Here is a 122,487-nt window from a genome sequence, read left to right as displayed (position 1 = left end):
TGATTTATTTTTTTTCCAGACTCTTGTGGAAAGGGTCAAAATGCCTGAGCAATATTTATACCAACAAACCAGCAGATCATTTTCAGTTTTAAAAAAATTATTGGGCGCATAAGTAAGTAAGACAGTGCACGACACCCTCTTTCCACTGCAGTAATCTTTACCAGGTGATCACTATTTATGGCACTCGCTCATTAAAGCCTACAAATGAACAACTGGCTCATATTTTAAATCCAGGGTGGATCAGTCATCTGAAAACGAGCACTAGTGTACACTTCACTCGGCATCTGCAGTCAGCATAAAACCAGGTTTGAAGCCCAACATCAAAGCCAGAGGAGCCTCTGAGCTGGAGCACTTGTTATTCTGAGGATGTCTGGCAGCTTATCCACTCACTAGGTTTATCAAATCACCTTGGAAGAATTGCCCTTCTGAGCGAATGCCTTGCTGTGATTGTGTTTTAACCCCCGTGTGTGGCTGTCTTTTAGTGTATAAATGTTAGGTAAGATTCTGTGTGAATGAGTGCTTGTACAGAGGATAGAAAGAGGAACTGTGGGTAACCTCTACCGTGTCCTTCAGACAGCGCATAACGTGTCTTTGATATGTCTGTGTCTCTGAGTGATACATCATCCATCTTATGTACCATTCTCTCTGACTTTTGTGTGTTGTGTATATATTTTAAAACAGCTTAAAAGAGAATTTATGGGTGACCTCAAAGGAACCCCACTTGAATTTAATGCTTTATTTAGGTTCAATCAACCAGTATTTTATTTGCATCAAGACCGAACTGCATACAGTTTTAAAAATATTTGCACTGACCTGATAGAAGATGAGGTGTCTAAATGGGAGATGTCAGGGTATTTCAGTGATGGCTGCTGTTGGGCGCTGTCTGCTGTGGTAAGCCACTGAGGGAAAAACAAATGTCACCACAATGTTCAGTCAAAGTGAATGTTGCATGGATACTACCAACAAACACAGACAGCAGTAAGCCCCTTGCTGTGACAGGAAGAGCAACGTTGGGAGATGTGGAAGGCAAATGGAAAAAAAAGAAAAATACTCATCACATGGCTGCCAAAAATCCCAGATAATTCTAGGAAGTTCCATGCATTGGCGAGAGCGTTTAATTTTAATGGCGACATAATGTGCAGACGTGCTACAGAATGTGAAATAGAGGCTTTACGAATGTGCTGTATTGAGAGTGAAAGCAAGTCGGAAATTGTGTGCTGAATTGTAAAGAAGTCATCACACGGCGGCGGTTATTTGGGAAGAGTGACGGATTAGCAGGTGTATTCTTGAGGAATGTTGATAAGGAATTTGTGCAGTAAAGTAGGCAAGAATTTTGGCAGGGTTGTACGCAGCATGTGGGTATGATAATGAATGTGAGACAAAGAGGCACTGTGTGCTATTTAGGACAGAGGGTCTATGGAGGAAATTAGTTGTAGGGCTTTGCTTTTTTTCTTTTTTAAATCAAGTCTTTCTTTTTTGGAGGGGCTTTTCCAGAGGGAACTTCACTCGCTTTAAATTTGGATATTTTGTCCTTGTAGCAGACTTTGTATTGCAGACCTACAAATATCTACTTTGAAAACCCAATGTTCTGCCCCCTCCCCCCCCGGGGGGGGGATCTGGTACAGCCTAGTATGGGTTCTAACCATGCATTACTAACTACTGCATGATATAAATGTGTCTGCACGGCAGGCAGCACACAATGTTGAATCTGTGAATTCCAAAGTTGATCACAAGTTTACTCTGTGAAAGGAAAGCACTTGAAGCACAACACAGCGACTGAGTGACAGGAAAGGAATGAGCTGTAATAGCCTTTTTACCCATTAGGGCTGCAACTACTAATCACTTTAAAAACAAAAGAGTATAAAAAAAATGTTATTTCTGAAGCTGTATTTTTTGGGGGGCTTAGTGATTATAAAAAATACTTGCAGATGAATCTACACTTTTTTTTTAAGGAGATTTTAAGAAAGTAAGTAAATTTCCAAAAATAGCTCAGCACCCTTTGTCACTTGATTCAAATTCCTCCATAGATTCCTTAGTTCTTAAAGCCAACAGTACTGAAGAATGCCACAGTAAGTTGTCTGATGGTGATAGGGTAAGTAGACAGTCTAGAACAGATGTGAATGTGAAAAGAAGAACAAGATTTAATGCTTTACTAGAAAGTCTAAACAGAAAAATAGGGCTTTATGATGAATGTGAAGTGATGCTCTGCAATGTAGAGAAGTTAAGCAATCCAGACAACATAATGCAGCTGTTAAATGAAGCAAGCGATGCTCTTGAAAAAAGTTATGGGATAAAAATAGCTGGTGGTCCTAAGAGTAGAACGGCTATTAAGAGGATTTTTGTTATTGTAGTTTGAAGAACTGTTCTGCGTTGCAAGTGAGAATACATTTATGGGACATCAGGCCTCGCAAAGCAAACAGTGAAGTGGTAACATGGAAAATAAAATAAACTGGTATAGTCTGTGTGCCCACGCATGAGAGGTTTAAAGTCGTAATCCCTATCCCACACAGATCCCCTTAACCACAGTATCTACAGCCCATTAAGTTTCTTTTCAGCATCACATTGGCTGTGTAGGTGTGCATAGTTTTAGTGTCTTTATAAGGTGTGTGTGTGTGTGTGTGTGTGTGTGTGTGTGTGTGTGTGTGTGTGTGTGTGTGTGTGTGTGTGTGTGTGTGTGTGTGTGTGTGTGTGTGTGTGTATCTATGACTAACAGTATGGTAAGACAAGACAGAGAGGCGAGGAGAAAAAAAGAAAGGGCATGAGACTGAAACAATGATCGATAGACTCAATAAAACGCAAACAAGAAAAACAGCCACCCTGCTATAGGTGCAAAAATCTCCCCAAGGTCTGCCAAAGACAGGGAAATCCATTTGATCACGATGAACTCAGAGGGCTGTTGTTTGGTTTTAACCTGGAAACTCAACAAATAAGCCACATGGACGGCACCAGATGGAGGAGGCCCCTATACTTAAAGAAAAAAAGAAATCTCTCATTTGAAACAGCGTGAACATCAGTAAGACACACATCTGCTCAAAGTAAACCAGCTGCATGACATAAACCACCTCCCTTACACTTTAATTATTAAAAAAAAAAAAAAAAAAAAAAGCTGGAGGGACATTGAACCTTACAAGCGATGGGCATCACAAATGTCTGAGAATCCAAAGTTTTATTGCACTGTAACTACCAACATCCAGGGAATTCTTTGGAACAAACCCAGGTAACATTTGATCTGAGACGTATGAACGAGGCATCTTTTGCATTTTGTTTACATTGAACGCTGTACAATAACATCGTGTTGTGTAAGAATGCATTAGCATTTACCCATGCTCTACATGAGTTCATTCTGAGCTATGCAGCTTTTGAGTTTTACATTTTACAGAGTCTGCATGTAAGATTTTCTTGTTGTTTTCTAACTGACATTAATGATCCTCAAAAATCCATAAAACCAAATGAACAGCAGCTCACATCTGTTCCAAAGCAGCTCAGTCTATGTTATATACTCCTATGCTACTGTCACGGTAGAACCAGTGTGCTCTGCCTGCATTCACAATACAGAAATGTGCACCTTGGAGTTTGTCAAATTAAAGGGAGAATTATGTTTAACTAGCACCCTCTAATGGATGTAGTTGGTTGCTGAGAGGTTGAACTGTTAATGAGGGGCAGAAAGCCACAATGCTAAAGGCATAACTTCCAAGACTTTTTTTTTCTGCGATTTTAATAACGCTGCAATTTATCATGACATTTGGCTGTTTACATCATGCCCTAATGTGATTATAATGTCCTCATCATGGGTTCCTAATGTGGTTTTGATGCCATTGCCTCGCTATGCTTTAAATTTAAATATTCAAAATACAGCATCTCACTGAATTTGATTAATGCTATCCCAGTGAATTATTTCATCTATTACAACTCACAAACAATCACTAATGGTACAGGAGAGATTCAACTATTCAAATTGGATCACACCATCATAAAAATACAGTTTGCTAAAAAATCCTCACAAATCCTAAGTGGGGTTAAAAACTATGGACCTCATTTTTGAGGACAGTGGTGCCAACTAAATGCCTCAAAACCCATCGTCAATGAATTATAAATCAGTCCTGAAATTATAGCAGCACAAAATGGATGTGTGCCATGCTCACTGTTCCAAGCTTTTTAAATATTCAAAACAGGACACTCGCAGAAATTGAGCCTTGGCAGCAACACCGTTTTTGAATATTCCTGTTTGAATGAGGATTTGTTTAATGTGCAGAAACAGAAAGCCAAATATAATGAACCTGTGGAGTATGCTGAGATTTCTGCTGTTTTAGTGACTGACTGGCATCTTTCATGAATGCGAGAACGTGAGGAATCTGTAGAGAGTAGCAGAACGCTATCAGGCAACAAAACCTGTTTGGGTGACGTATTTGTGCGGAATGCTGTCGGTTTACATATATGTTAATACAGTTATTGTATATCTGATCTACTGTCATATGTTTTCTCAAAAGTGTACTAAGCTGTGTTAGTGTTGTACTTTTCTTTTTCTTTTTTTTTTTTACTGCCTTTTGGGTTGTTATACCTTTACATGTTTTATGTTTATGTTGTTTTTATGAAGAGTTGTTCTTATTTGGTTGGACCTCTTGTGTTTGCTCAGCACTGTTGAACCTCCCCCGATAGGGAAACTCCCCCAAAATGGAATCTCACTGTGTGACCGAGTCAGAAAGATGAAACGTGTACAAATTAAAACATCGGAACAGCCAACATGGGTCCCGACGTGTTCAGCAATGACCTTGGTGGTGTCAGAGTTACGGTCACACAAGTCTTCCAGACTTCCAGTCTCGTTCTTACAGACTCATAACTTCTCTCTCAAACCAATCTTCCTTGTCTTCCAAAAAAAAATACAGACATTTAAAATTTTAATTAATTTAAAGATATAGAAGCCATAAATAAATCTGGGCCTTGGCACCGATCAGCCACAGAGGGCAGGCCTGGCTCCTCAGGCACCTCCCAAGTGTCACCAGGGATTTAAACACGTTGGACTCCTCAAAGAAGCAGCAGGAACATACCGGCTTTTCTGGACATCCCAAAAAGCGGCAAAGCAGGAATAAAGACCAGCAATATGCAACAAGAACTACCAGCCTGCACTCAAGGAGGGGGAACAAATCCAGCAGGCTAACTGCATTTACAATTTGCAGGCTACAAGGACAGTCTGTGGTCTGCAATAATAACTACTAACTGTCCAGACTGACATGGGATTTTTTTTTTTATTTTGTGGTTTTTGCAAAGCATGCATACATTAGTGTTCTTCGGCTCCTTACAGTTGACTCCCTCTCAGTATCGACAGACATGTGCCCTCAAGTCACCCTCTCTCCATGTTTGCCATCAGACCTGTGTACATTTCTACAACAACTCCTACATGAATTGAAAGGAGGCGTCTTATTCTGAAATAATATTCAATAAAATAACATATATTTGTATGATTATAAGCTGTGCTCTTTTTGACTTTTGTGTTCTTTTGGTGTCAGCTTACTTATAAATCTCTCCAAAAGGCATAATTAGTTTCCCTCTACAGGTCATGAACATTTTTTTCTTTCCTTTATTTGCCCTAGCAGCCACATACTAGTGCATAACTTCTATTATTCAATAGTCTGATCCATGTAACATCAAAAAATACATTAAGTAAAAAATGTTTGTGAGCCAAATTATGCCAATTATGTTAGACATGAGGAAATTTGTTGCTGTTTTAAAGGTAACTGGAGGTCAGAGTCCAGTGAAAAGCAACAGAGGGTAGTGGTTTAGGACGAGTCAGCTGACCTGCCCCTATTCTTCCCTTTCTTCCTCTATCTTTAAAGGGTGTGTGGGATTATAGTGTGTCCCTAATTTCCCAGTCAAATAAACTGCACCTCTGTGAGCAACTTTAGATTGCAATGCTGCCAGTGCTGGGTCAGGGCGTTCTGACTGCAGTAGCTAAAAGGGAGCTTGGGTATTTCAAATGGTGAAGAACCTTTATTGTGTTAACTGGTATAACATGGTGGTGTTTTTAAGTGGATCATATTATACTGGTGGAGTATTTTAGGTCTGTTGAATATTTTCAGCACCATGAAGTACTGTTGTCTTAATTTGCATTAGATTAGCAGCGTCCCGTATATTTATATAATCCCAATTCCAAAAAAGTTGCAATGCGGCTTAAAATGTAGATAAGAACAGATATTTTTTTCACAGTAGAACACAGAAAACATATCAAAGGTTTAAACAGAGAAAATGTACAATTAAAAAAAAAAAAATCTCAAAAAGTTGGGGTAAGGGTGACAAAAGGCTGGAAAATTAAGTGGTAATAAAATAGTAAAAGTATGGCACTCTTCATACTTTCCACCTGTAAAAATCGCTAAACATTAGTGAGCAGTGATGTTAGCATAACAGCATAAAAAGGTGACTGTTTGCACTCCTGTTGTAATAACAGGCGCATGCTGATTTTTATCTGTCACCCTACTTTATCAAAGCTTACTGACACTTCCAGGGCTAGCTAATTTTTTAGTTAGCATTAGCTACAAAATAGTGTCATTAGCAAGGCTACTATTACTGTATTTACTCCCACTGCCTTTCCAGCTATCCTCAGGAATCACTCTTTGATGTTCTCCTGAGTTGTGGGTTTTCATTGCAGTTGCCTCTTTCTTTGCTCTTTTCTCACAACATTGCCTCAATTCTGTAACCTGACACAAGGTTTAATTGGCCCACCATTTAAAATCCAATGTGGCAAAAAGGGTAAGAACACAATAATGTGACTATCATTTTTAGTGATAAACACTGATATGATCGTTGAGGTGTAGATCTGTATGGAAAAGTTGTTTCTCTAATACTGGGTGATCAATCACAACTTTCTGGCCACTCTCATTCTTAGAGAGTGTGCCACACCTGTCTGACATTGCATTATTCTGATACTTGTGTCACGTATCACTGTGTTATAGTCCTGCCAGGCCTCAGGTTTTTCCTCCTTTTTTCTCTCTCTTCTCTCTGTAGCCTCTTTCGTTATCGCTCTCACAGCTGGAGTTGTGGGCCGGCATTTTCCTCAGCTATGGGTGGAGTTTCACCTGTTCAGTATTAACTCATTGGCTCATTTAAGGACCAGCTTGTGCTACTACTCTTTGTCAGACTCTTGTTATTGTTATGGCGTTGCCTGTCTGAAGTCAGATTCCTGTCTGATTCCTGTTGCCTTAAGGAGTTCAACAGACACTTCCGGTTACACCTACCTGAGTCTTCCAGTCAGTCGTTGCACCTGTAAAGAAAAATACTTACCTGTTCCTCACCTGCCTACCCACTCTCCACTGAATCACTCTCTGGAATCCTGTTTGCCTGCCAGCAGCCTCTCCAGATCACCTGTTCAAGATACAAACAAGCGAGGTCTCTGAATCAAACCACAAATCCTGCAAGATGTCAGACACACCTTGATTCTTTCTAACTTCTCCTCTCCTCTCTGGCAGAAACTCCAGTTCGGTTCCTGTAGGGAAATCTTCCACTTGTCATTTATCTGTTTCCCAAATACCAATTTTACAATAAAAACTGTAACTCTGCTGCCAGCTTCCCCACCATTTGTGGTAAATCATCACCTTTTTTTATGTATATAACTTTTAAAATATATTTTATGTGTGGAGAATTCTAGTAAGAGCTGATTTGTATCTCCCAAGTAGACCAACTTCTACAAGCAGTATGTTCATCATCTTTACTGAGCTTCCAACACAGAGTTATGTGTTAGTTGTGACATATTGCTAATATAAGTGTATAAGTAAGAGTGTTGGCTCAAGTTAGCAAATGGGAAAAGGGACAGTAAAAGCTTGTCAGTGCTTTAAAAATGGACTGAGAATATTAATAAAAATAGTCGTGAAAAAATGGCAGGAGTTTGTCCACATGTGAAAGTTATTGGTAAAAGAGGACTCGGGAGAACATACGCTGCCATCTAAACATCTTTTTTTTTAGGTAAGGCCTACAATATTATTTCTATTTAACATAGCATTTAGTATAGTAACCCTGTATCATCACAGGTTACCCTTACACTGGGTGATGGCATGGAGGCAGCTCCTTCATGGTGAGCAGCTGAAAAAGTCCATGTTTTCACACAAACCAGCAACCGGATTTGCTTTAGGACTAAGTGGAGAGTGTTTGAGGAATGGTGTGCAGTGTAACAATAATCCTTTGCAGTGTCCCGTCAATGCCAAATATGAAATGTTCTACAATGTGTGTGCAGAGTGCACGGAGCAGCTATTCCAGCTTTTATGTCAGATTTAATAGAAAAAAAGAAGATGAATTTGTCATATCACAAAATGGAGCATTACACTATTACTTATCTTGATCTGAACTTCTTCTGATGTGGCATTTGCTCTGGAGGACCTTACCATCCCTTTGAACTTCTTGAGCATAAATTATACTTCTTAGAGAGCTTTGCCATTCTGTATTAGTGATGTTCTGACACGGTCAGTGCAATCTGCCTGTATGCAGTTCATCCATGAGAATACTTTGCTGCCAAATTTGGCTTTTTTTTTTGCAAAGGTTATTAATAAAGGTTCACATGTTTGGCACTTTGATCTTTACTGATAGTTGACAATGTAAAGCCAGACAGGAACTAAGGTCCTGGGCTGTAGACAACGGTGCGCTCTGAAGACATAACATAACACTGGGCATTGCATTTTTCCAGCTTTACACGTTCAGAAAAGCATTGTTGTGCCCCTTTCCTTCTTTATGTGTACATGTGGAGACCAGTTGTTTGTACTGAACACAACATATATTTCAAGACGCCTTACAGAATGTGCCCAAAATCTCCTACCTTAGCCCTGAGGTCAGAACTGGAGGTCAAGGCAGTAGCATTTACTAGGACATCTCAGAATTCACTTTCTCCTGCAAGACCAATGTCCTCTGAATGTCTTATACAAAGAACTGACCCCCTCAAAATAATGCACTATTTATATATTTTCAGTGTTATTTATGAATGTCCTGTGGCAACAAAATGCTGCATTAAGCTATATCAAAAAAGCAAACAAAGCATATCTGCTGTAACACTACTATGCTGCCCTCACAGTGTGTTTCGGGCAGAACGAGACAGGTAGTTAACGCTCAGGTTTAGGTTTCAACAAACCCACAAGTCCTTGATTTCTTTGCTTTCCAGTGTAAAACCAAAAGGCACAGAAATATACACACATATTACTATACATTAAATGATAGTCAGTATACTAAATCAAACTAACACACAGCTTACTGAAAAGGCAGGATACACAATTACTTCAGAGAACCAAGAAACACTGTGAAAGGTCAATCAAACTAGTCAAATGTAATAAAGTCACTTACAGTCAAATAATGTCCAAGGCACATTATTTACGCTGCCGTGGCCACGTCTGTTTGGGAAGGTATTTGCCTACAGAGAGTCCACAGAGAGGGGTGTTCAACCACTGAGAACATGCTCCCATGCCTCCAAAATCTGCACGCATGGATGATGCTTAATGCTGATTGGTTGACAGGGAAGGCAGCAACAGTGCAGTTCAACAGGAATGGGAGAAGCACGGGGAAACCATCAAAGATCAAAAAATGCAGTATGAAGAGCACAGACAGTGGCTGCAGTGGGCTCTTTTTAACACTCTGTTTCACTTCAGCTCTTTGCTTGTTAGAACTTTGTTCCTCGCAGCGGCTGGCTGACGGACCAACAACAGCACAAGCAAGAGTACCCACACATTTTTGACACTGCTCCCATCTGATAACAGATGCTCTCTGCAGGTATACAGGCAATTTCAAAGCTGCCCACAGGCTGCCAACACACTACCACTGCTGAACTATAATTTCCCAATGAAAAGGACAAGACTCCACACGCACCCTGTCTGCAGCTCCATTCTCTGTGGCCAACTAACAATCCAATGAGAAGCTACAAAACTGACCCAGTAATTTGTATCTGCTGCCACATAGTCAATTATTTAAATTAAAACATTTCTATAAAAGCCAAAACAACTGCACTACTCACTATATCTGTTACAGGGGAGGATAGTTTTTAGATGACGTCGTACCGGAGACCCTGGAGTCAGACGCATGGTTTGACTTTTACATGAAGAGGCCACAGGAAATGCAGTGTATCTGTCAGAGAGCTGAACACTTAGTTTTATTATTAATTAAACATGCATTTATAAAGCAAGACACAAAGGAGCATGGTGAACTACTGAAAAAGAGCTCCAGTTCAATAAGCGGCCTCCATCTTCTCAGCGAAGTAACCAGCTTCTTTCAGTGCACACTACTGTTCACATAGCAGCGTGCTCGCTCGGTCTGCTCACACAGTAACGGGAAGGGTCCAACAACTGTCCGGCTTCTTTATTGAAATGGAAACAGTCTTTCTCCTCTTTGCCTCGCCGTCCTTTCTGTCAAACCTGACAGTATAAATCTGCAGAACTGAGCAAAGAAAAACACAAACATAAATATCATACATAGTTTTTTTTTTTTTTTTTGTGTGGTGTGGGATTAACAAAGTAACATCTGTCTGATCTACTAAAAAGCAATCTTTCTTTGCAAAGATCCGAGATTATTTAACCAAAACATATCAGAGGGATGAATAGCTGCAATTACAGCTCCCGTTCACGGCCCAGCAATCAATTAGATATTACAATCTGTCAGGGATCACTGCAGCAAATTATTGCTTCACAAACTTTGATAAATAGGCTATAAGTCATATTCGAGAGCAAAGCCAAAGTTGAGCAGCATCTGATCTGGCAGATTATTATGCGCTCTGGTCTATCACAACAAGCTCCCCTTTGAGATGTGACCTCAGTCGGGGTCAGACAGCCCGCTTTCCTCCTTTGATCCTCCTTGTGCTTTACTGGAGCATCTTAAATCTCATGGAAGCATGACGCGCGCATTTATATAAGATTATTCTCAGTAAACCCACACAGAGTGGAGCAGTCTGTGCTCAGACTGAATGGAGCTTTATATTTCTTAATGCAACAAATAAGGATTAAGGCATTAAACCAAATATAGTTCTCACGATAGCTGAAGGAACCAATTATCCTCCGCATGCGTATGTTTCTATTATAAGAATCTGCATGCTAAATTTGAACAAATGTGGGAAAATCACAACCTTGCGATGCATTTAATTATGTTTTTTTTCCGAGTACTGAGTGCCAATGTTCTCCTGACTGCATACAATCCGCATGGTCTGTCATTGATATTATTGTCAATAACACAGCATCAAATGGATGCAAAAGAGTAGGGAAATGGTATAAAGAGTTGCAAGAATTGCATGTAGATTAACGGAAGACATATTAAAATGATGTTTCAGTATCAATTCTTAGCATTTAGCAGAAGATGTCATGAAAAACAGATTCTAGATACAATGAATGTTTCACATTTTATTTGATTTCTCCTACTTGTGGTAGGAGTGAGAGCAAAATCATTTTCAAAGACTTGTGGGGGATATTTTCTTGGCACACTTTGGGCCCCTTGGTACCACTTGAGCATCATTTGAACACCACAGTGTTGTTGCTGACCACGCCCATCCCTATATGAACACAGTGCACCCATCTTCTGATGGCTGCTTCCAGCAAGATAATGCGCCGCGTCAAATCATCTCAAACTGCTTCCTAAACATGACAGTGAGTCCGCTGTACTCTAATGGCCTCAATAGCCACCACACCCAGAGCACCTTTGGCATAAGGTGGAATAGAAGATTCACTGTGCATGGCTGTGCAGCACCTTGTTCAATCTATGAATTTAAGCAGCTCTTTTCATCACAATGTTTACATTATATTAGCAGATAAGAAGTAAGCTTGTAAAACACAGTATTACAATAGTTACATGAAAATTAGAGGTCCTAGCATACACTGTAGCCTTAAATATTCAAGGTCTTGTAAATATATAAACAGCATATTCTGATTGGTGCTTTAGTAACAGAGGGTATGAGCTAAAATGGCTGTTTCATATAGCTTTGTGTGTTAGACAGTATTTACTTTGACCGTTAGATGGCAGCATTTCACTTCACAGTAATGTTTATTTCATCCCCATTTGACATAATGTCCTACATCTATATTACATCCTGCTTCCTAGAATGATACAGCAGGTAAATTCTGGGAAAAAGAGCGATCGTGAGTCATCACTGTATGATTAGCACTCGAGTGTAAAATGCTGAAGATTGATGCCAACTACAAAATATGTGATTAGAATATTTAAAAAAAAAATGTGTTAACATTTCAAAGGAATTTATTTTACAGTAAAGATTTTCAGCAAGTTATTCTCTTACATCGTTCTATAAGTTGTTATATAAATCAAACAATAAAGATGTGATTGAAGTGCAGACTGTCAGCTTTAATTTAAGGGGTTTAACAAAAATTACGCCTCAACCGTTTAGGAATAACAGACATTTTTTTTTTTTTTTTTACACACAGTCCCCCATTTTCAGAGGCTCACAATTACTTACACAACGCAACATAATTTTAAATATGAAGATTTTTTTAAATACTTGGATGAAAATCCTTTTTAGTCAATGACTGCCTGAAGTCTCGAACCCACGGACACCACAAAATGCTGCTCTGTCAGGCCTTTACTGCAGCCACCTTCAGCTGCTGCTACTTTGCGGTTCTTTCTGCATTCAGTTTTATATTTAATAACAGAAAAGCTGCTCTGTTGGGTTCAGATCAGGTGATTAACTTGACCATTGAAGAATATCGCTTTTTTTGTTTTGCTTTGAGAAACTCGGGTTGTTTTTGCAGCATGTTTGGGTCATTATCTATTTGCACTGTGAAACACTGTCCCATCAAATCACAGACTACAGCCCTGCACACTTTCAAATTCATCCTGCTGCTTCGATCAGCAGTCACAGTCTTTTGTCCTCTTTTGCCTGGCTCTGGACGTGAGAGTGAGAAACAATGAGTTGATTATTGTGGCTGGTATCAGGGTACTTTTTTTGTCCTCTGCTTGAGGAAGTAAGCTGCTGAAATGTATACGAGCCACCTGTTAATGAATTCATTTATAAGCCCTAGATTTTACTTGCTGGGACTTTTTGTACAATGAAAACGGGAAAATGGGATGATTTTTAAGAATCAAGCACATGACTGGATAACTAGAAGGGCGAGGGACATCTCAGAACTAACTTGGTCTTCAGACTTTTTTGAGAATATCATACATCCACCCACTTTTTTCCAAGTTTTCATGGAGGTGAATGCATTAAAAAAAAAAAAAAAAAAACATTTGGCTGCTTCCTTATTCCTCTCCCTTATTTTTCATATCAAATCTTTTATTTCGAACATATAAGTAACATGTGTTAATACACACACACAAAAAAATCAAATTCACATGCAATCAGTGACATTTTTTTCTTTTTTTTTTTGACTATTTCCTGTTCGATTACCCCTAACTAGCTCATCTTTTATATCTGTTCTGATTTTACAATCTGAAATATACATATGTGCCTATTTAATGTACAGTTTCTTGTTATATTATCTTTATGAATGAATCTATAATTATTTAACTATACCTATCCAGAAGTAGTGCTTTTTTTATAGTGTCATAATAATCAGTTATCTATTTTTTATATACATTAAAATTATATAAATATTTAACACCCTACTTTATTCATATAGTGCCTTATAAGTGTTATTTTACATAACTTTTTAAACTGATTTATTTAAAACTGATTTTTCAAATTCTCTTCCAAATTATTCCCCAGACCGTGATGCACATGCTCCTCACTGTCGTCCTTTAGCTCTTTCCTCAGCTCATAACCCCTCTTCTCTGTCTGTGAACAAGTTTTTAGTGTTTTCTGGTAACATATTATTTCTTGCTTTGTGCATTATTTGACCAGTTTAAAATTTTATCAGATCCATAAATTCATGTTTGACCTTAAAAATAATGAGCTTGTGTGCTCCAGATATCCACCATTTTTAACTATACGTATTGCTGTTTTTTTGTAATGTGCACAGTGGCTGTAGTGTGCTTTTGTATGTGTTAACCCATATCTCCACCTAATAACTCACATAACGGAGCAGCCTTCAGCCACAGTGGATGGATCTGCATATTTGATTTGGCACAGTTTTTAAACCAGATGCCCTTCCTGACACAACCGTCCCCTGAGGCTAGGTTTGTGTCTCACTCCAGTCACACACCCTGGGGGTAGAGGCTGACTCCAAAGTCATAGCATTTTTTTTTTTTTTCTAAAAAAAGGCTTCTACTTCTTTCATGTTTTCATGGAGACAAAGACAGAAAAACGCTGAGGGCTGAAGGGACCAGCTGAACAGGGTGTCTGGTGTCTGATATCTACACCTGTGCACAGCTTGAACTTCAGTTAACTGTGTTAAACTGTTTGCAGTGAGCTGTGAAAATAAGCTGTTGAAGAGGACTGCTAACAGGTAAGTCGGTAACAACCACAGCGGCCACAGTGCTGAAGTGGAGTCGATTTTGTGTCTCTGTTTTATGCTCAAAATCACCTCGCTGGCTGGTGCTGTGTCACAGGTCGTTGTCTGTGTCCCTTTCTTATTTATTTATGCATTTTTTGGCGTTGTGTTTTATTCTTTTATTTTTGTATTGAAGATTTACATTTAAAAAAAGGGTCTGAAGGCCAAAGTCGCTGTAATTTACATATTCCAGCACTTAGAGCTACTGATTAAAAGACATGAACCTGTGATTTCTTTCATCATTTATATTCAGTGTTATAACACACAGCCCACCGAGTTTAGAAACGCGCTATAGAAATGAAACTAATTTAATTGAGATCGAGTTCCCTCGGACCTTTGTTCATGTAAAATCCATTTATCACATGGGCTACTTTATTCTTTTTTTAATTGCAATAACCTTTAATTATATATTATTAATGTATCACCTGGTACCTGGTGACTGGTTTTTTTGCTGAATGGAGGGTGAAGGCTGTTTTACTGCATGCAAAAGTTATAATTTCAAATGTATTTAAGCATCACTGTTTTTTATGTTCAAAGTCAAACTGCTGTGTCATAATAGGCTACACAAAAGCAAGCTATTTCCACTTTACATTTTATGTGCCTGGTTGGTGTTATTTGCTAAGAATTACCAGACTCGTTACATATATTCCCTCGCCTGTTGTGCACTTGTTTTTCCTTTTGAAAACGTACCTATATAAGTGCATTGAAGCGACACTCCCTCCTCCATTTGCCTTTCTTTTATTGTACTAACCTTTTTAACTCCTCCTGGCTTCCATCCAGCTTCTCCTTTTCAAATCTTCCAACGACAGGAGGAAATGAGCAAAGGTGAGTTGTTTGGGCTCAACCAACAGACAACTAGAAAGGGAGGTGTGTGGGGGGGAGGGGATTTTGTCAGGCAATAGCTTCAATCATTCACTCCACATAACGCGGTTCATAGCCATAGAAAGTAAGACATGTGCTTACTTTTAGAGCAGGCTGACCAACATTGATATTTCAATTTTAATTCATAATTTAAAATTTAAACCTGTTTCACTGACGACTTAAACACACCTGTCCAACAGAAAAGAGGACGGGGCTGGCAGTGCTCCCGAAACTTCAGATAAAAGGACACACCATGCAAAGCAAAATAAAACATATATAATTGTTCCAGTTGTTGTCATCTGTACCTGATGAGTCATTTTCCTTGCCAAAAATTGTACGACAAGTTAAAAATGTTTACAGATTTCTGTATGACTCATAGAGATGACATCAGATTTGATGTGAAAAGTCCTGGTTTCACAAGAGCCCACCTGTGCTCTACACCTTGCTCTTTTTTTTTTTTTTTTTTTTTTTAATGATGTTATGCAACTTTATGAGAAATTCACATGTCTGGGCTTGTTAGGTTTACTTGTGGAAATGTTTTTTTTAAGGTACATTCTTATGGTTTCCATTAACTCCAGCAGATCCTTACAAAACCTGTTCGGTGAGTGAGAGGGCTCAAACGCAGAAGTTACTGTTACCAGGCTGCTATCAAATAGAATGAAGTCAAAAGAGAAACAAACTCTTATCCACTGTAATCAAGAGTTAGGTATCTCAGTAAGGTACACATTTAAATAATATGAAGTAATAAAAAAATCTGGTACAAATGAAAATACTTTATATCTATAGGCTTTCTGGCTGAAAACTAGCATTAAAACTGCAGGATTTCCCCGTCTAACATGTTGTTATTGTGAGCTGGTTAAAGCAAGCTGTCATCTGAAAAAACGGCACTCCCTCAGGGTGAGTAACACTTTCAGGTTAAGCTTTCTGAATTACTTTCTAGATCTCCACTTTTTGCCAGAATATCCGGAGTAGGGCATGAATCTAGGGGAATACGTTTTAATGTAATGAAGATGGTGGCAATGGTTTGGGCCATATGCACGTCTAAACTCAAGTTAATATGGATACGCAAAGACAGAATGGAAAAAATCATTTCATAAGGGGAAAACTGAAATAGGAATGTTTAAAGGGGAAGTGACAGTTACAGGCAATAAACAGAGTAAGAAGGGGAATATGTTCCAAAATACTTTGTTGACCAGGGCAAAGTCTGCTTTCCAAGAAAGGGCCATAACAGATACTCCACAGTTGCACTTGCATGTTAGTAATGCAGAGTTTTGTCAGAACAGGATCCATCAGTGCACATTACTCATACAGCTTCTGTTTCACTCTAATCACGTGGGCTCACTTTTAGCAGCTGATCTATGTGTCAGCCCACATGAGGCACCACTACTTGATTTTTCTGCTGATGTAAATAAACCACATGTAGTTCACAGAGAGCCATTTCATGTTTCCTGCAGCTTGAGCACATTATGGTGAAATAAGCAGCTACATGTGTGGGATATAAAGATCTCAAGCCCATCAGAAACAGAAACAGACAGTATATTATTATTATAATAAGGCCTAAGTAGTGAATAGACTTACAGTTTGGCATTTGTATGACATATGTAAATATTCAGACTGAACAAAAGCACTACAGGGTGCAAAGATACTATTTTTTAAGACTCTTCTTAAATATCAATTCTCTCTTCAGTAGCTTGAGTACAGTAGGGTAAGTTCAGATTCCTGAAGGTAAATGGTGAGATGACTTGTGATCATACTATTTTACCCATGTGTGTCTCTCAAAAATAAAAGCAAAACAACAACAAAAAAAAACAAAAAAGATTTTTATTACTGTCACTTTACTTTTCCCACTTTATTTCCAGTTATATTAATGTTGCTTCTCATTTTGGATATTTCTTAATTCTAATAAGGCAGAAAGACATACGTTTGGATTCACACAGTACTTATAATAATATGTGTATAGAAAACAGTAATATAAGTGCTGAACAGAATGTTCCCATATAGGAGGCTGAAAGCTGTAGACTCTTTCTGATCAAATATATCCTGGTTTTAGCTCAGTGGATAACAAGACTGTAATTACTGATTTACAAATGTACGTTTGAAAGTGCTGTAAAAAAAAAAAAGTTGTGGTTGTAAATGTTCTAGAGTTTCGTTTACCCAGCGTCTCCCTGTGGTAAGATTTATGTTGTTTATCACAAAATTAGCTAATGCCAAGCTTTCTTAAAAATAAACCAAATATAACCTAACATTAAAGGCTATTTATATAATTATTTTATCATTTGTTAATTTATTGTTGTTAATTTATTAGAAATAAAACAAAACAATTTAACCAGACTCTTCATTTTGAATATTAAAATATTCACATTTGTACGTTGTCACTAGTTTAAAGCTGTAAAACAATTCTCTTTATTTCTTTGTTTGTTTGTTTCACTCCCATTACTGGAGCAGGAAGTTGTAATATGTACATTTCATTATAAACTATTTATGGCCAAAAGTGTAGTGGTCTGTTTCAGGAAACACTTACATCACGAAACTTCAGGTGTCCGCTGTTACGGCGGATGAGTCGAAACTACGTGCGCGTCCCCGCCCACCTGCGAAACCGCCTAAAAAAGCTCGCGCCCGCTATTCGCTCTTCAGTCAAGGTGCGGCAGGGAAGCAGGTGCGCGAAGAGTCACAGAGAGGCCATCGTTGTTGTTTACTAACTGTATTTATTATTTTTTTTTTTGGTAACACAGCGAAGGGATACGCACGTAAATAACTAAAGAGGACTCAACTTTGGCAATAAGAAAGCAAATTTAGCTGCGAAAAGGAAAGAAAAATCAGAAAAGGTCGGTTTGGGAGGAGTACCTTATTAACAGGTGAACAGCGTCCTTTGTTGTCTCAAAGTCAACTCGGCGAAGAAGAAGTGGAAAATGGCCAATTCGAGCCTGCAGATTTTGGGATTCGCCCTGGCTCTTCTGGGCGTAATTGGACTCATAATTGGTACTATTTTACCCCAGTGGAAGATGTCTGCCTACGTTGGGGACAACATCATCACTGCCGTGTCCATGTACGAAGGGCTGTGGATGTCCTGTGCGTTCCAGAGCACAGGACAAATGCAGTGCAAAGTGTACGACTCGATCCTGCAGCTCAACAGTAAGTAACACAGTTAATGGCTTCAAATAGAAAAGCTTTTAAATGACTACGCCCTCACCCCCTTCTGTATAGCCCCAGTTGTTTAAAAGTTTGGAAGTATATAACCTGGGCTCACTGTGAATATTAAAGTAACTCATTTTACTGCCAGGAAGAGGAGGGCAAAAAAACAAAACGGCTGATGTCGGACAGGAAATGACTTGCAGATTTGGTCTACTGAAAAACGAGGCAGAAACCTTTTTTTAATCTTTTTAAATCATTTGCGAGCGCGGTCTGTAGCTTGATTCTCGTTTTTTCTGTGGACTGGCCTAACCGGTTTACTCACCTGTTGGCTTCTCTTTCATTGGCCTGTTTAAACCACACTGAGGCTTCAGCAGCTAAAGAAAACTGTCGAGAGGCCAAATGTTTAAAATTCTATTGTGCTTTACAGGCGGGTGTGTGTACACCTTGGCAATGATTATCCTTAAGTCATTATATGGCATCGCTTCACATCGAGGTCAAGGTGTGGTAGAGGATGTTCCGGGGAAAAAAGGAAAAGTTGGGACACTGGTGTTTAAAGTCTAGGTCATCCTTGTTGATCAAGGTGTGCTTCCTGTTGTATTATAGCCATCTTTATGACTTTTATCACTTGTCATAAATCATAGCAAAAGTGGGTTAATAGTAGCACGGAAGTTTTATTTTACATGTTTCAAATTCAGCTGATTGACGTTGTGCCCTCGGGCCAAACCGCCTGAAAGTCAACTGAGGGGCAGCATCTGGACACTTTTTCTTTTTGCTTTAGTTGTGGCGCAAGTTGCATAACTCTGAGCTTTAAATGACTTATTCACTCTGTGGGTTAGAAGTTCCTATATTGGCAATTTATTTCAAAAGCATCTCACTTTTTTTTTTTTTTTTTTTTTTTTTTTTATTATTTGTCAAAACATTTGATTAAAATATCTACAGCACAATGTGCCCTATCACCTCTTCAAACATGAACCCAGTCCAACTCTGATAAACGGTGTGTGATCAATCCTGTGGTTAGATATGGAGCTAGTGAGTAAATAATGGCTCAACGCTCAGAAATGGATGCTTAAAATTTCCAAACACACCTGATATTTACCTGCAGTGGATACCAAAACTTCAAGCCTTTGAGCTTGTCCGATTTTTAGTTAAACCCACATTCTGTCAGATGGTGGTTTCAAACAATCGTGTACACCTGCTGAAAAGCGGGCTGTTAGTACCTGAGAATGGGAGTGTCTTCCTGATAATGAAACCTGAGACCTGGTTAGACCTGTTCCAGGCTTACACGCATGCATAACCACACTCCCACCCACCCACCCCCACTCCTCTCCAACCCCCACTCCTGTGCTTGTTTGGCCTTCCGGGTAGAGCCAGTTTCTGTGTGGTGTTGTTACAGGGAGTGGCAGTGAGACACAAGAGACACAGGCCACTCTGGATGTGTTTGCACTGCCGCCTTGCAAATAGTGTCTCTAAGCGCATTCAGTCTGTAAAAATAAGTGAAAGCTTTTTAGTACAAGTGTACTCATTGCAAATTGCTGCAGGAAATGATTAAAAATGCCATTTTTTAATTTACTTTTATTTTCACTTTCATAAAACCCTTCAGCCTGTCACCACACCCTTGTACATCATGTTTCATGTTAGCAGGTGTATCATTTTTGTTACACTAACTGATGGATTTACCTTGTCTTTGTCTTTTTTTTTTTTTTTTTTTTTTTTTTTTTTAATTTATTTTTTAAATCCAGGTGCCCTTCAAGCAACCCGTGCCCTCATGATTGTGAGCATTATCGTATCACTGGCTGGTCTGGGCGTAGCCTGCATGGGAATGAAGTGCACCAACTGTGGCGGAGATGACAAAGTGCGCAAGTCCCGCATTGCAATGACTGGAGGCATTATCATCTTGATTGGAGGTAAGGAGCCATCCAACCTGGTTTTCTTTAATTAATTAAAAAAAAAACATATTTTAGCAGTTTCAGTAATGTTCTTCTTTATTCTGCCACAGCTTTGTGTTCCATTGTTGCCTGCTCTTGGTATGCTAATGACATCATCAAGGCCTTCTACAACCCTTTCACCCCTGTCAATACTAAGTAAGTACCTGAGAATCTTAAACTCTGAACTTGATCTTTATGCACTAATTCTTCTGTCTGCATATTAAGTCTGTGGACATCTGTTTACCTGTTTGACTGACTGTAACTTCTTCCTCAAGGTATGAGTTTGGTTCTGCCATCTTCATTGCCTGGGCTGGTGCATTCTTGGCTGTAGTGGGAGGTGGCATGCTGGCAGCATCCTGTCCAAGAGGCAAATCACACCAAAGTCAGCCAAAGTATCCAATCAGCCAGCCCAGATCCACCGGCAGCAACAAGGATTATGTTTGAACAGGACAGTTAGACGCTGAAGGAACACTTTGACATTTATACTTGCCCAACTCAGAGATTGAAGCATTGCAAAGATGTATAGCAGGAGGTGGAGACCTCGTTTTTTTTTTTTTTTATTTTATATGTTAGTTTCTCCTGGGCTAACCTGTGATGTTACTGTAATATTATATTAAACTTACTAAAATTTTTAAATGATGGCTGTTTACTCCTGACAGCAAGATTGGCCGTGTTCTGTCTGGATTTGTATTTAATGCTTTTGCATGCTTATGTTATGTACACCACCCACCTATTGTGAAGGTCCTCCCTCATTCTGCCAAAACACTGTACTGTGGCACTGGCAACAGACCCTTTAGGCTGTGGGGCCTCAAAGGATCAGGCTTGGTTCGGTGACCCTCCAGGACGTAGTTTGGTATCTGGAGAGCCTGGAGGGTGGGCCAATGCTTTGGGGCCTTGGGCCAGTTATAAACAATTGTATTTTTATTTTTTTCCTCTTCTTGGAGTGTGACAGTTGCACTAGCCTGCTGAGGGAAGTTGCCATTGCCATCAGGGAGTGCCATAACTCATGAGGGAATGTGGTGGGTTAAGTTGCCAGCAATGTTGCGATAGGTTGTAAGCATCTTGGCAGAGTGCTACATTTAAATCAGATAATTTTTTTTTTTTTTTTAACTTGCCTGTGGTTTTAATGTTGTGGCTGATTTGATGTATATAGATGTAAAATACAAAGTTAAATTACAATGAGACCCAAGATTGATGTACAATTTATGGAAAGCATTTTTCACAGGCTGCACAATAGTGTGCTTTGTCATGTAATGCAGATGCACTGAATAGAAGTGAACTATGGCAACAGCCCCCCCCCCCCTTTTTTTTTAAACTGTGCAGACAGAATGCATAATATTTCATGAGAAGAACATTGCTACCAATAGTACTTTTGACCTCTGTAACAGGACACAACAAATTATACCACAACCAACCATTAGTGTTGTTTTTAATCATTTGCAGGAGTGAATCTGAACCTATAAATACCCTGATTTTCTTTAAGTTTCTAGAGGTCCACTGACCTTGTATTTGACTTTTTCTGTCTTGATTGTTTTTTGTTTTGTTTTTATCACAATAAATATTCCGTTTTTAAAAAAAACTCTTTAAATTGTGAATTTGTGTTGTGCATAATTCCAAAAGGCAGAAACTGTGTTTTATCTCAAAATGAAAATATGTATTCAAAAGTGCTGGGGGGGGGCGGGGGGGGGCGAGGAAAATTTATCTTCTGAGATTTAAAAGCATGTTTTCTCCTTTGTGTAATGGTGCACGTAATAGCCGGCTCGTGCTGTTGGACAACTTATCACCTTTCTCTTGCACAGTTCTAGCATTTGGGGATATTGCAGTGCAGACAGTCAGACTCGGGTTGCAGATTAATTCACTTCTGAGGCAGGAAACTGAAATCAAGGCCACACACCTCTCCCTCTGAAGGGAAGCCATCTTCCTTCAGTTGGATGAGTACGCTGGCCACAAAATCAAAGTTGCTTTGGCTTTAATGCCATCTTGTGGTGCATACAGCAAACTGCTTGTAGTTGGTAAGAAGCTGTGTATATACACCGCTCAAAAAAATAAAGGGAACACTCAAACACAATGTAACTCCAAGTAAATCAAACTTCTGAAATCAAACTCTCCACTTAGGAAGCAACACTGATTGACAATCAATTTCACATGCTTTGTGCAAATGGAATAGACAACAGGTGGAAATTATTGGCATTAGCAAGACACACTCAATAAAGGAGTGGTTCTGCAGGTGGGGACCACAGACCACTTCTCAGTACCTGTATTTTCTGGCTGATGTTTTGGTCACTTTTGAATGTTGGTGGTGCTTTCACACTCGTGGTAGCATGAGACGGACTCTACAACCCACACAAGTGGCTCAGGTAGTGCAGCTCATCCAGGATGGCACATCAATGCGAGCTGTGGCAAGAAGGTTTGCTGTGTCTGTCAGCGCAGTGTCCAGAGGCTGGAGGCGCTACCAGGAGACAGGCCAGTACCCCAGGTGATGGGGAGGAGGCCGTAGGAGGGCACCAACCCAGCAGTAGGACCGCTACCTCCGCCTTTGTGCAAGGAAGAACAGGAGGAGCACTGCCAGAGCCCTGCAAAATGACCTCCAGCAGGCCACAAATGTGCATGTGTCTGCACAAACGGTTAGAAACCGACTCCATGAGGATGGTCTGAGGGCCCGATGTCCACAGATAGGGGTTGTGCTCACAGCTCAACACCGTGCAGGACGCTTGGCATTTGCCAGAGAACACCAGGATTGGCAAATTCACCACTGGCGCCCTGTGCTCTTCACAGATGAAAGCAGGTTCACACTGAGCACGTGTGACAGACGTGACTGAGTCTGGAGACGCCGTGGAGAGCGATCTGCTGCCTGCAACATCCTTCAGCATGACCGGTTTGGCAGTGGGTCAGTAATAGTGTGGGGTGGCATTTCTTTGGAGGGCCGCACAGCCCTCCATGTGCTCGCCAGAGGTAGCATGACTGCCATTAGGTACCGAGATGAGATCCTCAGACCCCTTGTGAGACCATATGCTGGTGCAGTTGGCCCTGGGTTCCTCCTAATGCAGGACAATGCTAGACCTCATGTGGCTGGAGTGTGTCAGCAGTTCCTCCAAGATGAAGACATTGAAGCTATGGACTGGCCCGCCCGTTCCCCAGACCTGAATCTGACTGAGCACATCTGGAACATCATGTCTCGCTCCATCCACCGTCACGTTGCACCAAAGACTGTCCAGGAGTTGGCAGATGCTTTAGTCCAGGTCTGGGAGGAGATCCCTCAGGAGACCATCCACCACCTCATCAGGAGCATGCCCAGGTGTTGTAGGGAGGTCATACAGGCACGTGGACAATAATGAGCACACAATAATGAGCCTCATTTTGACTTGTTTTAAGGACATTAGATCAAAGTTGGATCAGCCTGTAGTGTGTTTTTCCACTTTAATTATGTGTGCAACTCCAAATCCAGGCCTCCATTGTTAATAAATTTGATTTCTATTGATGATTTTTGTGTGATTTTGTTGTCAGCACATTCAACTTTGTACACAACAAAGTATTCAATGAGAATATTTCCTTCATTCAGATCTAGGATGTGTTATCTGAGTGTTCCCTTTATTTTTTTGAGCAGTGTATATTGAATGAAGGGTAAAGATGAATGCAGCATTGTCGGTGTAAATACATTTTGTATGCTTGGCTCTGTAGTAACAGCAGAGAATTCCATATTCCCTTTTCAGCCTTCCCTGTTTGTCGTTGGGATTCTTACCATTTATGAGCCTGCACTGTCTTGCTCCAGATCTGCTTTTCATCAGGTCCAATTCTGCCTGCTATTCTCTAATCATTACTTTCCTCCCTCCAGGCCAGATCACAAACCTATCACTGGTAACGGTTTTGCTTTCAGGGGGCCAAACCTTCTAACCCCTGTCTGCCTCTGTCCTACAAGCTCAGAAAAGAAACATCACTATTTTCTTGTCCCATAATTTTAAGATTTTTTTTTTTTTTAACCTATATGGTGGTAAGAGTTGCTTTGGTTTATTATAACAATGGCTTATGTGAAACATTTTCACCTATTTTTTTAAAGTTGGAAAACATTTGCTTTAATTCTCAACACATGAACGGGCTCCCCTACTCTTAGCAGTACGAGACTGTTAATCACAACATGCCTCTCTGAATGAATGAATCTGTATTATCGGTCACATAAAGATATGCAATAATTCTTAAATAGGAGCCCTTTGCACAAGGTTTTCTGTGTTAAAGGGACAGTTCGCCCCAAAAGCAGAGCAGTTCATCCACCTGCATTGTTTGGGTGAGTTTCAGAGATGTAGTGACTTCTGCAAGGATAAATTCTAAGTAACAAAAACACTTTTTTTTTGGGGGGGGGGGGGGGGGACCCTAATGCCTCACTGTAGAAAACATTACCCAGCTTAAAAACCTCATGTGAACAGGTTTACACAGGAACCACTTTCTACTGAACTACATCCACCAAAAGAAGAGAGAAGTTGGGTGTACAGCTCAACGGAGGGGGAAGCTGTTGGTGTTTAGATCCCATCACAACCGCAGGTCCCTCGTCATACTTCCCTCTGCAGTGAGTTGGCAGGTGCGGTTCAGTAGGAGTTCACACAAACCCATTCTAGATAACCAGATGTAATACATGTAAATTTCAGTTTAAGCTGCACATTAGCAAAAAGGGAAATGCATGCCATGTTACAGCAGGTGAGGCTGTTATGTTACAAAATTATTCAAATGGTGATTTGCAATTTGTTGTAGCATGTCGACATATATTAAGTAAAAATAGGCTGACGCTGGAGAGTAGCTTAATGAAACAAAATGCAATAAATCCTTAGAAACGTGGCCTGGGCGAACTGAAGTGGCCTTGGCATTTGAGAGGGTTACAAAGAACTTTACACTCTCTCTGCATTTCTGCAAAATGGTTCCTTTGTCAGATGACTGAAGGCCTATAAAAAGTTATTTGCTCAAAAGGTCAAATGCAAACTGCTAACCAGTCTGCAACGTGAGCCTGAGTCTGATCACTGTTGTCCACTGTATGCTGTCAAGAGTAGCTTCAAAATGATTCTGGGATATCTACTAACACAACCTGTGCTTTTTTATTTCTTTATTATGTACTGAGGAAAAAAACTGGTATCTACTGTGATTGTAAAACAGCAACAGACAGACAGATGCATTTATTATTTTTATTCAATCAATTTTAGGGGTAGTCCATTGAAAAGTCATAAAAACTGACACTTGTTTGACAGCATGGAATGGACTCATCTAGCAGGCCTCGTGCACCAAGAATGGAATAGCCTCAACTGGTCAAACTGCAGCTTCTTTCAACTTGATACCAGTGGAAATTTCTATGAAACATTACACAAGTGACTTAAAAATTAACTCATGCATACAGTTGCGGACAAAGCACGTAACCTTTGGCCTATGGGCTGTCAGTGGGCATGGCAACACCGTTCTGCAGAGGTGAAAACGAGTCGGCTGCTTCACTTCCAGGTTGAATGCAGGCGGCTGATTAAACCAGATGGTTGAATTGTTTTGCTTGGACGGTAAAAATACATCTTCAGCACAATTTAAAAAACAAAAAAAAGAAGAAAAAAAAAAAAAAAATGTGCCAAGTGTTCTTGATAGTACCAGACCGATCAACATGAAGATCAGTGAGCACTGCCAACAGTAGCTGATGTTTAATTGCTGAAAATGGATTTTAAGTTAAGTCTGAGCTTGAATGTGCTTTTAAATTTTGTTGTAATGAAGGCTGTATTTCAACTGTTCCTTAATGAGGCCATGACAAACTTCTGTTAAAAAGAAAAAAAAAAGAAACAAAACTAGTAATGAAAGGGTGATGGAGGTGGATAGACAATGTGCCAGCAGTGCACGATCACCATCCATCACTACCCCTTCCAATCTCTTCATCCAGGAGGGCAAACGAACTGGACTACACTTGAAGAGTAATTTAAGGACAGGTGTGAGGCCACTGAGTTTGGCTTCAGAGGGTTTTAAGGGGTGCTATGGCATAAACAAGTTATATATATATAAAAAAAAAAAATTACATAGATAAAACTACAAGGTCTGTTATTCCTTCAATGCCTGTCTCCACTTCCACAGCTCTGCGACAACCTGAGGATGAAAAAATAAATAACTGGCTTAAAATGTTGGCCCAAGCCAGCACAGGTTCAAAGGCATTTAAAATGTATGCATCATATTAACTCTTATGTAGATTTTTGTTTCCCCATTTTTTGGTGACTGATTTACGTCAACCTCCATCTTTTGTATGATTTGAGACAGTGGCTTTAGTGCCCCCTAGTGGTAGAATAAACGCATGTACTCAGCAGTATTCCCCCCCCTCCCCACACAGTTAAAATTTACAGCCAACAGATCTGAAAATACTCAAACCAAATACCAACGTTTTCACATCAATCTAAGTAACGTGCATTTGATAAGTGCAGGCAATGTAAATGTGTACATACCTTGGCATCTGTCACCTTATGACCATGCTTCACAAAGTTCTCGAACTTGGGCTGGGCTTTAGGTAATATTATTCCCTATATGAAAGCAAGAATTATAATCAATACAACTGTAATCATGCTAAGGAAATAATAAACAGCTTCAAAAGGACCTCCAAGGACACCGACCTTCTTCACTGCCTCCATCATCTTGGCTTTGATCTCAGGCACCGTTAAACTTGGTTTTGGAGTTGGTGGAGTTTTGGGAGACTTGTCACTCTTTCCTTTAGGGGTCTTTTTTGTACAATGGAGAAAAAAGTAAAGCTTAGACATTAGAAATTACATGATACATTTACAAGTTTTAAAAATTATATGCTGCCTTTTTATTCATCATTAGTGGAGCACCCTTCATTCTGTCCAGTCAGTATGAAGAAACCGTGGCTACCTGGTTTTTGGCTGGAGTGTTTGGTTTTGAACTCTTGCCATTCTGTGCCGGTGCTTGGGTTTGGATGGTGTTTGCTTGGATGGTTGCTGGTTTGGCCTGTAACAGACAGACAGCTGTCAGTCGCAGAGGAAGCTCGTGTGAATTAAGCTTTAACTCAAAATCCTCTCGTAATGATATTTACTTACCTAACAGGTGACTCTTCTTCCATGCTCTCCTCATCATCGTCATCATCCTCCTCTTCATCATCCCTGGAAAAAATATAAATATGATAAACAGCTGTGCTCAAATGAAACTATATAAAAATTACACACGAAGTTATTTTTTGACTACTATAGTCCTCTGTGTCAGCAGTATTACTAGTGCTCTCTTTTATAAAAGGGCCTTTGACCTAAAACCAACTTGGATCCAAACTGTTGTCCAGAATGATGACATCATCCCAGTGCCAAAGCAGAAATATGACTTAAAGATACATTATTCAAGTCATTGTTGCCATTTACAGGAAAACTTCAATCCTCTTCCTCAAACTACTTTATCATTAACCCTGCATGGATTGCACTGGCATGTCCAAACGACGACGCTGATTTGAGATGACGTAGCATCGGGCTGCTGCCGCGCCGAGTCTCTGTTTCAACATGAGTTCAAAGTGCGGACTTCAAACTACGTACAAGTAATATCAGAGCTATGACCAATTAATTTACGCCATGCTTTTTCCTGTATATTGTCCCCATGTTGGATGTGCTTTTTGTGCAGGAGAAGAAATGCCCAAAACTGGATTTTGCTAGCGGAAGGGTCTTGCAAATAAAACAAAAGAATTCATGACATCCCATTTCCTATTGGTGGGAAAAATGCACCATATCAACCAATCAGAAAATTACACAGCAACATGTGGCATTTGGTTGCTGAGGAACAGGTGAAAAGGTGGTAAGGACGATACTGATGGCAAGTTTTGCCTAAGATGGACCACTCAGTCTTGTGGAGGACAGGAATTGTTTTTTTTGTTTTTGTTTTTTTTTTTTTTTGGAGGGGGGGGCAAATAATTTGGTGTGGCAAACTGACTGTTCTGCAAATAGTTGTACAAAAAAACACCTGAGGCATTTCCTCAGTGTTGCCCCACTGCATTGTTGCATTACAGGCTCTACATAGATTCACTGGAGAAGCAGAACTCAAGCATTTACTCAAGGACACTGCTCTTAAAATTAACATGACATGTTTTGGCCTATTATCATTAAACTGTAATAAATGTTGACTGCACCCTGTAGTGGCTACAGGGTGATAGCACTAGTTTACGCTAACATTATAAACATGAGAACAAGGTGTTTTAAAAAGGCCATCTGGTCTTTGCCACATTTCACAATACATGTTGGTGAAAAAGAGGACCAATTTTCCACAAAAGCCTGCTACGCATTGCCGGCAGCAAGATGAGCAGCAGTACGCTCTTTTCCCAGCAGTGCAGTGACCTAAATATGAAGGAAGGCTTTGCCCAGAGCCGGCCAATCTTTACAATCGATTCCCCTACAGTCTCCAAAAAAGGAGTGGGGGGGTGTCACTAAGCAAAGCTATAAACGCATGAGGACAAGAACTAATGGCCTCAACATGTGACAGAATAGGAAAAGTTACAATATTGTGTCACTCAGTGTGGCCAGACACTCACTCATCATCCTCATCCTCTTCATCCTCATCATCGCTCGTCATCCTCTTCCTCCTCTTCTAGTTTCATCTTTTTCTGTACGGGAGATTAAAAGTCATCATGGACCTGCAGTGACAAATTTCAACTTTAAACTGAACCGCATGAAAACCAACCTGAGACTTTGCTGCAGGGGAAGAAGCAGGCCTTTTTCTTTGATGTTTTGATCTCTTCCTCCTGCTGCTCCTCATCATCATCCTCGTCGTCTTCATCAAAAGACTGATCGCCTCCATCACTGGAGGGACAATTTACAAGCCATTTCTATCAAAGCAATCTCTCCGCCGTGTGCTATTAAAGTCTGATTGTGTAGAGGTTATCACCACGTTCTTGTAATGAATACTCACTGACAAGGTGCTGTCCACTGATGTGGATCGGACCCGAACCCGCCTTCAGGCGGAAAACTGCTGGGGGTTGTAATTGTGCTAACCGCAAGACACGCCTGCAACAAACAAACACTCACTTTAAGAGAGCTGCCTGACAAAAAAAAAAAAAAAAAAAAATCGTTACAGACTTCCCTGAGGTGGCAGCGCTGAAGCCCTGCGTGAGGTTAAGGAACACCAAAACATGACAACGCTCAGCTGTGTGTTTCTAAGCAGGAACTTTACTTACACTTGGCAAAGTCGAGGGCTTAAGTGAAACCAGGACTGCCTGACTTTCTGACCCTCTGCGTCCTGCCCTTCTACCTCCACCATATGAAGTTCATCTTTCGTGCTGGGTCCACACACACCTGGAGAAGCAACAGAACATTTGACATGTTAACATGTTCAAACAAAATCTGAAGGATTTCCCTTCTAAGTAGTAACTTGGAGTTACAGGAAATTTGTTTCATTTAATCAACAATGAATCTATGCGCTCACAGTGGGATATAACAAAATCTGAGAATTTTATTTGACAGCTGCACTGCATTCTGTTTGCCCAATATTAAAGGCTGATAATACACAAGGCTGAACAAACTGCAAAAACACTGGGAGGCCAAAGAATAAAAGACATCTTAGAAACTGCATAACTTTGATACCCACCATCCTCAGATCCAGCTGATGCTCCAAATCATCATCGTCGGGATTGAAGACCACCTCCCTTTCCAGCTTCCAGCACACAGCCTGATGGAAAGAATTGAAAAATTTGGCATTGAGTGCCATATTTAAGCTGCGCACAAGAGGGAGCCCTACAGTAGATGGGGGTGGATATGTAATAATAGGAATCCCCCTCAACTGAGAGGGGAAAACCGTGAAAAATCGTTTCATCAAAACTCAGAGTAAAGTGTGAAACACAGTAAGGCAAATGCCATTTTAAAATGCTCTGCATCTTCTACAGCTGATAATACAGCATTTCAATAAATGTGGGTTAAAAAGTATTTGAAGTGCTTTGGTCAAGCATCATCAGTCTGCAGACATTCTGTTTCCAGGCCCAGAACAATCTGGAAAGATTTTGCTCAGTTTGTGAGAAAAATATTTAGCCCTTTTTAACCAGCTATGAATTTGTAATTCACAAAGTTTCCATTCTCAGTTAAGTTGAACAGCACATTGTTACTTCATCTGCTGCTTGTACTGTGTCGAAGATTCCCATGCTAAAAGGAGGTTAAGGGGAGGCAGAATGACAGAGGATGGAAGGATAAAAATATTCATTATGATCTGGTTTGGTTTAAAACGCCATCACAGTGAACTGGGGGGAGGAAGGTCAGCGCGGTCCGCGTGTGGTTGAAGCCACGTTGAGAGCACTTTTCCCGGTGGGCAAAAACCGACAGGTCAAACGCGAACTTCAAGAGGGCAGTTCATCGAGAAGAGGTGCATACTTAAGTGGACAGCAGTTTTAAATCCTGGTTTACACGAAAATGATCAGATATCAAGACTGTTAACAAATCACGGGCGCCGCCATGTTGATAACCAAGCACGTGTGTGGCAGAGTGGTCTGAAGGCACGCTGCTCAGCAGGACTCATTCAACCTCCCGCTGCGATACTTAAGAGCTACCAACATACGATATTACATTTTTAGATGTTTTTATTATACCAACAGGTACACTGTCTTAGGTTGTTTAAAAAAAAAAAAAAAAACGGCGCATGCAGCCCATGCTTCTCTTGCTGATGGCAAAAAAACACGGTGACAAACAAAATGTAAAAGTCCACACACAAAATAAAGAAGTTGTCTCACCGTAAAGAAATGTTTGTGGTGCCATTGGTTCATCTAGCCCGTTCATGTCTGAGTGTGGACGCTGACAAACTCCTTATATGCGGTAGAAGAATTATCAAGCGGTACTACTAAGCACCAACTAACAACTGCTTCGCTTCCGCTCTTCTTCTATTCTCAATGTGGCAGGAAGTAAAAAAGAACAACCAACACCGCCACCTACAGGACCACTGCACAGCACACCACACAGCTCGGTCCATTATTACCTCCGCCTAGGATTCTTTTGGTAGCGTTTGCGTGTGTGTGTGTGTGTGTGTGTGTGTGTGTGTGTGTGTGTGTGTGTGTGTGTGTGTGTGTGTGTGTGTGTGTGTTCTGTCTGTAAACATTATAGCCTGAAAAGTTTTGAATGAATTCTGATAAAACTTTGTAGGGGTGCAGAGTGGGGTCATGTTAATAATCCATTAAAATTTGGCTTACATCCACCGAGGTCTTCAAGGTTAACTTAATGATTTATTGGTCCAAAATTGACAAAAGATTCGTAACTTCGTAAGTACTGTTTAAGATTTAAAATATGATGTTACATTTGACCTCTGACCTCTTCTTCAAGGTCAATAGATTGATCTGAAGGTCAAAGTGATAATAATGCTATATAGAGCTGTTTCCGTCTGCAGCTGTTTGCACTGACAACATATAGGCATATGGGGAATGATAAATAGGGATTCTAAATATCACATTATAGAGGGCTAGAATAATGCCCTAAATGTGTTCTATCTTCAAAGAAAGTATTGTTAAGAGAAAGAGAATGAGCTGCCTAGTTAGTTAGGAATATACTATATTATAATATGATATAATAAGCTCAAGTTATTTATGTCCAGTTATACAAATCAGTACCTATTATCCATTTTCTATTATCCATTCTTTCTTTCTTTCTTTCTTCTTTCTTTCTTCCTTTCTTTTCTTCCTTTCTTTCTTTCTTTCTTTCTTTCTTTCTTCTTTCTTTCTTTCTTTCTTTCTTTCTTTCTTTCTTTCTTTCTTTCTTTCTTTCTTTCTTTCTTTCTTTTCTTTCTTTCTTTCTTTCTTTCTTTCTTTCTTTCTTTCTTTCACAGTACTTACTTGAATCATTTAAAATGTCCTCTTCATTTAACCTTTAAATATTATGGAATTTCACACAACCTATTTTGTTGTTGTGTAGCTGAAAATCTGTCTATCAATGTTATGTATATTATTGGGCAAAACCCTTGTGCCATCCCTCATTTCTTTATATTTGCTTCCAAGGAGCCAGACTTCCTTGTAATTTTTTTTTTTTTTAAAGTGGTCTTGAGCAACAGTTCTCCAACTTTCCGAAGGTCTTTCAAAGTTTTTCTTTGGACTTCGGCTACTTTTCCCTCATTTTAAATCCGGTCCTTGTATCTGATCATTTTCAGAGGATTTTTGTTTGTTTGTTAATCCTCTTAACACTGACTTATGAAACATTCAAGCATAAAAAAGGCACCTAACTCAAGGGATGAACCAATGTTGTGTCTAGAGACAACTTAGCAAAGAAAACATTTTATATTGCATAATTAGCTGCTTTGTACTAGCAGCCTGTAGCAAAGAGCTGTTACTAACAACTTGGCATATCTCAGCATGGTGTGCAGAGCGTCCTTAAAAATTTGAGGAAACTGGACAATTAAAGGACAAGAAAAAGTGGCAGGCCTAAAAATTACAGTAGATGAATAGTATCTGAAGGTCCTGTCCAAATCCAGCAAAGACCTGACACAGGACCTGGGAGATGCACCTGGACTTTCAGTTGATCCACCTACTGTTTACTGTTTCAGTAGAAGGGTGGCTGCCGAGGTATGCCTAATTACACAAGAACTGGACTGAAAATCTATGGCAACAGGTCTCATTAAGAAAATTTTTGTATGGAGGAGGTCAGGAGAGAGGTACAGCTGTGAGGGTCTACAGCCATCTGTAAAACATGGTGGAGGCTCTGTCATGGTTTGGACTGCATTGCAGTCAGTGGTGTTGGAGATCTTGTCAACATTAAGAAAATTATGAATGAAGAAAGGTCCACTATCAGTCATGGATTGGCCTCCCAAGTGCCCGGACCTCAGTCTTATAGAAGCAGTGTGAGATCATCTTGACAGAGAACAGAACAAAAGGCAGAAACATCCAAAGAAGAGCTTTGAATGTCCTTCAAGAAGCCTGGAGACTACTAGAAGAAATGACAAGAGAGCTGCCTCAGAGAGTTCAGGCTGTGCTGAAGAATAAAGGTGGTCACACCAAATATCGACTTTCAAGCTTGTTAGAAATGAACAAACTCAGTTTTTGTCTTATATACTGTGTTTCCATGTATGTCTGCCCTTTTTAATACATTTTTTGCACCTATTTCCCATTGTCCTAACAAAATATAAAGAAATGCAGGGCAGATCAAGAATTTTGCACAAAACTGTATAAATAATGTAAACATCTGTGTAGAGCTGTATACATGCCAAGAAATTATAGCCTATAGATGGCCAATAGGCATCACGAAAAAGGCTAAATTAATATGAGGTGTTATTTTTCTGTGTAATTTTCAGTTTAGTTTTTTTTTTAAAGTTTGAATAATTGATTTAAATGAATACAGATTGTCAAGAAGGAAAAAATTAACATGACCAAAACAGGTTTAAGTCTGAGCACGTGCCAATGTCGTGGCATATGAGTCACACACTTTTCATACTCATTAAACTTTTCAGTGACTCCTTAGAGTCTGGCCTGTGTTTGTGTTCTTCACGTATTTGTTTAATGATTGTTTCATTTTCTAAGAGCAAACATAAAATAAAGGCACGCGAGTGCAAAGTAACATACCACTCAGTTTAAGAACTGACATATTTATTCTTATGGCTTAGGATGAATCGGTTTGTGAAATTTAACAACTCAGTTCCAAAGTAAGATATCCGAGACCCGAGGCTGCGATGTCACACGGGCGCACGGTACAGCAAAAAGCTGCTCCACTGACTGCAAAAAAGAACAGCGATTAATATTTTAGTGCTTAAACTGCGATAGCCTGGTAGAGCTTTCTATTATGGTGGTGCTTTTAAACACACCGTGACTCACAAGAAACCTTCAGCGGGCGACTGCTGCAGAAGCTACCCCCATTTTTGTGTACCACGTACGTCAGTGTGACATCACTGTACTCACTTGGATGGAGGACACAGTGCCAAATGCTCATTATTACAAACGGAGCTGTCCTCCGTGTCACATCACATTCCAAAGCTGACATTCAGCGGTATTTCCCTGCAAGATTATCAGAAGCTTTCTCAGTTATTTGCTAGAATGGACCAACAGCACACATCTCACTCTTTCTGGCACGCCTGCTAACAAGATAAACATACTTCTGTGCCGTCGCTGTTGCCATCTGAGAGTCACACCTCAATTACCTGTCACCTGTGCAAATAAAGATCTTGTTTTTTTTATGATCAGAAGCCCCTTCTTTAACATTGTTGTTTTGTGGGCACTTCATAATTATGACTAAAATTTATTTTTCCCCACACTTTTTCTTTTAAACACTTTTGATAATACACAAATTTGACCACAAGCAGTAAAGCAGCAGGTGAAAATATTAAAAAAAAAACCCAAGTGTTTCTTTCATTTCACTAAAGCCTAGAAAAAAACACACACATACGCACACAAACACACCACATGAGACCCAGGAAATGTGCTGCTTTAAAAACATTTGACTTCTAGCTTTAGACAGACGAGCATAAGACAGACTCAGCACACAAAGCAACATCCAGGTCAGCACAAAAATACAGAGGTCACTGCATCAGTGAAACCAACGTACAACATTTGGAATATCTCATATCTGTCAACCACAAAAAGCATGAGACAAATATAGATTTACTTATGGCTAAATTCCCATAACAAATCTAACAAAGGTTTGGAGATAAATCAAGCATGCAATCACATTTTGGCAAAAAAACAGAACATCTTTTGGCAAAAAAAAACAAACAAACAAAAAAAAACTCAGCTTGTTGAGCACATCGCTCTTCATTGGTCGGGAGCAGCCTTGTAATGGATGAACATCTTTATCTTTAACAGGCCAATCTTCATGACAGGACTGAGAGGGATGCGTTAACATCCAAGTCTGTCACATCAGTCACTTCGTGTTGTGCGGCAAAACTCGGAAGGAACACTAAAAGCATTCCAGTCCATTTCCTTCATTCAAGCCGTTGTGGGGGGTTCAGGCTATATCCTGACCACAGCTGGATAAAACGGGAGGAGGAGGAGAGACTGGATGTATTGCACATATGCATCCACACACACGCACTCACATTCAGCCCTCTCATTTTTCCATGTAGTTGTCTCCATCTTCTCCACTTGTTCTACATCACGTTTTCAAACAGCTGCATGGATCTCATCATAGTTTCATCCTGTTGAGAAAGAAGATAAATCTTCACGTGGAACACTTTGAAAACATATCAGATCTCAATTAGACAAAAATCATGCTGGATATCTATACTGATATGGACTGAGTAATGTGTTTGGAACCAAAGGAGGCCACATCATTTGATGGAAATGAAAATTGCCAACCTACAGAGTGCTGAATTTAATGACACCCCGATAATCAAAGTGAAAATAATGATGCAGCAAGCGAGTCTGTTTTGCCAAAATTTCATTGCAGCAACTCAAAATTGTACTTAGTAGTCTGTATGGCCCCTACATGACAATGTTGGAGCTCCTAATGAGAGACAGATGGTGTCCTGGGGGATCTCCTCCCACATCTGGACCAGGGCATCACTGAGCTCCTGGACAGTCTGAAGTACAACCCGGATGGACTGAAACATAATGTCTCAGAGGTGTTCTATTGGATTTAGGTCAGGCGAGCGTGGGGGTCAGTCACGCTCACATCATCCTCCAGGAACTGCCTGCGTACTCTCAGCATTGTCGTGCAGCAGGAGGAACCCAGGACCCACTGCACCAGCGTAGAGTCTGACAACCTAACTGGCACTCAGTCTAGCCTGTAGAGGTCTTTGCCTCTCTCCATGGATATGCCTCCCCAGACCATCACTGACTCACCACCAAACCGGTCATATTGATTGATGTTCACCAGACAGTTTCACATCTGTCACATGCGGTCAGGGTGAACCTGCTCTCATCTGTGAAAAGCACAATGTGCCAGCAGTGGACCTGCCGATTCTGCTATTTTTTGGCAAATGCCAATCAGACTCCACGGTGCTGGTCAGTGAGCACAGGGCCCATTAGAGGATGTCGGGCCCTCGGGCCTCATGAAGCCTGTTTCTGATTGTTTAGCAGAGACATTCACATCAGTGGCCTGTTGGAGGTCATTTTGTAGCTCTGGCAGTGCTCATCCTGTTCCTCCTTAAAGAAAGGAGCAGATCCCGGTCCTGCTCATGGGTTAAGGACCTTCTACGGCCCTGTCCAGCTCTCCTAGAGTAGCTGCCTGTCTCCTGGAATCTCCTCCATGCTCTCGAGACTGAGCTGGGAGACACCTTCTGGCAATGGGATGTATTGTTGTGCTATCCTGGAGGAGTTGAGCTACCTGTGCAACCTCTGTAGGGTCCAAGTATTGCTTCATGCTACCAGTAGTGACACTGACCCTAGCCAAATGAACACTAGCAAAAAAACAGTTAGAAAAGATGAGGAGGGAACAAAGGTCAGCGACCTCCACCTGGAACCCACCTGTTTGGAGGTTGTCTGATTCTTGCCCCTCTAATGCACCTGCTGTTAGTTTTATTAACACCAAAGCAGCTGAATCTGATTAACACCCCCCTCTGCTACTTGCTGACCAGATCAATATCCCAGAAGTTTAACTGGCTTGATGCTGAACTCTGATTAAAAAGTGTTCCTTTAATTAAACTACCCCCCCCCCCCCCCCCCCCCCAAAAAAAAAAAAAAAATCAACATATGAGTCACGCTTGGGCTAACTGATGCATATACTGAAAACATTTGAGTTTGACATAAAAAAAAAATTACTATGAGATCAACATCCTAGAAAAGTATCACAAAAGAAAAATGCAAAAAGTTAGTGATGTCAGTGGGTTATTGCAAGCAGAGGAATTGTAATTAAATATTAATTCTTATTCACTTTAATCTGTTTAGTTTATTTGTTCAAATACATTCACTTTCAAGAAAAACAGGTGTAGAACAATACTGACCTCTTGGCAGGCTACAATGAACTCCTCCAAAGTCACCACACCATCTTTGTTCTTATCCATTTTCTACAGAGAAACACGGTGTTATTTTTATTCTGTTCTGGTGGCACTGCATTTATTTCTAAATGCAAAAAAAAAAAAAACCTACAAAACTACAACATTGCAATAAGTTACTGGGTTATGATAAGAGACATTAAAAATCTATTTTCCTTTCAGAATCCGTAAACACTAAAGTTTAAAACCTTTTGAGACTGACTGCAGTCAGAAATGTAGTCAACTTGGAAATGGCAAAAAAACTTCTTAAAGGGCCACCTGAGGCTGCCTGCAAAAGCAACTCAATCCCAGTTAACTCCAATGTTCTAAAGCCCAGCTGCAGAGTAAAAGACACTTTTACTAACTGGTGCCAATGTGGTCTTTTTCCTTTGGGGAGTCTTAGTTTTGAGTGACAGATGGATGCAGACACAGGTGGCTGCAGAGTGTTGGTGTCTTCTGGAGAACTTTTAATGAAGTCATCTGACAAATGTGTTTTTTTGTGTGTGGTAAAGCCTGCCCAAGAAGCCGGTGCTCTCGTTTTGGTGATTTAATGAGTAGGTTACCTTGTACTGTGTCTGTGCAATACACCTGTACAGTTTATGGATGCACCTTTCTGACCAAGCTTGCTAGTGTTAACTAATAACTTTGCACATACGGTCACTTCAGGATTAAAAAAGGTGATGGTGCAAATGGCCTCATAGCTTCTTTCATCACATATATACAGTTTATGGTTTTAAAAATAATGTCACATTTAACAAGAATATTAAGGTTTATATTACTGTACTGTGTTTGAAATGAACCTGAAAAAGGCATCCACGTGCTGCTGTGGAACGTCTCCCTTCAGTGCGGGGTAGGTATACTTGCCCATCATGTCATATATGGCCCTCACAATCTCAGTCATTTCCTGCAACAACAGGAGATTCACGTTGTGCTTAGATGAAGACTTAGTTGAAGATAACACATAAAACCCTGTTATCATTGGAACAATCTCACCTCTCTGTTTATGTATCCATCTCTGTTGATGTCATACAGGTGAAACGTCCACTCCAGCTTTTCCCTCAGTGTTCCCCTCAGCAGAATAGACAGCCCCATTACAAAGTCCTGTCCAGAATACATCGAGAAACAGGGGAGAGCATAAACTAAAAAAAATGAACAGGACTGTAAAACAAATAGCTAACATTTTATCTGTTAATTTATACCTTAAACTTAATGGAACCGTTGTTTGTAGTGTCGAATGCGTTGAACAGATAATGTGCATACATGCTTGCATCTGTAACATGAAAAAATTATGTGTAAAAAAAGAAAAAAAGAAGACAATTCACAGATCAATAAAAGAGATTCAAAAACAGCGCACTTTACCTCCATGAGGAAAGAACTGTGCATAAATGTGTTTAAATGTCTCCTCATTTACGACTCCACTTGGACATTCCTGTTGGGACAAATGATTCACTGCAGTTATTCCACTCAGTGAGCGTCTCAGTCACATGACCCTTATCATTTTTACCTCTGGATTCTCTGACACACACATATTTTAGTATAATCGCATCCTTTTATAACAGCATCTTGAGTTAAAATCAGAAAGTGTGTCATTACATTCTTAAAACCACGATAGAGGATCTGCAGCTCCTGTTTGGTGAAGTTTGTCTGGGCTTCCAGTTGCTCAAGTCCTTCCGGCCTGTGGCACACCATCGTCATCTCAAGCTCATCGTCTGTTTTATCTACAGGGAATCGTAAGGAAGAGGGAGATAGACAACAAGATGTGTGTTAAGCTCAAATCTTACAGACCTGCCTTTTTAACAGCACCTTCTTCTCGGGATGAAGGCTATTAAATACAGGAAAGAGATGAGTCAGCGAAGCTGAAAATGTTAAGTTGGCAATAAATGTATCAAAAATGGGATCAGAGAGCATTAAAAAGTGCTCATGGAAGTGAAGCAGAAGAAAAATAAGGGAGGATAAGGAGGTAAAAGGAGGGGAACAAAAGAAGGATTTGAGGTGAACTACATCTACTTGACAAATTAGGTTTCCCCTTAGGAGATGAAGCGTTTTATTAATGGCAACATGGTGCTCAGTGCCTGGTCCTGTGGAGACGGATAGTGGTTAATGATCTGAAGAGATGCCTCTGTGGGCAAGTGTTTGTCACTGTGACTATCTCACGCTACAGGCCAATGTTAACATCCCAACATCCGGCAGCGATTTCACAAACAGGAACAAATGTCCAGAAGAAAACAGCCACCGGCTGCTGCAGGCCCCGCTGAACAAATTAAATCTGAAGTCTGAAGCCTTGTGTGGTGTAGCAGAATGGCCTGTTTACAAAGGGTGCTCTGTGACTTGAAATGCTTTGTTTAGATTGCAAGTAATATTAGATGCAATGTCCTTGAACTGATGATTTTAACACAAAATGCACAAAACACTATAAATTCCCCTAATTTCTCGATCACCACTATGTTAACAACTTGACAAATGCGCACATGTGAGACCAAACGAGCTTCCCATTTGATTCATAGTTTGGTTAGACTTTAAAAAAAAGGAGATTAGCATGACTATATATACATATATTTTTAAAATTAATTAATTAATTAATTTTTATTTTGGGATGGCAGTGATGACTCATTCTTTTCAGCCTATTCACGAGTGGTGTCATCATTATGCCAGAGGCCAGTGCTATTTAAATGTTATATGTGAAACAGGAGAAGAAGCCCAAATATAGAACTGTCTGCAGCCACATTCTCTAACAATAAGCAGTAATAGGTACAGTCTACATTTAAGTCCCACCCACACCAGAGGGGAAAGCAATTACTGTGTCTTCATTGACTTTGAGGAGGCGAGACCATCCTGGTCAATTCTGTCTGCGAGTGAAAAATAGAAAACTAACTAAAGGGTTCTGTGTGAAATGTACTACCAGGGAACCCAGAACAAAGTTTTTATGAACTTCTGAACTGAAAAACTGAGACTTTCAGGAGAAGAACAAATGATTAAGAGTGCTGTTAGCATGAAGTGTGGTAAAACTGTGGGGTCCTGACACTCATATACCTGATGAATGAGTCACGTAAGTCAGTTTGAGTTTTGTAGTAATCCCTTGTTGGTTTCTTTATTTATTTTCTTGGCATTTTTAGTTTAGTTTTGAGTTCTGTTCTTGGCTCTAGTTTGTTCTTAATCCCTGGTTTCCCGGTGCTCTCCCTGTCAGCGCCGTCTTTCTATGTTCCTGTGTCTGTTTTGTCCCTCTGTGTCCAAGTCCCTTGTCTCTTCTGTTTTGTATTTGGTTTTTCTCCCAGGTGTTCCTCAGCGTGCCTGCCTCCCCATTTTGTGTAAAGTCTGTGTTTCTGTTTCCATGTCTACTTCCTGTTTTACTTTGGCGGTCCTTTGTAGCCTGTGCTTTGTGTTCTGCTTTGCTTCCCTTGTCTCATTAGTTAGATTCAGTTCACCTGTTCTCCCCTGCTGTCTCCACTCTCCCTGATTATCTTGTGTGTGTGTGTATATATTGTATGTGTCCAGATTGTGTGCTCACTGGTGCAACACTGATTGAAAAGTTGTTAGCCAATAAGTGTGTGGTTTCAAAACACCAAGCTGGTGATAGCAGAAATGCTCATCTCTGGGCTTTAAAATAGGATGTAATAAACCACGGTAGATATGTCTGTTATACTGTCCAGTATGTCTAATACTATCATTAGTTTTCTGACAGCTAGCTAAACACGAGGTGCTAAAAAGCCTTCTAACAAAGTAAAATCTAACTTTTTAGCTAGTTAAATGCATTTTATTAGCATTTCAGCTTTTTTTTTTTTTTTACATTTATAGTGTCAACTGTTTCCCCTCTGAATGGTCTGGTTTTTAGACCGTCTCATTGGCTAAGGTCTCTTTCAGTCCTGTTTATTCATTAAAACCATGAACAAAAGGTTTAAATACTGCTTAAATCCATACGAGATGGTTAACACAGCATCATTTTACAAAGATCTACCGTGTGCAGAGGAAACCATAGCAATAAAATGTTCGCTAGAGGCACATTTGTTGTGCCTGTCCCTAATCTGTCACTTTCATATGGCCTATTTCTCAATGCTGAGATTTCATGGTGTCATTACCATCTGAACATATAATGTATTACTTCCTCTCAATCTCCCTTCAATCTTCCTCTGAGCTCCAGTTACAGCCCGCTGACTCATGTTGTCATGGAGATAGATAGCCATAATAAATGTGAGCAGTGGTGGGTATATATTTTTTTTTTTTTTAGAAGGTGTCAAACAATTTATGCATGTATTTTCCCTATGCCTCCTGTTGCATGACAGCAAAACAACAAAGGTGCTGTTACACTCCACCTGTGTGCACTAATCCTTTCTGTCGGCTGATTATCCTTCCGGCAAATGTGACAGTGTGATTAGAAGCAGATGAAATGGAATGAGGGTGATAAAAAGCAGAGGTGTTCATTAGAGAAAGCTGAGACATGGAGGATGGGGAGGAGAGGAAGAAGGAGGTGGCAGAGTGCGAAGAAAAACACGAGAAGGAGAGCAACACATGGCAAAATAGGAAAGCACGGAATAATTGAGGATGTCAAAAGAAACGAGCTAAACTGAGCTCAGAAGCATAATCAGCAAAAGCACATATAGCCTGAGGGTTTAAAAAACTTGTTGAATATATCATATCATATATAACAAAATTGTTTCATTGCCAAACTAAGACTTGGGAAATTAAATGTTGCAGATTTTGCAAAAACTTTGCTGAAATGCATGGAGTAAATCTGGTTATAAATGATCCAACGACTGCTCTGCATGTGATCGCTCATTAGTGAGTAGTGGAGGAACGTGTTAGACGCTGAAACAGTGTAGCTAATTGAAAGTGCGTGCACCAGCTTTGTTACGCAGTCAGTGGCAAACACTGCAGCAGTAATGAAAAAGAAGGTTGTATAGAAGCCTATGGGAAGATGGCTCTTGATTTTTTTGGCATGTTCCCTTGTTCTCTCTTTGTCCTCTTTAATTCACACTCAAGAGGTATTTCCCAGATTTTGATAAAAAGATGCATTAAAAAACAAAGAATCTAGCACACGTAGTTGACCACTCAGACAGGTGGAAACAGCTCGTCTCAACCTACCAGCTCCTCTAAAGCTCCATACTTAACAGATTATATTTGGTTTCTTTAATCCAGCAGTCTTCTGGAGTCTGAAGCAATGAGGACAAAGTTGAAGAAGTCACTGTGCTGGGTCAAAACCGTAGTCCTCTATATAATCCCTCACAAAACTGCAACAGGCTGTTTTTATGATGTGTTTGTGCTGCTCACTGCAGGAAGAGCCAGGTGAACTGTTCCCCCCCAGTGCTCTGGCATTTTGTACGTTGTAGGGGCGTGAGAAAAAAAAACCAAACAAAACAAACCTAACAAGTGTTATAAAGAAGTTATCTGATTTTGTATCTATCCCATACATTTATGCATGCTCAGTAATCAACAGCACTGTTTTGTAGCCTACTTTAGCCTACCTCTGTGCCTCGTTTCTCATGTGGCTGTGGTGCCTATTTATCCTCTAGGGGCTCAGCTTATCTGTCTTATCTTATATACCTCCGCACAGCTGGCAGCACGACACGCTTTTTAATGGACAACTTACTCAGAGCTGAAAAAAAATCCTTAGATGACCTGTTTTGTTAAGAGGTTATTTAAAGGTTCTTATCGGAACAAAGACAAACGATTTAGCCTCATCTGCATTTAAAGCATTGGATTGTGGGGCGTTTTTATCAGCGTTTCAGACTCAATCCTTTTTTTTTTTCTTTTTTTTTTACATTTTTGATGCCTTTTCATCTTTGTAATCTCCATCTCACGCTGCCATAAATGCATCACTCACCCTGGTGGAGTCTGTGTTCATATTCTCCCTTTATGCCCCTACAACCCAGTCTCCATGACAACAGGCTTTTCAAGCATAAGGCCAGGCAGAGGTATGATATGTGAGCTGCGTGTTAATTCAAATGCCAAAAACCCCGCTCCCTCCATGTTTCTGTTTCACTCGCTCACACACACACACACACATTCGATGGGCATGCACCAAACACACACATGATTACAGAGTGGGAGCAGTGATTTTTGCTCTGGTTATTTTCAAGGGCATCCTACTACATGTTGTCTCTACATCATCATCACGGCACAAGTGCTATACCTCATGATCAGTGGAAGATGTTCCAGCCTGCACAATACTGCTGCCACTTCGATAAGTAAACATCCTGGACTTTTTATTTGAGAAAACAGAATCAACACGCGTTCTGTATCTATATACGTAAAAATATGGTGCCTTTTCATTGGACCTGTTTAGGAAATGCATCATCCAGTTAGATTTTAGTCTTTGCTGACAAACTTCATAGTTCGATTATTTAAATCACTTGGCAACAATATGGTAAAACCATAACTCTTTTGCATTGAATGAGCATAGAAAATAACAATTAAAAAAAAAAGACATATTATGAATGACAACTGGTGTAAGTTAGAATCTTCATGTGCTTCCTGTACAGTCAGTTTCCTCTAGCTTTCTGTTGCTCTTTTGTCTCGTCTCCTTCTCCCTGTGACTAACATTGACGTACCTCTGGATGGTCTCCTCTGTTTGGTTTGCATGGTCAAAGTGCCCACCACTGCACCCATGTTGTCACCGTGGAAACCAGCCTGGCCAAAACAACCCAAAGAGTAATAGCCCCTCTGTGTACTCCACGTTTTTGTCAGCCTGTCGTCCCCTCTCCGTCTCCCTCCACAGCTCTGTACCTTATAGGTTTTTTTTTCTTTTTTTTTTTTCGCCTCTGTCAGGTCCTCTCACTGGTTTCAGATCTGGCACCGGGGGGGACGCTTCTCTTCTTTGAGCTGACTCTCTTGAATTTCTGATCCCTGTCTCCACACACTCACACACACACACACACACACACAAGCTGCTCCTGCCTCTTTGCGCCACTCCCTCTCTTCTGTGCCTCACTCTACTCATCTGTCAGCCTCCCCCCCCCCCCCTCTTTCGAGCACCCTGCCTCCTCATGCCCTTGTGTTATTGTGGAGCGATGTAATCACTAATAACGCTCACTGACAAGCGAACAGTGGCAGGTGAAGAACATTCAATTAAAGCGGGCACATATGTATTTTCTCCACCCGGTGGTTACGACTCCAAATTAGCAATTTGCTCCCTGAAGTGTGAACCATAATGAGGATGTAGATATGTGTAAGCTGTGAAGACTGCCCACTTGGAATGGTGTTTGTGTGTGCCTGTGCTAACACACCGCAGTATAATGAGTGGACCTTTTTCGCTATTTAGAAAGATATTAAACTTTATTCTGAGATTTTTTTTTTTTTTTAACTATCTTAAAAAACAAACAACCAAAACGTGGTACAAGCAAGAACATTTGTAATCAGTAGTGCCAATGAATTTTCACTGAGAGGACTGTGTGTAATGATGGAAGGAAAGCAGTGGGAGTGAGTAATGCTTATTTTCCTCCAAACACAGAAAGGACAGGGTTGCTGGATGCAGAAGAAAGCACATTTATTAGAAAAACAGAAAAACACCTAATGCATACAACATATAAAATTAGGATATTACTGCAGGCTATCTTAGTTTAATATTTAGTCACAGTGGATTTCTGCAGGAGTATTTAAATTGTTTGAGTACATGAAAGGCATTTGAAAGGCAGTTAGTTCAGTTTTTGTGAGGTGCATGAAACAACACTGAGTGGAAGTCACAAAAAAAATATTATAGTCCATTCAATCAAATATTCCACTGGCTGCAGACCAAAAATGTAATGCCTCTGCTTCACTCCTTCATTGTGTGTGTGTGTGAGTTTCAGAAAACCCTCTCATTGTTTAAAAAATTCATGGAGGGCAACTTTGTTTTTCAGCGCTGTTTCAGCCTTCCTGTTTCTTGAAAGTTGAGTTCTACATCTCCTGTGCTGAGCAGTAAAAAAAGAACAAAACCCAACGAGTACAGTAGCAGTAACTTAAAAAATGAATAATAATAATCGACACTGTATCGCAACATTGTTTGCAAAACCTAAACTCTTTCTTCATTCCTAAATTGAGTATATCTAGTTAAATAAAACTTTGAAAACACGTCTTCCGTGTTTCTCTCTTGAATAGACAAAGATGATACAAAAGCAAGTATGCAGTTCAGCTTGTCACCATATAGTCACTACCATATGTGACTATATAGTGAATGGGAGCATGTGGTTGTCAGGGAGATCTCCTGCTTGCTTGTGATGGCGACAGCCATATGAGAGACTGCAAACCAATAGGAGACATCATGGTAGCTAACTCCATCGTTTACATTAACTCAGCGGCTATGCTACATTTTTCCTCTACAGTGACTTTTATGTAATGAATTCTCTGCCTTCTTCACTCCAGTAGTCATTAGTTTTACTTCCTGGATAAATCTGGAAACATAAATAATAAAACTTGTAAATTGTGTCACAGATGTTTCTAAGATGTTTATAACCTTTACCCAAAATATCCACACTGACGTACAGACACTCACAGCCACACACTTGTGATGGGAAATTAAGTATTCAGATTACTGAGTAACCCAGTGTAATCCCCATGACAGATGTTTGCCATCTGGAACTGTTTTGCTGCACCACATCACCCTGCACTGTGACAGACATTCAAGGATGCTGCACTGCAGTCTCGCTTCATAATCTCTTCAGACTCTTTTCTCCAATTTGCATACCTCTTCCCTACAACCAGGAGGAAGGACTAACTTGGATAATGTAGATTAATCAGTCAGAGCATTAACCCTCTTCCTACTGACTTTTCACATCTCACAGGGGTTTTATCCTGTAATTCCAGTGTATTTTATGACTTCATCAATCATTTTGTTTTCCATTTCTACTTTCTTTAGTGCTTTTTAAAAATACAAACATTTTCTTGTCCTGGGGGATCCCAGTCATAAACACCAAATTCTCCCACTGCAGTTTTAATAAATGGAGCTATTTATTCACTTAATGTTTGCCATTTGTCCTAAATTAAAGTATCATACAATATCAGGAGGGTAGGATTACTCCTTTGTTGCATTCATCATCTGGATGGGATGATGTCAGCAGATCCACCTGAGACAACTGTGGCGTGCCCTGGTCCTGTCCAAGCAACAATTACCCTCCTTGAAGTGAGGAAAATTCCACCTGCTTGTGTGACTCTTTAAGAATAAGGTGGAAAATCTACATGATAAAGGTGTATAAAGGTGAACAGACAGGCATGGGGCAAAGTTTGGGCTATAACTGCCTGTAGTCTTTGTTTAGGTTGAGCTTTTCTGGTCCCAGTGCAGCTGCAGAGAGAGCTTGGTTCATATTGCCAACAAAACGTCAGAATCAGTACTGGTGGGTATTAGTCTCGACCAGGGCTGCCCTTTGTCAAAGATTATGTTCATAATTATTATGGACAAAATTTCTAGGCACAGTCAAGGGGTGAAGAGTATCAGATTCAGTAGGAGTTTAGGTCTCTCATGGACTTGCTCACAGATGAGGGGAGAGTGGCGCGGACAGATTGGTGCAGACATCTCTTGTGATGAAAAGCAGAGGTGGGCATGAAAGCAGAGCTGTCAATTTGCAGGTTGATCTATGGTTCCTACCCTCATCAGTGGCCACGAGCTGTGAGTAATGACCAAAGAATAAGATTGCAGATGCAAATAGCGGAACGTTTCCCTCGCAGTGTGTCTGGGCTCCACCTTAGAGATAAGGTGAGCAGTTGGTCATTCGGGAGGGTCTCAGAGTACATTAGAGTCACTACTCCTCTTCATCAAAAGGACCCTGATGAGGTGGTATGGGTCTCTGACCAGGATACCTCCTACGTGAAGTGTTTCAGGTATGACCTACTGAAAAGAAGCCAGCATCCTCCCTCACCACCTGATCCAACCAGGTGGTGATCAGTTGACAGCTCAGCTCCTCTCTTCACCTGACATGCAGTCAAGACATACAGCCTGCAGATCTGATGAAATGACCTGTGACCTATAGTATCGTGGTGCCATGTACACTTGTGCTTATACTGTTTGTTATGGAAAAACTGTCATTGGCACAGTGCCACTCCAGATCAGATCAGGGATGCTGTTCCTTCTAATCACGCCACTCTAGGTCTCACTGTTGTTGCCTATGTGAATGCTGAAGTCCCCCAGTAGGACAATGGAGTCACCAGGCAGGGCATCCGCCAGCATCTCACTCAGTGACTCCAAGAAGGCTGGGCATAAGCACAAGTGACAATCAGGACCTGTTCCCCAACCCAAAAGCTCATGGAAGCAGCTCTGTCATCCACTGGAGAAAACGCCAACATACAGGCAGCAAACCAGGGGGATTCCAGTATACTCACCCCTGCCTGCCACCTCTCAGATTAGAATAGAGTCAAGCTCCTTTTCAAGAGACTGGTTACAGAGCCCAAGCTGCGAATTAAATTGAGCCCGGTTATATCTCGCCAGTATCACTCAACCTCACACACGAGCTCAGGTTTATTTCCAACCAGAGAAGTGACGTTCCACGTCTCAAGAGTTAGTTTCAGCAGCTGGGGATCGGACAGCCAGGGCCTCCACCCTTGACAGCCAACCAGCACACAGACACATTTCAGCCCAACATGGGTTGGGGTGTAATGTTTGTTGAGCAGCCAATTGAAATAACACAGTCACAAAAAAAAATCCTGTAATTTAAATGCAAATAATAATAATATTGCACATGAAAGATGGTCCTTTTCATCTCTGTTTCCTTTTAGTTCCCAGAGTGTTTCATTGCTTTCTCTGCTTTTGGTTTTCTGTAAGAATGCACATCCATGCATGTATCAGCTTATCTTATTCATTACATTACACAGCCTACTCATACTGTTATTTCAATATGAAAAAAAAATGCATTTACCATGTGCATCAAATGAAACAAATGATGATTGGAAGGGGAAGAAAGCTCTTCTGAACTTGGGGAAAAATCACTTTCCCTCCTGTGGACTGAGACGGCAGTTTCAGACCTTTTGTAGCTTTCTGGTGGTCTGTGCAAGAGCTTACATCTTTAAATTATTTCATCTCTGCTTTTCTCTCTTCTTAAACTTAGCATTCTTTTGGCTCCTTTTTAGAGGCAGTACTACTCTGTGATTATTGCATGACATGATATTTCTAAAAACCATTCCCAAAGTTCAGACTGCTGCTTACAAATGATTTTCTTTCCAGCTGATGATGACATCTAGAAAGAGTTCAGGAGCAAAAATGGATCAGAAGAAGAAGAATAATCATGGCTTGATTTCATTGCTTTAGTTTCTTTTTAAAATAAATATCTTTAAAAAATAAACATCCTATGGCATTTTAAACTAAATTAAAAAAAATTCTTTAGGATTCCAAAAAGAAATTTTAATAAAAACAAAATCTCTTTAATTTTGGAAGCATTCCCATAAGATTTCAAAAGAATTTCATGTCATTAAGCCTTACAGTTTAAGTGCATCTTATCCTGTAAGTTTATTCTTTAGATTTCAGTCATTTAAACGTTTAAAATGAGAGAGTTTTAAAATGATATATATTCATATAATTGTAAGAATCTTATAAGAATTAAGAATTTAACTGAATTAAAAAAAAAGCATTTATCATCAATTACCTCTTGCAGCACACCTGCAGTACCTTCATAGTCCACCAGAGGCCCCCAGCCCACACCTTGTGAATCACTGGTTTAGTGCGTCATATAAACATTAAATGGATGTTATGATAAAGTTTTAACTTATGATTAGTACTCTTTTTAAAAATAGTAAGAATGTATAAATTTAAGAATGAGAATGTATAGTTTTGTTTTCACTGACTGTGTGTCCTGCTTGAACTTGCTGTTTGGTTAGCTTTAGGAAAAGATCGTGGTGTGAGTTTAAATACAACTGTTCACAACACTAAAACCGCCCACTGAAAAACAGAGCTAAAGGACCATTTCACACCATGAGGTGTGTCTCAGTCTCAATGCTAAAGGACACTTTGTGTGTATCTCTGACAAAGTTACACCATTTGAAGTCCAAAGAATGAGACAATATCATTTGGAAATTGTTAACAAATACATAATATAATAAATAAAATGTTAAGTCTCCTGAGGTCATCAGGATGTAATTGTTACTGTGTCTCACCAGCTGTGATGTCCAAGATCACTAATGATAAAGATTATTCATTATAGTTTTGTTGTTAACAAAAACACCTATTTACTAAAGTTGAATTAGTTGACAGTTCATTAAATGTGGTTATTATTATGTGTTCATCATTAATGGAAGCTGTTTCTCATCAGTCAAGTCTTTTATGATTGACTTTGATCTTTTGGCTTTTGAATCTTTAGCAATGGAAAATTATGAAATGAAGCACCCACGGCTGGACTTTTGCCATTTTGAAATGTCTATAAAATTATCTGTGAGTACAAAATGATGTTTTACTTCAAGGAGGGATTTAAAATAATAATAAAAAATACTAAGATGCATTAAGCAGCTTAAAAACAGACTTTTTTTTTTTTGCGAACGCTCTTACGAAGTGTTTTAAACTTTCTAGGTGAAGAACTCAGCCCTAAGCTCAAGTTTCTAATGCTGTGGTGTTACTTGTTAAACAACAGATGGCAGCAGTGTATAACAGCAGCTTGTGTTGCCGTTGCAAACAAAATTAGCTCCTGATTAAATGCACCATGTGCAGAAACCCACAGGGAACAACTAAATGTGAAGACAAAAGCTGAACTTCACAGAAGTGTCCCACTGCACGCTAAGCAAACATAGTCAGACGGATCAAACAGCTATCTGTCCATAGGAGGTTCTGTATGTAAATATCAAGTAGTAAAACAATGTGGCTGCACAGAACTAATGGGGAGAGTGAAACACATACACGCCCACAGAGGAGGAAAGAGCAAGAGATAAAAATAAATCTTGAAGAAGACGGTTACATAAAAGTATGTAGTGAGGTGATGTAAAAAATTAAAAGCAGAGACACACACTGTCAGCTTGAATCCACTGCTGCTACAGCCACAAAAAAGAGGAAGAGAATGAGAGGAGAAAGATTTTTTTTTTTTTTTTTAGGCAAAACAGTTACCAGACTGCAGGTGAATGCCAGATAATTCTGGTGTGTTTTTCATCAAAATAGATGCAACGTCAGAACAGCTTGAGCTATAGATCTGAATATGTCTCTGCAGTGTGGGGGGGTGACAGAACCACTGCTGCAAGGTTATGCTCTTAGAGGGCACATGTGACTTGTAATAGTGAGAGACAGGTGCAGCATGAGGTCTTACCTACACTCCTCCTGTTTCCAGGACCTGAGTCTACACAAAAGATAGCATAGCTGTCAGCACAAGAGTGTGCATATGCCAATATATAAATATATTTTGTTTGTTGCATCATGCATTTTTCATCTGTTTCCCCAGCTGTGCCTCTTTTCCCTGATCTAAACAATAGTGAATATCACTTTGTATGACTGCGTGATGTGAACTAAATTAAAAAAAAAAAAAAAAGATAAATAAGCTGGGAAACAGATAATCTTTTCTACGTGGGTTTGAATATAACGAGAAACTTAAGTTTACGGTGTAGTTTACTGTGAGAGTGTTGGCAGCCAATTACAACAATTGTGTTACAATAACCACATTACTGCTGAATGGCTGCAGGGCATTAAACAAAGATCTTAATTAGTGAAATGTTAAAACTGCATGGAAAGCATGTTTACAAGGAAGAAGCTGATTGTAAGTGATCCATCCATCCATCCATCCATCCATCCATCCATCCATTCATCATCTCAATTCCCACTTGCCCAACATAGGGTTGCAGAATGGTCTGAATCTATTCTGTTAAAAAAATAAAACCACACACACATACATCTACACGTACACCCAATTAGAACCAATAATTAAGCTAACAACAATGTCTATGGGAGAAAACCACAGCTCACACACACACACACACACACACACACACACACACACACACACACACACACACACACACACACAGATTATATTGTTTTAATTATGTTTTGTTTAATTATGTTAACCCTGAACCTTCCCTTAGTTATGCTGCAATAGGCCTAGGCCACTGGGGTGTTTGCATGGCGCACTGAGTGTTTCTTTATCACTCACCTCTTTTCACTCTGTTTATACACCACTCTGCATTTAATCAGTAGTTATTATTAATCTCTGGCTCTCTTCCACAGCGTGTCTTTTGTCCTGTCTCCCTCTTCTCACCCTCAACTGGCCCCTCCCTGAGCCTGGTTCTGCTGGAGGTTTCTTCCTGTTAAAATTGAGTTTTTTTCTTTCACACTGTCATCAAGTGCTTGCTCATAGGGGGTCACTTGCAGAGACTTCTGGACTCTGCTGGAGCCAGTCTCCCAGTTTGAGGGTCACCGCCCAGAGTGTTCTGATTACCACGGGTCCACTGTTACCTTCATCTTCCACATCCTTAGCCCTGGGTATTCAAGCTTCTCATATTCTTTCTTCTTGATGTTGCCATTGCTTGGTATTGCTACATCCATCACTATGGCTTTCTTCCTCTGCTTGTCCACCACTACTATGTCCAGTTGGTTAGCCATCACAAGTTTGTCTGTCTGTACCTGGAAGTCCCACAGGATCTTAGCTTGGTCATTCTCAACCACCCATAGGGGCATATCCCATTTAATAAGCTGGCGATAGGAGGAGATAAAAGCTACTGGCATCAAGACAAGAAAGCTCTCCTTACCATGCATGGAAGGTTTCACACCAAATTCAGCATCCTGAGACTGTACGCTAAGAGGAAGAAAGGAGGCTGAAGACTAGTAAGTGTCAGAACCACTATCCTGGATGAAACAACAAAGATCCATAAGTGCATCAGGAAAATGGCCACAAATGATCATGTCATCAGTGATGAGGCAACAGAAACCCGAGAAAGAAGGACAGCCCTCTGTACGGCATCTACCAGCAGCAGATAGTCCAATGGCTGGACAAAGCTGAACTGAAGGATAGCACAGAGGCACTAATCATGGCAGCACAGGAACAAACTCTAAGCACAAGATTGATAGAGGCTGGGGTCTACCACACAAGGTAAGACCCCAATTGCAGGCGGGATGCAAGATGCTAGCAGGCAGGGCATACATAGAATGCAATAACAAAGTGGCTGATACAGTGTGTGTGTGTGTGTGTGTGTGTGTGTGTGTGTGTATATATATATATATATATATATATATATATATATATTATTGAGACTTAAGTCATTCTGACACATTTTCAGTCACATTCCCAAATGAATCCAGAAGCCTTGAGCACAGCCTAATAAAGCAGTTGTTTCAAAGCTTTCCTTTGGGTAAAAGAGTTTTTTCTTTACTTTTTCTCAGATAATGAACAGCATCAGATTTTCCATTAAGTTTAAATATAATATGTATGACATTTAGATTCCCTGGATGTTGCACAACAACAGCGATATCTCAGACCAAAATAAAGCTCATAAGGCTCTCCATCTTTGCCCAGTGCTTACTCTAGCTGTAAGTTCTTTGTAGGTTCCTTTGTCTGAGGCCTTTTAGCCGGTTTCTCAGGTGCTGTAAAATTTGAAAGGTCACCTCTAGCTGAATGGTCACGTCTGCACTCTGCCATCTTGCTTTTACAGCGTGGTGTGGGAGGTCACTCTTTATCTCTTTATAATAACAGGGAGTAACACCATTTTCAAATGTGCACTAACATGAATGCCAAGTCAGAGCAGCCATCAAAACATGGAACAGAGAAGCTCGGTGTGACAAGGTACCCTGCTAAGAACAGTGTTGCTCCTCTGTGTCTTTACGTAGAAATGATTCCTACAAGGAAAACGCTGTAATGTTAGGGACATAAGAGTAACAGCAAGTCAGCTACAGCCCTGAGCCATATCATAACCACTGTATCCTCAGTTCTGACACTCTCGGCTTGCAATGGTTAAAGGTCTGAAGATGAATATGCATGCTGCTCAACTCCATAAGGCTGAACAGAAAGACTTTGGCAGTTCATTTTGCTATATACAGAGTGTATGCAAAGAAAGATGCAAGAAACAACAAAGCGAACAATTGGTTTGGAACCGTGGAACTTAAATAGCTTTTCTTTGTATAAACAGCAGTGTCTTCTTCCATGCATACTATAGCATGTGCTCTTCCTCTGCTGCAATCTGCAAGCAAGTGCGGTCGTGAAATATGATTATAATTAAACTGTGCAGAGGAAGGGCTCAAAGCTCGACAAGGCTTAGTTATTTTATGCTGCAAAATCAACGCTCTCCATTGTAAGTACGCAAATCAAATGACATTTAAAACCTTGCACGGGGTTTTGCTAACGTTCCTGAGTGAAGGACGATAAAATAGGGCTGCCTGCTTTATTTATACATTTTGTGAAGCTACCCTTTTCTATATCTTAGCTCTGTGACCGTTTGGTGGCCTGTCCAGGGTGCATGCCACCTTTCACCCTATGATAGCTGGGATACGCTCCAGCTTTTCTATGATCCTGAATTGGATAGGTGGAAGAAAATGCCTGTGTGTATGTATGCCTGTTCATCTTGAGCTATAGCAATGAGAATCTAACATTACAAAAACGTAAAAATTCTAAAGGTTTAAAAATCCCAAAGTGGAATAAAATGATAGATTCATTGAACCCCATTTTAGACCACTTGAATCTCAGTATTTTGACTAGTGGCTCTTAATTAACTCTGTGACATTTAATTATGAAGCTAAATGAAGACACGGCCCTCGTGCTGCCCAATGCACAAGCATCTTAACTTTAAGTCAGAAAAGGTCAGGACCACATGCTGCTTTCAGCAAAGCACAAAAGAACATTTGGAGAGAAGCAACAAATGTGCAGATGCACAATACCAAGGAAGTAGATGCTCAACAGAATTTACATTACATTTTACAAATTACACATCCGTTAAAGATGCAGAGAGAAATAACACTGACGTCTGCAAGCAATGAGAGAACCAGATATGAACGTGATAACTGTTTTCCCATTTGCTCTTCCATATATTGTAATCCTTCATTCCTCTGGTAAAGGATTAGTTCCTAACCATAAAAAATAGGTTTGGGATTGTTTCAGTGAAATAGCTACTGTATGTGGCTGTGTTGCATGACCCAGATTGTCAGCCTACTCACTGCCATGAGTAGGTTGTATTGTATTTCTAGAATAGCTCGGTGGCTGACTAAAACACCGGTTTATATCACACAGCCTCTGCAAAAGATTTACTGCATTTGATGACCATTTTTTTTTGTTTTTTTACATTATAGACGCAAAAACACTGCAGACATAACAAGGCAAGTACTCTGTAAGATTTTGGTCCATTTATTATTATAAATCTAGACCACAGTACAAGCTACACCTGGCTGGATTCCTGCTTTATATGCAAAACATGGAGGTTGTTACTCCTGCAAATGCATATTCACATTTGTAACAGAAGCTGTGGGAAATGTGTCAACAGAATCATCCTTTATTATGCAAGATACCAGCTGTTGATGTGCAAAAGCATACAGTGTACGCATCATCCTGTTATTGTCAGTTTGTTGACAGTGTCTGATGTGAATGTTACTCAGTTTGCATGTTTGCTCGGTCAAGTTCCTTTCTTCGCCCTTTGAGAATTCAATTCCTGGGAGTGCTTATGGTTGCAAATAATTTAGAGGTACATAGTAAGAGTATCCAAATGTTTCTGGATGGAAGCAGTGGTAAAAAAGACATAAATTTGGAATTTGTGGCCCACAGTGAGTGTAAAAATGAAGCACTGCCTGCACCTGCACAAATATTTTATGCTCTATACATGTGCTTAGGTTTAATTTTAAATTTATATCAGACCACAGGTTCTTTTGAAAGTGAGAGCAGGAAGGTGTGTGTGTGTTTTTTTTTTTCAGTCATGACAGACTAGCAGCTGCACTCTGACTTGGTGACTCAGCATTTGATTTCTGCAGCTCAGGTGGAAAGTAACTTTTAAACTATGGGATGAGAGAGCGGCAAGAAAAAAAACAAGCTCCAAAGTATGATGAATACGAGGTTTAGAGTGCATCACAGCCTCTGCCTGAGAGCTATGTACTGACGATAGCTAAATGACCTCATCATTCAGCTCTAGAAAGCATGCAGGCAGGAAAGTTTCCTGACTCTCCCTTTGGTATTTATGTTTTTATGTACGTGTGAGCGTGTGTGGTGATGCTTACTAGCTTTTTGAAATTGTACATTTCTTTGAGATATGAGCTTTGAAGTATTCTAGCAGTGTTTGCACGTCATACGATAGTGTTAAAAATCTAACTTTCTGCTCTTTCTTTCTTTGTGTGTGTGTACACACTGTATATATATATATTTATAAAGGTGAAATACTCACAGTCTTAAAGTTGCAGGAAAAAGCTTGTGAACCTTTTGCAATTATCAAAACATGGGACGTTTGCACAAATCCTAAAAGCAAATGAAATTAAAATGCTGCATTTGGTGTTTTATTAGTGTAGGAACACCATATCTATGAGGGGGAAGTATGTCAAATTTTGTTTTTAGTATCTGGTGTGACTCCCTTGCACAGCAATAACTGCAAGCATATAAACATTCGTGCAGTTTGCTGGTCAGCTCTGCACAAAAACCAGAATAGCTACAACTGTGTCTGCTCGAGGCCTTTCTTAAATTACTGCTTTCAAAACATTTCTTTTGGATTAAGGTCAAGACTTGGATTTCTAAACTATATTTGTTTTAGCCATTCTTTTGTAGCACAACTCTGTAGGAAATACATTTTCAGCCCAAATTTGCCACACTGGACAACAACGATTCACAGTCATTGTGATCACCTCAATTTAGACACAGGGTTCCCTCATATATTAGGGTTGATTAGACCATATCTGACCCAGACAACAGTTACCATGACCCGTGTTGAGTCCTTCTCATGACTTTCTCAAACACTTGCCAATGCCATATAAGCACTAAGTGCCACTCGTAGCCCGAGATCTGTCTGCTGTCTGTTTTCTGTCCTAAGGGTTGCTGTCTTGCTGCATGTCCCACTTTTAGTTAAGGTTCAGTTCACAGAAAAATGACATTTTTCTTCAGGATTTGGTGGTAAAATACAGAAATCATTGTCAGTCAATGATGGTGAGCCGTTCTGGCCCAGATGCAGCAAAACATGCTCAAACCAGGACACTACCCTCACAGATCAAAAAAGGGATAGAGTCCTTATACTAGAATGCAAAAAAATCTCTTATTTAAACTTAGACTGCTTAGAAATAGGTGCCTGGGTTCCTTTGTGACCTCTCAGTTTGTTGATCAGCTTCTCCTGTGGTGGGTTAAAAATGGTCTTAATTTTCCTCCATTTGTACACAGTCTCTTCCTGTGGATTGATGGAGTCCAGACTCTTTGCTCCTCTGCTGATAGTGTCACATATTGTTAGTTTTTACTTGTTTTTTCCCCCTCTCTCTTGGAGAGCCATCTGGTCCACTTGAACCTGATTAGTTCTATGAGTAATGCACAAACATGAATTGTAAAAATCAGACTTTATTATTTCCTGCTCTTGGAATAAAAACTAAATGCTCACTCACATCTGTTGAAAATCTCTGAATGCTCACATCCTTCCCCCCTCGCTTCACAGTTATATAAACCTGTGTGAATAAATAGCAACATCCAGCAGAGGTGGCAAAAGTACTGACATTCTGTACTTAAGTAGAAGTACAAGTACTTATGTTAAAAAATACTTTAGTAAAAGTCGAAGTACTGGTTCAACTTCTCTACTTAAGTAAAAGTAAAAAAGTACAGGCTCTGAAATGTACTCAAAGTAAGAAAGTAAAAGTAGTTCTTTGGAGGATGTTTCTAAATGCTATTTTTGTGTAAAACTAACCGAACCTCATTATATATTATTGTAATAATATAAAATAATATTACATGAGAATGCAAACATTATTCCAATCTAAATTTTAATCCTAATGAATGCACTCAGCTTGAATCTGTTATGTAGGACACAAACTGTTAAAGGAAATTTAAACACAGCTCTATTCTCCATGTCCTCCATAGTAGAGGGTGACTGTGCCTCCACCTAAACACAAACATGAGGATACTCAGGGGTTACAGTGGGATTCAGAAGGTGGAGGAACCCTAAGATCAGCTGTAGTGTCTCTGCATGGGGAGAAGAATCACAACTTTCTATTGTGAGCTCCAGTAAATGATGTTGGTGTGCAGACTGTGATCAGCTGACCTGCTGCTGCTGCTCTGAGGTTTACTGCTCTGTGTGGATGAACTGAATTCACAAAGATGTAACCCAGTATTTCACAGCTATCTGAGCTGATCTCCATCCCCTACACTGACAGCATACAGGCTGTAGAAATGTTGGATTCAGTGAATGAATCTCAGCATCAGCAGATTCAAACTCATCTCTGCTGCACTGATGTAACCTGTAACTCTGACCATAAACACAAACACTGTGCTCCAGTCCAACACAGAGCTTTACTGTAAATACAGTACAACAAGCTAACCTATTTATTACACACTAAACTGCAGTATTTTCATAGAATCTTTGAATTACACAAAGTCAGCATACTTCAGTTTATTTTCCAGTCCTTACCTTTAATTCTAACCTCTCTTCTTCCTCTCCTGTCCTCTTTCTCCATCTCTGAGTGAACTTCTCTCTCTTTGCTCTCCCTGAAATACAGCAGCTCTTCTTTTAGCTAGCAGACACACTGTGTGACAAACTGCACACACTTTGTGTGTTTGCTGATATTTGTTGAGCATTTAGAAACGTTGCATTTACCTGCCACACGTTACTCCCTTCATGCTCGCTCCTCTTCAGTAGCGCTAGCTAAGCTGTTTATGTGCCGCAGCGCAACTTACGGACTCGGTCCGGCCCGATTTTAGCGCTATAAATGATACATTAATTATATGGGTTTGCGTATTTAATCCCTTTGTACGAGATAAGCCCCGATGATGGAGGATACGCCAGTACGATTGTCTCTTGTGTGTTATTATTCCTCCGTTTAGGCTCAGATCGTTTGATGTTTGACGGCGCACTGACCGGAAATGCAAACTTCTTCTGACGTGTTAAAAAGTAACGAGTCTGTTTGAAAATGTAAGAAGTAGAAAGTACAGATACTTGTATAAAAATGTAGGGAGTAAAAGTAAAAAGTAGTCAGAAAAATAAATACTTAAGTAAAGTACAGATACCTGAAAAATCTACTTAAGTACAGTAACGAAGTATTTGTACTTCGTTACTTCCCACCTCTGACATCCAGTATGTTTGCTTGATTTCTTTTACTTGCTTTGGTTGATTTGCTTCTGAAACTTTTATGTTTAGGTCATGTTAATGCAGAAATAAAGAAAATTACAAGGGATTTGCACACTTTTTCCTGCAAGTATAGCAAGGCAACAGCTCTGTAACTTTTAAAGACACAATGACAGGACACGTGGCTGTTGCTAAATAGACCACAGTATGGCTCAGTGGTGGAATACAAATTTACTGTAATCTATATCACAAAAGCAATTCTATCAGAGTCTTACGTCTTGTAGGCATGGACTAAGAGGCTTCTTATGATGCAATAAGCACCCCGTTTCCTTTCCTGTTTTCCACCCACCATACATTTATGCCACCATTGCATGTTAACTCTGTGTCTTCACTCTACTGCATTTTTCCCTCCCTCTCATATTTCTGCCTGTACCTTTCTCCAAGTATCTCTGGCTTCTTGGCTGCATGTTTTTGATCTGCAGCTACTGGCCTCACCAACCTGCGCAATATTGATTGCTTGTTATTTCCATTGCTCTTTTTTTCTCTTTTAGGTCTCCTCTCATCCCAACACCTGAGTCGCTTTCACATAAGAACTTTTTTAGGTCTAAAGTGGAATTCTTGGCACCGCATTTGCGTAGGTATTTGGCTTTGCAGAGTGAAAGATCTAAGGTAACCTATGGAGACTTATGCTTATGTACAGTCATCCAAAGCTCATCCATAGCAGTGGCTCAAATCACTAGCAGAACAAATCAGAGCCCGGCCCGGGGGCGGGGCAAATGACCGGGCCCTTTATACCCAAATAATAAAGCTCATCATAACATCATTTTATAACATACACATGCCCAGAACATGTGTATGAAGCTGCATCACGGATGCTTTTGCGCACATTTCATATCATCAGTGTGCAGTTGTTGTTGACAGAGTTGGGATCACATGTGAGGAGGCAGAGAATAATTTCAGAGAGCCGACTGACTCAGAACAGCGTGTAGCTGTGTGTCTGAGGTAAAATAGTACGAGTTTACTGTTCCCACATCACTGTATATTCAGTACATCAGTGCGCGTTTTGAGCTATGAACTCACATGTTGCTAAATGCAGCGCTCTGATTTATTCGCAAAAACGCAGCGTCCGGTGTGTATATAGGTTACACGACAAGTTCACATCCGAAAGATTTGAAATTTCATGTTGTTTTTACGCAACGCATCCGGTGTGAAACGGCCTTTAGAGTGAAAATAAAGCCAGTCATGCAGTACAACATCTTATTCAATATTTTACACCTACTACATCACTAAAGTCAGTCGGTCTTGTAAAGTTTTGAGCAACCATGACTCAGTCCTGACTGTGGCAACCTTTAAAACCCCCGTGTAAAACATGAATGATGGGTGATGTATAGTGGGTTGTATACTGTGCACATTGAGCCATGCATATTGCGATATAATCAAGACAGGGCCCTCCTTCTCCACCTCGCCTTGGACGTGACAGAGGCCTAGCTACCTGAAATCTTATTCTCCTCTCCTCTCTCCCATCCGGGCCCCCGCTAGCCCCGGGCCGGGGGCTCCCAGCCCCTCCAGAAGCTCCGCCCCTGGCTCAAATATTGTATTGTGCTGGCCATACAGATCATACAGGTCCGATGGTAAGCTATGCAGACCATCAGGTACATGTTGTAGCTATTTTCTGTCACTAGGGGACAGTGTTACAAACAACGTGGCTGTGGGCTTCATGCATTATCATCCATGTTGAGTTATGTGCTGTTGGTTTTCTGGAGGACTGCATGCAAGCATAGGTTGCATACCCTTAGGCAAATACATAAGAGCAATAAATGGACACAAGCATGGTACCATAAATCCCACATGGGGATGATGGTGTGCATAGATTATGACTTTTCACAGCTGGCTTGAACACTGGCTTGAGACTGCCCCCTGGTGACAGAAAACAGCTCCAACATGTTTGTAAAGCTGTGAGTGGACATGTACAACCGTAAAGGTCCTTTTACAAACCAGCTAATGTCCAATCCAAATGCATATTCTACACATTTGGACTGGACATTAGCTGGTCTTTAACCTGTAAGCTCCCTTCTACAGAATCTGTGTGACTTCAGATTGTGCCGATGGGCAAAAAGTGCGGCGTCCATTGTTTTCCCATCAGTTAGTGTCATATGTGCTGTCTCCCAAACAGTCTATTCAGGAACTGTCCCCACAACCCACTTGGAGTATTTTCAGGAGAGTGAATGAGTCTGAAGCACACTCTGAAACCCTGCATTATAACCTACCCCTTAACCCCCCCCCCCCCAGAAATGCCACAGTACATTGCATCAGCTACGCCTGCAACAACTGTGAACGGCCCATTCAGTACCATCATTTAGTTCCATGCATTTCTGGATAATTCTTCCTGTGCCACCATTTCTTGAATCGACCGGAGGACAATGGACCAGCTTGAAGGTAGAAACTCCGTCACCAACTGGTGTTTTGGTGGTGAAATTACAGAGCAACGGAGGCACATCTCCCATAGGTGTAAATGCTGGCAACAGCATCTGTCACTTTTATATGGTGTGTTGTAGGCTCTACATAGATTTAGCACAGAAGTATTAATTAAGCTTGAGAAAGGACAACAGTGGAAAATACCCAACATCCAGTTTTTCCTCCCTATTACTGCCAAGTGCTTGTTGAGGGGGAATAATCATTTTTCTATATAAAGTAAGGCTTGGCCTAACTATTTAAAGAGAAAGGTAAATTATGCTGTTATCTGCTGCCATTAAAAAAAAAGAATCAAACTGAATGTAAATGCATACACAGGAGTAACCATCAGACCTCACTGCATCGTAACCCACATCGAAGAGGCATAGAATGTGTGAATGCATCATTAAAAACACACATTACCTTTTGTGAGTGTTCCTGAGACCAATCTCTGCAGGGACTGGATCAATTTGAGCACCCCCTGTCTGCAGCGGCTGGTACAGCCAGCCATCCTGAGGTGGATGGAGGGGCAGATGAGCAGGATTTCTTCAATATATCTCAAGAAATGTTTGAACTTCTTCTATTGTGGGATGTGATCCTTATTACAAAGGAGAATCTGCTTCAGCAGTTTTTGCCATGTGACATCATGAGGTCCTTCAAGCGGCTCCTTGTGGAGAAAAGGGATACATAAAAAGTAACATGCACGATGAAGCTTTCATTTCACAGCTTACAAACAAGACACAGAATTTTACTCACACTCACAATATGCTTCCAAGCAGTCATGCATTAGTGCCTGAGTGCCTCAGTCATGTTTCACTCTCTCATTCCGAAAGACATCACAGAAACACTCAGAGGAATTATACACAAAGATACACTAGCAGCAGCTCAGAGCCAGGTATTACAATTGTCAGAAAGAGCCAAAAAAGAAGGAAATGTTCACTTGGAAAGAAAGTCCAGACTTATATGTTAAACTTTTTAAAAAGCAAAGTTGCTTTTCACAGACCAAAATAAGTGAGAAGATAAATTATTAAATGGACTCCAAAAGTAGAACATGAAGCGTTTCGCCCCCTCTGGAAGTTCTGTCCATCCAAGAATGAGCACAGATCCTCGTGCAGGGCTTCTTACCTCCTCTGCCAGTTTGTGCGATCACTTCTTTTCTTGTCTTGTCGTCCTCTTTGCCTTGTCTTTTGTCTTCTGTCTGTTGTCCTCTTGTATATATTTCTGTGTAAGATTTTCCCCCTAAACTGTGGTGGGAGCCCTGCGGCTGTGATCTGTGGAAGAGCTCTGCTCTGGTACTCTCAGCAGATCTGTACTGCAGAGAGCGCAGGCAGCCACCACTGTACCCACCCTCCCCTCTCTATGCTCCCTCCTCCTGTCTTGCATTCCACTTTTAGTCACACTCTTAGTGGTTGATGTGCTTTATTCTACCTTTTTCTTGAGCCTATGTATTTGCACAATTCACTAAATGGTCTGAATCAGTGAATGTAATCCTTTTCAGAAAGTTATATCACCACCTAATAAAATATCAGGAATATGTTTTAAAGCACATCTGTGCTTCATGAAGTCCAGACTTAAGTTTGTACTATATTATCTGTACCAGGTTATATATTTGAGATACTGATACCTTGACCCTTAAAATGCTGATTTTTTTTTTTTTAATTTAGCATAATAAATGATGTATAATACATACCCATTAAACATTGTGCATCTATATGGTATATAAGGTCTCTCAAAATGTATCAAATGAAATGCCATGCAACTACATGAAACACATAAGAAGTAAAATGCAAAGAAAAAAAGATGGATGGAATAAAACAAATCCAGAAATGATACTAAAATGTAATGTGAAACAGCAGATATTCCAGAAGACTCTTAATTCATCACTGTCATCGTGTTTGTCATGTACCGATATGGAAGTAACTTGCTCAGACTGAATGCACGTTTTTGTAACTCCCTTAATCAAACATCCATCAGAAATGCAAAGATACCATTTCCGAGACTGAACCACAGTAGTCTCCCCTATCTCCAAATGACTCCAGAACAGGTTATGTAAGCCTGCGATTTGCTTTTGGAGACAGAGCTTTATGTTTCTCACTCCAGTGACCTGGGGAAACGCTCAGGGAGAGCATGACGCAGTACTTCCTCTGTCTACCCCCCCCCCCCCCCCCCCCCCCCCATCCTGTCTCGTCTTTTTTAATGCTTATAGATTAAATTTATCTTCTCAAGGTCATAGCCATACGGTTGCAAGTCTCTGTCTGATAGTATCTTCGTCCTAAATGTCACAAAAGACAATAAATAAATGAATAAATGAAGGAAGCTTAAACAGGAAGACCATAGCTTTCGTGACTTGAGGTGCTTGTTCGCACAGTCCTGTTTGGATCCCATGGGAAGTGCACTTTACTCATAGAGTGGCATGTTATAAATAGAAACACAGAGCTGGCCACACTGTCAAAAAGAGTATGCGCATTACATTAGTAATCAAATTAGATTACAAACTATGAAAAGGAACTTCATACAGTATCAGTCCTCAAAATGAATTTTGCATTTCCATCCGAGATGCTTTATAGGACAGCGTTTATTTACGTCTCTGTCATGAAACAATGCTGCATATGGTGCCAATACAGAAAGAGACAGACTGTCAAAGACTGAGCAGCAAGATGGTTTAAAATTTCTAAAAATATGGTTTTGACCGAAATATGAACAACACAGAGAAGGAATGATTATTTACCTATGATTTTCATGTCAAAATGGCTGTCATGAAATACGCAGCTAGACAACATTTGTCTGCTGATGTGACCAAGGACACTTTCTGTTATATGCATCAATCTGAGTGGCATATGCTACATAAAAACTCTGTAATGTTTGCTTTAAATACTTTATATTCTTCAATCAGCAGTAATGAATCATATAGTATAAAATGGTTCAGCGGTCCAGTGAGGACCACGTATCTCCAAAAAGCAGCTTTCCATAAGCTCAGAAGGCAGAAGGGCTTTGTGTGACACCCATGGTTTATTGTTAATATCTAAAGTGGGATTCAAATATTAATGAGGAATCAAGGTTGTTACATTTATTACACCTGATGAAACTTGATCAAACCAGCTTTCTGTCTTGATCACTGCACATACTTTACTGCTGAGTTTATGGTCTCAGTCACTCACTGTGGGTCATATTGATCATATGATCAATATGACCCACAGTGCAAGTAACTTGCACGTTTACTTGCTGCTGCTTCCCCTTGTTTCTGCATGCATCCGTCTCCCTTCAGTCTACATGTACAAACAGCAACTACTCCTCCCCTCTCAGCTTGCCAGCCTTTGGTAATGCGACACGGACACTTTCATGAAAATGACGGAAATCATGCACAGTGTTTAATGGCTGGCAGTCAAGCTAGCTGCGGCCACAAAATAGCAGTAATTTAGGAGATGGATACAAAACATGTGGTATAAAACATGGAGGTTTGCTTGCAGATCTGAAAAGTGAAGTCAATGCTGAAGTGCTTCAGATGTGCCTTCTTTTTAATGGCTGGTTGGGGACAACTCATCTGGTTGGGAGAAGACTTCTCATTGTTCTGTAACTTCAGTAAACACTTTTTGGATCACTTTATTGCTAATTTCAGCCTACTTCCTGTTTTACTTTGGCAGTCCTTTGCATCCTGTGCGTTGTATTTAATTTTGCTTCCCTTGTCTCATTAGATAGATTCAGTTCACCTCCTCTGCTGTCTCCACTCTCCCTGATTATCTTGTGTGTGTGTATATGTATATTGTATATATGTATAGTGTCTTTTTCTTCAGCTTCCCTCATGCTGTGTGTTCCCATGTTGTTTCCTGGTTCCAGTTCCTGCTCTGTGCATATTTTGTATTTCTCCCTGTGAATAAAAATAAAGTTCAGATCTAATCTGGGTCCTTTGCCGCTCGCCACACAGCGGTCCGTGACAAAAACCTTAACTGATTTAAATTTGGGTCATCTCCCATTCAAGATCATCATCTCTGACATGTCCCGAAAGGTTTCAGAGCAGCTGCTACTTTTAGATGAGTTTGTAGCAGTTTTCAACTGAGTCCACATTTTCCAGATCCAAAGACAGAAGCATCACGTGAGAACTGAACCCATGTGCACGCTCACTGATTCATCAAACACTGTTTTAGTCTAAAATAATGCATTTCATTCCTTTAGACAATGATGCTTTAACATAAAATGTTAATATGAAAATAAGTATTGGTGCCAAATAATACTGTGAAATGTATCCCACTGTAACATAAAATATACATAAACTAAAAATGCAGCATAAAATAAAACACAATATAAAATAAAAGTGGGACATAAAGCACAAGTAACTCTTTACAGGTTACTTCACCAGTAATTGAGCAAAGGTGCTTTGCACCACAGCTGCAAACCACCTTGTTAGCACAGAAAGTAACAGACTGCCATTCTCATTTGTCCCTTCACCCACATGCTCATTGTAATCATGTTTGCCCCACAGAGACCATTAGTAACCATGGCAATGTCAACACACATACAACTTGGATAATTCACTGGTCTAATTTTGCACCACATGCAGGGAGTGTGCTCTGTGGCACTGTTGAGTTATTTATGAGGCACTTCATTGTAGTCATAACCCAAAGACTTTACATCTATCAAATCATTATATCAATAAACTGAAACTAGTCACTGTCAGTGTGTGTGTGTGTCAATCAAATATGTTTCTTACTCTGATATGTAGCCAGAGCAAAAAAAAAAAAAAAAAAAAAAAGTATATGATGGGAAAGAAAGACTGCTCAAAGAGTCCAAGGTGATATAGGAATTTGAAAAACTGATAAAATACTTTCTCACTTATTTGGAGAAAATATTGTTGCCATAGTGAAGCTCATTCCTCAGCCACAAAGAAAATCTGTATATATGAATAAAATAGTTTGAAAGTCCAAACCCTGTGCTCTTTCCTGCACTCATTTTGATAATCCTGGTGAGCGAAGCTGCAGATTTTCCGTTTCCTCAGGGTTATCTTTTCAGTGCTGTCAGTATAAAAACAACTGCTGTCGGGCGCAGGCAGCCACACAGCTGACCCCTGCAGCAGCGCTGTGCTGCCTCCCACACTCAGATGTTAAGCCTTCCAAGCCCCCGCACTGAGCATGCTCAGACAAACCAGCTCCTGGTTCTCTAGACAGGAGTTTAGTTTAGCGGTCATCTGCGCATGGAACGATGAGAAGTGACAAGAACAGTGGGAAGCCGCGGAGCTGAAATAAGACGTGGAGCCAAAAGCTAGACCCACACACAAAAATACACACAGGCCTCCATCACAAATTTCTGGCTTATCTTGTTCAACTTTACTAATAACATGCCTTTGTCCATGGATAGGTGTGACTTGTAAACTTAAAAATAAAACCTGTAAACTTGTTCAGTTACTCAAAATGAAGTTTCCAGCTCTTCTATAGAACTGCAAATCTCTGCACTGCCTCTGCTGCAGCCAACACTCATGTGGGTACAACAGAAGCGCTGACTCCACAAAGAAAACCTCGACTGCATCAGAGATGAAGGTACAGTATAAACACGCGTTACAACCTTCTCAGTACATATACAAAATATCCACAGATTAGATGAGACGCAACGTGTAGGTGCTATCAGAAGTGTAGCATAATGTTGTTCTTTTCCTTCATGTGTTAATTCTAAACAATTGTAAAAACCTTCGTCAACTCCCGGTGCAGCCTGCGGAAGAAATTTGTTTAATTATCCATGGCAGCTGCTGTCCTGTTCAGGTCCACTGGGGACAATTAGGACGTGCGACTTAACAAACACCAGCCAAGACTCCAATCAAATGCAAAGGCAGTATCTGCATGCTTACAGAGCAGGCTTACATGGCGGCTTGAAACCAGAAAAGGAATCTTATTTTAAGTTTTTTTTTTGCACCTCACCGCCCACCTTCTCCTCCTACTCTGTTGCATAATGTATGAGGATATTTAAATGCTCTTATCATATTCCCAAGACAATAAATAAATAGATACCAAATAACTGAACTGATAGCAGCAAATTGGACACGGACTATGTGAAAATTAGAAAGAGCATTTCTGAATCTTTGAAACATTTAAAACAATAATTATGAGCTGATATCCTTTCTGCTACTACTAACCAGCTCTTATCTTTAACCTAAGGAGAGTCATTGTGAACCAAGACATGACCTTCCCTATGCATCTTAATTAAATAATAATAATAATAAAAATCAGAGTTTTCAGTAACTTTCTCTCGCTCTAATCTCAAAGCTGCCCATGAGGTGGATTTCTGAAGGCTTTTGAATTTAATGACTTGAGTGGGCTCTAATGTAATCTTTAGACCTCTTAAACTCTGCCTCTGACTGCTGCTCTTGACCAGATAGTCCAAAACATTATGAGTGTTCTTTTTAATATGTTGATCGGAGTCCCTGAAGAGATATTAACAAACTTGCCATACTGCCCCTCTCGTTACTGATATTTGAATAATACATCATTGTTGATTTTTTTTAAGCTATATATAACACATGGAGAATGATCACAGCTGTGAAAAGTACATAGGGGTTTTCTGCAAAGCAAGTCTGCAGAGAACAAGCTGGTTAATACTGCCACCTGGTGGAAATACATTGTTTGGTCACACCAGGTCGCCCTGTTCCTGATATGAGGGCATCCAGACTTTGGTGACTCCTCTCTGAAAAAATTGTCGTGTGTGTGCTCAGAGTGAAGCTGCTGCTGTGAAAAGAAGGCAGTTTCACCTGGGCTATTTTAATCCACAATATTCTGGCCTCTCCTTGTATTGAGGCCAGATTAATCCTATAGTGGATTAATTGAGGACCGATCCTTTGGTAGTGTAATTTAATATCATTTTATTCAGAAGTATGCATCATGTCAGTTTTGACACTTAGTTCCACTTCTGTAAATAACGGGTTTACAAAACCGAGCTATCGCAAACAGAGCCATTAACACCCAGTGCTTTGGTGTCAACTGGCTTCTTTAGAAGATTGTTTTAGATAGTAAACAGAAAACTGTTGGCTCAACAATTTAGATCAGTTCAAGTTTATTTATATAGCGCCAAATCACAACAGCAGTCGCTTCAAGGGGCTTTATACTGTGACGTAAATGCCCTGCAGTCTTAAAGAGAAAACCCCAACAATCAGATGATCGATCCCCAGTGAGCATGCAGTAGGCGACAGCGGGAAGGGAAAACTCTCCTTTTAACAGGAAGAAGCTGAAACCTTTTGGCAGTGCATCACAAGATATAAAATACTGCATTCCTGCTTTACCAAATCGAGCCACGCTTGGTGCTCAAAAGGTAACAAAATCTGATGAACACACAGAAGCACGCAGGTTTAACTATTTAACATTTTTTGCTGAAGTGAAACTGTCACATAGCACCGATGCAGGAAAATTCTTTTTCTTCTTTTTTTTGCTCTCCTCTCATGCTGTAATTATACTGATGACAGCGCCAAACGTGTCACATTTATATCCTACTTTTTTCCTTGTGCTCTTTACCGAGCAGCTCATCTTAAATACTGGTGAAAGAGAATTTTATTTGCAAAGATGACTGACGCTCAGACGGCAGTCCTCAACAGCAGGCCTACTGCCACACATCTATCAGAGCGAAGGCAGTATTCCATTAACATGGGCAAATAATTGCTCACACAGAGACACACTCCAGAGCAATAATACTGCAGCTATTGACAGTCAGATAAAAATGCTGCTCTTTGTGCAGCTGGTTGAATTTGATTTATTTTTGTGCTGTGGAGGTGTAACGCTGGAAATGACAGTGTTCAGGTAAACAGAGAAAACCAGAGTGAAAATGAGGGACTGCACAGCTGAGATTATAAAAAAGGTTTATAATGAATCGGGTCTTAAATAAATAATGAAACAAGCACAATATTGGATTAGTGCACTTGTGAGCCAGCAATATGTTTTCATGAAGCATATGATGGAGCACACTGCACGGCATCACTGTGGATTTGAAAGTCTAACTTAGCGTAATCATTATTACAAAGTACATTTTGGTCCCGTCATGTATGGCGTGACAGCAGTTTCACACGGTTCTCATGCATTTAGATTATTTTAGAATTCTGTGGAGCTTTTTGACCTTTTTATATTCGGAGGTTCAGTCCAGTTCAGCTCAGTTGCAAAATGAAAAACCCAGATTAAGTTAGGATTTTATACACTGTTAAAGAATGGAACCTGCTGTTTTGCACAAGTTATTCATTATGTATCTATAATATTTGATGTGAATTAATCCTAACACACACATTAAACAATATACACATAGATACATTTCAGAGCTTAAATAGTTAATGTTTTTTTCTTTTTTTGGCAATCAAGGAATGATGTTTTCAACTATCATTGTTTGTAATTAAACAACAATCAAATATTGATCAAATATTGACCATAATTAACATTCACAAGAGCATATCTGTCACTCAGAGGACAAGGGTTAATCTGAGTGAGCTCAGAGTGATCTATCTCATGTTGAAAAGCTGAAGTGCAAGCTGCTTAGTCTGCATAGCTTTATTCTCACCTTGCAACTGCAATGAATCTTATAATAGATTTGTAATAAATAAATTGTTTAATATGATGCATTTAAAAAACATTTGAAAAAAATTCAAGGATTCAAAGCACATCTAGTAAATGTTCACTTTTGTCCTGCTAGAATAACATTTGGCCTTCTGAAATACAAATGAGTGAGTTTCCGGTCCTTTTACTCCGAGGCTGCTGCTGGCGAGCTGCAGGCGGGAAGGAAAAGGTAAGTTGAGGAAGAGACAACAACCTGAGCATGTGAGGGTTTGAACAAGGAGCTGAGCTTTGCATTACCCCTAGCAATGAGACAACCTGGCACCGGTTTGGAGGAAGCTTCCATCATTTAACGGATCTTAATCAGCATAACAGCCAACAGGTGAGTAAACAGGAGCAGGGACCACAGGTACCTGATTATTGGGGCAGAGACCACTCCTTGGATTCCGCCTCTGGAGGAACAGCAATGGAGTCTAAGCGCACACAGACAGACACACACACACACACACACACACACACACGGAAGAATCCCTAAATACTGTCACATTTAGGTGCTGTGGACTCAAAGCAGACACAGAGTGATGGGTTCAGTGCAAGGCTTTATTTACAGTGAGGAAAGGGAGATGGGCAGGTCTCCAGGGGTGATGTGGAGAGCAGGCAGAGAGGTGGCGTTGGGGGGTGAGACTGGGCTGCGGTCTCCAGGAACACTTCCACTCGACGGGGAATCTGAGCACAAAGAAAACACAGGTAAGTCAAGGCGGCGGTAAATAACACAGACTCACAAGAGGTGGCCGAAACTAACTGGTTCACAGTCAACGATCCAGCGACGGGTGAAAGCCTACTGCAGGATGACGGGCTGATCAGAGCCAGGTGTGGAAACAGCTTCTACGAAGGCCGGCCCAGGAGGGAGGAGACTCACACCCACAGCTCCAGAGAGACGCCCCACCAACATACACACACACACACACACACCAGAGAAAGCAAAAAAACAAAAAGAAAAACACTACAAAACAGCCAGGGACCATGACAAATACTGGCAGGTATAATGGCTGTACACTCTGACATGCAGACTTTTGGAAAACTCTGGAAGGTGACACTAAAGCTATAATGTGTCCCACAATCTTCTGCCACCAGTTTCAGACCATATACATGTGACTGATGTCTGCTGTTCAGTAACATACTCTTCTCTACAAGACTGAAGCAACAGAATTTAAATTCCACTACCCTACTTACACTGCCATCCATGTCACCAGTGACGGCATGAATCTTTCATAAAAATCACCCTCAGCTCGCCTTGTTAATGAGATTTCTGAAACCAATTCCCACTGATGGCTGTCTTCAATCATTCGAAGACACAAATGAAACTGGACTTTACTAGATCAAAATTCAGGTCATAGTTCACTGTCTGTAAAATATTCATAGTCTCCATGTAAATGTTTACTTGTGAGTTTTAATGGTTTTTAATTTAAAGAAGAAAAATCTATACAGATGAATAATACTTGATTTGATAGGGTTAGGAAGTGATTAATACCAATACTTTTAAGGAATAAAACTAATAAATATAACGTGTGTTAAACATGTTTATTAAATGCATAAAAATAAAATGTGCAGTATATGTGTGACACTTTAAATATAAACTGTACTTGTTATAACATCTAAAGATTTAGATTTTATTTTTACTTCTCAAAATTATTTTTGACAATAGACTATATATTATATTCCCTGTCATTATTATCTGATATCAGCGGTTATAATGGCCAAAAGATCTTATCTGTTGATGTTGTTACAGTAAATAAAGGCAGCAAAGCTGTGATGATATTTTTATTGTCATCAATGACAGCATTTCATTAAGCAAAGCGTGTCCACCAGAAAAAAAGAACTTTATCACAGTTTAACTTTAACGAACAGACATGCTGTTCAGTGGCAGTTAATCTGTAAAAGTGTAAAGGAGTCCTTCAGATTATTCTATTCGGGCCAGTAAAACATACACATATTGTACACAGTAAATCAATGGCTGGGCTTGAGGGTGTGAAAATAAGCAGTTTGCAAACTTTTAACCACACGGGTCTCCGTGCAGCTTTCTGGGAAACTTACTGAGTCATCTATTTATCTGACCGAGCTCCACTTCTCTTTTCTGAAGCCTACTGTTGTCTTAAACACTTACATTTCAATGCCGCTGTTTGAGTTCAATATCATCATAATTAAAGAAAAATGTCTGGACTAAACTAAATGAAGATTGAATTTTGCTGCTGATATTTTCCAATAACAGTGTTATTAATCACTAACAAACATTATGTACCCTTTATTGCATTTTGCCTCAAGTTGCATAATCTTTGGCACTATCTACGTTACACTGTTAATCATTAGCTTATCTGGTTCTTTGAGTAGGTGAGCAGCTGCAACATCTTGCGGCCAGTCTATCAGTGAGACAGCATCCATAGCATTTCTTCTTGGCTCATCAGGAAAACCATCTTCCACATGCAGCTTTAGGCTCTTTCCCTCAGTTTCATTCTTGCATATGTTTCTCAGACTTTCGGGGCAGTCTTTGTCCATCAGTAAAGGCCAATCGCTTATTTACAGACACACCATTAAGGTGCAGTTTTCTGCGATTTAGTCTTTTGCAGCGAAGCAGCCCTCTGTAGGCCCTGCGGAAATCCCTGTTGAAAGCAGGATAAAGGATGGGATTGAGGGTGGAGTTAAAATAGCCCAACCACAGGACTACAGAGTGAAGTGTGTTTGGTGGGTTTGTCTTTTCCTTCATGCCAATGTAGGTTAAGTAGGTAAAGTAGGGGAACCAGCAGATGACAAAAGCCCCGAGTACTGCAGCCAGGGTCACTGTAGCTTTGTGCTCTCGAGCTACCGCTGCAGTTGCTGTACGTGCAAATGATGGTATGGTAGCACGAATTCGCCTCGCCTGAAAAGATTATTAAGAGAAGGATAGAGAGCCAGAGGACAAAGATAATGAGATCTTGGGACCCAACTAAGTCAGTGATTTGATAACAAAGAATTTACTATTACACAACAATATGTCTGTGAATAAATCACATTTAAATGCCCACTGAAAATATTTGTTTCCTATAAAATGCAGTGCAGAATCATATCTTTATTAGACACCTTCAAAAAAACCCCCACAAACCTTATATTATGATCTTCAACAGATCATAATGTAATCAAATCAAGCAAAATCATAATAAACACTGACCTGTTCTCGCGCCACCCTGAATATGCAAAGATATAATCCACACATAATCATCAGAGGCAGGTAAAATGTGCCGAAGGCATAAATAAGTATATAGTTGTTATTCCATTCAAACTGGCAGTAGCGTCCCTCCTTTTCATCCTCCTCCATGCCCCAGTCCAAGTTTTGAACTCTGTAGTCAGCTGTGTTCCAGCCCAAGTGGATAGACAGAAAGGACACAACTAGTGACATGGCCCAGATGGTAGTTATGGCCAGAGTCACCCTTAGAGGTGTAACTCTCCGGGAGTGACTAAGGGGTGCAGATATGGCAAGGTATCGGTCCACACCGATCGCCAAGAGGGTCAGAATGGAAGCTGTACAGAGCATGACATCTAATGAAATGTAGATGTTACACAGAGCTCCTCCAAAGGGCCATTTCCCGCTGCGCAACTCCACAGTGGCAGACAAGGGCAGCACCAGCAGGCCAAGCAGGAGATCTGTCACTGCCAGCGACACCACGAAGCAGTTACCAAGTCTCCACAGTCCACGGCTCATTCCCACAGCCAAACACACCAACACGTTACCACCAACGGTAAGAATGATAAAAGACACTAGGATGAGCCAACGCAGAGCTGTGGTGATCATGATGCCCTCCTTCTCTGACACTAGGTCACTGAATTAGTGCCACTGCTGGTTTCTCAGTAGAAAATATAGAAAAAGACTCATCCAATTATCTCCAAACTTTCTCAGCAGCTCTTGGTTCCCTTAGACAGTCCTTTCCATGTTCGTAGAGGCAGTCGGGTTCAAAAGTGTATCTCTGTGCGGAAAGCCCTTCATCATCTTGTTTCACACTGCCACAACCTCTGAAGTCAACTTGACCCTGGTGAAAAACAAGTACAATGGGGTTAAAAAGGGAAACATTTATCCATCAGTCATTTCATGAAAAGGTTCAGCTGTTGCTGAAGGTCAAAATATCACAGACGGTCACTGAGAAAATGACTAACAGACAAACTATGCACAGGGCTATATTTATACAAATCCTGACAGTATGGAAATATGAAATTATATGGTCTCCCTTCATTTTGTTATTTAAGTATTAATGTTTATATAGAAAAAAATTATAAATCATTCAGTATAAGACAGGGGGGCTACAGCACAGCTTGCAAAATACATTTTGTCAGTTTTTACTAATTTTGGGTCACTGAAACTGAAGATGCTGCTTAAAGATGTTAGCTGGTCCTAGTTTACTAGTGCAGCGCTTGACCTGGCCTGGCAGGCTGGGCTCTAAATAAATTCATTACATTAACGGACCTACACTATCTACAACAGATACAAATAAAAAGAATGTGCTTTTGTATGCGTGTGGTTAGAGAGCTGTTCCCAGATGGGAATATTTACTAGCTAAAGAAAGCATGGCCTGTACTCTGTTGTGCATTACTATCAGGGTAATACATGACAAGACATTAAAAACAGTCATAAAACACTATCAGAGTCTAAGGAGACATAAAAAAATTTTTTAAGCACTTTAAGTATGGGTTGACATTAAAGGTAAACAAGCATGTATAGCTAAATATACATGACCTAAAAAAAATTAATACATTTTAAGAAATTTCATCAGCTACTTAGACACACAATATCAAAAACATGATTCCTTCTATATTCATCTATTTTTCTGCTAGGTTTACATCTACAAATGTCTTGCATTTGTGAAAGCTGAAGGCTAAAAATAAATTACATACGGTACAGAAATAAACCTGGATAAACAAACTTGCTCTGTTTTTCTTTGACTTGCTTGACAGCTGCCCTGTCCTGAGCCAGTGCTGATGAATGAAGCTCGTAGTTTAATAATAAGGCAGCTAAACCAATTTCCTGTAAGAATTAATTTAATTTGACGACATCTGTGTTATGGATGTCATGTTTCATGTGTTGCCCGTTCATCACTCTTTAAATTCATTAAATATAGAAACTAGACACATGGCAACAGTCACAGTTATGTAATGGATTTTTTTTTTAAAGCACCCAGTAAACACGTAGAGCCACTGTGGGCTTCCACACCACACTATTACTGATTTTACACTTACACTTAATTTACACTACACTTACATTTAACTCTGTGTTAGGTGTAGGTATATTTAAAAAGAAAAAAAAATGCAATAACTAAATCCTTCAAACTGTAAAATAGGCAAACTTATATTTAACTAGTTATTATTACATCCATGAATACAACAAACAGAAAATGTGACATTTGTGTTTACAGATACCGTTTGTTCATTGTGGCTGAATCATAACTCAACCATTAGGGTAAACATTGGATACACAAGCAATATTTGCTGGTAAGTATGGTTTACACAGAAGATAAGCTACCAGAGTCTTCAGTTTTATGACATGTTTAACAGGACAAACTGCTCATTCTTGTTTAGATTCCAATTGTGGCAATTTTGTTTTGTGGCTCCAATCCTGACCCTCTTCAGTGCTTTCCCAACAGAAAAACACAACAGAGTATAATTCATGTTGTGATGACAAACATTCAAAAGTGCTAAGAGTGGATATAATGTTTCCTAATGTTCATATTAGGAAACTATGGTTGCTTTCCAGCAATAATAGAATGATAACTTTGATAACATAATAATTAGAGCACAACTGTGCTCTTTGTATTATCATAGCCTCGGCCCTAAAAAGATTTGGTGCAAGTCATTTAAGTTTGTTTTTTTTTTTTTTTTTTTGACAATCATATTCAAAGATCTTATTTTTGGAAGAGAGAAGATTTGATTAATTTTGCCCTGAGGTTTTGCCTCAAGAACATACAAGGTACTCAAAGTAATGAGTATAAATGGATAAATAAATCATCTTAATTTATGTATCTATCTCTCACCATATTTCTATATTTCACTTCATTTTCCCCTAGTTATGTGTGTTTATTGTAGTTTTGCATTTATTGTTTAATGTGATTTTATGTAATTGAATGCTGTAATAATTTGTCTGTATATTGTGGATGCCCAGTGAGGGACAAGGATTGGAAATTAGGAATAGCTATAAACTGTCTCTGCAGCACATCAGCTTCACGCTCTGTATTGAAACTATGTTGAATAATATTGTCCTCAATGAATAAAATAGATGTAAAAATAATGACTATGATAATGATTAAGCAGGCTGTTCACCAAATAGAGCAGAGTTTGAATTAGCATTTAACCCCCAAATAAAACTTTTAACCTGCATGAAGAACGCACTTAAACATAGAAGAAAGAAGGGAGAGCTGCCAGAGGGCTTTTCCAGATCTTTCTCGTTGGCTTTTTTCAGCCTTTAATAATACATTTGTACAAAAATGTACTCATAACTTGGTCATTATCTTAAATGATGATGTTACTTTTTGTCTTCTCATGCTTCAGGTTAATTAATTTAATGCAGCCTTTGTTCATCTGTACTCAGACATTCAGAGGATCTCACTTTTTAATGTTTTTGATAAAGTTAATGGATTTCCCTCAGGGATAAACATGTCTTGTTTCCATGGGGACTTTATTTGTTCAGCACCGACAGAGTTTAGATCGAGCTGCACTCCTGGTCATCGGGCTCCCGTCATTTGCAGCCATAATGACCAGGCTTTACTGGTTATAGGCAATGAAAAGACAGGGAGGCTTTCATAGGAATCCTCAAATAAAGGCCACTGACGTTTGTCTCCACTTTCATTTTGTGCTGTTGCTGATTTACAAAGACACAGAGCGAACAGGTGAAACACAATGTTGTATTTGCCATGCGTGGCCTAAAATGTATTTTTAATGTCATTTTATTTCTGCTTCCCATACAGAAGAGGAAAAGCTGCTTTAATCTTAAAAAACAAACAAGGAAACATAGTAACAATTTTTGATTTGATAAACTTGACTTAGTAGTAATAATAATTCATAGTGAGAGATTCATAAGAGGAAGAAAAGGCTAAAAATTGCTTGCCATGTAATACCTTCAGTAGTAATGTGATGTGAATAGCTGGATCTAATTTGTGTGGTGTACTCTGGCCATCTGCCATATTAAAACTCTGTTCATGACTACTTAAAACATGCCACCACTATTAAGTAATATTACCTCTTTTAGCTCAGCATAGTACATCGCTTATTAACAATTAGAAATTGAGAATTGTCTAATCAACTCTACACTCCACGAATCTCGTGAAAAGCAATTAAATGATAGCCTGCTTCTGATAAGCAGCATATGTGCACACAGTGGTCAGAGAACCTGAGAAACCCCACTGATCATGAAACTAATGAAGGTAGGAAATCAACAGTTAGAGGGAGTAATGTAGCAAAACATCCAGGCCGGAGTGGCAGAAGGGTGTGGGAATGGATATGAGGGGGGGAACATTATAGTTCAATAATTTAACAACTGAAAAAAGACACCATGAAGAGCAGTCTGGTAAATCATTTGGGAATTTGCCAAAGTGAAATCCAAGCTGTCATGTAAGTTGTGCCCAGTTATACTGGCTTCTTGTTTTGCTTTTTTTCCCTACTGTATCAGTTTGTTTAGAGTATACTGATTACATTAGCCTTATCGCTAATGTCTTTTCAGACACACAATCTTAATTTCATGTGGCTCGCTGGAACAACTCCCACATGTTTACTGTAATATCAACTAACCCCGCTGTCATGTTATTTACCCAAATTTGAATTAAAGTATAAAATTAGCAAAAGCTGAAAAGAAGCAATTTAATCTGATAATGCGGTATAACTATTCACATCCAGTTACAGTTAAACTCCAAACCTGAAACTCAGATGTGCTATACACAGGATTCTACAAGGTTTCAAAAGTGCAAACGTAAAGCTTGCCTTGTGAAAAAGAACAGTTTATCTTTGTGTATACGTATGCTGCCAGCTACCTACATGCCAACTAATGTCCTCTGAATGTGAAAACAAAGACTTGAATAGATCATCAGTCTCCACGTCCATTAATTATAAACACAAGCATGTCCTACACAAACATCAAATTTCACTGTTTCCAGGAGCTTTCATTAGTGCGCGCCTCCTCAGCACCGTCTCATTTCTCCACATAAGATCACAACAAAAAACAACAAACGATGTAGAGAAATGTAGAAACGTTTGTTGACTCACCTCACATGGTTTATCATAGACGTCCGTCCGATCCAACACTTCTCCTTTAACCATGAATTTTCTTTTGTGATCACTCAGGCCTGGTTATCTGTAAACTTCTTCCTCTTTCTCTCTCTCTCTCTCTCTCTCTCTCTCTCTCTGCCCCCCCCCCCCCCCCCCCCCCCCCCCCCCCCCATTCTCATAGAAGCTACCAGCACATGCGGTCTTCAGTCCCTTTAACATCTGTTCATTTGCTTCCTTAAAAGTTTACCTCACCCACAACTTCAGCCTATTTTTATGTTGGATGATATTCTGGAGGACATTTGCATCATGTAATTTTTGCTTATATAAGATCGAGTTAGTACATGATATGATTGGGAAAATGTGGGGAAAAGTTAGCCACTATTTATTTAATTCTGAACAATATGTATCTAAATATATAGCTTTATACTTACCATCGTTTACACTGTTTCAGTGCAGACTACAGGCAGTCATTATGTGACACTTTATTAGATCACATAGCTTAAAGTGGATGACTTGCTTAGAAAGTGCATGCTTTTCTCAGCACTGAGAGAGGATATTTTGAGCAGGATTCAATTTGAACATTTTATTTCTGTTTATTGCAACAAAAGCCATAAACAGATTGCTATTTTAGTGACCACGCAGCTCAGAGACGATTATCCAGAGCAGCAGCTTTCACCTGTGTGATGCTGTACAGAGAATCGGCTTTATACATGCCAATAAACTGATATGTCAACCTGCTGAAACAGTCTGAACCTGAGGACAGACCATGGAGAGCTGGAGTCTTGCATACATAAAGTAGAAAAAATGAGGGAATTGATTTTTTACATGGTCAGTTTCACTATCTGCTGGTGTCACTTAAAGGGCATTTTATTGATGGTCTTTGAGCTTCTTATGCACTCAGGAAAACTGTGTCCTCTCTGCATCAAAGTCCCCACATGGGGAATCTCTCAGACTGTTTAGTTGGTATTTTTAGCTGTAAACCTTCTAGAGTCACATTTAATGTCTCTTTAATCCCTAAACTATTCTTCAGGCTCTATAATCAATAATTCAATGTAAAACTGACAAAATAAGTGAACGGTTTTCTTTAAATGAGGTGTGCCTGGGTTTATAATACTTGCTCAAATCACCCTGCTGGCCTCCAAAGGAAAACAAGTTAGCAATTGAAGCAAGTTTGAATAATCCTGCTGGCTAAAGGGATTAAACAATAACATGAGTAACTTTATGACACCCGACTGTACCACAGTCTTCATTTTTTCAACAACTGGGATCTCTGTCACATGTATAGTAGCACACACATTTAGTTGTGTGAGCATACACGATAATAAGCATCAGCCTTATTAAACAAAAGTAAAAACAAAACCTTTTTACTGTTAAAGTGCACAGTTACATGAACACAAACTATAACACAAGCAAGAAGATTCGTGTGTTAGTTGATGGGAATGTTAATGATTTAAATCCATGACAGCACAGAGGAAGAGGAAGCCTGAGATACACAGAGTCAATGGGGGAACTGAGACAAACCAAAGAACATCTTTATGAATGTTATCAGAAATGATCAGTCAGAAATGAACCACTTGTTATTATCCACATTAGTAACTGTCACTAAGCATTATTGGTGTATTATCATTAGTAAGGAAAACATCACATGGCCATAATGAAGTAGCAAGAAAAACAAACACAAAGGAGCTCAAATCATGAATCATACTTAAAATGTAATTATAATTCAGCTGTTTCCCTTAATGACAGACATTTTTTTTCTTCAGTCAACAATGGTACAAGGAACTGCTGGAATGGAATTAAATATAATTCATACTGTCTGGAAAGCAAAATAACTATAAGATATGTAAATCAACTAAAATGAAGCGTTTAAATTTGCAGTAAAATCTTCAAATCCTCCAGTCAGTTTGGTGACTCTTTTCTCCCCCCTGCTGGACATAAGTGGGTAATTGTTGGGGGCTTCAGCTAACTCCTGAACTATGAGATGTAGTTATTCTGTTATTATTGCATTTATCTTATTCTATATGTATTATTTACTTTACTATATGCAGTCAGTTCTTTGTTGAGGATATTTAGTTTTGCTGCCATGGAGAACAGTTGGAAGAACCTTCGAAATTATGACTGTAATTGTTAATCAGTTGTTTTAAAGTTCTGTCTCTCTTTCAGAGGTGCTGATCTGTCCTGCTCGGTGGTGCCGCATCCCCAAACCTCGGCGTTCCTCTATCACAGCTGTCCAATAAAGCTAACAAAAGATACTGATCAAAATTTCTAATGTCGATCCACTAGTTAAGTGCTCTTTAGCTGGTGCTTCTTTTAAATTTGCTGATTATGTAGCATAAGCTTTTGAGATAAACATGGATTTTTTAAAAAACAGCAATTAGGTAACAAAACTTGTGTCCGCACTGCGTGTGAAAGACGCTCACATGTGCTTATATGTGACTCAGAGACTGTATTTTGGTTTCAGTTTGAACCTGTGATCCATGCAGCTTTTACATCACTCACCAAACCCGAGAATTTTGCCTGTGAGAGATGCTGACGGATGTAAAACAGCCCGTAACATCTATTTCAGTGAAGACATTCACATCTCAGTCTTTTTCCCCTTTCTCCAACTCCACAGTCACCTCCACACAGAAGCAGCAGCAGCAACCACTCCACAGAAAGCTTTAATTAAAATGCTGGCTGTCATCCCCGCCCTTGTACTCGTGTGCTCATAAATTTGCTAGCTTTATATATGCATAAACTTATAAATGAGACCATAAAAGCTGATTTTGGTGCCTTTCATGTTTATCTCTGTACAGCATGTTGCATGTCAGATTTTTGTCATTGAGCTTTAGTGCTTGCTGGTTAATTTGGGTATTAGGCTAAGTTATGAATGAATGCTTTCTGTTTGCATGTTCTTATTGTGCCTGGGAGAGCTCTCTCAAGGTACTCTGGCTTCTTCCTGCTGTCCAAAGACATGCATGTTAGATTAACTGGCAATTCTAAACTGGCCATAGGTGTGAATGTGAGCATGAATGGTTGTCTGTCTGTGTTAGCCCTGCGATAGACTATCAACCTCTCCAAGGGTGTACCCTGCCTCTTAACCTGTGAAGCTGGGATAGGCTCCAGCTCTCCCCATCCCCGAATTGGATAAGTGCAAGGAAATGGATGGCTGGATAGATGTCAAAAGAGGGGCAGCTCAGTGGTGCTGGAGACACTGTTGTCCCAAAAGAGAAAGTTCTGGGTTTGAACCTCCCACAGTCTAATGCAGGGGTGGGCAGACTTTTTGGCTCTGGGGCCACATTGACTTTTAAAATTTGACAGATGGGCCGAGCCAGCACCAGATGCATACATATCAAATCAAACATAAACACACAAAAAAGGCATTACAGTGTTAATACTTACATTTACTTTTAGTGGGAACAGTGTTGTTTCTTTGCCAGTGCATTGAAGACTGCTGTTAGTTTTGTTGTAGCAATTCTCAGAACAGATCTGAGGTGTTCATCACTCAACTGGGATCTGTGGGCTGCTGTTCACACACACATGTAGAGAGAAACAACACCAGCATCCTCTGTGACATCTTTTGGATGTTTGGAAATTTGGCTGCGCTTAATGAAGCATAAAACTCATCCTGTTTAAGAGAGATGAACTTCTCCTTAAAGACAGTGTCACATTGGAGATCAGTCAGCTCCAACTGCAGCTCCTGTGGCGCCGTTTCAGGGTCATGTGTGAAGGGACATGACACCAGTTGAAGTGACTTGTCAATTTTTCCAAAATCAGAAAACCGACGGCAGAATTCTCAATGCAGGTTATCCAAGATTTTTTTTTCTTTTTTTCATGTCGAGGAGCCTCTTTCAGTGAGTGTGGGGAAATGAGTGAATGACTTGTTTGACATTTGCTTTGAGAATAAAGCTAGCTCGGTTTTGAAGGTGCTGACATTTGTGTACATTTGATGCACAAACAGGTCTTTTCCTTATAGCGTCACCTTCAGCTCATTCATGTGTGTCAGTATGTCCACAGCAAAAGCTAAATCACAATCTATGTCACTCAGCTCGGGAAAATTGTGACAGGATTGTGGGTGTGTGGGTGGTCAAACAGGAGATTATTTCCTGTTTGAGCTCCCACACTTGTTGACATACTTTCCTCAGCAGACATTAAAGTGGCAAAGCAAGTCCTGTGTTCAGCGTCAGTTTCTTCAAGAAACTTAATAAACTGATGATGCTGAAGTCCCCACACTCGAATAAAGTTAACTAGTTTTTCAACTGGCTTCACTACGTGGTAAAGCTGCAATATAAATTTACACATTGCTTCTTGGTCGATTATGCAGTGCAGGAAAATTACCTCCTGCACCGGGTCGTCCTCTTTCACCCTCTCCTGGATTCTTGTGACATTTTTTTTCCAGTCAAATTTGTCAATCAATCTGTGGTAACGTTGGCAAGCATACTCCAAGGCAGCTTGGAGTATGCTTGCAATGTGCCTAATGCGCCACCTGGTGGAATGTCAGGCATTACAGGACAAGGTAAAATGAATGCAGTCATAATTATTATGATATGTTTTGATTTGGGCAATTCTGTACCAGGCTTCGGCAGGCCGGATTAAAAAGACCAACGGGATGGGTGTGGCCCACTGGCCGTAGTTTGACCACACCTGGTCTAACTCCATAGGTGTGAATATGAACGTGAATGATTGTCTATCTCGTACTAATCCTGTGATGACTGGTGACCCCACGTGAACCCTGCTTGTAGCCTAGCTGGGTGTACAACATACAGGTAATGCACTCTAAAAGTCAGTAGTCTAACCTAAGCAAACACAAGTAAAATTAATGACAATGATATCCTCACGGCAACTGTTATTTCCTTTTTTAAATATATGCGTGTTTCTAAAGATCTTCTATGTTGCAAGCGTTTGTTCTCTTATTGCGTGCATGTTGTAGTCATTCATAATCTTCGTCAGTCAAATGGATCGCCCTCTTGGGGAAATAAGGCACATGTAATGTCCTGCTTAATTTCAGTCATGTTCTTAAAGAAATATCACTTGTATTAAAAAAGGCAAACATTGCTTCTAAGCACTCAAGGTTATCTCCCGTGATTATAATTCACACCACAAAAGCGCCCTAATGTGGTGCGATGTGGCAAGATCAGTGGTCTCACACATCCTTATTCTTTTTCTTTTAATTAATTTGACCTCACACAATATTTAACACGATGGAGGGAAGTCATGAAAGAGGAGAGCCTGACTAAAGTGGAAATTGTCGTGTTTGTTATACAAGATCATCAAACCACATTATATCATGTTCCAGGTTACATAAAAGCACCCGTCAATTAACTTGTCTCTTTTGGAAACTTAGCCAGTACGCTCTCCTTTCTCTTCCATGTCATTTTACATTGGTGTTCCAGGGAAAGCCGATATCTTCCATCTCTGTGGATTACTGCGCCTCTAAATCCCCTCTGGAGGACACTCAACCCTGAGAGGAGGAGAGAGCTTAAACCCCAATGTGCCCTTTTCTGCCCTATTCCACTCCTCATTGTCCCCAAGGAACACTGGCAGTGAGTCTCCACGTCAGAATGAGTCATTAGCTCACTCTGTGAATGAAACCGGCAGCAATGTTTCTATATATAGAGGAGAAACATAGAGGAGCTAGGGATATTTATCTTTGGTGGATATAGGAGCAAATAGGCCCCATACTAATCAAACAATCTGACGTAAATAAATGCAGACATATGAAGTGTAATCACCTTTATACTCTTCTGAATGAGTGGAAACTTGGCATGTAATCATTGTTTTTGTTGCTACATTTGACATGTAACAACATGTAGATGTGAATGTAATCCCACTTACTCAACTATCTTAATGTATTATAAGTGCCACTGCTATAATTTAGCAGCATACTGCCCTCCTAGCACTGATGGATAAATGTTGGTCCTATAAATCTGGGTTAGGTTTATCCTTATAACTTCTATATGTCTTCTATATAACTTCTTAGAGCTGAATAATCCACATTTTTAGTAAATCTAATACATGCTAGAACATCAGTGCTCAGGGGACGTTTCTTGACAAAAAAATTAACCACTTAACAATTCACGTTTAACAGGAAGTTCAGGAGCTGATAGTGCAGCTGACTGTGTAAAACATCACCATGATGACACTGTCAGAGTGAATTTACCAAAAAAAACCCCAAAAACTGACACTCATTTTAATATTAATTGTCAGCTGATATACAAAAAAAAAATTTGTGCCAGCTCTTATTGACTTACATTCATATTGTTAGTGTTACATTTACAAAAATACATCCATTTTTGCGTCCTGTAGGTGTAGAGAAACACAGCTCACTGTGCTGGAAAGAAGAACAACAGAGCAATTTGCACAGCATTTCAGTCTAAAAAATATCTGTCAGGGCACAGCAGGCTGCCCTGGGAGAAAAGCATTGCAGTGGAAATAATTGTCCTCTCTGAAACTGTCTCCCATGGGACAGAATCAACATAAAAAAAACATGCTTCAGATATTAAAATTTCCACTTTTACCTCAAGAATTGCATGAATGGTAATTTTTTTCTTGTATTCCTAAGTTTCAGAAAGAAAGCTCCAAAGGTTCTTTAGGAAAATAGCTTCATCTATTACCCGTGCCACTGAGAGTCTGTGCAGTGTTGTGCTGTTAAAGAATTTGCATATGTGATACTGGATTAAAAGCATTTGTGAATCACTGGTGTCTCATAGCACTCACAGTAAAAATGTAAGAAAATGTAAATCAGCAGCACTGGTCTTACCGCTGTGTGCCTGTTTATGATATGCCTGTTTGCACATCTCTAAGGATCATATGGTAAATACTGTGGAGACTTACAGCCTTAAGAAAAAGGACACATTTTATGAGCCATTAGGTTGTGAAAGCAGTGTCCCACTGAAAGTCATTGTCAGTAAAAGATTTAAAGTTGCTCTTTCTCTCTTGAAAGCTGTGTTTTATCACAAGATTTGCTTACCAGCAAATATTAGCATGAAAACTGAAATGCTAAACATTAATATGTTAGCCTGCCGCCATGAGCATGTTTAAAAAAATGGATTTATGGATTTATGGTTCCTCCAAGGATCAAACCAGGAGCAGGACATTAGGTGATTGTGTAACCAACTATATAGAACCACAATAGTGATACATTACATTACATTGTTACAAAATGACAAAAACATGATAAAATGATCTGCAGCTCATGAGGCAAAAGCTCCTCATGTCAAATGGGGATTTAAGCCTGTATTTTGGACCACAGTCTTATTAATCTACACATTCTGGTCCCTGTTCTTGCCACATAAATATATTCCTTCACCATTTAGCTCTTTGGAAAAAAATTTTAAAAAGTGAGGGCTCGGTATACGGTCACTTAATTCCTGCCATTTTCAGTGCACAGGTAAAGAGATGCACAGTGGAGCTTGTTTGAGTCTGTGAGCTGGCTTCTACCCTTATAGCCTTTTTTTATGCTCAGGCTGGTGGAAGTTATTGGACCTAAACCAGATGGACCACTGAACCAAAATAATGACCTGAAAGTGGCTGAGGGAAGGAGCGGGAGCATGGAGCTGAAGACCAGCTGCAGTGTTATAATGCTTCATCTGGAAAGTAGTAATTTGATTCAGAGGTAATATCATCTGTCAGACTGAAGCTGGCAGATGATGATGGTGATTATTACTGTTGTAAAGTAATGTAACAACTGTAAAAACAACTTTATTTTTATATGCCTATATACATATATACATGCACACTAAAAGCTATGTGTTAGCTATGAAACTGCTGTTGCATACTTGTGCTGCTTTTTGTAGATGTGACCATCTGACATGCTTGGGAGCATTGTTGAAAATCAGAGTATCAGAGTGAAACTGCAGGGTAAGAAGCTAAATGGAACATAAACTTTAAAGGAAACAAACATTAAAAACTGAAATGACTCAGTATAATATGCCCACATAATTGGGGAATTTGATGAAAATGGCTCACAGGAATATTTGGAAACTAAACTCCTGGCTTTGTGGGAAAGCAAACGAAGATGAAGGCAATTTTAAGTGCATAAAAGCATGGGGCTGTAGATAAACAGACACTCTACATACAAATAGAAAATTACTTCTTAAAGAATTACTTAAAGAATTTATTTGTGCAGTTCTTCAGATATGTATGCTTTAAGTGCAGCAGACATTTTAGCATTGATTAGGTTTTTTTTCTCCAAATATCTGCCTCCAGCTCTACCCAATTACCTCACTTCAAAAGAAGCAACATTCAATTTTTTTTTTTGCAGTGATTGCATAACTGAGACACATTAAATTGTTTTTCCCCTTGTGAGTTAGACTAGCTGATTTACAAGCACAGGGAGGGTTGGACATGATAATGTAGAACTACCATTTTAAAATGCAGCACTTTAATTTGCACATAGATGACAGTGGCTTAATTCTCAGTGAAAGATAATCTCTGATATGGATATCAATATAAATGCAATATGTTGTCTGTCCTGTTTATATTTGTTTTATAGACCCATTCATCTCATGTTCTGTGGCCTGGGACTTGCTGTTGCTGCAGTATTGTTCGGCAGTACCGCTTTTCAAAATTAGCAGGCCCCAGATAACCAAAGAAACTCAGCAGAACTCTGCACAAGCAGTCAGAGTTCCTAAAGCATTTTCTCTGTTCTTTTCTGTAGAGTCAGTTCAAATAAGGTTAATGAAAATGTCTCCTTGAAACTAATCACAACACATTTGACCTGAGTTTGACGTATTGCTTTAATAAAACTCGAACAAAGCAGCAAGACATAGTTAATAAAAGTGATATGTTTTGCTGAATTGGTTCATTTAGAAATATTTGCAAGATGTATACACATCGTATGGCTATGTATGGTTGGGACAGTATCAGACAATACATAACATTTTATGACACAGAAAGCCATCACAACTGCATGGCACATTCAGAACTCTCCAAACTCTCTCATTACATTAGAGCACTGATATAATATTGACTCACAGTGGATCTTTTTTTAATAAAAGATTCATAACTGACATGGTATAATTGGAGTAATTAACTTTAAAAAAAAAGAAAAAAAGAAAAAAAGAATTCTCCTGCACAGCTTGTACCCAGAGTGCATTGCACCCTGACAGCCAGCACTTAGGTGGGTTACAAGATTTCACTGTGTTATGCTACCAACATGCGTAGGTTAAAAGAGAAACGGCCAGTCCTCTTACTGTACTTCTAAATCTACATTCACCAGATTTTTTTCAGGTTTTTTAGCATGTTAGCACATGTGGTGTTCTCCTGTGGGTCACATGACTGTATGTTCTTTTGATCCACATAACTTGGGGTATACAGTAGGCAAATATAAAAACACACCATCTCTTATCACATGCCCAAACAAAAATATGTGTCTCTGTTAACCACTTTATGGGTAGAACAGAATTCCCAAACAAGAGATGTGGGTTGACATTAGCATTTTTCCTACACCGTATGCTTTGTTTGGACAATCATGTATTTTAATAAGTTATGTCTAGCATTTCATATTTCCTTAGATACCTGAAAATCTATGTTGAATTATGGCAGAATAAAGTGAAAATTGCACCTTTGCATGTGTGTATAATATACAGTAGTATTACTTACATTTAAATGCACTGGGAGCAGAACAGGACCACTTGTATGAGGCTTTGAGGCTTCCAGAGGTGCTTTGAGCCCACATTTCTCCCTTGTAATGTTCTTACAAAAATTCCATTTTCAGTTGGTATTATTTCTTCTTAGAGAGCTTTTAATTAAATCCCGAGTATTGCCTGCTAAGAAGGTAACATCATAATCTTTGTTTAACATACTGCTCAGATAAAATGTGCGCGCACTCCTTATTCATAAGCTTTCATCCAAAATCGCACTTTATGAACAGTTCTGTGAAACCGTAAAGGTTTGTTTCATGTTGCTAGTTTGCTTTTTACGTCCATAAGTCTGTGTCCACGGATGTGCTCGTGGGTGTGTGCATGCTTCATTGCAGCCTTTCGTCATTTCATTGTTTTACTCAGAGACCTTTTATGAACTTCAGATTGTTTGGGGATTTGGAGACCATCTGCACAATTGGCAAAGGCATAATGAATGTTTCTGTATTTTGTGCACCCTTGTGGCCAGTTTGCATTTGTGAAAAGGTTTAGATGCATTGAAGGTATACGTCTCAAGTGAGAAAAAAGAAATCTTTATTTCATTTATAAATGACTAAAATCGTTTAGCAATCAGAATTTATCAATACCCTGGACATATTAACTAATTTACAGACAGTTAAATAGTTGATATATCAAACTACTGAACAACGATTGTAAGGGAAAGAAGGTAAAGAGACAATTGAAAAAAAAGGAACTATAGAATAAAATGCTTTAATCATAACAATGGAAACATAACAGAATCTCATATACAAAATTAGATATAGAAATCTACAGTTTAATGCAGGCAAATTGACAAGAAAACAGCCTTAATTTGTGAAAAAAGTGAAAACAAATTCCTTATAGATGGTATTAGTCGAAGGTCACAAAGATCAGGTTCAAATTTCAGCAGAAAATCCTGCATATAGGCTTTGACAAGGTGCAGGAGAGTGGAACTTTACTTGGGAAGAACCTAGTTCAGAGTAATTACTTCCTCCTTACTTTCTATGGGCAGAAAGGGAATAATAAGAGTCCTCTGCAAAAGGCTTCTGCTGGTCACTTGTAACACAGACTAATGGCTATTAAACAGCACACAGGTACTGATAAGAGGTCTACACTTTGTGAGGTTTTCCTGGAAGCCATTTGAACAGGGTCTTGCACAGCTTTTTGCTTCTCACCTTTGTCTTTGTTAAGTTCTTAATGATGACATTTCTGAGCAGGCTGAAGGTTAAAGGCTGGGAGAGGTGGGCAGAGAAAGCACTGTTGCCACTCGCCGAACAGTTCAGAACCTCCAAGAAGCGTCTTTCCTGCTGCCTGAAATCATACTCTACACTGTAAAGACAAACACACAGTCCCAAATTAGTAATTCTCCCCGCCCCCCCCCCCCCCCTGAAGAAAACACAGATTTAAAAAAAAAAAAAAAAACACAAAATGTGTCAAATCTGAAATTTTTCTCCAAAGATGCAAATGAATGCTTTGGTGTTTCATATCTACATTTCCAGCTCATTTTCCCATAATGCAAAAGCTTTTCATGCAGCAAAATCACTATAAACTGTGTTGCTACATTTCACTTTGCTTTGTGTGGTCTCCTCATGTGGGAAGCTCTGTGCTTGTCAGATTTCAAAGTGGCTGATTGGTTTGGGCAGGTAGACATTTCCCAGCAGGATATCCTCTTTTTTTGGAGGGCACACACATCTGGTTTGAATATTCTTATCTTCCCACTTGGCCTTTTAAGGACCAGATGCCCACACACAAACACCAGTCAGCAAATCAACTTATGTAACACTTTTTTTTTTTGTCACACAAAAGAGGTTTTGGAAAACAAGTAGATCAAGAGGAATGTTTTGAATATTTCAAAACGAAGACAGTTTAAGGTTGTGCTTTCTTAAGCTTGAGGCATTTTTATTTCCCATAAAGATGATGAGAAGAATTTTAGATTTCTTCGCCCCACTTAGCAATAGTTTTTATTTTCCATTGCTTCCACCTGATGCAACATTTTAGTTACTGGGTGCAAACTAGACCATTGTTGGAATATGAGAATTAACCAATATTCCATAATAAGTTATAATGGCAAGGGATATGTGCTGAAAGCTCTTCTTAGATCACAATTAAACAACCCCTCTCATTACCTTCTTTAATAAAAGGGAATTACTTTCAACTTGCATGGCACTGAAATGCAACTGCTATTGCTGAACTGATTAAATTGGCTGCAGCATGTTATGAAAAAGTCTCAACTGAGCTATTACTGTTTCAGTTATATTCACCTGTTTCTCACAGGTCACCTCATCTGCTAAAATGTTTCATTTTCATATAGCATAACATCAATTAGCCTGCAAATTGGCAGTAATCTTCATCAATCAGTACAAATCAATTTTCCAGGCTGCTTCTCCCTGCCTGCTTAAATTTCTGAATAGACTGTGCTGCATAAAGTAAGTGCTTAAATCTGACAGTTGTTCTAAAAGATTTATCGTGCTCTCAGACAGGAAAATGCAATCGCTCTGTGTCTTCTGAGCAAGAAACTGCTTGCTATCCATACAGTAAGTCATTAACTTTTAGAGAAATGAAGTGAACAGGCTGGCAAGGGACCGGCAACTGCAATGGCAAAGGTGCTGACCCGTGAATTGAATTATGTGTCTGAATGCAGATCATACGCTGACTTTGTCCTTGAATAAACTGATACGCGTTCCTGTTGCTGTGCATGCCATGCATATTGATTTGGTTTGTTTTTCTTCATGTCTTTTATTAAATGAGACACCAAAAGGGTAACACAACACAATAGGAAAGTGTGTTCATTATATTCTACAATCATTGTTTAATATTAGAGCTATTTTGATGAATTAGTCCAGCTTTGCATGCAGGCAAACTTGGCAGCCTCACTGTTATCTCACCTGTATACCACACAAGCAGTTTTCTGACACGTTGTGCAGGTTTTGAGGTCCTGTCCAGTTTTGTAGGATCGCCGACTAGAATACACAAAAAGCAAATTGCATATTGCGAATAACTTTTTAACTCTTTAGTGCAAGAGTATATGAAATCTCATGAACTAACAAAACTTACTGAATGAAAACAGAAGGATGATCTTCATCAACTCTCAGCAACTACAGTATCATGAATTAACAGTATCTCCCTCTTAATGAAATAAAAAATACACGATGCTGTTGATGTAGCAGCCAAGGTATTTCAGGTATCACAATCCGTGTGTTTTTACATCATGATTAATCTAATACCTTACTTTAATGTGATCCTTTCAGATTTACAGTTTAATAATCTTTCCAATCATTGTATCCATCTGAGATCCATTGAGACTGAACTGTCGGCAGTTATGAGCTATATAACACACATCATGTTAGACATCAGTAGGTTATTAGGAGTTGGTTATTCTGAAACATGACCTCAGAGGCAGTCACAGCTTATTAACAGAGCACACTGAATGAGAATGATTGACAGAGACACGTTGCCAGAGGCCTGTTTTAATTCCCGTTATTTGTCCCAGAAGAATTGCATGGCTATATAAATCTCTGCCCCCCTGAAATGCCCAAGTAGGTTTCTATCATACTCACGAACATAATCACAGGCCTGTTTTCAAACCTGCAACAATGTTGCAATGTGACATCACCGCAATATGAATCACATTTGTTACAGGTTTGCAAAACGGACTTGATAACATCTGAGCGGTATCGCCTTCAAATTTATTTGTGCAGCATGTTCCATCCTGGTGTGTAAAATTGTTTACACAACTCACACTTGTTTGCTTTTGTTATGTTATTTAGTTGATCAAATGTTGATACTAGCTCAAATGAATCAGAAAGGCAAAATTAAGTGTCACCTGACAAATAACTGCATTTAAACAAACCAAAACATCTGCTCCCAACTGTGTTTAATTTTCATTCAGGAAGTAAACAGAAGTTTGGTGACATTTTTTTTTTTTCTTCAATCTATCACATAGTTCAGGTATTGGACAGAGTATCCAAATATCTGAGAAACATTTGATGCCCCATGCTTAAAACAAAGAAAGACAAATACATGTTAAAAAATATTAACCCTGTATTCATTACTGTAAGTTTTGTACAGTATTAGATAGAAACAGCCCAGAGCCTGGTTTTCTGTAGCATTCTGTAGCAACTGATCAGTGGTTTATATATATATATATATATATATATATATATATATATATATATATATATATATATATATATATATATATATATATATATATATATATATATGCATACAACTGGTTTTAGACTAAAAATAATGCAGTTTGCATTGATATTCAATGCTGCTGAGTTGTTCCATTCTAAGTGATGACTCACTGGAAAGCCAGAGATCAGCAGTGCAGGAATGCTTTTAAAATAATTCCTGGAAAAGATTCTGGCAGCTGTACCTGTACTGGAGTGAAGATAAAGTTTTCATGATTTACAGCTTATATCTAATATGGCATGTTTAGTATCTGGCATTTAAAAATGTTTAATACTCTATTGAATTTTATATTAGACACTGAAGTAAAAAATTGTTGATTCTGAAATGAGAACAAAAAAAAAAACATTTTTACTACACTTACACACACTCAGACACATACACACATCTACTTACCCACTGGCTGGAGTGTGGCATGTCTCTAGGTCATGGATAATGTTAAGCAGGGTAGTGATCCTGTCCTTGTTGGCTGCCAGGCTGGCCTCCACAGTCTCGAGTCTCTGCTGTAGGGCTGCTGATTTGCAGCACTGTGGGGAAGGCGGCAGCAGCAGGGCTGCATCAGCTGGGTGGGAGTGAGCCAGGCTGGTGTCCTCTGGGCACGGCTGAGGAGGAGCGGGGCTGTCAATTGCCTCCACCTCTCTAGACTGGAGGTGGGGATGGGATGCCAAGGGCTTTTTTGATGATAGCAATATGGAATTGCAATCAGGGCCTGTGTGCATACGCGCTTCTCCCTCACTGCTGCATGGGGTTGGTGCAGTGAAAGAACGTTCTGGACGTGTGCGTGCTTGTTGCGGCAATAAGATTTGATTTGATGAAGATTTGATGATGGGTTTGACATTTTTGTTTGAGGTGATAGGTTCACAGTTTGTTTGTGGTGTGACAGAGGGTGTTGAGTTATTGGGATGTGTCTCTATAACTACGTCAGTTTTAAGCTTAACATTTGCATGCCTGGCTGATACACCCAAGGCAAACTGTTCTGTATTTGAATTCTTCTGTTGGGCTGTTTTCACTGGTGGGCATGCTGCACTGTGTCCCTCATGTTCTGTTTCTGTGCATCCTTGATAATGTGCAGGCTTTTGTTGTCCTGTTTTTATGCAACCCTGCAGACAAGAGCTGTTTGACTTAATTAGGGAAATGCAATTCTGAAGGTTAGCGACCTGTGATGGATTTGAATTTTTATGGTCTTTTGACTCATGCACAACTAATTCATTGATTAAATTAGCGTTGAATTTATTTTTATCAGAATGCAACTCCTCAGTGGGGTCACTGGTTGATTTAGTGTTATGGGTGGTAGCATCACTGCCCCTGTTATGACCTTTTGGCACAATCTGAGGCTTAGATAATGCATGTAGAGGTGCTAAGTTGCTTTCCTGATGGGCAACAACACCAAGTTTGTTACCGCTTTGAGTTCTGATGTCTAGTCCTTGTGCGCGTGGAGGTTTGCTTGTGTCGGGGGCTTCATTACAGCTAACTACTTGTGCTGTGTCTATTGATTGAAGCAAATTTGTACTTGATACAGAGAAATCATTCTGTTTTTCCGTCAAGGCAAACAAATGCGAGTGAGCTGGGGTTGCAGATTTTTTCAAATTGGATGCAGTGTTCCTGAGAGCTACATTTCTGTTGAGGGTGCTGTTAAATGTAAGTGTGGAGCTGGGAGTAGTACTCACAGGCAACTTAGCTTTCGAGTCTAGGAGATTAGATGCACTAGATGTTGCGTCTAGGGAAGATGCATGAGCGTGAAGCATAGGTTCAGAATTTGAGGAGTTAGGATGAATTACTTGCGCAACTACAGACTTATCTTTATTGCCCTTACATGCAGTTTGATCTGAATTAGCTTTATGATTCAAAATTCTCAGATATGGATGTGGTGTAGTTGGATGTTGTGGATTAGCCAAAGCTGAAAATCCAGTTGAGCTTACTACTGTGTCAGTAAAAGGCATTTTACCTAAAGATGTGCTGACAGCTTCTGTGGATGCCTTTTCTTGCAGTTGCTTGGGTAGAGTATTCGGTGGCCTTGAAGATGAAAGGTGTGCAAGTGATTTTGATTTACGTGTTTGATCAAATGCATTGCCCGCCAGTGACAGTGTGGGGCATTTAGGGGTTGTTTTGGGGCTATTAGTTGTATTCATTTCTACATTTATTTGACCTGCATGCTTTGAGCGCAGAGATTTACTCTCTGTATTGACTTTATCAGCTATACTTTTAGTGGACGCTGGTGCAGAATTACAAACTGTGGTCGATGTGAGTGCACTGGTACTGGATGCATTTCCAGTCACCGCGGCTACAGTGTATAAATGAGAAGGTGGTGACAGTGTAATCTCAGGCGTAGCGTGTACAGACACACATACATTTTGAGTTTCACTGCATTGTGTAGGGGTGTGTTGTGCTGTCTTAATGCGCTTAGGGTAGGTGTGTGAATGTGGGTTGTTGGGCTTGGTAGCTATGGCCAGCTGAGGGGTCAAAGGTAGAGTTGTTGGCCGGGGGAGCTTATTGTCCTGAGCAGGTTTTGCACAACATTTTTCACTGGAATCATCCCGTCTGGTTTCAATGGTTGCTTTTGTGATAGTGATGGTTTTAGCATGCAGGACAGTTGTAGGCTGAATTGATGTTGCATCCCTGTCGGCATTTATGTTTGACAAAGTGACTAGACTGCCTTTAGAGTGGACCGGGCATGCAGGGTGTGGTGTTTTTCGATACCTTAGTTCTTCATTAACATATAATATTTGCGGACTGACTGTAATCTGTGTCCTGTTGTCAGTATTATTAATGCTGTCAGAGATTTGTTGCTTTGCCTTAAGGTTTTTTTCAGTGTGGGGCATTTGGAGAGGCATAGAGGTCGAGAGTGAGGTGAAAGCTGAGTTTAAAGATTTCTCAAGGAAAGCATTGGGAGCAGGGATTTTCTCCCCTAGAATGACAGCTCTGTTGGTTACAGCCTGTCTCCCTCCACAGTGGTTGCATATTTTTTGTGGCATGCCAAAAGCTCGGGCAGCAGATAATGGCAACGTCTTCCTGCACAAATCTGTATAATGACCTTGCAATCTAGTTTGGTCTCCTCCATAACAGGTCACTCTCTTTACCGGCTCAGCTTCATCATTATCTACGGTAATTCCACCAATTGCCTCTGAATCAACCACGCTGCCATTGGTGTAACGGTGAACAGTTTTATAATTAGACCTGGCATTGGTTATATTCCCTGCAATGTGTGGATTTGTCTTGATTGCGCTGGTATAGCAATAAGTCCCTCTACTGTTCCTCTGACAGCAGGCCACATCCTTTGAGGCCTCACCTCTGAGTGCTTTGAAAGTCACTTCCTTTTTGGTCTTGGATTCCCCACTTTTCTGTTTTAGAATTGCCTTTTTCTCCTTGTCACTCTTCGTTAGCAGCAGTATCTCCTTGTTTTCCGTTTCCTTGGTAATATAGCTGTTGGATGTTTGACTAATGTTATCTGAGAGTGTATCAGTTAGCTGGGTAGGAGGTCTACTTATCCCAGGGGACGTCTGAACACCAACACTGCACTGAAGTCCCCACAGGGCTCCTCCGGATCTGTCTCCTCCTGTTGCCTTCCAACCACGCACGCCAACCAAGGCAGGGACTCCTAAAACTGGAACCGAAGTCGTCAGGTCAGCTGCTCTTCTCCCCATTCCTCGACTGGTTGACTCAAAAATCTGATAATTCAAGAGGGCGTCAGTGTTTCCACATCATTACATCCATCTAAAATTAAGAGAGGAATGCGTTTACAGTGAGAGACATTTTAGACGGTGCTGTGAAGGAAATCCATGAGTAAGCAGGAAACAATGCACAGAGCTCGGGCTGAGACAAGGAAGCGCTTCAGTACTGCACAGAAGAAGGATAACTAGAGTTGTCAAGTACTGTGAGATTTGTGCTCTCACTTTCCTGGCATAATGAGTGGACATAGCAATGACTGTGTAAATGCTGGTATGTTATATCAGCATTTTGAACATAATGCACAGACCCACCCCCCCCCGCCATTAATGCCAAAACATAGTTCCTGGGGTGAACTCTTGGCTCCACTCTCATTCTAATATTTGCCATAGGAGGCAGCTTTCACTTCATTGCCCTTCACTTTCAGCTCACCTTGAAGAGAACCATACATTAATGCTATAGACTTCATTAAGCGCTGTGTGCATTTAACTGCAACACCCTTTCACAAAGGGGGCAGCTTGTGTGTGTGTGTGTGTGTGTGTGTGTGTGTGTGTGTGTGTGTGTGTGTGTGTGTGTGTGTGTGTGTGTGTGTGTGTGTATGTGTGTGTGTGTGTATGTGTGTCTGCGTGTCTGCGCACATGCACGCGCACAAGTTTTCTCAAATGTGCGGGAGGTCATTTTAATGATTTACGCAACAACAGTTCACTTGTCAACATGTGTGGATTTTTGCATATGAGTTCATTATTATGCAGATATAGGATGTGTATGTGTGAGCACTTGCAAGTGTTGCTTTATGACAAAAAAAAAAAATGTGGAAATACATTCTGGCAAGGCTCCCTTCACTTCTTCCTGTTCTTCACCCCCCCACCCCCCCCCTCGAAAGCCTTCATCCTGTGATGTCTAAATTGCTAAATGAGCATTACTCATCCACAGGGACTATTATTTTGGTTCTCTTGTCAACTAATGTTAGTTGAGCTAGGTCAAGTGACCCACGTCTGTTGTTGATGTCTAATAATAAGTGACAACTGTCCTGCCCTGTTTATACACCATTAAATCCCCCTTTGCAGAGCAAAGACATGCTCTTGAACAAACACAGAATTTTTTTTAAATGCCCTCAAATTAAGAATAAAAAAGACATACCTCAGTCTTTGTGTGATCCTGCTGCAAGTCTTGGCTCCAAATGTCATGAGTTAGTTTTACGCTTTCTGTTTTATGTCCTCATACTGTAGATTCTCAAGGTTCTGAGCGACTTTGTCTTCATATTTTTTATCCTTTGATTGCACAATTCAAACTCAGAGGAGTCTGCAGGCAGTCACCGCTGCAAAGCAATGCTGCTTAATGAGTCCTCTTCTTTACTGCTCAGATTCTGAACTAATCTACCTTTTATTGATCAGGCATAAAGCCAAGCTGTGTCCTCACTGCACCCGCTCCTTGTTTTGTTCTACACTGCTCCATAGTATGCTACAGAATGCTGTCCTCCAACTCACTCTCTCCTACTATATCTTGCCTTTTTACCTCCTCCTCCTCCTCCTCCTCTTCTCACTTACTCTTTCAGCAGTCCTCCCTCTCTGCTCTTTCTGCCACTGTCCTCCTTCCCAGCATTCATGTATCCTGGTCTATAGCTGGGTGGAGAAAGAGAGCAAGTGAGAGAGAGAGAGAGGAAGTGACTTGCATCAGTGGGGTAGGGACTGTGTGTAAATTACCATACGAGCTAAAAAACAGCAAATTTAAATGACAACACATGTGGAGCAAATGCAGATGTAAACAAAGGTTCAGCAGTCGGAGGAGGTGATATTTAGGGAGAAAATATGCATTAATGTATAGCTAATGTTGTTGCTATTAGTTCTGACCACTACTTTATCTCAGTGGTTAGGGTAACTGTAATTTACACACAACAGCATTTCTGTCATACACTACACTTTTCTCCACATTTTAGAGGCAGTTAATGTACTTCAGCTCATTATATCTTATATTATTATTAATAACTTTTCAGATTATGATTTATGATTGTTTCTGCAACTTTATCATCTTGGTAAATAGGGTGCTACCAGCTGTTGCGGTTTACCCCTGTAAACCTCTTTTCTTTTGGCAAGTTTGGCCATATTTTTTATTTTCATATACGGATACATTTTTAGTAACAGCGTAACAATATTATCAGGGATAATGGAAACACGGACCACATCAAATGTGGAACATTTCACTGAAAACAAGTGCACGCAAATAAGTGAAAATTAACTGAGAATCAATTAATTTGTACTTTTAAAATCATGTATTTTTAAATCTGGCACATAATTGAAAAAAAAAAAATCTAAATGTTTCTCATTGATACAAATTAATGTGTTACATATTAGCCCCATGATGTGTGTCATTTACTATTATGGACACTGTAACAAAATTTATCCTTATGCTTGCAGCAGTATCAGTTGGGATATATAGAAATTACAAATAATTAAGTATCGTAATGTTTAGATTTACTATTGCATCACTCTGGTTATGGACTGTTATGGACACCACACAATGTTTTGGACAAAGTCAACAACTTCACACATAAAACATTGGCGTGAGGAAAAATGCTGATATTCAAGTGATCTTTGTACATGTGTGCTAAATAATACATTCATATAATAATAATAAAAAAAAACCATTTCATTACCTTGTACAGTATGATTATTTTCAGACTGTAAGATTAAATATTGAACCATCATTAAACAACATGCTAAAGCACACAGGCAGAAGAATATGTCATTGATGTGAAAGGCAAAAATTTAAATTAATTCATCCATTCTGTGAATCTGTGCTAGTATATAATGTGAGTTTGTCAGTGACCAGTCCAGTTTTGACTGGAGTGATGAGTAATATAATTACCAGTCAAACTGTGGTCATCAGGGATTAATAAAGTGTACTACTGAAAGCGGGCTGTGGGTTGACTGCTGCTGATTGCAGTAGACTGCGCTCAGATTCCATCACTGCAGCTGTAGGGAGCATGAGGCTGACTTTGTGAATAAAATATCATCTCATAGCCTCAGGGCAATTACACAATATTGTATCAGGGAAAATGCCCACAGTGAAAAATGTAGGCATTTTCCTTTCTTTCCTTTAACTGTCACTGTAAGAGTTTTGTGTGGTTTGCATTTATTCATCATAACAGTTGGTTATGCTTTAGAGAAGAGATTTTTAACCCCCCCCCCTTTTTTTTTTTTTTTTAATGTCTGCAGAGTAGCAGGTTAATATTTCACTAACTCGTTTCATTTTGGTAAATATAGTCCATGTTTTCCAAAGCCTGAGAACTCCTGCTAATAGTCTGGAAAAGTGAATAACAGACATTGACATTATTATTCTTTGGATTCTTCTTCTCATTACCAGCCGCCTATACATTTGCAATATGAGAGTTTGGTTGTAGTTTCCAGTGTGTGCATTACAAAAACTGCCACAAGGGGGCAGATAAACATTAAATATGCCCCTTTACTGTTCTTTGCCTCACTGAATTGTGTCAGTATGACTGCTAAATATCTACCTCACATGTACTATCAAGATAAAATCACCAGTTTGGACTGTGGAAGTACCCAGAACTGACCAGGGGATTTGAAGCAGGAGCCTTCCTGTTAGTCCCATACACCAGTGTGCTCTGGATGAATTGCTGTAGACTGAAATAATCTCAGAAGTAGAATTTGAAATTTTAAGAGATTATTTCACAGAGATTATTTTGATAATTATCTGTCATTATTACAAAGTATGCGGTCTTTCTCCACATATCAACAGAATAGATATTAAATATGAACAGTATGGGCCAGCTGCAGCAAGAGAGAGAAGGAAGGGAGGTGTGCATTAATTACTTCTCCAGACAGATGGAGCCCGTGTTACGAATATCAAAAGGCTCTTTCCTACAATAAAGGAAGGCAACTCTTTGTTCAAAAGGAAAGGATGTGTAAGTCCCATGTTGGCCATTTTTTTGCTTGCAGCCCTGGCAACTTTAAATTGCTGACACCGTACACAGAAAAAAGGTTTTCAAAAGCAAATAATACTAATGCTTGTATTTTGTCAGAAACCATCTGTTTCTAATAAATATTTGTAAACACTGACTTTGTCTTGTTTGGACAGCAGTTTGCTTCTGTCAAACACTGAGGATGTTTATGACCTGGCTGAGTTGAACTTCAGGGGCTAGGAAGGCGGGAAGGACTAAATGTCTCATTTTACAAGAACACATTTATGACTGATCGGACAAATCCCTGCTGGTTTGCTTCCCAGATCATTTCACGTACTTCCACATTTCCAAATTCCACTGTTGCGAAAGTGAAGGATAAAAAAACAAAACAAAAAACACCGCACTGCACTGTGAGTAAATCTTCTTGCACAAACGGTCGGCTGGAAGTGAAAACAAGCTGTTAGTCGGATTGAATTCATAACACTGTTTGAAATATTTAAGAAAAAAAACTTTATTTGTGACTTATTAACAAAACACATTACCAGATTGATTAAATCATAAGAATCACTATGATCACCTTTACAATGATGAGCAGGTGTACAAAAAAGTTATTAACAGATCTGCACTGTCACAGTCAACTGGTATGTGCCACTCACTGCCACACCCGGCGACTGAGGAACATTCACTATACACAAGCAGAGAATACATCAACTTTATTTTTTTATGTCTTTTTTTTTTTTGCATTTTATGTATTTTTTTTTCTTATTTTTTTGCCTTTTTTTTATGACACTGGGTAAGGGAAAAGGTATGGAGGGTGAGTAAATGATGTAATTTCACAATAGTGTTTGTTTGATCATCATTTCAAAGTTTAACACAAGTTAGTTTAAGGACTGATTTTCTTATCCATGAAAAATTTATGGGTAAAAACAGAAAAAAAAAAAAAGGCATTTCATAGCATAACACAATAGCATTATGTATATCTAGAAGATTAAATTTATTTTTTAACATGATAAAAAAATGTGATTCTTTTAGGTTTTTCCACAAATTACTGTCTGCAATGTCATATCTATATCTGCTGTATGTACGAGTGTGTATGGAGACGTGTGAGTCTTTCAGTGTGTGTATTGTCTTTGAGAATGTGTATCAGAGGTATATATATATATATATATATATATATATATATATATATATATATATATATATATATATATATATATATATATATATATATATATATTCCAATACACATTTCCCAGTGGAAAAACATATCTATGTATATATAGTATCTATATAGTATCTGTTTCCTTTGCTTATAACATGCAAACAGCCACTTGGTGATCTGACAGCACAGAAGTACACCTGAAGAACAGGGCAGGTGGGGAAGGATTAGTGTGCATGGGAAGGACTGAGCAGCACCTGCATACCCCTACAGTGACTGGTAATACAATGGTCTAAAAAAAAAAAGGAACACTGAGGTGAGATTTTATGACACTTTCAATCCTGTTGATGCTGTTCCCATTTCTGCCATACTCGTTACTCACCATCCTAGATCTGGGTTTCACATTATCAGGGCCAAATGTCGCCGCAGCCTTGTTTCCTGTGTTTATGAGCAGCAGCAAAGCGACTAAGGAAACTTTTAAGGTCAGAATTTTGTTACTCATAATTTGGTTTCTCCCTCTTTGAATTCAGCCACCAGCCTCTTTCTACTGCAACTGAACAGTGCTACACAATTATCCTGCACACAGGGATAACTGCAAATACACGAGCTCCTGCAAAAGAGAAATGGCTTGCCCATTATTTTCTTTGTCTCCTACACTGTACCTACACAATGGACTACAATGACTATTATTTTCTGACTCCATCTCGCCTCATATCTAGTACAGCATAATCTCAGTTTCTGCTAAGCTCTCAGCCATCTTCACAATTCAGTGCATACAAGTCATGCGAGAGATGACAGAGCTGCCGACAATGAGCAATCAGAGGAGACATTCTGGCAGAAGCGCCTAAGCTCAGCTCAAGTTCAAGCTGAGGTTGCGCCTAATCAAAAAACGTATATGAGAAAGTGTTGTGTGTCTATATGTCTATATGTGTGTATTATCTGTGTAAATATGCAAATACACAAATGCTACTGTTGCACAGTTCATTGAAGGAGAGAGACTTTAAATATGTCCAACCATGTTGATTTGAGGGAAACAGGAGTAGAGAGAGGAAACAGGCAGCGGGCAAGCAAATCCCACAAGCGCTGAAGCAGTTGAGGCAGTGGTGCAGGGCTTGAAGAACAACTACTTAACATTCAAAGACAGAAGAAGAGGGCTCGAGCATGAACAGAAATGAAGCGACAAGCAGCGTTCCTGCATCCTAGCCATATAATACACTCCCGTATTAAGGGTGGCATTGGCCTTCAGTTTTTGGAGTTGGAGTTTCCACAAAGGGCTGTGTATTCTTTATGTATATTTTGAATATATATGTTCATGTGTGTGTGCATGTGTGTGTTTGTCGGCTTGTTTGTAAGAGGCAGAGAGAGTCAGTGTTTGTGTGTTTTCAGACTGGGTGTGCTGATACTCAGTAGGATTGAGACACCATTAACCTGTGTCATATCCCACGAAAAGAAGCCACGTCAGGGGCCGGTTGCATCAGCTGCACGTAGGTTCCCTAGTTATATCCAAAGTAGCCACGAATCCCATTTGAGGCATTGCTAAATTACAAGCGGTACCACCACAGAAATCTGTCAGAACGCAACCTTAAATAAATGCTAAAAATATTAAGCAAGCAATAAAGCAGGTGCAAATGATACAAGTCACACAAATGCACTCACTAACAGTAAAGCAGCTATTTTTCTGCACACATCATTTTTTTTTTTTTCTTTAGCGGTTCCCTCCTGTTTTGCAACCTGAAGGGCCGCAGCCTTGATTTTTGAATGTTTCTGTCCATTTTCTACACATTACACAACACTGGGGGCTCTTTTCAACTATTTAGTGTGTCTTTCCGTTTCCTCAGGCAGAAAGTGGTTACTGTTAGATTCCATGGAATGTGAAAAGTAATATGCTGAGGCTTGCCTTGAGGATTGCACCTAATCCGGTTAATCGTGTCCGTGCGTTAGCTACGCTACGATGTGATGAAAATGTAGCTTAGAACAAAACCAAACTCAGATGCTGCGCTTGCTTTGACGAGCGGTGTGAAACAGTTTTGAGCCCCAGCTTATGGATTTTTGTGCTATAGTCCATTAAAGAAGCAGCAGCGTCCTGCATGGTGGGGGAAAACCAGAGAAATTCCCAAAACACAACGATGTGCTTCAGAAAATGATCAGCATTGAAAAATGATCGGTAGAGAGTGGACTAAAACATTCAAATACTAGCATTTTCCTTTAAAAGTCAAATGAGAATCAGTCATTTGTTTTATGCCAATCTAGTCTCAAACCCATCCTAGATATTGCTATTACTTAGTTACTCATTCTAACTTTTAATAATATAGAGAGATATCACCTTAGAACTCACGTCTTAATATCTATGATACCACTGCTTTTAACGTACTAATTGCAAAGGAACTAGTAGTTATGAGGCCACCACCTTATAACCTAACCTGGGAACAAACTTGCGCATAGTTGGTGCAACTCAGTCCAGGTCCTCAGCCTCTGCAATGTGCTATGAAACAGAGCTCTTTATTTGAGTGTGGCCCAGCTTCTTTCAGACACCTCGTTCTCTCAGAGGTGCAAATCTTATGCTACGCACACTGTATGTTGTTTTTAGTTTTTGTCTTTGCTTATTTTATTTTATTTTTTACAAAAGACCACATTTAGATTTTCTACAAGGCCTCCATAACACTGAAGACAATAGCCCCTGTTTCTTTTTATTTACGTTACTTTCACTTTATTTCTTTTCACTTACCATTGGACTAGTCAAAAAGGACAGGGGTCAGAGATGTCATCACAGGCAGCCTCAGCTGACAATGGTCAGATACAAATAGCGCACCTTTCCAGGTGCTATTTTTGTTGTTATTATACAAACTGGGGGTGGGGAGAGGGGTCGGGAAAGTTGGGGGTTGGGCAGCAAATCACAAAGGCTAATCTAAGCCAATAAATTCTTTTCTCTTGTAATTTGGTCCACTCTTTAGATAAAGAGCATTTATTTAGCAAGTTCGCATGATGTTTGGAGCCAAGCCTGGTCTAATGAGGTTGTGGCCACTGTATAATGTCTATGCAAATATGGTGCAAGGACGCTCCCTTGGTTCTACAATATGCATTTGGCTTATTTTTCTGGCTCTGAAATTGGGTAGTTTGTTAATAGCTCTGCTTTCAAGTCACCCTTTCTTCTCTATTCATCTTCATCTTTTCCTTTATCCTTTTTGTCCTTCTTATCCTTCTTCTTCTTTTTCTTCTTCTTGGCCTCGTCTTTCTTGCCAAAGCTTATGAATTCACCCTTGTCATCCACGGGACCTGGGTCATGGCGGATCGAGATGATGGCTGGAGATCCGGGAATGATGAAGGCTTCAGGAGGAATCTCTCCTGGTTTCAGGGGCTGAGGAAGGCCATAGCCTTGTCCAGCGCCGTATCTGAAGTGCCAGCTGTTGCTATTAACTCCAGCACCCACTGGGGGTGATAGCTCTCCACCTCCTTCTCCATCTACACAAGAATGAATAAAAAAAAATTAAAAGAAAAAAAAAAGAAGAAAAGAGAGAAAGAAATGAGAGAAATCATTACATTTGATTTCTTTGTTAAAGGAACAGTTCAAAATTTGGGGAAACAAGTTTATCTCTCAGCATTCTTTCTGAGAGATAAGGAGGAGATTCAGTAAAGTAAATTCAGATTTAAATAAAAGGAAAATAATGTCACTTTTTTACACCATGGAAAACAGCTGAGCCTTGTAGTTGCTGGTTAGCAGATTTCAATACCTTTAAACAGAGCCAGGCTAAAGGTTTCCCTTTGTTTCCAAAGCTTCCAAGCTAAGCTAAGTGGACAGACACTTACTGTACCTACCACCTGATGTAAGACTAAGAATAACAACAAGCATAAGAAGTACTTTAATTATATGTTGGGCAATTACTATTAAAGCAGCCAAAACATGAAAAACACAGCTTAATAACATAAATACAATATCACAGAACAAAAAAGCTCAAAAAGGTAAAAAAAAAAAAAAAAAAAGCACTGATGGGGAAGCTCAGAAAAAACAAAACAGTGAAGAGCTCAATAAATCAAAAAGCTAAATATGATATAATAAGGAGCATAAATCTCAGGTGAAAGCAGATATTATGAAAAGATGTGGTAAATATATATAACTTGACTGACTGATTTTAGTATCAGTTTTTCCATCAAACCTTTAACAATGAGGTGTGTGTGGTGGGAACATTTACACATAAATGATAAATTTACACATAAATCTTTGAATATCAATTTCAGTGTGGTATTAACATACACTGATAACATTTTGATTGCTTGTGGTAGAAGCAGCACAGTCCATTCTGGCCGGCTCGACATCACATCAAACCACTTTCAGCTATCAGCCGAACTGTTAAGCTTTAAGTTTTACTATGTAGTCGATGGCCTGACAGCAGCACAAGCGCCATAAAGAGTATATACTTTAAGGAGGGCAAATCAACCGAGTTCACAGAAGGGAACACAGGCGGGAGCTAACCTTTAAACCACAGGGATGTTTAACTTGGCAGCGCGATTTGTATTTGGATGATGGCTGCAGCATAATCCTACTCTCATAAGAGGCCAGAGACAAGGATTCAACATTCAGTGCACGGATGTGAAAGATAAAGGAACCCAGATTGAAAACTAAAAAAAAAAAAATGAAGAAGGGATTTATATATAGAATAATTATTTTGAAAAGTGAGAAAAGGACATATCTATTGAGGTCAAAGGGTCACATATTTCATGATGAAAAAGAATGAGGATGTTCGATGAGGGAGAGAGAGAGAGAGAGCATGAGTGAGAGGGAGGCAGTAAGAAAGATGGGGGTGGGCGGGTTTTGCAGACACGGTGCTCTCAGGCCCACACCAGCTCCCTCTGCGCTGACCTACTTTCAGTCTGGATTTTATTTAGATCAAACACAGGCCCCTACAAAAAGATTCTGTTTGATTTTTCTTTGTAGGCTATTTATGACATTGCTGGAGTGCTGAAATGATTTTAACTACTGCTCCACTGGGAAGTACACTATTTTGAAAATTTGTGCTTTCCGTACACACAGTGTCCCTCGGTGTCCTCACAATGAGTCCATCAAGTATGAGAATAAATTACATGTACAGACTATAATAACAACAGATGTAATGGACTCTACTGAACCGGTTAGTCAGTTGCTCTGCATTATTGCCCTGTTTAACCCCAGTGACCGCATGAAGTGTGTTGGTACGCTTCATATATGATTTATCATAGAGCCCTGACTCACTGCAAATTAATTATTAAATAAAGAAAACACAATGCCAGAAAGGATCATTGTTTTAATATAGAAGGAACAGTCAGATGTGGTTGTATGTAGACAGATTCCACAAACAGTATCCTATTGTGACTGGATTACAAGAAAGAACAGACAGATAAATATTTAGTTCTAATTAGTTTCTGTTTGCAGAAGTGATCATTTTATGCACATGTAATAATTAGCACGTGAAAGACAAGGAGATGAAAAAAACCCCCAGAACAAAACAGAAAACATGAGTTATAGAAAGGGATAAAAGTGGTGGAACCCTAAGATTTCACGGGGAAAAAATTACTTAGAAATAAGTCAGGTAATAGTTATTTTTGCAAGCTTGAGTAGAGTTTTCTTTGTGTACAGACTGTGATCACCTGAGCTGTGCTGATACTCCAGTATTAACTGCTCTGTGTGGAGTTAGACAACTATGACCTACAGGGCTGATTTCCAACCCCAGACACTATAAAACAAATATAATCAGTAGAATTCAGTGAGTGAATCTAATCAGCATCATCACCTTAAATATAAATTCCCATGTGATACCCTTGAGGTAACCTAGTAACGGTACCCTAGATGTAACCAGTCCAACATAGTGCATCACCTTAAACTTCATCACAATACTGCAAACTAACCAGTTTAACCAACACTAAACTTCCGGGTGTGGCGAATACCACAAAATTTGTATACTTCAGTTTGTTTTGCAAGATGTTTCACAAAAACGTAATTCAGCAAAACATCCTGTATAGGTCCAGTATCTGATTTTAAAACTGTAAAATGAATGAGGACATTACACGTGAGATTAAAATTTCCAGCCTCTAAAATTTCACTTGCTAAGCAACACTTACCTTTGAAAATGAACTCTCATCTTTTCTCTCCTTTCCTCTCTTTCTAACATCTTCCTCCGGCTCTAATAGTGTCATACATTAATGGGGTTTTTCTCTCCCTGGGAAATACAACAACTGAACATTTAGCTCACAGACGCATTTACTGACAAACTGTGCAGCAACAGTTTGTGTGTTTGGCGATATTTGTTGAGCTGTTTGAAAAGATGCATTTGAAATTTGGCTCCGTTTATGCTCACTCCTCTTCAGTAGCTAGTTAAGCACCGCTACCACAACTTTACATCTGCGCCATGAATGCATTAGAGGGATGACAAGGAAAAAAGGGATGTGTTGAAGGTTTTAGCACCTCGTGGGATGTCATTATTTTCATACCACTGAGCAAGTATCTCCAGGCTGCCACTGGAAGCAACGCTAGGCTGCAGCACAAGAAAATGAGCTCATTCAATAGTAATATGCATTAACCGCTTAGATTTAATAAGTCATTAACACCAGAACGCTGTTCTGGATCATTCTGGTCCACCTCAACACCTGGATATAGCTCCTGAAGGAATGCAGAGTTCTCTGGTAGTAATCTGGTTTACCCATTTCTTAAAATTTGCCTAACTTTACACAATTTTCATGTACTTTTTTTATCTTTGCTTAAATGACCAGCTTGTTTAATAATTAGTCAGTGTTAGATGTTATTATCTTATATTGACATTATAGGACTTACTACTAATAAACTGCAATGTTAGTCTTTCTAGGATTAGGATTATTTGATGGTACTATCTGTCAGCGTGTATTTCATCTGGGCTCAAATATTTAAATGATCCTGCTGAGGCATTAATGCCATGCACTGCGCTGCTCCGTACAGGAATGGTGATCTGATGCTTAAATTTTGGGAGTTCTTTAAGCCATCTTGGGCTGATAATTTTCACAAAGGGTCATTTTCACAGATTAATGTATGTACTGTGAAACCATAGTATTTAAATTAATCCAGGATTAATTAATCCTGCTTTTCACCATAGAATTGTAGTGTCATGTTACATGTGGTGACATAGTAGTTGAGAACAGGCAACTAAAAGTCATTAAAATTTCAACCTCATTATGTATTATGTATAATATAGTCAGTGTAATTTAATGATTACTGTGTTTGTTAGTTTATTAAATATTTTGTCTTGTTTAAGTTTATATTTTGGTGCTGAAAGGTCAAGTAAGGGATTCATCTTCATGGTATGCCAGGTTCATTTAAATAAACTTCAGGTGCCACGTTCACCTATAGACTGTATATAAAAGACAGAAAAAACCATGCAATGCTACATGGTTTGTGAAATCCTGTCCTGAAGGCTTGATGGCTGCCTCTCTCAGTTTGTTTTTTTAACCAGAAGAGACTATATTTGGATGAATGGGTGTAAAGATATCAAGCACAAACCTCTTGGAAGGTTTGTACCTCACAGCAAGCCACATTATTTATATTATATAACTGCACTAAAAATACTCCAGAGAGGTACCAGAGAGACTTCCAGTTCAGTAACTCAAATTAGCTGAGACAGAGCTGAAGATCCGCCTATCAGTCAAAGAGGCCATGCCCCTAATAATGCATAGTGTTAAACCTTTAAAACAATTTAAACAGGTGACCTCAATATATTAAAACTGCATCTGGAGTTCACATAAAGGCCAAAATGTTTTTGGTCTCCACAGAGGCTGTAAAAACATTTACTTCTGCTGTCTGGCAATTTACCATGGGAGCCTAGAGGGACTGACTCACCTTTGGAGTGAGTCTCAAATGGCCATTTGAAGAGCTGCATTTTTTTTTTTTTTTTTGACACTTCCATGCTGGCTTCATTTTTCACCCCCGAGAGGGTGCTACTTAGGTTTGTGGAAACATCTGGCTCTATACTCTGTGGCAAATAAATGCTAAGACAATCTTTAGATTTCCTACAATTTTAATTTTGATTTTTTGAACACGTTAATGTTACCTGTTTAGACAGTAGACAGAATAACAAATATATGCTGTATGGGTAAAGCAACAGCAGTATAGTTGATACACCTAGCAGGGATCGAAAAGTTCGTATGTCCATGTATTGTCGATGTCCACTTCTAAGGACATTCTAGGGCTTCGTGTACTGCTGGAACAAATCCAGGACCCTGATACTGCTAATTAAAATACCAACCCAAGTATTCATTTCGATATTTCCTGCCTAGGTGTATACAAGCTGTTAATTGCACAGATTAGTAAAAGATTTGCTTCCTTCGTGCTGCTGTTTATCTACTATGCCTCAGCCACCGCTTCATTTTAACAGCCTATATTTCACAGAAAATGAATTGTGCTGTAACTGCTGGTGAGCAGGGAAGCATAGCTCCCTGTGAGGAGGACGCCGTGGCACCTGATGTGAAAATATAAGGGTGTCTGAAGCCTCATTTCATGTAACCTACATTTAAAATAGGCTACTCCAAGACATGGTTCCATCCAAAATGAATCCCTCTGGTGGTTTGTAGCACGTTCACAACTGCGACAGTCATAGTGCTTGTATAAACCCATGCCACATGTATTCATGCCACATGTATTCATGCCACATGTATTCATGCCACATGTATTCTGCCACATGTATTCTGCCACATGTATTCATGCCACATGTATTCATGCCACATGTATTCATGCCACATGTATTCTGCATGGGATGAATGAACCTGGCTTCTCTACCTTATATCCACTAAAACAACATCTTTTTTTCTTAATACCAGCTTTTGCCAAGTCCCTTTCCTTTTTTACTCCTCTCTCTTTTTTTGTCTCTAAATATTCCATTCAGAGATATGACCGGTTGCCATGGAAACTGCCTTCGCCCACTCCCTGCTGATGGAGGGTGCGGCTGCTGCAGCAATCTCTCAGTTAGACAGTGTTGCCAGGCAACAGGTCACATGGTGTTCCCTAGCAACACCACTACTGCAGGAACCTGCCAATCCTCTTAACCTTTCTCTCTCGGTTTCTCCATCCCCCCACACCTCACTTTTTTCCTCTATCCCCCCGTACATCTCTCCTGCTCTCCCTCTGTCCACAATTGCTTTTAATGTTGCTGGAGTTCTCTTTTTTCATAGCACTTTCTTATTCTGATAATAGCATATCTCCCCCTCTGGCATTAGACAAATGTCTCCTCTGCGCCATGGGTCACTTACATGGATGCAGCTTTGAGGGTGTCACATTTAGATGCATCACAGCACGTTGGACAACTTCATCATGATAACAATTTGGTGCAATAAAGTCACAGCAAAGACTGATGTGTAATAGAGAGAATAAACCTGTCTATGCTATAGCACTGAGCCACTCCTAAAAATGTATTTTCTAATGCATCAGCAGCAACTGGAAGGACTGCAGTATGTTGAGCACTCTGCTTAAAGTCAATATTGAGTCTTTACATAACCAGAGAATCAGGTTTCTATCTGCTCTAAGTAAAAATGCACATTTTTCTGCTGCACACTGGGAACTGATGCAGCTGGTATTTCAAACAATTTCCCAGCTTCCTTTTTCACAGAGAGTAAAAAAAAAAAACCTTTATATATACATGTTTACTGAGAGACAGCAGAAACATATTCTGTCACTGGTTTGCCAAGTGATTGACTGTGCTACCCTTCACCCTCAAGTCTTTACGTATGTTCTAATTCCTGAAGTCAGACAGAAAATCAATGAATGGAAGCGGGGGTGGAAGGAGGAGGCAGCGGTTCACAATGCTAAAACACAGTTTTGAAGTCTTACAAAAGTCTTCCCATCTCTGTGCCCTTGTGAAGTTCTACACTACAAACTTTCAAGCATTAGCTCTAAGCCACTGATTCTGTGTAGCACAGGTCATCTTTGAGTCCAGCTTTCTTTACGCTTATGTTGTGTTGCTACAATTTTTTCAAGACTGCCACCCACTCGTTGACTCGTTCTTATAAGAAACAGCTGCCTTTTGCAGCTTCTAGCTCTTCATGTTGCTTGCTGCTTTCATGTAAAAATGCTCTGTATAATTGTCCAAGGATCAGCTAAAGTCAGTACGAACACCACACTGGAATTCAAGATCAAGTATTGAAAGAAAAATTTGGTTTGATCATCAAGATACTAAAGTAAAGCCAAAGATGAATGAAGCGTAGAATGTCAGGTAGAATTTGCCTGCAGCTATGGTGACATTTGACGACTGTTGTAGAATACCTAGCTGACTGTCTCACTATGTATGTTGCTCTATGGAACTCTGTATGTGCTCATTTGTTTGTTTGCTGAGAGTTGGATGAAGAGACGGATGACAGTTACACCTGCATGCTAAATATATATGATAAATAAAAAGCTACAGCCAACAGACAGGCACAAAGCACAAAGACTGGAAAACAACGTAAATGAGAGTAAAAAGCAAAATGTACAAACCGGACACTAAACAAATTGTGAATAAAAACTGAATGCAATGATGTGGAGGTGCCAACATCTAATATTTTATTCAGAATAGAACACAAATCACAGATCAAAAGTTTAAACTGAGACAATGTATCATTTTAAGGGAAAAATATGTTGTTTCAAAATTACATGGCGTCAACAAATCCCAAAAAAGTTGGGACAAGGCCATTTTTACCACTGTGTGGCATCCCCCCTTCTTCTTACAACACTCAACAGACATCTGGGGACAGAGGAGACCAGTTTCTCAAGTTTAGAAATAGGAATGCTCTCCCATTCATGTCTAATACAGGCCTCTAACTGTTCAATCGTCTTGGGCCTTCTTTGCCGCACCTTCCTCTTTATGATGCGCCAAATGTTCGCTATAGGTGAAAGATCTGGACTGCAGGCTGGCCATTTCAGTACCCGGATCCTTCTCCTACATAGCCATGATGTTGTGATTGCTGCAGAATGTGGTCTGGCATTATCTTGTTGAAAAATGCAAGGTCTTCCCTGAAAGAGATGACGTCTAGATGGGAGCATATGTTGTTCTAGAACCTGAACATAGTTCTCTGCATTAATGGTGCGTTTCCAGACATGCAAGCTGCCCATGCCACAAGTACTCAACCCCCATACCATCAGTGATGCAGGCTTTTGAACGGAGCGTTGATAACAACTTGGGTTATCCTTGTCCTCTCTGGTCCGAATGACATGGCGTCCCAGTGTTCCATAAAGAACTTCAAATCGTGACTCATCTGACCACAGAACAGTCTTCCATTTTGCCACACTCCATTTTAAAAGACCCCTGGCCCAGTGCAAACGTCTGAGCTTGTGGAGCTTGCTTAGAAATGGCTTCCTCTTTGCACTGTAGAGTTTCAGCTGGCAACGGCGGATGGCACGGTGGATTGTGTTCACTGACAACGCTTTCTGGAAGTATTCCTGAGCCGATTCTGTTATTTCCTTGACAGTGGCATTCCTTTTTGAGGTGCAGTGACGTTTAAGGGCCCGGAGATCACGAGCATCCAGTAGAGTTTTACGGCCTTGACCCTTACGCACAGCGATTGTTCCAGATTCTCTGAATCTTTTGATGATGTTATGCAGGGTTGATGATGATAACTTGAAAGTCTTTGCTATTTTACACTGGGTAACACCATTTTGGTATTGCTGCACTATCTTTCTGCGCAACAATGGTGGAATTGGTGATCCTCTTACCATCTTGGCTTCAGAGAGACACTGACACTCTGAGAAGCTCTTTTTATACCCAATCATGTTGTCAATTGACCTAATTAGTGTTCATTGGTCTTCCAGCTGTTCATTATATGCCCAATTTCCTTTTTCCAGCCACTTATTGCTACTTGTCCCAACTTTTTTGGGATTTGTTGACGCCATGTAATTTTGAAACAACATAATTTTCCCAATGATACATTCTCTCAGTTTAAACTTTTGATCTGTGATTTGTGTTCTATTCTGAATAAAATATTAGATGTTGGCACTTCCACATCATTGCATTCAGTTTTTATTCACAATTTGTTTAGTGTCCCAACTTTTTTGGAATCCGGTTTGTAAAAACAGGTGACATTAAGAAGGTTTTGGTTATATAGATCAAGAAAAAAAAATAAGTGTCTCACTTCTATTAATTAGTGAGGTTTAGAGGTGTTCTTTTTTCTAATCTAATGATTGGTCCCATTGCCTTTTATGGTAAGCTAAGCTAAGCTAAGCTAAATTTCTTATGGCTACAGCATCATATTTAGCATATCAACGAGTGTGAGTGTATAACGTGTAACATAACAATTCAAATGCGAACTAAGTCTATTAAAATTGGAGCAAAAAAAGAAGCATAAAAAATTTTATTTAATTTTGTGCCTAAAATGATTTTGACCCAATTTGTATTTAAAGCCCCAGAGTAGAACATTAATTGTGTAAAATTATTACTTTAATGCACACGACATAAAGTTTTCCTCTGCCTTTGTTTTTCTGTCTATTTATTAGTTCTGTCTGTTAGATTACATGGCTAAAGGTTATGAAACTTCGTGGAAAGATGGATCCCTTTAGTACCTCATTACAAATAAATGGAACTAGATAATGAGTCCCAAATTATATTCAATCTCATATTTTGAACTACACTGAGCAAAGTAACAAAACCAGTTTTTTTTTAAATACATTTCTACTCACCTGCAGCACTTGATACAGTGGGCCAGTTCTGAACCAGCATCCCCTGGGCTCCCTGCATCACCGAGGACTCCTCCATGTGGACGGAACTGAAAGGCAATCACATTTAGCAAAGTCAGAGAGGAATTTACAAAGATTCAAATATTTGAAAGGGACATTTGCTTTCTTTGACTGCATTTTTGACTTGGCTGCATTTAAACTGGTCCTGCCCTGTTTCTGAGATAACTATGAAGAAAGCGCAGACCTGATAGAACTAGTGACATTTCACAGAACAGAAATACGCTCATGTTTCAATTCCTCCATTTCAGTCATTTTGATGGGTTTCTGCACTCAGACGTTGCTCTGTAGATTTTGAAATGGTTTTAAATGTTGTAAGGATTAAAACAAGACAAGAAGATTTTCATTTAAGTCCTAAAGATACACAATGAGCATCTGTTTCTGTGCTGTTGCTGTTATCCATGACGAATGGTTTTGATTATAGTTGCTCACAGTCTAGTATCATGGAGGAAAGAACATCCCAGCTGGATGGATTGTTTGAACTGTGGTAAATTCTGAACACATTTGTAAACACAATGAACTGTCTGTTGTGCTCCACGCTCAGTGTTTTGAACAGTCACTGCATATATCTAAATGTCTTTGATATCACAGTAAAATGATACATAAAACCCACGTTTCTTATGTGTGCCTTAAAAAAAATCTAAATGACAGATACTCACATATTTGCACTGGATCCATAGCATATTTAATGCCATTATGACATATATAAATATATAAAAATGCTAGATATGACACCATATGGAGCTTTTTTTCATTTTTAATGAAAAATATACACCACTCTCCATTTAATCATTACTTATTATTAATCTTTGCTACCCAGATGTCTGAAAATCAGGCCAAAAACATCTGCGTTTTCAAAATCAGCACACCTGAATCGACAGCAGTAAAAATTGTTACTAGAAGTTCTGCTTCTGATAGCAGGAAAGCTAGCCCTGGCCAGCGCACTAGCAGCCCCTTACATCTGTAGCTCCCCGCAAGAGAAGGGGAAACTCGGCTGTCAGAGAGAAAATACCCCTCCTGGCTCTGTAAGACTGGTAGAATTAGGTGCAAAAGTTTAAAAATATCATTTTAACTCATTTCTGTGAAGGAAGACTTATTTTAGACAATCTGTCCAATTTTTTTTCTGGACAGAACAACACCAGTGAGTGAGCAAACCCTGGTTTTCATTCTAAATGTCAAACTATTTGTTTAAATAAGTTGAAATTAGAGTGTATGGGTTTATAAAGAACTGCCATAGCCACCCTTTTCCCCTCATCCACTTTTTACAAATACAGAGCTCACTGTATAAGAAAACCTCTGCAATGCAGCACATTAATCCTATCTCAAACTGCAACACATATGTTGATTTTCTAATGAATAAACAAATGGCCGGGTACATTCTGAGCAGCTTTTCATTTTAATGCTATTTTAATGTATAAGAATATGACACAGAAATGACTGGTGTATTACTACTGACTTCACCCAGAATATGGGTCAGTGATCTTGGTGTTCCATGCTGTACAGTGTGATACATTACAGCATGCCTGTGTAGAGGCTAAGTGTTGATGCGAGCCATCTCTGTGTCCGTGTGTGTTACAGGCACTGTCATTTTTAGAGGTGGCAGCGGCAAATTGCAGTGATGATTTATGTGAATCCATGTCATGTAACAGTGACTTGATGACAGAGTGCACATGATCCATACAAATTAACGCTAATATCCAATTAAATCAAACTTAGACTAAGCAGATGACTTGCACAACTGAGCTCCAAGCACTTGTTAGCATGAAATCTGGAAAATTCAGTAAAATACACAGAAATGTGAACAGAAATCTCATTAATTCCTGATGTCCCAGCTGTCTTTAGATCAAATTAGGGAGGAAAAAAAAAAATCTGATTTTGTGACTTAATCATCAGAACGCTCTTGTTTTGGGTGGTATTTTTTCTACTTCACGGTGCTGTTTTTTCTATGATCCTTTTCATTTCAGAATTCTCTGATTTGCAGCTAATGGCATTGCTTGTTATGTGCTTCATTAATTAGACAGATGTAGGTGGGAATACTCAAATATTCATGCAAGCACACTGAAAACACAGAAATCTATTGTTGAGACAATATCTAGGAGACACTTCCAGCACATAGCTTAGAAATTGTTGTTTTAGGAGATGATACTCATAGCTGGAGTACTATGAAGTGTGTAGATTTAGAAACAATTTAGAAGTAGCTATTAAATCGTAATTTAGTGTATGCCTTTGGAGGTGATTCTACATGTGGAGTTGGTCCAGGAATAAGACCTTATGAGGCCACAATTGGAAAAATTTATACACGTCAAAAATCCTCATCTCTGGATAAATATATATATATATATATATATATATATATATATATATATATATATATATATATATATATATATATATATATATATATATATATATATATATATATATATATATATATATATATATACTGTAATACACAGAAACATGCAGTACAAGCACCTGCATGGGGTGCAGCTGTACGTGCAGACACTGATGCATGTGTGCATCTGATAATCTGAGAAAGGTCATCATCTCCCTGTTTGTCCTTCATGCTTCCTGCTTAAGAACTCTAAGTGAGGGAGTGATGCTCAGAATGCAGATGACCTATATAGTATTTCACTGCAGAGGAACGGGGCTATGAATCCAATGACCGAACTGCAAAGGCCTTTTCCCAAAGGGAGAGGCTGAGGTTAAAGGTTCAAACAAATGCTCAGGGGCCACTCGCAGTCATTTCTGAAAAGCTACAGCATTATGTTGCAGTGGCTTTGTGAATAATTTTCCATATAATTATAGGGAGAAAATTAATTGTAATAGGTGAATAAATAAACTGCTTAGACATGCTCTACATTACAGCTGCAAGAACAAAATGACGGGTCTCTATAATGGTGCAGACTAGATGTCGGCAGGATGAGAAGGGTGGAAAGGTGGAACCTTTTTCCTAGATGATCCAAACTTGTAAAAGAGTTTAAGATGGAAAATGCTTACCTCTGCACCCCTGCCCTCAAAGATGCAGAATATCTCCAGTCAGCATTCGGAGCTTTTGGCTGAGCGAGCAAGAGGGAGAGAGGTAGAGAGAGAGAGAAGAAGAAGATGAAGGAGAGACAGAAAGAGAGAGAGAGGGAGAGGGAGGTTGAAGAGAGTAAGTTTAGTTTGATCTCATACTGTGCAGAGCCATGGCCTCATCAATTAATCATGATACACATCCCAGCTCTGGACGTGATAGGAACACTGCAGTTGTGTCACCCATTGGAAGCAAAAACACACACATGCACACCCACACACACGCACGCACGCACACACACACACATATAAGGATTTTAAAAAGGGCAATGACTGCAAGCCATATTGACAGTTTTTGGACAGTCTCTCAATCCCCTGCTCTGTAAATGTGTGAGCTGGGAAAGTTATGCCCTTTGTGAGAGTACTATGATGACAGTACAGACTGATGTGTATGTGGCTGTGTGTCAGTGGAGTAAATCTGTCTGCTCCCAATGAACCTAGCTGAGTGCTTCAAATTCCCAGCAGCCCTCTGGTAAATTACTGCCTTTAAACACCAATAAAAAAGAGAGATCATCACCAGGGCAACCGCATCCAATATCTCTAGCCTGCATTTGGCCCTTGTTGTATTAAGATATGGCTATTACAATTCAATATATAGCATTTATAAATGTATTTTATCATGTTTCTTTTCTGTATATCTCATCTAAAACATTTCACTATCACTAATGTGAGATAACTGTATGGACACATTTTCAGTAGTACATACTATACTTGCACAAAAAAAGCCTGATGAACAATATTCCACATGAGTCTTTAGAGCACAGAGATTTTAAAAGAATTGGTGCAAGGGTTCAGTTCTGTTGCTGGGGCTGTTCACCACATCAAGCCTTTAAGGACTCCCACTCATTTGCCTTTGGTGATCCCAGATTTTGCTGACAATTATTTCTTTGTCCAAAGAACTTTGCTCAATTTCCTCTATGCAATTCATATTCCACAGAGAAAGAAGTCATTGTTTTAATGTGCTAAGAGTCCAGCCAGTTATTATGCCGGACTCTTTCGTAAATATTTTCTTCATGAGTAGGTTCTGTGCACATGCACAGCCTAAAATGATTCTGAACACTGAATTGCAGCTAATTGTAAAATATGCACGCTGTGCATTGCAGCCATGGACCTCAACAATACTGCATAAAAAAAATTAAAAAAACAACTGTGTTTAAGAACCAAACCTGCTCAGGCAGCAGCAAGTGTCCCAGATAAAGAAGGCACATTATGTTCCTTAGTTCATACCAGGGGGGAGTATTTGTTGCTGGTAGACCCAGCCTCTGAGTAAATTTAATTTGCAAGGCTGACGAACAGAGTGTGGAGATTAATTTAATTTACATCGCTACACTTGTCTTGGTCAGAGATTTTTTTTAATAACTAATTTACAGTGACTGGCACCTGCTAATTAAGATAATGCACTCATGCAAACTCCTAAGCGATTCTGCTTTTCTAACACGCGGAAGTCATAATTGTAATGCAACCATAAGAAAACCCTTTAAGCTAACCATATGCAAGAGCAACTTGTTTTCTGGTGGTTTTCTGGTCGCATAACCCCAACTGCTCCTATGTAACTGCTTTACTCAGTCACACACACACACACAAACACAGACAAATCAAAGATACATGCAAAGAGAGTGAACAAGTAGTAGGAATGATACATGACCTGTTCCTGGTGTAGATGTGATGACAGCCTCAAAGTGAAACACAAATCTCTGAATCATCAGAAATAGCACAGGACCCATGAAAAGTATCAGAACTGATGCTAATTCAGTGTGAGTGCTTAGCTGAGCTAGACTGAGTGAGTTTGCAGTGCAAGTGGGGACTGAACAAAGAGAATGAAGATTGCAGGGATTCGATTCATTGCAGAGGAGGATCAAACCTGACATGCAAAATGTCATCTCCCTGCAGCAATGAAGTGACACTGAGAAAAAAGTATGATCACACTGTACACTATGACAATAATCATAACAAAAAGTCAGGTTTGGTATATTTAAAAGTGTCTAATGTTGTTTACACCTTGATGAAATTTAAGCCATTTATATGTAAACGTGATGGTTCATGACCTTCCGGTTATGAGGACAAAAAAGGTAAAAATAAAAAATTCATGACACACCTCTGGGCAGATTTGGAGGGAGGCATCAGGCATGCTCAGTCTGCGTACAAATCCGCTTCCACTGGTGAAAAAGCGGTCAGCACCGCTGCCCCAGGTGCCACTGATGGGCCGTCCTGTGTTGTAGAACATGAAAGTGTCACTGCCAGATGTGGCTGTCAGGCAGGTCTTGTAGCAGTAGGTCTTCGTTAGGGAACCGTTCCCACGCACTTCGATGTAGTGAGGCTCCACTTTAAGGTCTCTCCTCAGCACCACATTGTTATTAGGTTGGCCTGCAGCTCCACCGCTGCCACCTCCACCAGCACTCACACTGCTGTTCCCACCATCTGGAGGGGGTTTCTGTGACACACAGCATGGGGAGCAGGATCCAGGCTGGGTGCAGTAGGCGTGACAGCGCACGATAGCCAGTACAACCACAGTGACCAGGAATACAAAGGTTGTGGCACTCAAAGCCACGATCAAATAGAGGGTCACGTTGGAGAAAAGCAGTGAACCTTGAGGTCGAACCATCCTCTTGGGATCAGACACCACTTTTGGGGGCACCTCCATGACAGCCACGTTGATAGTAGCAGTTGAAGAAAGAGGAGGCTGGCCGTGGTCCTTTACTACAACAGTTAGAGCAAAGGAGGTGGAGTTGTCCTCCAAGATCCTCCGAGTGGTCCGGATCTCTCCAGTGTGTTCGTGTACTTTGAACAAGTCCAGGTCAGTGGCTGTCTCCAGCACATACACCAACCAAGCGTTTGGACCAGCATCTGCATCATATGCCACCACTTTGGTCACCATGACACCAGGTTCAGCATTCTTTTGTACTGTCTCCAAGGAGCGCGTGCCATTGCCAGGGGGGTTGACTATCAGTGGTGCATGGTCATTCTGATCCATTATATAGATGTAGACTGTGGCGACACGGCTGAGAGGAGGAATGCCCCCATCTTGGGCTTTGACCTGGAAGTGAAACTCTCTCAGTGACTCATAGTCAAAGGCTCGCAGGGCATAAGCCTCCCCTGTATCGGCCTTCACAGACACATATGAGGTGACAGGAATGCCATGGTTGTTGTCATTGAGCACTGTGTAGGTGATACGTGCGTTCTCTTTGATGTCGGCATCCTGAGCTTTCACAGTACACAAAGAGGCCCCAGGGGCATTGTTCTCAGCCACATAGACTGTATATGAGGTCTGTTCAAATCGTGGTGGGTTGTCATTAACATCTGCCACATCCACCTGTATAGTCTTCTGGGAGGATAGGGGAGGATTCCCTCCATCTGTGGCACTCAGAGTGACATTGTAGGCATCAGTGGTCTCACGGTCCAGGAAGGCTGAGGTAACCAGAGTGTAGTAGTTTCTGAATGACTTGATCTTGAATGGAAGGCCTGCTGGGATCTCTAAGTTCCCCTGCTTGTTAGCGCCAGAGTCTCGATCAGTCACACTAATAAGGGCCACGACTGTGTCTGCACGGGCATCCTCCCTCACAGGGCTTGACAGAGACGACAACACTATCTGAGGGACGTTGTCATTTACATCCACAACCTCTACCACTACCTTACAGTGTGCTGCCACAGCACCAGGGCCCTTGTCCATTGCCTGAATGTACATCTCATAGGAGTTAGTCTCTTCATAGTCAACATTGTTTCTCACTCTTATTTCTCCTGTGTTAGTGTCCATGCTGAACATCTGCCTCACTCTCTCTGGAGTGTAGCTGCTGAAGGAGTAATACACCTCCCCATTTGTGCCCTCATCCAGGTCAGTTGCATTCAGTTTGATCACCAGGGTGTCTTTGGGCGAGTTTTCTAACAGTTTCACCTTGTACACTGAGCTGTCAAACAAGGGACCGTTGTCATTAGAGTCCAGGACCCGGACATTGATTTTGGCCGTTCCTGTTTTCTCCGGTGTCCCACCATCCACAGCACTTAGAATTAATTGATGGTAAGGCGTCTGTTCGCGATCAAGGGGCTTTTTGAGCACAAGCTCGATGTGCTTTGTATTCAGGGAGGGTTTGTTGGACACCAGCGCGAAATGGTCATTTGTGCTAATCTGATACATCCGAACAGAATTTGACCCAATATCTGGATCTTGAGCGTTTTCAATTGGATAACGAGACCCCGGTAAAGCAGATTCTGTGATTTCCAATTGATACTCGTCTCTGGGGAACTGCGGCGCATTGTCATTGGCATCCACAATCTCCACCTCGACGTGATGCACTTCAGTAGGGTTTTCAATCAGTACCTCTAGATTAATGAGGCAGGTGCTGGATAAATCGCAAAGTTCCTCCCTGTCAATCCTTTCATTTACAAGCAATTTCCCATTTTTGGGGTTGACAATCACATAGCGTTTACCGCTGTTGGAGGTTACCTTGATTTTTCGGGTGGTGAGCTTTCGAATATCCAGCCCCAAGTCATGCGCCAGATCACCGACCAGAGCCCCATTTTCTAGTTCTTCTGTAATCGAATATCGCAACTGTCCAAACGAAAGGCCACAAAATAAGGAAAATATCACAAAATAAAAAGGCACATTATTCCCTATCCAGTTGCACACCCCAGCCACAGCCATTGCAAGCTCATAGGATCCGCAGACGGATTAAACGAAGCCTTCCGCCTTTTTAGCTTGCAGTATCTCGCATCCCAGCACCTCATTAAGGTGGACTAATTGGTCTCCCGGTAAATGAAACAGAAGCGGCTCATCCATTGTGTTACCCGGCTGAGGTGAATCCTCTCCAGCGCATCCATATTTCCTTTGTCCGTGATGCGCTTTTTTGTCTCCAGTGCGCGCTGCTGACGGGTGTGTTTCCCTGCCGCTGGAGCTGTTAGATAGTGAAGACAGGCAAATTTTGAACTTATAAAATCGGAAAAGAAGGCTGGCCCTTTCAAAATAAGATTACAAGCGCGCTAAACCTCGCCTAAGTTTACCTGTGCTTGAAGAGGGGAGAAGAGGAGAAACATGTTCACATACCCCATCTAGTGTAGGGGGCTGTGTTATGTGCTGAAATGAAAGGCGGAAGGTCATGGCTTGTCAAGGTTTCCTTAATTCCTTACTCACAAAACAATTTTGTAAAATTTCGGACCATTAGTAATAATAATTTGTTCATAATCGCAACATATTTGTGTCAACATGTCACTTATTAATCATTGTTTTTGAGAGATTCGTTCAGTATTGACTAAACACTTACATAAAGTGTGATGACTGAACTATATTAATTTAAAAGGTAATATGGTATACATATATACATATTTAATTTAGTTTAATTATTACCATGGATCCTCTTGCATATACAGTATGTGCTTTATTTAAGAAAGAAAGAAAGAAAGAAAGAAAGAAAGAAAGAAAGAAAGAAAGAAAGAAAGAAAGAAAGAAAGAAACTATCAGGTTTATTTTGAATGGATAACCGGAACTTGTAAAATTCAGTGTAACTGACTTGACCTTGGAAGGACACTATCCCACCCTAGCGCGCACTCAGATTCCAGCGCTCCTCTCCGCTGTGGCGCAGCTCCCCTCTTCCCCCTCCACCCATTTCTCTTCTCTCATCCCCCAGTTCCGATGTCGGTGTAAGGTCTGTGAGCTAACCACACATTAAAGCACCTCCAGAAAAAAAGAAAAAAAAAGAATGGCGACCACACAAAACGACCATATTAATATTTGGGTTATGTACCCAGTGTCACCAGACTTTCATCTCATAATTAAAATTTGCTGTGCAGCATGCGCAAATTATTAATCGCAGACTTACTAGGTATATAACCCGAAGATTTGGTTAAAACATTTTATTTACCGGATTCTCTTGGATTCACTTTTGCGCACGAAGCGAGGGGCAATGTTAATGAATGAATCTACGCAAACAGCCTCTCCCTAAACGACATAAGACACAGATGGGGGGAAACGTGGTCACAGACACAGACACATGTTCGTGGACTGGCTCGTGTTTGTCGTCCTTTGTCTGCTCTGAAGTCGCAAGGATGGTTAATTTGCCAGTGGCGATTCTGCGGCGCAGCCTACCGCATGGCGATCACTTGGGCAAGGCACAGCAGAAAGAAAGCATTGCACTGACAATCACAAGCTCCCCTCCACATGGATCACTGTCAGTGGTAGACCTCAGACTGTCAGGTCACATAATCGTATTAAAGACGCCCCATAAAGGACCCCATAAAGCAGAAGTCTCATTTCCTGCCGAAGAGAGAGACATGATATAAGACTGTATATGGCATCCGGTATAGAAACCACGATGCTAAGGAGGGCAAAAAAAGAGAAAAATGTGGCGATAATTCTCACATTAACACCCCCCCCCCCCCCCCCCCCCCCTTTAAAAAGACTCATCTAAACATGCTGTTAAACAGTAACTGAATCATAGCAAATGAGACAATAACAGAGGTATTGTTGGCTCATAAAATTTGGGGTAGGCCCTGAAAATAACACCTATCAGACTGAATAAAAAGGAAGCGCCATCGATGTTAAAATATATGAAGGTCAAAGCTTTTGGATGTGTAACACGGAACGGTAATTGCCATCACAGTTGCAAGTAAACCACTGCAAATAAAAAGTGACTACTATAATTTCAAAATAAGAGGGAAGCATTACTTTGTGGTGTAGCTAAGGTCTGGGAAATGGGTCCAAATCAGACAGGCAAAGTCGGTCACAACAGCTGGCAAGGCTGTCCTG

The 122,487-nt window shown here is 39.9% G+C and overlaps 6 protein-coding genes across 9 annotated transcripts; 1 reads left to right on the top strand and 5 right to left on the bottom strand.

Moving 5' to 3' along the window:
• The first annotated feature begins 17,890 nt into the window (after positions 1 to 17,890).
• On the top strand, positions 17,891 to 21,626 carry cldn7b (claudin 7b). The gene is made up of 4 exons (XM_030746261.1): positions 17,891 to 18,377; positions 20,117 to 20,281; positions 20,374 to 20,458; positions 20,578 to 21,626. The coding sequence occupies exons 1-4, from the start codon at positions 18,155 to 18,157 to the stop codon at positions 20,744 to 20,746; spliced, it is 642 nt and encodes a 213-aa protein (XP_030602121.1). The 5' UTR covers positions 17,891 to 18,154; the 3' UTR covers positions 20,747 to 21,626.
• A 3,827-nt stretch (positions 21,627 to 25,453) lies between these two features.
• On the bottom strand, positions 25,454 to 31,148 carry npm1a (nucleophosmin 1a). Its single transcript, XM_030746310.1, is given in 17 exon segments — positions 25,454 to 26,395; positions 26,746 to 26,820; positions 26,911 to 27,015; positions 27,167 to 27,219; positions 27,222 to 27,279; positions 27,357 to 27,414; positions 28,818 to 28,850; positions 28,852 to 28,889; positions 28,967 to 29,002; positions 29,004 to 29,085; positions 29,191 to 29,261; positions 29,263 to 29,289; positions 29,460 to 29,500; positions 29,503 to 29,577; positions 29,866 to 29,926; positions 29,928 to 29,950; positions 30,999 to 31,148. Coding segments are annotated over 17 exon segments (927 nt in total). The 5' UTR covers positions 31,045 to 31,148; the 3' UTR covers positions 25,454 to 26,350.
• Positions 31,149 to 33,842: 2,694 nt separating this feature from the next.
• Positions 33,843 to 61,961, bottom strand: kcnip1b (Kv channel interacting protein 1 b). Of its 3 annotated transcripts, XM_030747225.1 has the most exons (9): positions 61,799 to 61,961; positions 61,097 to 61,340; positions 38,738 to 38,862; positions 38,504 to 38,573; positions 38,344 to 38,414; positions 38,138 to 38,245; positions 37,945 to 38,048; positions 37,115 to 37,177; positions 33,843 to 35,368 (listed from the first exon to the last, which is right to left on the bottom strand). In XM_030747225.1, exons 2-8 carry the CDS (start codon positions 61,182 to 61,184, stop codon positions 37,147 to 37,149), a joined length of 597 nt encoding a protein of 198 aa, XP_030603085.1. In that variant the 5' UTR covers positions 61,185 to 61,340; positions 61,799 to 61,961; the 3' UTR covers positions 33,843 to 35,368; positions 37,115 to 37,146. The 3 variants fall into 3 exon arrangements, with proteins under 3 accessions (XP_030603085.1, XP_030603087.1, XP_030603086.1); XM_030747227.1 differs by lacking the exons at positions 61,097 to 61,340; positions 61,799 to 61,961 and adding an exon at positions 43,687 to 43,951 and having other exon boundaries at positions 37,929 to 38,048; XM_030747226.1 differs by lacking the exons at positions 61,097 to 61,340; positions 61,799 to 61,961 and adding an exon at positions 43,687 to 43,951.
• A 9,725-nt stretch (positions 61,962 to 71,686) lies between these two features.
• Positions 71,687 to 73,003, bottom strand: hrh2b (histamine receptor H2b). The gene is made up of 2 exons (XM_030747178.1): positions 72,383 to 73,003; positions 71,687 to 72,094 (listed from the first exon to the last, which is right to left on the bottom strand). The coding sequence occupies exons 1-2, from the start codon at positions 73,001 to 73,003 to the stop codon at positions 71,687 to 71,689; spliced, it is 1,029 nt and encodes a 342-aa protein (XP_030603038.1).
• Positions 73,004 to 87,635: 14,632 nt separating this feature from the next.
• On the bottom strand, positions 87,636 to 96,136 carry LOC115791588 (mucin-6). Its single transcript, XM_030745710.1, has 4 exons — positions 96,051 to 96,136; positions 91,644 to 94,958; positions 89,939 to 90,013; positions 87,636 to 88,382 (listed from the first exon to the last, which is right to left on the bottom strand). The coding sequence occupies exons 2-4, from the start codon at positions 94,886 to 94,888 to the stop codon at positions 88,163 to 88,165; spliced, it is 3,540 nt and encodes a 1,179-aa protein (XP_030601570.1). The 5' UTR covers positions 94,889 to 94,958; positions 96,051 to 96,136; the 3' UTR covers positions 87,636 to 88,162.
• Positions 96,137 to 99,594: 3,458 nt separating this feature from the next.
• Positions 99,595 to 120,640, bottom strand: LOC115791664 (protocadherin alpha-C2-like). Of its 2 annotated transcripts, XM_030745836.1 has the most exons (5): positions 118,735 to 120,640; positions 117,850 to 118,062; positions 115,680 to 115,738; positions 112,626 to 112,711; positions 99,595 to 103,450 (listed from the first exon to the last, which is right to left on the bottom strand). In XM_030745836.1, the coding sequence occupies exons 1-5, from the start codon at positions 120,388 to 120,390 to the stop codon at positions 103,143 to 103,145; spliced, it is 2,322 nt and encodes a 773-aa protein (XP_030601696.1). In that variant the 5' UTR covers positions 120,391 to 120,640; the 3' UTR covers positions 99,595 to 103,142. The 2 variants fall into 2 exon arrangements, with proteins under 2 accessions (XP_030601696.1, XP_030601695.1); XM_030745835.1 differs by having other exon boundaries at positions 101,682 to 103,450; positions 117,850 to 120,640.
• Between the last annotated feature and the right edge of the window lie 1,847 nt (positions 120,641 to 122,487).

The sequence above is a fragment of the Archocentrus centrarchus genome, chromosome 14 (assembly GCF_007364275.1).
Source record: "Archocentrus centrarchus isolate MPI-CPG fArcCen1 chromosome 14, fArcCen1, whole genome shotgun sequence".
Classification (NCBI taxonomy): Eukaryota; Metazoa; Chordata; class Actinopteri; order Cichliformes; family Cichlidae; genus Archocentrus; species Archocentrus centrarchus.
Note: the sequence above shows the minus strand (reverse complement) of the source record. Positions and strands in the feature narration are given on the sequence as shown.

Bases quoted from the DNA above. Each gene is read 5' to 3' on its own strand.
- hrh2b (XM_030747178.1), bottom strand. From the start codon at position 73,003: ATGATCACCACAGCTCTGCGTTGGCTCATCCTAGTGTCTTTTATCATT. The intron at 72,095-72,382 runs GTCAGTGTTTAT...TAATCTTTTCAG, and splicing joins TCAGGGTGGCGCGAGAACAG to GCGAGGCGAATTCGTGCTAC.
- cldn7b (XM_030746261.1), top strand. From the start codon at position 18,155: ATGGCCAATTCGAGCCTGCAGATTTTGGGATTCGCCCTGGCTCTTCTG. The intron at 20,282-20,373 runs GTAAGGAGCCAT...ATTCTGCCACAG, and splicing joins CATTATCATCTTGATTGGAG to CTTTGTGTTCCATTGTTGCC. The intron at 20,459-20,577 runs GTAAGTACCTGA...TTCTTCCTCAAG, and splicing joins TTCACCCCTGTCAATACTAA to GTATGAGTTTGGTTCTGCCA.
- LOC115791588 (XM_030745710.1), bottom strand. From the start codon at position 94,888: ATGGGGAGAAGAGCAGCTGACCTGACGACTTCGGTTCCAGTTTTAGGA. The intron at 90,014-91,643 runs GTAAGTAGATGT...TGTGTATTCTAG, and splicing joins TGCCACACTCCAGCCAGTGG to TCGGCGATCCTACAAAACTG. The intron at 88,383-89,938 runs GTGAGATAACAG...TTGTCTTTACAG, and splicing joins ACTGCTTGTGTGGTATACAG to TGTAGAGTATGATTTCAGGC.
- LOC115791664 (XM_030745835.1), bottom strand. From the start codon at position 120,390: ATGGCTGTGGCTGGGGTGTGCAACTGGATAGGGAATAATGTGCCTTTT. The intron at 115,739-117,849 runs GTGTGTCATGAA...TTGCTCGCTCAG, and splicing joins CCCTCCAAATCTGCCCAGAG to CCAAAAGCTCCGAATGCTGA. The intron at 112,712-115,679 runs GTAAGCATTTTC...ATTGCCTTTCAG, and splicing joins TTGAGGGCAGGGGTGCAGAG to TTCCGTCCACATGGAGGAGT.
- kcnip1b (XM_030747227.1), bottom strand. From the start codon at position 43,744: ATGGGTGCAGTGGTGGGCACTTTGACCATGCAAACCAAACAGAGGAGA. The intron at 38,863-43,686 runs GTACGTCAATGT...GATTCCCTGTAG, and splicing joins ACAGAGGAGACCATCCAGAG to ATAAAACAGACGATGAGCTT. The intron at 35,369-37,114 runs GTCAGTATTGTT...CTTTCTCAACAG, and splicing joins TCATTGTAGCCTGCCAAGAG to GATGAAACTATGATGAGATC.